The sequence below is a fragment of the Hibiscus syriacus genome, unplaced genomic scaffold (genome assembly GCF_006381635.1).
Source record: "Hibiscus syriacus cultivar Baekdansim isolate YM2019G1 unplaced genomic scaffold, ASM638163v2 tig00111378_pilon, whole genome shotgun sequence".
Classification (NCBI taxonomy): domain Eukaryota; kingdom Viridiplantae; phylum Streptophyta; class Magnoliopsida; order Malvales; family Malvaceae; genus Hibiscus; species Hibiscus syriacus.
The window spans coordinates 1-144179 of NW_024063074.1; the positions used below are offsets into that span (position 1 = coordinate 1).

Consider the following 144179-nt stretch of genomic DNA (forward strand, 5'->3'; position numbering starts at 1 on the left):
AAATTTGAGAGAAATACGAAAGGGAATATACGATTTATACACAAAATATACAGAAAATCGGGGAAAACCATACGAAAAGGAAGGGAAACCAGAGAGATTTATCAAGGTGCTCGAGCGCCTCGTCGGAGCTTTCTTTCATCGTCGGGGTCGATTTGGTTCCGTCGGGTTGGGTTTCTGTCCGGTTCAGGAGAGGCTTTGGTCTCGATTAAAGGGAGCTTAGCGTTGGAGTCTCAACAGTGAGAAGGCAAAGAATTTACATTGAGAAGAAAACAGAGGAAGGAGCTTAGAGAAGAGTGGCCGTTAGAAGGTGAGGTTGTGTAAAAAATAAATTTGTTTTTTAAAAGCATAATATGCTTGCCACCAAAGCACCACTGTTTGGCATTTAGTGGATCTCTCTTTCTCTTTCACGTGAAGCCTTCAATGTACCAGTAATATGTGCATTTTAGTTAGGGGTTAATTATCGTTAAGTCCTCCATGTTCTTGTTTTTTCATTTATTTATTATTTTATTTTTCTTTTCTCACTTTTTATTTCGTTTTTTATTTCTTCTTTAACGTGTTTGTATTTTTTTACTTTATTATTTTATAAAAATTATTTGATTATTTGATTTTTATTTTTCTTTGCTAACTTTATTTATCTTTATTTATCTATTTTCTTTAATTATTATTATTATACTTTTTTCCTTTCTGTTTTTTATTTATTGTTATTTTTTTATTTCATCTAACATATTTTTCAGTAGTAATTCCAATCGATCAAAAGTAGTACTCGAATCAGATCTTTGAATTTTAATTTAAATTTTTAACTTTCGCATTTAAAGACAACCGACAAATTAATTGGTACGAAAGGACAGTTCAAGGTGCTAATCCTTCATTAACCGTAACGATCCCGAGCCCGACATATTCTGGTGAAACGAAGATCATGTAAGATGGTGTCCGACCCACCTAAATTCGTTTTAAAGTGGTCGGTGGCGACTCCAACCCACTCATTTCAAGTCGAAGCCCAAGTTTGGGCCCAACCGAAAGACGATCGCGACAGCTTGGCGACTCCGCTGGGGACAGGTAAGTGAGTCAGGCCGAAATTAATTTCTGGTTGTCTTTTTAAGCGAAAATTACAATTTTAAATTTAATTTATTTTATTCGATTCTTATTATTATCTTTGATTATTTTTTTTCTTTCAAATAATAGTTGTACTAATGTTTTTTTAATGATTTCAGATATTTTCAAAATTGTCATCTCTAGCTCTATACCCGAGCTCCGAACCCTTTTAAGTGAGGGCGAAAACGACGCCTTCGTGGAATTTATTCTCCGTATGGGCCTAGCAAGTAACCTTCGGGATTCATATACCTTATGTCTTCGTGTGAATTTATTCTCCGTATGGGCATAAGGGAATGTATCCTCTCGAGTTTAACTTAGTCCACATAAGCTTGTGATGGGCTTAGGACTAAGGGTCTGGCAAGCCCAAGGGGGCACCAGCAAGGAGAACTCGAGTACCTTTTAGAACCTAAACCGAGAGAGTACAGGAATTAGAGCCCACCCAAAACCTCATTCCAAACTCTAGACTGTTTTGTTTTCTGCCTTATTTTCTGTTCAAAGCAGCGAACTAGACAAATATGCGGTTAGGATTTGTGTGGAATTAGCATGCGGGATAGAGATCATGTCCGGGTAGGAATTAAAGCATGCGGGGTAGATATCATGTGGGGTAGGATTTTTCGTTTTTATTATTGTTTGATTTATCTCACTAACTCTATTTACTTTTGTTCTCTTTTATTTTGTTTTCATTATTTGCATCATTTAAAAGAGGTGTTGATCCACCAAAAACTGTTTGTTAAAACATGAATAATCTGCATTAAGACAAAGGGGTTGTAATACAAGAGATAAGAACGCAGGGGTCCGGCTATGGTCCGAAAAGGCTCAGAAAGAAAATGAGGACAATTTGCAAGACAACTATGTGTCACATTCATGGTGCCCACAATCAAGTACATCAAAAGTTAACTTTTCAAAAATGGGTTGACAAAGGTGGCAGGGCAAGACGAGAAAAAGGTTACTGACCTCGAGAGTCCATTCAAAGACAACAAGAACAAGATGGCAAGTCAATGTCGACAAATTCAAGAAACAAGCAAATGAACTTCGAATAATCCCTTTGATGGAGGATTCAATGGAATTTCCGATTCAGCAAAGGATGAAAGCCAGAGATGAAGTCATTCGACACTTTTTGGGAACCAATACAAAAAAACTCAACATTTTCACGTTTATCCAGAGAGGTCGGAGCGGTTCGACAGGTTATTCAACCAGTGAAAGACGAAGGCAAATGACTAGTCAACCGGTTCCGGGCCTAGAGGATTTAGTCCGGATGTACCTTTAAATATGTTTATTGTCTCTTAAAAGATAAAACACTTTTGTCCCAATAAAGGTTATTTACAATAACATACTGATTTTGGATCAATGCCTCGAACATTTCATGCATTTTTCATTTTGCATATACATTTCATTTTTAAGTATTTTCATAAACATGAAATCTCTTCATGGAGATTCGATGAAGTGGTTTTAACCACATGACACCACATGGAAGTAAGATTAACATCATAAAAAAAACTATCACAACGAATGAGCCCAATCAGCTGGTTGTACGACTAAACCTGCCAAGATGATCTGAGAAAAAGTCCACATATCCTAAGGGCTACAATGTTGAAGCTATTTGTAGTTGCCACATAGGATGCTCCAATATTCCTCTGAGAACTATAAGGCGCTGAAGCGCAAGATCCAAAACCTGAGGATTCAGGGCATTGACAACCGAAGAAGGGGGCATGTCATATACCATTTGCACTTAGAGGATTGTTTTGTTTGAACACGTCACTGATATTTCATGTTTGCTTAATCTTTAAACGATTGAATTTATGCTACTTTCTAAGGTGGAGCAATTGAACAAATTTTAATCTTTAGTTCTTCGAATATTAAATGAATTAAGGATTCTTTTAACTCTTCAAGAATTATAGATTTTTGACATATGACAAGATTATACCTTTCTTATCATGTCTCAAACCCCAAAATGAAATACCTTGATCATTACCAAAAAGACCAAATTTTGACATAACTTCTCTTTGAAATTCTTGAAAATTGCCTTTATCTTTTTGATACACTCATACCTTTCTTTGAGTCATTAAGATCACACCACTGTCTTTTTAGACTCAAAATTGACATTTTAACCCAAGGCGTTGAGTTGTTCATCTGAACATGAGCTTTATTCTAAAGACACAACTTGGGGCATCTTGCGGGGAGCTTGAACATTGAGACATCTGGGGAAAAAAAGAAGAAAATCATTCGATATATTTTATCACGCATTAACTGCATTGTTTTCATGTGAATAAAGTTAATCCTGAAAATCTATCCCCCTGGGATACCTCTTCTGTGAAAATTTACATGTATGAAATGATGAACGGCTTCTTTCTTTATCCCTTCACAACAAAAAAATATATATCCCTTGTGTCCCCTTTTGAGCCTATAGTATTTTCTTCTGATTCAACCCTAACCAAGGATCACCCTCCACACTGGCGGGCAATGTAGAAGAAATTTGCTCACATTAGTGAAGACATCAATCCAAAGGAGTTACCAAAGGTGAACCAGATGTCAAGTGCAAAGATTCAATCAGAATAAAAAGGGCACAAAAAAAAGAAGCAATAAACAAAAACAAAAAAAAAGAACAAAAAGAAAAAAGAAAAAGGGACAAAAAGCACATGCAAAGATTCCCTAAAGACAAATGGCACATCAAGCTTCAAACTACGAGATTGATCAAGCACAATCATTCCCGAATCACTTCACTCGAAGATCATAGAGCATCAAGAGAAAGAGACATTTTGAGCAAGACAAGATTGAAGGCATCAAAATGAATTGATCCTTGGTTTAACACCCTGAAACACTTGTTTGGGCCTATTTATCCTTTTCTTTCATAACCATGAACCCTGGCCTACATTACGTGCCTTAAAAATCCTTTCTAATCATACATGGATTTTTAAACAGGAGAGACTATCTTCAGATTTCATCCCGCCCGTCAGGATTAATCTTTATTTGCGAAAAACAATGTATTTAATGCATGATAGAGAAAAATAACAAAGGGGGGTTCAAGACGTAAATTCTGAATGACGTCTTGAAACCAAAGGAGGGTTCGAGTTGAAAACCTGAGAAGGCGGCTCGAATATAAAAATTGTGCAATTGAGGCGATCACACAAATTCCTTGATAAGGCATCGCACAATCCGAGTGTGACAACGAAGGCTGGGAGTCGGAGAACACTTCCAGTAGAAGAGCATAAAAGCTACCCCAGCAAACCTTTGAGCATCCAATGCCAAACCTTTGAGCATCAAATGAACAAAAATGCCAAACATTTGACCAAACACAATAACCTGAGACTTTTTTATCCTTTCCTTACTTAACCATTTCCCAAAGATAGCTTTAATCTTGGCACTTGTCAAATAGCTATAATTTATTGAAGGATTAACATTATAATTAATTCTTTGATATCCAATGAACTCTAGTTTTATGATTCGTCTAATTGTAAAACCGTGAAAGGGGCAATATTTTTAAAACTCTTGATTAAACATTTTTTGAAACATTTTTTGATATTTTTAGGACTTTGAAAGTAAAAGAGAAAGAAAAACATTTTTTTCAAACAAGACAGTCTCTCTAGAGTGGATCTTGGTAAATGACATGTGACTCTTAGACACAAAACTCATGCTTGGAATCAATGTTGAAGCAAGAAATGAGGAACATTTGGGGTATCTTTGAGGATTCAACATCAAATATTGGGGCATTTTTGGATATTGGGGCATCGTTGGGGATTCAACAACCCAATGCAAATTATCAGACCTTTTCAGGAGATAAAACAGAACCAATTCATGTTACATGCATCTTATGCATACATTTTAGAGCATCATATCTATCATTTTTTTCCACATACATAATTTTTACAGCTTTTAGAGTCAAGTTTCGACTTTAAGACGAAGGAGAGTCAAGTTTCGACTTTAAGACGAAGGATACTCGATTCAAAAGCACCTTTAGAGATTGATGTTGGTTGTTTAACTCAGCAGCAAGAAGCTACATTTCCACCAACTCGACAGATTGAAAATGTTGACATTCATCTTCGGACTCGACATTTTCAATATAAATTTTGTCTCGCTTGAGACAGTCTCATTTAACGCAGATGATTATCTCACTTGAGATTGTTTTTCTTAAAACAAGATTTGTCTCGCTTGAGACCGTTTTCACTAGAAGATTTTATCTCGCTTGAGATAGTTTCTCTTGAAACAATCTTTGTCTCCCTTGAGACAGTTTCTCTGAAACATCTACTTTGAAAACGGTTTCCCTTGAACAAAATATTTGAATATGTTTCCTTAAAACAAATTTTGTCTCCCTTGAGACAGTTTCTTTTGAAACAAATTTTGTCTCCCATGAGGCAGTTTCGCTCGAAACAACACAATGTGCTCGAGAGTAGATTTCAACTTCACGACGGAGGATATCTAACTCGAAGCCAAACTTCACAACAAAGGGGTCTCCACGGTTTCAACTTCACGGCGAAGGGAATCGTGTCCACCCGCAACATACAATACTTGGATTTCAACTTCACGACGAAGGATATTCAAGTCAAGGCTCAACTTCACGACGAAGGGGCCATCCGCGATTTCAACTCCACGACGGAGGATATCGTGCCACTCGAGACAGCTCAAGTTCAACTTCACAACGAAGGGCCGCTGACTGTCAACAAACAATTTCCCAATCCAATTTCAACTTCACAGCGAAGGATATTGGAACTCAAGACAACACAAGTTCAACTTCACAACGAAGGGGCCGCTGGTTGTTAACAAAATTTCCCAGTATCAGACAACACAAGTTCAACTTCACAACGAAGGGGCCGCTGGTTGTCAACAAATTTCCTAGTTTAAGACAGCATAAGTTCAACTTCACAACGAAGGGGCCGCTGGCTGTCAACAAACAACTTCCCAATTTCAGAGCCAATTTCAACTTCACAACGAAGGATATTGGACTCAAGACAACACAAGTTCAACTTCACAACGAAGGGGCCGCTGGTTGTCAACAAAAATTCCCCAGTTTAAGACAGCACAAGTTCAACTTCACAACAAAGGGGCCGCTGGCTGTCAACAAACAACTTCCCAGTTTCAGAGTCAATTTCAACTTGACAGTGAAGGATATTGGCCTCGAAACAACGCAACTTGCATTGGATTTCAACCTCACGACGGGGGATATCCAATTCTCAGGCTCAACTTCACGACGAAGGAGCCATATACAATTCCAACTTCACAAACAGATTGACCCAACTTCGCGACGAAGGAGTCATCTATAACACCACAACACCACAGTCTTCAGATCAAGGGTCACATTCACGACAAAGTACCTTGAACCAGAAGATGATTTAGAGGCCACTTACCAAAAGCTCCGAGTTCAATTTCAACTTCACAATGAAGGATTTTCGGGCTCAGTTTGAACTCAACCTCACGGCGAGGGAGTAATTCTGTGATTTAGTCCAATTATCGGATTTCAACTCTACAACAGAGGATATTCGATGAGACTCGACCTTATATGGATGATTTTAAATTTGGATACACTTGTGGTAAACGAAAAGTGTGTCTTTTAATCTTTGCCCTATCCCCGTTACACGACTATGGGCAAAGAGGGGCAGCTGTAGACACACTATTTCGCCCCATATGTCATGCCTTTACAATACATTATATTAAACATATATTATATATTATTTATTATTTTGTTACACGTTTCAGGTCAAGAACCAGTGGCCCAAACAAGGCCCAGTAACCCACGACCCACATCAGATTAGGGTTTCCAGAGACCCTAATCTCATCTCATCCAAGCCACCGCCGCATCTCCAAGCCTCACGGGTCTTCATCTCCGAGTTTCACGGCGCACGTCTCTCGCCTCCAACAGCTCCGAAGCGTCCGACGCTCGTCACCAACAACCAATACAAGTAGAGTTCGATTAGGACTCAAACAAGGCTAAAAATAGGGTTTATTTGTATTATAAATAATAAGCTTGTAAACCCAGCAAAAGGAGGAGAGGGACAGTACAGTAAACCAAGGGGGGATCCCGATTACTCTGGTTTTTCAGGGGAAAATTAGCAATAAAAATACAGAGAATTTTCACACGAAATACATATTGAAATTTGAGAGAAATACGAAAGGGAATATACGATTTATACACAAAATATACAGAAAAATCGGGGAAAACCATACGAAAAGGAAGGGAAACCAGAGAGATTTATCAAGGGTGCTCGAGCGCCTCGTCGGAGCTTTCTTTCATCGTCGGGGTCGATTTGGTTCCGTCGGGGTTGGGTTTCTGTCCGGTTCAGGAGAGGCTTTGGTCTCGATTAAAGGGAGCTTGGCGTTGGAGTCTCAACAGTGAGAAGGCAAAGAATTTACATTGAGAAGAAAACAGAGGAAGGAGCTTAGAGAAGAGTGGCCGTAGAAGGTGAGGTTGTGTAAAAATATTAATTTGTTTTTTAAAAGCATAATAATGCTTGCCACCAAAGCACCACTGTTTGGCATTTAGTGGATCTCTCTTTCTCTTTCACGTGAAGCCTTCAATGTATCAGGAATATGTGCATTTTTAGTTAGGGGTTAATTATCGTTTAAGTCCTCCATGTTCTTGTTTGTTTCATTTATTTATTTATTATTTTATTATTTTTTTTCTTTCTCACTTTTTATTTCGTTTTTTTATTTCTTCTTTAACGTGTTTTGTATTTTTTTACTTTATTATTTATAAAAAAATTATTTGATTATTTGATTTTTATTTTTTTCTTTTGCTAACTTTATTTATCTTTATTATCTATTTTCTTAATTTTATTATTATTATACTAACATTTTTTCCTTTCTGTTTTTATTTATTGTTATTTTATTTATTTCATCTAACATATTTTTCAGTAGTAATTCCAATCGATCAAAAGTAAGTAACTCAAATCAGATCTTTGAATTTTAATTTAAATTTTTAACTTTTCGCATTTAAAGACAACCGACAAATTAATTGGTACCGAAAGGACAGTTCAAGGGTGCTAATCCTTCCTTGACCGTAACCGACTCCCGAGCCCGACATATTTCTGGTGAAAAGAAGATCAGGTAAGATGGTGTCCGACCCACCTAAATTCGTTTTAAAGTGGTCGGTGGCGACTCCAACCCACTCATTTCAAGTCGAAGCTCAAGTTTGGGCCCAAACCGAAAGACGGTCGCGACAAACTGGAATTTGTTCAAGTAATAAGCAGTTTGATATCGTTTAAGTAATGTCTCGAGTTTGAATTCTTGTGTATATAGAAAGTCCTGCTGGGAGAGTCACTCACCAAATCAAGTGTACGGCGCGAGTCAATTCGAATTAATTAAAACGAACCTTAGAATCGGGAGGACAAAAAAACTCACTTAGAATTATACACACGTATTTCACGTATTGAGTTTCAATCACTTCCAAGTAAACCTTAGATGCAGTTATAGACTACGGCAAATGTAGAATTTTTTTTAAGGTGAACATACATATATTAATAATATAAAATTTTTGCATGAAGTAAAATATACATCCGTTATACATCCGTTGTTGATCGTGTATTCTCTCTCTTTTTTCTCTAAAGAAAACTTAAGATACCGACGTTAAATGTGATAATATTTAACTCATTATATACTTAATGAGATAAAACTCTGATTATTATATATACAATATTAAGTTAGGTGCCAACAAACATCAATAAAATCATTCATAATAAAATTATTCGTACACTCGAATATTGAAGTGAAAATTAATAGATACTACTTTTCTCTTAAATAAGAATATAGTTCGAAAAGTATTTTTCCTCCGATTGAAAACCCACATTGAAAAAAAAAACACAAAAAACCTAGGACAATCTTTTATCATGTAAAACTTAGAGAATATAGTCAAATATATTAGAAGTGAAACCAATTTATATTAGTATGAATCAAGTGTTCTTGATGGTAAAGGAGCTATTGTTATTCCTTGAGGTCTTGTGTTCGAGTATCATGGATATTAGGGGTATGAGCATTTATATAAAAAATCAATTTCTATTTATAGGCTCAAATTGAGGGTAAAAAGGTAAAAATCAATAATAATTAAAAATAATTAACTACTATAAATATTATTTTATACCATAAAATGTATTAAATATTTTATAACATCTAATAACGGTAAAATATAAACTCTGATAACATAATGTTCTACCATAAAGATCATGTCTAAAAAAGAAATACGTACGAACCAAACCACACATTGCTAGATGATTCCAATCTAATGTGGGATTAATCTTTTTATTACCAACATTCCTTCAAATTATTTTTATAAAATCAAGAAGAGATATATATTTCACTAATGCACAATAGTGAAATCAATCGATTAACTTGTTAGAATAAGAGTAAATTCAAGACATGACTAACTTCATTTATTCAAACTAAAATCCACCATGAATCAATAAATAGCCAATACACCCCATGATGCCGGTAAGTACTCTAAAAAGATAACTCAATGTCTTCATAGAAGGTGACTAAATTCTTCACACTTAACGTATGCGATTTTATCAAATCTATCGCAACATAGACAACCCGAATTAATAAAGGTCAAAAACTCATTAAGAGCATTTATGTAAGCACATCCTCCCAATTTTAAATGCGATGTATTCATTAAGTTCTTTTCTAAAGAATCACCCAATTTTAGGGATATAAATTCATTAGGAATAAAATCTCAATTTTTCTTGACAGTGAGTTTATCATGTCCTTCTCAATAGGACAACCTAAGGACCTTGGGGATATGAACACAATAAATTTCAAAAATTAACTTTTCACGCCGATGAATTCATTAAGTTATTCTCATTAGGATCGTTCAAAAAAATTATGATATAAATTCATTAAGAGTGAATACTCATATTTTCTATCTATGAATTCATCAAGTCTTTATTAGGACTATCCAAAACATGGGTATAACAAATAAATTTAGCAACAACAAAAAAAAGCAAGAAAGAATAATTTGAATAAAATTTCTTTTCCAAAATTGATTTCAAATTTTATATAACAAATTATTAGCGAAAATTTTAGCTTTCAGTCTTTTTTGGGTAAATTACAAATTTGGTAATTAAATTTTACTCCCTTTTATTTCACATATTGTAATTTAAATCTTTTCAATTTCTGTATTGAACTTAGTACATTGAGTTTTTCTGGTCACTTGACTGTTAAATAGTTAATGGCGTTAAAATGGATTGCTATATAGATGTACAACGACGTCGTTTTGGTGAAATTTTGTTTTCTAAAATGGCTTTGTTTAACGACTAAGTGACCAAAATAGGAGGGAGAGAGTAAAATTTAGCGACAAAAAACTCAATGTATTAAGTTCAGTGAGAAAATTGAAAACTTTTAAAGTTCAATGAGCAAAATAAGAGAAAGTAAAGTTTAGTGATGAAATTTATAATTTACATTAAAATGAGAACCATATATAAGAGGAGTTATGTTTGCCTCATTAAAAAACTTGTTAAGTCTACACGGAGGAAAATAGTACATGAGAAACCCTTAAAATAATAAAAAAAATAACATAACCATGCCCATAGAAGGAGACCAAACACAGACCTTCGGCGATTCATACAGCCGACCCCATATAATCAATGTGCAACAAATCAACGACTCCAGCCGAAGGAACTTGAAGATAACGAACATCAAAATCCTCAACGTTAGCCAATTTAGTCAAGTGATCGGCCACACGGTTACCTTTAGGGGGAATTTGATGAAAACGAACAGACCAACTCCTTTGCACAAGGGCATGGATGTGAACAAAAATAGACACAGTACCTTGACTGATCCGATCAGACTGGAGGAGCCAAAACGTTTGTTGACAATCCAACTCAACCTCAACCTTCCGAATACCTGTCTCCCAAGCACACGATAAACCGACAAAACCCCTATAGCTCTGTTTTCACAGTCGTACATATGCCTATATACTTACGAAAACCAACCATTAATATTCAATCTAATATTTGATCTAATATTCAACCTAATATTCAATCTAATGTTGATAGAATATAATAATTCTATTTTCTTTCAATTATAAAAATAATTATAAAAATAGTTATATATTTCTTATTTATCTAGATATTAAATATCTTTTTTTTATATTATCTATTCTATTATATTATGTGTTATATTTATTCTAATTATCTCTATTTAGACTAAAAATTTTGAATTATCTTCGTATTCGAAATAGAAATGAAATCCATATATTTCATAATGAGAGGCTCATTTCTTTGTTTTTTTGTTTTCATTCATAAAGTTCATAAAGGCGGAAGCTAAGATGAAAAAAAATAATCAATCGTTCGAGTATTCCACCTAATTGCCTGAGAAAACCGAGAGTCAGAGTGACATATATATGTTATGGAATACCCATCCATATTGAATTGCGAATACATAAATGATAAAATATTTTCTTATTGAACCAAATAAAAATAAATATGGGTCTCCAATAGAGAGGAAAGAAACCCCATTACAATCCCGGAGAACCCCATATTATTTTTTATAAAATTATGTTATTTTTTATAAAAATAAATTAACTATTTGTTAAATTAATGTTAATTAATTTTTTTTATCAATATGGACATTATTTTTTTCTTTTTGCATAAAAATTTATAAAAAAATATTTAAAAATACTAAAATATTTAAAATATAAAAAAATTATTTTTTGTTAAAATAAGTACCTAATGTTTTTTATGATGCAACTCTCGCAGAAGGGGAAAAAGACAATAAAAAATAATGTACAGAAAGTGAATAGCTTTTGCCTTTAAAGGGACATCCACTTTCTCCAGGTTTAATAAGCATTTTGTATATTGTTTTTTCAACTTTTATGAGATCGAGTCCCACGGAGAGTATTTCATAATTTGGAGGTCTCTTACGAAAGTTGTTCTTAACCTGATGTTGGGGGTAGTCTACTATCTTACCTCCCCCTTATCCATACATATGGGAAGAAGGGACAGCCATTTTTTTTCAACCTTTATGGAGTATTATTTTTTTTCTTCATTATCAGTCTCAGCTTTATTTTTCTTCTTTTATTTATTTGTTTTTTTCTGGGTAAATAACTTTATTTTTCTCCTTTTACTCCTGATTTTGAGTGAAAAATAGATTCCATAATGTTCGCATCTCAATTATTAAGATACGACGCAACTCTTATAATCTAATTTTCTCTATCAAATGATTCACATTTTAAAAATATAAATATTTTCGTCAAAAATATAATATAGAGATTAAGGTTTGAATATTACATTTATTAAATATCATCTTATAAAAATAAATGCATTACTTAATTATTGAATTAAACCCTAAGTTTATTTTCCACATTCTTTATTATTATCGTATAATCTTCAAGAAAAGGTGAAAAGTTGAAATACAAGGGAAAAGAAGAATCAAAGAAGAGGAGAGAGGCAGTCTTAAATGGAGGCGTCTATCCTTCGAGAAAAAGGGGTTGATCATTTAGATTATAATATGGATTGGTTAAAAATAAGATAAAGGGTTGTGGTATCTAAATATGCACTAATTTCTAAAACCCTAAATCTTTTTAAAAAGCAAAAACGACAAATTCCCTACTTATGCTTAAGGAATTTTAATTTAAAGTTGTCATGACATAATAATCTTTTTGTGATTCTAAAGTAGTAACACCTTTAAGGTTTAAAGAAAGAGATGATGTACGAATAGAGCGATTTCAGTGATAAATAATTGATGTTATTTATTGAGGTCTCGTTCCAGCACCGAAAATGCTGAGGGTGTGAGCATTCATATGAAATGATTAAGAGTTATTTTTAATAAATATTGGCTTGTACTTACCCATATTAATAAAAAAAAGAGAGAGAAATAGATGCTTATCTACAAATATACATTTCAAATTATTATTAGTCTTTCCTTCACTTTATAGATTTTAATTAAGAAACAAATGTTGATTTTAATGCTTTTTTTTTTCATGAGATTTATGTTTTAAGATTGTGAGTTATAAAAAGCAAATAAAAATATCTTGAAAATTGATTCCGAAACATCTTACCAAAAAAATTATAATTTTGAGACAATTTTTTTATATTTAAAAAATAGTTTTATTTTCTTTATTCATCTCTTTTATGAAAATAGTTTGCTTTGTTATTTATCTGCACTTTTTTTTTTTAACTTTCACTTTTAAGAGTAGTAAATTATGATTACTCTGAATTTTGTAATACCACAACTTTCTAATACTTTTCCCCATAGAAGAGAGAATGTTTGGGGTTTGGAAAAAAAGTTAAATTCTTTTAGAAAGCAAAAGGAATAGAAATTAAGCATAAAACGATGTGTTGGTCTCTTTTCTCTTTGCATTTTATTTTTCAAAGTGATGATTTTCCTCCATTCTAATTCTAAGACCCTAAGCACATAAAAGTTGCTTCTCCTTTGCACAACCCATAACGTTTCGGATTATACCCTTAACCTTAATTTTTACTTCATACAATAGCATAAACCGAGTGACATCAATGGTAAAAGAATTGTTGTTATCCCTTGAGGTCCCGAGTTCAAGCACCAAAAATGTCAAGAGTGTGAGTATTCAATGTCAAATGGTTGTAAATTATCTTTGGGCAGATAATGCATTGTACCTAACCTACATTAATCAAAAAAATACTTCGTCCAATAATATACGTATAATATAACTTCTCCACTCATACTATATTTATGAGGAATATACTAATATTCAATTCCATATAAAATTCTACAATAAATGCCATTTATCGATGTGTACCACTAACGTTAGATATCGCTATGCACTACTATTTTTTATATGTTTTAAAAATTTGAGGGATTTAAGTTGCAATTAAACCTTTTCAACATGGAATTTCAATAATAGTGGGATTTTAACCGTCGTTCCGTTTTTCAATCTATTTTGAATTTTAAATATTATTTAAATTAAAAAAGCAGTGTTTATATAAAATTTTAATTATTAATTTAATTTAAAAAACAAATAAAGTTGAGCTTAAATACTCTAAACCTCAATCACTCTATCACTATCTCATGGTGAACACCAAAAATATTGTTTTATTCCATCTCGACAATTATGATTGCATAACGAAAACGATAATAATGAACTTTATGAAGGCCTAATGAAATATTCAATTTAATGTTATAAGTATCGCCACTTGATTCTTGCATTAGTCGAGTTTAATCCAATGCAAACGATGAAAAACTACACATTTATTATCTAAACCATCACTTTTGTTCTGTTTAAGTACTTAACATTTCATTTATTTTATAATCATACCTAACGTTTACTTTTTATTTCATTTAAGTACATCACCGTTAAAAACTCAACGGAACTGATGTACGCGAGTATTTTATAGGTAAATTACATCATTAATCACTCAGTTATCTTCTCGATATTATTTTGGTCATTGAAGTTTGGTTTTTTTTAATTTAATCACTTAACAAGTTACTCTTATTATGATCAATCTAAATTTGTTAATATTTTTATGATGTGACATCTTTTAATTATTATTTTATTACTATATGATTAAAAAAAGGAAGGAACGAGTTGGAGGGGTTGATAAGAGTGATGTCATCAGCGTGGGGTGAGTGGTTTGTGGTTTAGAATTTTTGGTATAATTTTTGGGTTTGAGTATAATTTTAAATTTATTATTTTATTTTAATTATATAATAATAAAATAATAATAAAAATGTCATGTAAAAAAAATATTAATAAAATAAATTAGAATGAAACAAGATTAATTTGAAAGTTGAGTAGTTAAATTAAATTTTTTTTAACTTTTATGACCAAACCAAGAGTGAGAAGATAGTTGAGTGATGATTGATGTAATTTATCTATAAAAATGTTGGACAAGAGTTTTGTTAAATTTTTAACGGTGGGGTATTAAAAAGGAATAAAAAGTAAATATTAAATATGGTTTTGAAAAAAAATAAAAGTTTATGTACTAAAATGGAATAAAAATAATAGATTAGGTACTAAAAGTGAATTTGCCCATCAATTTAACGAGCATGAGCAGTGCGAAACATAAATTATGTATGGAATATTGATTCGCACGAGGCATACACGAATACATTAAGCTTCAGTCGTCCGCCATTATATAAGAGATTAAGGATTATAAAGGATAAACTATACAAAAAAATATTTATGAACTATTTTTTCTTTTGTTATATATTTTTTTGTATTCAAATAATTTAGTGACATTTTAAAGATATTCGAAAAATAAGTATTCTTATTTTAAATTAATATTTTTTCTTTAGTTTAATTAGATGTGTTTAATTTATAGGTCAATTGATCCAAAATAAGTACGGTAAAGGTACATTTTGGAGTAATTCTTTTAATATAATTTGTTTTATTCATAAATTCATAATATCAAAACTCGAATTCTTAATATTATCTCAAAGTTTTAATATCTCATCTTACGAGATAAATTGATTGTTGGTTGTTTTAAATTTAATTTTTTATTAAGTTAAAGTGATTACAAAGTAATATATATTCTAAATATTCTCGACCATTTAACAATTAATCACCAATCATCCTGTTGTAATAGTTAAAACTCGAACCTGTAACCTTTAAGAATAATAACAATTCCTTTAATCGCTTAGGTAAGTTGGTTTCGTGATTTAAATTAAATTTTGATTTATGTTTTAGAGTCTATTTCGGATAAATGAGCAGAAGATGATTAATGAACATATATTTACAGAAACATGATTAGTCCAGTCCTAGGAATGTCTGAGAATCTAAAGACAATTTGAAGAAAGAGAATTTTCATGGAAAAAGAAAAGTTGAGCCCTTGAAGGATCGCAAAGGACTACAGCTCCTGAGTTTTGAAAACGATCCTTCTGTCCACAGATTGAAGAAGCCCAATATCCTGGATTGATTGCTCTTCGAGACTATCATGGTCAAGGGACATATTCAAATCCAATGACACGCAAGGACTTGTAGTCTCCTCCGATCCACCCACTTTATCTTCCTCGAAAGTACCATCCGATTTCAGCTTTGCAGGAGGAGAGCATGCTCTTGATCTCGAGCTGAAGCTTTCGCAGCTCAAAATGACGATAGCATCACTGAGGTCAGCTTCTTCTCCATCTGCTCTGCTTATTCTTCCTCTTTGAATCGCTCTGTGGAAACCCATTTGAGAGAAGTAATCTGATTGCTCAACATCTTCAATGAAGAAGACTCGATGTGGGTTACACGAAACAGCTTCAGCGAATCTCTCAATGTAACTGCAGCTCTGTTCGTCTCTTGATCTCTTGCTTCGACAATCTTCCGTTGAATCCGCTTTCGTAGATGAAAAGCTGCTTAGTTCAATGGAGACGAAGTTGTTTTGTGATCCGAAAACAAGCCTAGCCAACTCTTTACCTATCTTCTCTTTAGCTTGAACGTCGACACCTTGGAAGAAGAACCAAGTTTCTTCTTTAGTCGACTCACCATCAACCAACTTCCATTTTCTTCGTATCATCCCGGACCTGCATTTCAAGATTGTGGTCACGATCTCCGGAACTATATCTTTCTGCCATGGCACCTTGTTTTCCAATGCAGTGCAAAGGGTGGTCAAGTTATCGGCATTCAGCTCCTTGAACTTGTGAACATATTCCATCTCCATCACATCACTGGAACAAGCTGAGTTAGGGCTCGAGGATGGGTGTGGTCTGGGGTCCTTATAATTATGTTCTGCTATATATAATCTCAAAGCACTGGTGGGTTCAACAGTCTGTGTAGGTTCAACCACAGGGCAGTCATGGTGTTGGGGTTCAGCCCAAGTCGACCAGCTCGACCCGTTCCCAACTTTATTGCTTGTGGCCCGACTTTGTAGCTCGCTGAAGAAGAAAAGAGAGAGAGAGAACCAAGAAGTATAAGATTAAAGCCGTAATAACCAGTGTGTATTTATGCAAGGATTATTAGTTTACCTATCAGTGATGAGACTGAAGCGTAAGCTGCCTGCAGGAATCGTTAGAGGATGCAAACCCCAAACAGTTTGCAGTGATGGATGGCCATTTTTGCATCTCATGTAAGTTTGGAAAGTGGCAGACCCCATGAGCTTAAACCTCCCACTCTCCCCAATGTTGGATACCAATAATTTCCCAATCTCCATGATCATATGCTCTACTGGACAGTAATATCCCCTACTTTGCTCACTTGAACTTGCTCTATACTCAATAGCCCATTTGAGGTCACCCAGATTCAAAACAATCCCCTTGCCTAAACAATTCCCAACATGCTTCTTCAACTCTTCAAGTTTTTGCTCGACCTCTACTCTATTTAGATGCCCAAAAGATGAGAAAGAAAGGTTTACGAACTTAATATTTCCTTTATCAGCTTTGTGTATCAGAGCATTAACCACACCTTCAATGCTGGAAATACACTCTCCCACGACCACAAAACTTCTTCTCTTTTCGTTCATCAAATTCTCCATCACGAACATGACATCTTCGTCCCTAATTATCGGATCTGATCCTCTTGGTTTCCCAGTTTTGTTGCTTGCAACTTGAGAAGCAGTATGAGGTTGAGAGAGGGCTAAATCAGCGTTGCTACTTTCCCTAGACTTATTACTGTCTACTGAAGGAGAGTTTTGAGAACAGATTTCTAAGGAAACAGCTTGTTCCACGTTGCTTTTGACTTGCGTACTAGTGAAACCGGCTTCTCTCATGACCCTACTTACGTTAGGATCATCTAGAATCGATATTATAAGCTGCTCCAGCTCTATCTTAACAGCTAGCAGCGGTTGTTGCGGGTTCTCAATGGATCCACGCCTCTGGTGAGCCTGAGCACGCTTGAAGGCGGCAACCAAGGCATTAGAGATGGAAGGGTATTGCCAATAAGTTCCCAACATCGGACTCGAAGCCGAAGCCGGAAGGCGATTGAGGGCGACGTTGAAACAAAGCTCCAAGGCTCGACACTGGAGTGGATGTGCGTGGGATTGAATACAAGCCGTACGGAGAAGACCGGTAGAAGCAGAAAGCATGGTGTTAGCTACATGGAGGGGAGTGACCTGAGCATGGCCACGCCGCCTAGCCAGAGTAACAGCTTGCTTTACCACGTTGGCAGCCTCGTTGGTTAGAGCTTGTTGCACCGTGCAACCCCCGGCTCGCATGTTGTCTCGCCCGAAACCTATTTTCCCACTGGAGTATCAAGTGAAAGGACAGTTGAAACAAAATGATTAGATGAAGGAAAGTTTGAGAAGTTGAAGCTTCATGGAACAAAAAGGGTAGAGGATGGAAATCATGAGAGTGGGTTATGGTATTTAAGAATTAAATAGCAGGAAATAGGAAGTAGTATATTTTTGGGGGTTGGGAGATTTGAGTTGTGTAAGAAGCAGCTAGTGGACTAGATTTGAGAGATTTGGGTGTGGAGATAGCTAGGGCGCTATGCTTTCTTGTAGGCGAGGTTAAATTTTGGGGTCCAAAGTCGATTTTGTAGTGCAAAGTGGAATACATGTGCTGACAAGCATAAAGGATGCAACAATATCAATACAATCACAGATGGATCGAGGAGGAGTGGGTGAAAGTAGTTTATCTTCCAAATTTTCAGATCGATACATATTTTAAGTATTTTCTTTATATTTTTTTATTCATAATTCATCCTATTATAAGTTTGTTTTCCCTGACATAAAATTACGTCCGTCCCTAACACAATAGTGTTTTTACCCTAAAAATGATGAAACCACCTCTAGATCTTTGTCTTCAATATACACAATAGTATATTCATCTTCATTCCTGATCTTGTTGAAGCCTACACTATCTTAGCCTACACAAAAGTATAAATTTATCGTTAATACTTGGTATCATTTTATTTATTTGTTTTTGTTAATGTAAAGAAATATTTTTAAAATTAGAGGTGTTCATTTTTTTGGTATTAATCGAATTAACTGATTGATAATAGAATTAGTTTTGTTAGAGAAATGTTACTTTTTGTCAATATTCAGTTAACGATTAATTTAGTTTGAACTTGATTAATTAACTAAACTAATCAAAAATATTAAATATATTATATATATATAATAAATATACACTCATTTTGAGCTAAAACCATCTAAAATTAAGACTCAACTATTCTTTAACTAAATAACCCCATTGGATTATCAAGAACTAATTAAATTGTAACTCAAATGAAAAATCTCTATTGAACTCAAATTAATCTAACTAAAAAGTAATTATAAAAAATTTAGTTAATTTAATCATCAATTGAATTAATCGATTCAATTCGATTAATATTTAAAAAAATAATTTAATTGATGGGTTAAAATATTCCATTAACAAAAATTCGATTCAATAGAATTAATCATTTTAAACTCTACGTAAAATAAAAATACGTACTACATGTATATGTTTTGCATGGGGATTATAAACAAATATGGGAAAGTCTCACGTGCTGCAGATTTAATATAAGGTTAAAGAAAGATGTTACTGGTTTTGTTATTATTTTTTAATAAAATCGGTAAAAAATTATCGAAAATATTATTATTTCTATCGGTTTTGTTATTATTAGGCGTTTTACCGGTTTTGTTAACATATATAGTAAAACGCTACTGGTTTTGTTATTTTTTCTACCGCTTTTGTTATTATTTGCACTTTACCGAAAATATTAAAAAACATTAATATTTTAAGTTGAAATAATAATAGTTTAAATAATTTTTTACTGTTTTTATTTTTTAAAAATAAAAAAATCGATATCGTCTTTCCTTAGTCGAATATTAATGTTACGGTACGGTATAACTTACCAAAACAAATACGCAACTCCCAAAGCACAAACATTCTACTCCCACAGTCCCACTCACAACCCTCTCTCTATCTCTCCATTATTTTATAAAGTTAACGGAGCTTTTGGACCCTCTTGAGTTCAAAATTAGGAAGAAAAATGCAGGAACAAATCATAGGAAAAAAATGCAAAATATGACAAGAGAACGGGAGCTAATTTATTTTAACGGTTAAAAGAATTATTATTGTTCTCAAAAGTTATGAGTTCCAACACTAACGAATGTAATAGGAATTAAATCATTTATTGTTAAATAATTAAAAATATTAAGATAAGGATTTTTTTTTGAAAATTATAAGATAAGGAGTCCCAAAGGCTCGTATGACAGTTTTTGTATCCATAACCAATTGCATGGAACCAAATCATTTGTGAACAAGGTAATTGTTCTAAAAAATAATTTAGAATAAGATTTGGGCATGTAAATATATTTATGTATATGTAGTTATTTTTTACACATTTACAAACATAATTAAATAAATAAATAAATATTATTTGTGAATATCGTAAGATAATTCTTTTGGGGTAAACTATATTAATGGTCATTAATTTTGAGTAGTTTTTGTTTTTCCCACATAAATTTCAAAAGTTACAAATTAATTACTAATGTTATCGATTTATAACAAAATGATCATTCTATCGTCATCTCTCTTAAACTGATGATGTGACAATGTTAACAAAAAAGTTAATATTTAGTTTTACCCCTAAACTATTGCTAAGATATCAAATAAGTCCTTACACAATAGTTTTATATCTAATTTATACCAAAAAGTTTCTAATTTTCAAAAAAAAAATCAAATAACCTCCACCATATTCCTCCCCTCCCACCTCATCAGCTCCCACACCTTAAAAGAATGCGTGCTCATATAGAAGCATTTATATTGAAGTTTATTTCGCACGTATGACATAAAAATAAAAGTCCAGAACAAAGCCAGTGGTGCATATTGCTCGTCATTATATTATACTTGACAGAGAAAACTGTGCATGGAATTGGCTAGAAGAATTTGTCTATTATATCAACCATGCAAATACTATATATAGCCTCTGCCTGATTCTGGTGTTGTGGGTGTTCTAATTCACTGCTTCTCTTACATTCCTCAGCGGCAGCGTGCCATTACATAGGAAGAAGAACAGCACTCACAAGTCACGCCCCTATATAACTAAAATCGATGCACACAAAAAGGAGAGATCTCCCTTTCTTTCCTCAATCATCTAATCCTAATTTTTACTTGGTTTTTTAATGCAAAACATTCGTTCCCAACCCCATGCTTTCCGTTAATGCTTCTAGTCTTAAACGTCTCCCTCAAAAACAGCCATTACAAAAGAGAAAAAAGAACAGAAAATAAAATAAACAAAAGGAGAAAACCCATTTATTAATATCAAATGTAACTACAGAACACTACAATATTCTCGATGCTGTTGAGAATACCACATTACATACATTCCTGTTCTATACCATAGAACATATACATGTCATGTTAGAACATACATTCATATCTCTAACTCATCGTGAGTTTAACAAACAAAAGACTCCCGAATCAACCTAAGAATTTAAATAGCGTAAACGTATGCACACAAGTAACATTACGTTACACTGTCCTACATGGTTGTGATGAAACAATTATATGATTTGTATGCATGTGAGTGGTTTAGACAAACTGATAGAGAAGTAGGACCCAAGGAATTCCTTACAACAACAAATAATCCAAAACTCCCAGCTGTTTATTCTTTTTCCCCAGTGAGTATTTTTCTCAGCCTTCTCCGGTCAAAAAGCGTCTTCTCTACCTTTGTTGGCCTAAAAAGACATACAAAGGGGTCACCAAATTATTTGAATGCAAAGCATTTCTGAAATGCTAGAAAAGGAGTGTTTGAATGAAAGTGAGAGGGGAATATATGCAGTTTCTTAGACCGTCCCCAGCTATAACGGTTAAGCTTTGTTTAAAGAAGCTTCAAGCATATATATAAAACAAAATCCAAACCCCGAATATTTCATGGTAATCTTTGTTTGGAACACTAAAAGAGATACGGGTCTCAAAGTGAAAGTTAAGAGGGATACCTTTTCTATTCATTACCTGTCAAAGCCTTTAATTTTTTCCTCAAGGGAACACATTGCATTGGAGCTAAAATGCTTTTTTGTATTAGAGGGATAACTTTTAAAACTTTAGGAACGACTGATTTATAAAATTTCAGGAAGGGCGAAAACATATTTTAATTGAAAAAAATTTAAAATATAAAATAATTTTAATTTTTGGGGGAATTACCCCACCTACTTCCCTTGATGGATCCCTGATATATACACATATATTATTGTTTTACTTTAAGAAAAATACTCTCTCGTAAAAGCAAATATGAAAAGTAAAATATGGCATTATCTACTCAAAAGGGCCACTGGTTTTATGCTTTTAAGCTTCAAATAAGCATCTTTTGATCTATACGTGGCCATGTGGAAGAAAGCAATATCCAGAGGAACAAAACCCTCTAAAAGAGAAAGGGAATTGTTAAATAGTGTTTCATTGTGGCCGCCCAAAACTTTAAAGGTTTTAACAGTGAAGAAATTTCTCTCTTTAAAAAAAGTTGTTTTAATTTTGACATGACATCTTTGTTAATGTAAACGCCTAAAAGGTAATGGAATTACGCACGACCGTTATTAACGAGTAGAGTAGATCACTTAATGAGTAGTTCGAATTTGATTCGATAAATACTCGACTTGAGTTGGTTTGATTTGAATTTGAACTCGACTCGAGACTTCAACGAGTTGAGCCGAACAAAGTCTAACTCGACTTGATAAGTTCACGAACAACTCGTTAATTTTTTAAAATATATTTTTAGTAATTACTTCAAAAATTATTTCATTCAAAAAATAAATCTAAATAATAATTATTAATTTATTAATAAATAATAAAAAATAATAAGTTAACTAATCTATTAGTTTTTAATAAGTAATAAACTAATCTATTATTTTTTAATAAATAATAAAAAATAATAAGTTAACTAATCTATTAGTTTTTAATAAATAATAAACTAATCTATTATTTTTTAATAAATAATAAAATATTATTAATTATAATATTATTTTAATTCAAAATAAACACAACTCTAATATTCTCATATAGTATTAGTAAATTTTATTTTTAGTTAAAAAAATAAGATAATTTTTTTAGTGAGCTTAACGAGCAACAAGTCAAGTCGAACAGTAATATTTTTTAACGAGCATAAATCAAACATTATCTAACTCACGATCGACTCGCTCGATAACCATCTCTATGTGCCACACACTCCTTTTCTAACAAGTTCTCATTATTTTATAATCACTCATATCCTCTGCAAAAATTATTACCTATATTATTTTTTATGAAAAAATTATAAGAAAATTAAGAATTGAATTTAATTTCACTATACTTTGAATAACCCTAATAATCCTATTTTTAGTTTTTTTTTTAATTCTCTGCACTAGCGAAGAGCTCGAACTGAATAAATTCTTGCTGCTTCTTGATTTGCACACGGAATTTCTCGTGTCTTTCGCCTGAAATGAACATACAATAAAAGTATCGTACAACAGCAGGACAACCTCAACTATATATTCTTCGAGGAGCATTTGTCGATTTAAACCGACAAAACTGACTCCCTCAACTAATTTGATTTGATTTAGGATATTTAATCAACTTTTGGGTTATGAGATTAACTTTGTTGGTTATTTCTATTATCAGTTTAGAATTTTCAAAACTAGTCCAACCAAAAAAATAATATTTTTTTATTAAAATACATAAGTTGATTAAATATTTTATATTACATATATATTATTTATATAAATAAAGTCGGTTAAATAATTAATTGAATTGGTTAGCTTTAAGTTGGGTTTAATTGTACACTAGTTTCGCAGATGTTTTGAAAAATAACACTTTCAAAAGTGTTGTAGAAAATAAATTTTAAAAGTATTATTTAAAAGTGTAGTTTAAAATTTATTTGCTTGAGATTGTTGTTAAAAATGAATTTGAAAAAATAAAATGTTCATTATAACATTATGTTAATATTAAATTATTGAAATAAAACGTAAATATATAATTGAGCGGAGCTCATGCATTAGTAAAGGTAAAATTATAATTTACTTCCAAAAGTAAAGTTGAAAATAAAAATGGCTAGAAATCCTAACTTTTGCGGTTAGTTTGAAACTACCGTTTCCACCGTATTTTCTTTTATTTTTTATATCCTTTTGACTTTGATTTTGTGGTCAAAATGGACATTTTAACTAAAAATGCTTTTATAAAACCACACCAAACAGGGACTGTGTTTGTTTAGAGTATAAAATTTGATCGGATTGATTTTTGTAGGTTTGATCGGAAAACCAACAGACCCAACTGAAAAAACCACTCCCCCTTGATTACGTCCATTGTGTTGGTTTCGTTTTTCCTTGATTGAACTTCTCAAAATGATCTTTAAGAACATGTGTCATGCAACGTTACTTTATGCTCGTACATGAATATATCAGGCATAACCTCATATAAATGAACAGTCTATTAACTTGCTAAATGAGTTAAAACTATGTGATTGTTCCTAAACTTTAGTCCTGAGCAAACTTCATTACAAAGAACTATGGATTTATTTGGTAAATGGTGAATTTAGATATATGAACATAAGATTCCGCATAGTTTGATTATGACTGATGCACCTTTTGATGTCATGCAAAGCTGGAAATGCTTTGCAAGGAATAAGGGAATAGAGCGAGAGCGAGCGAAGTTGACGCACCGTGCACATGGAAAACTGCAGACGAGGAGAGTGGTACAATAGCTGCACTCCTGAAGATGATAAGACAGGAAATGGATTTTGATATGAGATGCTTTGTACAAGGCAGTAAGCCCAAAAAAAAAGCACATGTTCACAAAAAAAAAAAGATATGGATAATCTATTCAAGCATACATCAAAATCATGAGAAAAGATAGAAGGAAGGGATCTCTTATTTCTAAATGAAGTGGGTTAAAAAGGGAAAGGAAGACGACCAAAAGAGTAAATGGGAGCAGCTAATTTTCTAATTCACAATGCCATATTTACTTGTGCTTTAAAACATGTCAACTACACACAGCAACCAATAATAATGCCTAAAGAACAAAATAACATTCTTCGACTGTTGACAGTCATCTCATCTGTACTGGATTTTTTTTCCACTTTAGAAAAAAATTAATATATATATATATATAGAAAACACCTTTTCCTTTGCAAAATTAAACAGATTTCTTAGTTGAACCAACCTGCTTGATAATGAAAATTCATTCTTTTTAGTTAGCAGGCAAACCTAGAACTCAGGCTGGAGCTTTAGTCGCCTCGGCTATCCATATTTTTTCCTAGATAATCTTCCTGAAGCAGTGGAGCAAGCGTGCTCTCAACAGAGGACCTCTGCTTACTAGTCTCTTCAAGAATCAATAACTGAGCTGTCTCACAAGCCTTAGCACTATGGAAACCGAGTGTCCATCTCCCATCGGGAGGGGGATTGGAAACCTTAGATTGGTTGCCTCTAGCTTTAAAAAAATCTGGATCAAAATCTCTTATCCGAAGATGTAACCATGTCGGGTGGTCCTCGTCTATCTTTGGCTGGTTCAAGTGAAGAGGGAAAGAAACAACATTTCAATGTTATCAGAGAATCAACTATTCAATTCAGGCTTCAAGTATCTAAAAGAATCAAAGCCTTTTCATTGATTGCTTATGTCAAACAACACAATCATTCCGCAAGGCGAAGTTGCGGTCCATTACAAATCAATATACTCTGTTAATAACAAACCAGATTCATCCAATGTATAAAATGAAAATTCAAATTCAATTGGCTTAGCCGTCTCGACCACGATTTTTCTTTTTCACCTGGCATTTCATTTAGCATAAGAAATTTTATTGATAGAAAGGTATTGAAAAAATAAAAGGATAGTAACTAATGTTGGTTTTTGGCAAAAGTCCCACATTGGTTGTGTATAAGGAGGAGGGGAAATTCTTTTGTTATAAATAAAGCCCTCCTCCTCCTTAGTTAATCATCCCACAAATATAAGCCTTCTTCTATTTTAAAGGCTATTTGTATTCTTTCTCTCTTTGTAATATTTCCTCTATTAGTGAAATATTTTGGTGTTCTCTTTTATGTCTATTTAATAGCTATTGTCGGGTATAGTTGTTGTCAATTATTGTCCTATTAAAATTACTTGTCTTGGTAGTTCTGTCTAAGGAAAGTGGGTTTTAAGAGGGACCATTGTGACCCCTCCTCTTTCCTGGGAATCTACCTTGGGGTGATTTTTAGTACAATCGTTTTCACACTAGTCACCTAGATAATAGTTTTCACGGTGAATCTGTTATTGGTGGAAATTAACCCGAATTTCACAACAATTGGTATCAGCGCTCTTGGTTTATTTTAGTATGCTCTGTGGTTGCGGCTTAGGCTGATCTTCCACATCAGAAAAATTTCCTTGGGATAATTGACATTCTGCATTGGCAGCTATTAAATAGAATTTGTAGCAGAAATGGCAGACGCTTCTTCATCTTCAATTTTGGCAAGAAATGCTGTGACAAATGTTAGATTTGCAGTGGAGATTTTTGATGGCACCGGTCATTTCGGCATGTGGCAAAGCGAGGTTCTAGATGCCCTATTTCAGCAGGGTCTAGACATTGCTATTGAAGGAGAGAAACCAGATGATGTTGAGGAGAAAGAATGGAAGAGGATCAATAGAATGGCATGTGGTACTATTCGATCGTGTCTTTCTAGAGAGCAGAAGTATGCATTTTCTAAGGAAACTTCTGCAAGTAAATTGTGGAAGGCACTGGAGGAGAAATTTTTGAAGAAAAGCGGTCAGAACAAACTCTACATGAAAAGAGACTGTTCCGCTTCAACTATGTACCAGGTACCACTATGAATGATCACATTACTAGCTTTAATCAGCTGGTGACTGATCTGATGATATGGACGTGACTTTTGAAGACGAAGATCTGGCTCTGATGTTGATGGGATCACTTCCTGATGAGTTTGAGTATCTTGAAACTACTCTACTTCATGGGAAGGTTGATGTGTCTCTCAGTGAAGTAACTGCTGCCTTGTATAGTTATGAATGAGAAAGAAAGACAAACAAGAAAACACAAGTGTCGAAGCAGAAGCTCTTGTTGTTAGAGGCCGTTCCAAGAGTCAGAATAAAGGAAGCAGAGGGAGATCGAAGTCAAGTCCAGATTGAGCAAAGATGAATGTGCCTTTTGTCGAGAAAAAGGGCACTGGAAGAAAGAATGTCCCAGGCTAAAGAATAAAGGCAAACCTGAAAGGGGGAAGGCTGTCTCAGAATCAAATGTGGTCGAGTATGATGATGGAGATTCAGATTTCGCATTCGCTGCTACGCCATCAACCAGCTGTTCCAGTTCATGGCTGTTAGATTCAGCTTGTAGCCACCATATGACCCCCAATAGAGAATGGTTCTTTGATTTTAAAGAACTAAAAGGTGGAATTGTCTACACAGCAAATAATTCCCCTCTTGACACACTTGGGATTGGTTCAATTCGCTTGAGGAATCAGGATGGATCAATCAGAACCTTAACAGGTGTCCATTATGTACCAGATTTAATGAGAAATCTCATCTCTGTGGGAACCTTAGAGTCAAAAGGTTTAGAAGTGAGGGCAAAAGATGGGATTATGAGGATTATCTCTGGTGCACTGGTGATAATGAAGGGAATCCGAAAAAGAAACAATGTGTATTACTTTCTGGGTAGTACAATTGTTGGGACAGCAGCAGTGGCAGCTTCTACTGATGAACAGGAGTCAGAAGCAACCAGGTTATGGCATATGCGCTTGGGGCATGTTGGTGAAAAATCCTTGAAATTACTGATAGATCAAGGATTATTGAAGGGTGCTCGGGCTTGCAAATTAGCTTTTTGTGAGCATTGCATCAAAGGGAAGAAGACGAGGGTGAAATTTGGAACAGCAATCCATGATACTAAAGGTATTTTGGATTATGTTCATTCAGATGTATGGGGGCCTTCCAAGACAACTTCATTGGGAGGAACACACTATTATGTCACCTTTGTTGATGATTTTTCCCGGAGAGTTTGGGTGTATCCAATGAAGACAAAGGATGAGGTGCTAGGATTTTTTCTTAAATGGAAAAAGATGATGGAGACTCAAACAGGCAGAAAAATCAAACGTCTCCGTACAGACAATGGTGGAGAGTACAAAAATGATCCATTTCTGAAAGTCTGTGAAGAGGAAGGTATTGTTAGGCACTTCACTGTCAGAGGTACACCACAACAGAATGGAGTGGCAGAGCGTATGAACCGGACATTAGTGGAGAAGGTTCGGTGTATGTTGTCTAATGCTGGGTTAGGCAAAGAATTTTGGGCTGAGGCTTTGGTCTATGCTTGTCACCTTATCAACCGCTTACCATCGACTGCTATTGGTGGTAAAACACCATTAGAGAAATGGTTTGGAGTACCTGCTACAGATTATGATTCCTTACATGTGTTTGGTTCCACTGCATACTACCATGTTAAGGAGTCAAAGCTGGATCCAAGAGCAAAGAAGGCGATTTTTATGGGGATCACCTCTGGTGTGAAAGGCTATCGTCTTTGGTGTCCAGAAACAAAGAAAATAATCTTCAGCAGGGATGTTACCTTTGATGAATCTACCATGTTGAGAAAGGTGACTTCAGAAAAATTGGAGCAGACAGATGGAACTCCCAAAAAGGTGGAGTTTGAAGGAAGCAAATTTGTCCCAACCAGTAAAGAAAATGATGTTGACTCTCCTATGGTAGAAGAAGAGTCAGATGAAGAAGAGGTTCAGACCCAAGAACCTCCACAGCAACATGAATCAATTGCACTCAGAAAGGGAAAGAGGACCATTAGACAACCTGCTCGTTATGCTGATATGGTCTCTTTGCATCACCAATTGCAATTGATGACGTTCCTGCCACTTTTAATGAAGCAGTTCAAAGTTCAGAACATAAAAAGTGGAGGATTGCCATGAATGAAGAAATGCAATCCCTTCAAAAGAATCAGACGTGGAAACTAGCTAGTCTTCCGAAGGGAAAGAAGGCAATTGGGTGCAAGTGGGTATATGCAAAGAAAGATGGATTTCCTGACAAGAATAACATCCGCTACAAAGCAAGATTGGTGGCTAAAGGCTACGCTCAAACGGAGGGAGTTGATTATAATGAAGTATTTTCTCCAGTTGTAAAACATTCCTCCATCAGAATTTTGTTGGCTTTGGTAGCGCAGTTGGATTTGGAACTAGTTCAGATGGATGTAAAAACTGCATTTTTACATGGAGACTTGGATGAGGAAATCTACATGACTCAGCCAGATGGATTCAAAGTTGCTGAAAAAGAAGAGATGGTGTGCAAATTAGAAAAATCGTTGTACGGATTGAAGCAATCTCCAAGGCAGTGGTACAAGCGATTTGACAAGTTTATGATAGGGCAGAAGTACACAAGAAGCAAATATGATCATTGTGTGTATTTACGCGAGCTAGAAGACGGATCCTATATATATCTTCTTCTTTATGTTGATGATATGCTGATAGCTTCCAGGAGTCAGACAGAAATTGCGAAACTAAAGACTCAATTGAACAAGGAGTTTGAGATGAAGGATCTTGGTGAAGCGAAGAAGATTCTAGGCATGGAGATATCAAGGGATAAGAAATTGGGGAGGCTTTGTTTGTCTCAGAAAGAATATCTGAGGAAGGTACTAAAACGTTTTGGCATAAATGAGATGTCAAAACCAGTTAGTACACCTCTTGCTCCTCATTTCAAGCTCGGTGCATCCATGTCACCTAAGGATGATGCAGAACGGGAATACATGTCAAAGGTTCCGTATGCAAGTGCTGTTGGTAGCTTGATGTATGCAATGGTGTGTACGAGACCCGATATTTCACAGGCAATTGGGGTTGTGAGCAGGTATATGCATGATCCTGGAAAGGAGCATTGGCAAACTGTGAAATGGATTCTGCGGTATATTCTGAACACCGTAGATGTTGGTTTGGTCTTTCAGCAGGACAAACAAGATGGTCAGTGTGTAGTTGGGTATTGTGATTCAGACTATGCAGGTGATTTGGACAAGCGTCGATCAACTACTGGTTATGTGTTTACATTTGCAAAGGCACCAGTCAGTTGGAAGTCCACCTTACAGTCAACAGTGGCTTTGTCTACTACAGAGGCAGAGTATATGGCAGTTACAGAGGCTGTGAAGGAGGCAATTTGGCTTCAAGGGTTGCTTGGTGAATTGGGAATGGAACAAAAGCACATCAAAGTGCACTGTGACAGTCAGAGTGCTATTCATTTAGCAAAGAACCAAGTTTACCATGCAAGGACGAAGCACATCGATGTTCGATATCACTTTGTACGAGAGATTCTAGAAGAAGGTGGAGTCATAATCCAGAAGATTCGGACCACTGAGAATCCTGCTGATATGTTGACAAAAGTGGTAACTGCGGTCAAGTTTAAACATTGTTTAGATTTGGTCAATATTGTTACAAATTAAAAGATTGTTTTTTTTTAGAGATGTGTGTGGAATTTGCCAAGGTGGAGATTTGTTGGTTTTTGGCAAAAGTCCCACATTGGTTGTGTATAAGGAGGAGGGGAAATTCTTTTGTTATAAATAAAGCCCTCCTCCTCCTTAGTTAATCATCCCACAAATATAAGCCTTCTTCTATTTTAAAGGCTATTTGTATTCTTTCTCTCTTTGTAATATTTCCTCTATTAGTGAAATATTTTGGTGTTCTCTTTTATGTCTATTTAATAGCTATTGTCGGGTATAGTTGTTGTCAATTATTGTCCTATTAAAATTACTTGTCTTGGTAGTTCTGTCTAAGGAAAGTGGGTTTTAAGAGGGACCATTGTGACCCCTCCTCTTTCCTGGGAATCTACCTTGGGGTGATTTTTAGTACAATCGTTTTCACACTAGTCACCTAGATAATAGTTTTCACGGTGAATCTGTTATTGGTGGAAATTAACCCGAATTTCACAACAACTAAAACAAGGGAGTAAATGGAAAGGGATAAATATATAGTGGGTTCCATAGTTTCTATGGTTACTTCTTAAATGGTGAGGCACTCTATGCACCAGAGCTCATTCATTCATTTAATTGGTAGCTTGTACAATTCACACTCTAAAGTTGGAGGAAAGAAGAAGAAAAGAACTGTAAAAACAAGGCATTAAAGAGAAGAGAAAAGGTGTTTCATTCACACAAGCAAATGCGAAGAAAGTGAAGAGAACATATCCTGATTAGTTAGAAAATGGACACAAGCACAAGCCGTATGTGTGTGTTTATTTCTAAATGATTTTAACCTGAGACTTCAGACAAAATTGGTCCCTGAAGAAGTTCATATATTAGTCATCAGGATAATTATCCAATGCATCAAGGCACTAGAATTCAAAAACTTCGCAAGCGGGTTTTTTAACAACAACATGTCCATTTAACTATATATCCAAATTTAATCAGTTGAAATTTAACTTCCTTAATTATAGTTAAACATATACGTGGAGATTCAACCTTTCACGGCCATTGTATACATAAATTAATGCTCCGAACTAGCACTGCAATAAAAAGTATTTAAAAGTCAAATAAGTTACCCTGTTCTGCTCATCGACAACTTTGATCTGCCGCAATTCAGTAACTACAGATCTATATCCACGAACAAGAATTTTAAAACAAAAACGTCAAAATAATAATCATCAAAATGAAAATCGATGACAAATCCACAAGATACAAAAATACAATGTGAAGAAAATGTAACTGCTAATCTTAATTAAAATCATCAAAATAACTAGAGATAATAACAAAAGTCAAAGGAAGAAAAATCCGTACCACATTGTAATTTGATGGAATACAATTAATTACAGTTTAACTTCTGTATGCATTAAAAATGGATTTGAGAGGAAGAGAGAGAAATTACTTGAAGTGTTGAGGAGAGAAGCGATCGATGGATCGCCAAAGGAAGCTCCACATCGTGAAAAATGGAGGAGAAATGTTGTTATTTTTTGCTTTTTACTTTCTTATAGAGGAAAGAAACCCTATAGGAAGAGAAGGAGAGAATCTGTAGAAGGGAAGGAATTTTGCTGGAAGACGTACAGTTGAGTTTGGTCCGCGCGGCAAGCGGACTGGGAAATTACTTGTTTTCTAAATTAAACAATACGATTAACCCACAATTTAAACTAAATGATACAATTAACCCATAGTAAACTCTACTAAATATGATTAGCGCATAACATACTAATAATTCAACACGTCTTACGTTCTGATATTCCCAAATTGTTTTACCGGTTAAATGCATTCGTTTCCCGTATGATTATGAAAGGGTAACATTGACTCCGGCAATAAGCAAGTACTGGGAAGTGCTGTTCTGCTTAAATGAATTTGTTTTCTAAATTGTTTTTCGTGGTTTAATCGTTATCATGTTGATGTGATAGATCACGATACTGATGTGGTGGTCTATGACATTAACGTGATAGTCTACCGTAGTTAATATAACGTGACAAATAACATAACACATAAACTAAATTTGTAACTCAAACATAACAAATAGACTGCCACGTCAACATTATAATCCACCAGACAATAAGTATCCCTACGTAATGAAAGATACAACAAAACAAAGCAACATACGTAAAACTCCCCCCGTGGTAGAAAAGTAAAGGCACCTCACCACTGTTTCAGATCCCACGCACTGAATTCTTAGTCCTATAACAATGGTGGTCCGACCATACATTATTTCCAGAATAGATCCCTCCCAAAAAGGCCTCAACTGCCTCCATGTTTGCTGATCATGTGAATAGCACAACAAAGCTCATTTGTTTTCGTCTCAATTCAATCATCATTTCCAACCTTCACAACTCAGAAAATGCCTCTCTATGGCTGTTCATAATTTGGTTAAAACCGAATTAACCAACAGAATCGAAATTTTGGTCGATTGATTTTGGGTTCGGTAGATTATCGGTTAATGGTTTTTTTAAACTTTGGTTATCGGTTAATTCGGTTTGAAATCAGTTAGTTATAACTGAATTAACTAAATTAACAGAAATTATTAAATATTTAATATATTATTTATATTTATTTAGCTTTATGGGTGTTTAAACTTCAATTTAACCGAATTAATCTATTGAATTAACCAAATAAGAAGAAAATATTATATATTTAATATATAATATATATTATTTATAAATTTCGGTTAATTCAATTAACCGACCAATAAATCTAATTTACTTTGATAAAATTTTTATTGAAAAAAAATTCACTTAATAAATTTTGAGTAATTCGATTTGATCAGTTAACCGATTAAACACGCTTACCTTTCTCTCTTGTTTTGATTACTTCTCCGACACCCACCTGCTTTATCAGGCTATTTATCATTCTTACTCAAAGCTCAATCTTCAACAATGCTTTTGAGTGGATCTGCTAAACCTTTTTCTATTGCGATAATAATCAATGGCATGAAGAAAGCTCATTCATCTTGTGGTAATCATAAGCGTTTTTTAGCTCCCATTTCAAGTTATTTTCTAATCTATCACTTTTTTATGTCACATAAGCGAAAGGCGCTTTTCGTAAGAAGTTTCTTTCGCTTACGTGCCATAAAAAGATCATAACTCTTTAAGTTAAGTTGAAATAAAAAAAGAAAAGAAAAATAGGAGTTACAATATGAAAGGAAATTATATAGATTTTATTTAAAAAGAATAAACAGTGCTGTGCATGTCAAAGACACGAAATACACAAGCAAAAGCACGAATCGGGTTGGGCGGCGGTGACAATGCACATGTATTAGCCCATATTGTTTAGATGTGTGGTTTTTCAAATACTTAACATTTTAAGCATTTATTTATTGAATGATTAAATATAAGGTTAATTCACATTTGTCGGTGTCGTCCAACTCAACTCATTCTCGTTCTCGTGTAATTATGTGTCTTCGACACGCACCGTGCGTGTTTATTCTTTTTGAATAAAATTCGCATAATCTTTTTTTATATTTTAGATCATTTTTTTCTTTCATTTAAGTTCAATCTAATCTAGATCAATAAAAGATATTTCATGCAAAACATGTCTTCTGTCGCATCAGTAAAAGAAATTTTCTGTAGAATGCACTTTTACCCACATGACATAAAAGAATGCTAATTCGGCAATTAGTCACCATTATTTTAATAAATAATTTTGATGTATATTTGAGTTTAAAAAATCTAATTATAACGGGCAGCATTTGAAAAAGAAAAAACAAAACAAAATTGTAGAATTTGTATTGTTCTAAATAAGATTGGAATTGGATGGTTGTAAACCCATTTGTAATAATACTGTATCTAACAATGGGTCCTACATTTCTAACCCACATCTCCAAGATGGTTTTTTTTTTCTCTCGATTTTATCTTAATTAATTCTGATTTACCTGCATCACACACTTAATTTTGGTAGGTGAATCTCTCAGCAGAGATTTTTTACATACACAATGACTCAAACTCTAGACCTTACTTAAACGATACTAAATTACTTATCACTTGAATTAACCTATGTTGGTGAACTGTTGCTATTCGTACAACAGTCGCTGTGAAATAATAACGATGCTATCTAAAATTGTTATTATTAAAATTAATAATATAAAGTGAAATTACATCAATAAAATGACCATTGGTTACAATTTAACAAGTAATGATCAATAGTATTGACAGTGGGCCGTCATTCTTATTATTATTCCGTCACGATAAAATTAAAAAAAAATTAATAATCTGTTACGACAACTAAAATTATTACTACATTTTAAAAGAAATTGTACACATTTAAAAGAAATTACAATTATTATAATTGTAATAACTATAATAACATCGGTTGTATTTACAATTACGACATATATAATACAAACGAAAACACAACTATAATCAAAATTTAAATAGGAGAATGAAATATCTTATCTGTTTTCATTTTTACTCCAACCTATTCTATTTTGGACTTCCAAATCTGCAAACCCACAACTTAACTCCTTGTTTAGATAGGTGGGCAAGAAGGCCAGTTTATATTTAATATGCAAACAGTCGATAACCCAGCAACGTGGCAGATAACCTTTTTGCAAGAGCTTAGCTACTGTTCTTCTAAAATTCTTCTAAAATTCTTCATCTGTCCTAGAAAGATGCTGAAACAAATCTTCTACAGAAAAAAAGAGTTTGATAAACCTTGTCAGAAATTGGGACATTTGTTATAAAACCAGAGTTAGTTTGGGAAGCAACTTTTAGGTCCGTAAACAAACTAAATGTTCAACGAAATGGACCTGGATGTTTCACGGGAAAGTTGTAACATGAAGACGAAAGGAAATCACCATAAAAGGAAGCTGGAAAAGAAAGAAGGTTTTGCCCCATCATCACCAAATAAAGTAAAAAAGGATGCCTACAAGGAAGGAAGATGATGAGAGAGACCCTTGAGTAGGAGTACTTGCTTAGGAAGAAATTCACCAGGAAATGGCAAATTTATAAGCTACAAAGCACTGAAATTGATTGAATTATAAACTAATGCTATTTCTGAAATCTCCAAATACAATATATGATCGAACTTTTTATCAGTAATGAGTCACCATTGACAAAAAGAAAGACCTCCTCCATCTTCAAGAAACCAAAATGCAGCTCACACGCAGCGTTTTTGAGCAAATCCAAACCTGTCGTTAGCCAAGTCAAATTCGATATGATAGTTCTGCTGCTGAAAGCTCCCCAGTATAATTGCCGGCCCGCCGTGTGAGCCTTGGTCGACGACTTTGTCGGTGATAACCATCAAACAGACAACCTTATCATTGCCGACGAATGAGAAATAATTAGTCAAGGGCAACACCATCTTGGCCCCTCCTTTGAATTGGAATGTTAATTCAGGGACATTTATTGACTTATGGCCCGAAATATTGAAGCATGGGGATAAGCCGGACATGTTTTCCACTTCCCCTGCCCTGCTATAATTTCCCATTTGTTTCTCCAACTCCTTCGAGACAAGCAAGAAGACCGGTCTCTCCATGTAAGTGAACGTTGACCCTGAGTCCACGATGGTGCCTCCATTACCGTCCGATCCCGGACCAAGAAGCTGTACGGAACCTTGACGTGCTTATCGCCGATCATGATTTTACGTAGAGTTACGTAGTAGAACTCTTTGAAAGCCGGGTTTGAGGCGGCCTGGTTCTTGTAGAACGGCGTGTAGCTAAGACCCGGAGTTTTTGTATCACCCGTACCCGACCCGGTTTCCAACAACATGTCGCTGCTGATGCCCGTGTCGTCGAACCGGCGAGAGACGAGGCAGTAAGAGAATTTCTTGAGGTCTAGTTGGGATGGTAAAGAGTCGGCGCTCCGACCGAACCCGACAATTCCAGCGGGTTGTCGGTTGGAGAAAATGGAGCATCCGACAAGGAAATCTGGGAACGTTTTCTGAGGGAAAACAAGGTTTTCTACTAACAGAAGTCCACCGGTGGAGCCTAAACCGTATTGAACTATGTAAGGAGGGCAAGTCTGAGTACAGTTTTTGGACGTGGGTTCACAGTCTCGGCAACGAGACGCGACGTTGGGGCCAAAAAGCAAACCACACTTTGGGTTTCTGCAACCCACGAGCTTCGAGGAAGATGAAAGCTTGGGGACAAAAGTAGAGATTTTGGCTGGGTCGACACTGGGGAAAGCGCATTGGGAACAAAGGTAACGAGAGGTGCAAGGGAACCAAGACAGACTGCTTCCGGTGTCCATGACGAAAGTAAGGACTTGAGGCGGAGTTCCGAAGCCAAGGGACACGGTGTAGCCGCCATAACTGTGAGGAAAAAGTGGAGTCTTGAGAAGAGAAGAGGGAGTACTGGTTTTGGGGTTGTGGTGTTTTAGGCGGCGGGCTCTTGCGACCGAAGAAGTTGCTAAGTTATTGAGAATTTGGTAGGCATTGGAGGAAGACCGGTGAGGGAAAGGAGAGAGGGAGACTTTGATGGTGGCGGCGGCGGCGGCTGATGTAAGTGTTGTGCAGATGATGAGGAAAGATAAGGAGATGAAGGGAAGAAAAGCCATTAAGAAAACAAAGGGAAATGAATTCTGCGTTGTTGTTATTGTGGAAGTATTATTAGTTCTGCGCTGTAGTTATTGTGGAAGTATTATTAGTTCTGCTCTGTTGTTATTGTGGAAGTATTAGTGTTTGTTTGTTTTAAGGGTTAACTATCAATTATATTTGTGTTTTGTCTACTTTTGTTCATTGATTTCAAAAAACATAAGATATAATTATTTTTATTTTTATTTAATTAAGATATGGTCACTTTCGTTTTTATTTGATGAAGATGTGATAACCCCGAGTTAACTTCCGTTAATAGCAGTTAAATATTTTGATATAATCACATATTTGGTCCTATTTATTTATATGTTCTCTCAATTTAGTCATACTTTTAAATCTATTATGTTAGTTTGTTAACTATAAGATTGATTCGACTGATGTATATGATAAAGCAAGTCTAATTATATTGTTTATCAACTATCATTTTATCACATTCTCTTATAAACACTTATAAATTTATTTTATTATCGTTTATCAATTTAATTTTGTCATAATATTTATAAAATTCACAAAACTTTAACACTTATCTCTTTCTTTCTTAGAGGGGTAAACACGTTGTCAAATTTAATGGTTTTGGAGGTGGTTAACCAAAAATTTGATTAGTAAGAAACATGGTTTCAATAAGAAAAATAATATATTATGAAACTAACTTCATCGGGCCATTATCGACATAGATTTGAGCATTAGAAGATTAAAATTCTAACATGATTTTCATTGATTTTGAATGAATTTTGAAAAAAAAACAAAATTACTGGGAAGAAAATGGGGATAAAAGGTAAACATTGTTGTACTATGTCACGTATGTTAGTAGATGATCATTGAAAGGATTTGAGATCTGTTTACAAAATGAATAACCACATCATGAACCGCGTTAAAATGTTAACGGTTTGGTGACTAAAAAATGAATTAAAAAACTTTAGTACTATAATTTTTACTTTTTTATATCTCAATGATCAAAACAAAAAATATGGTCAAAGTTTAATATTTAAGAATGTATTTTACCTTTTAAAAACCAACAATCACAAAATCAAGCATAATAAAGGGACTAAAATGAGAATTTGACCTTTATGATTTATATCAAATTAGGACTAACTTGATAGAATATGTAAATAATATGGACCAAATATGTGATTATATCAAAATATTTAACCGTTGTTAATGACTGTTAACTTGGGGTGACCACATCTTAATTAAATAAAAACGAAAGTGATCATATTTTATATTTTTTGAAATCAATTAACAAAACACAAACATAAATAATCATTTGTGTAGTTAACCTTTGTTTTAAAGTGAATAGCGATGGGGTGATGTTTGTTTGTTCCACTGATTATTGAGGATAAGAAAACAACACCAGGGGTGGCTAACACAGCTGGACCAAGGAATCATGTTCCGCCGTTAGAGCTGGGTCATACCCCTTTTTTTTCTTAGTCTTTACGTATTTTGTCTTGATTAATTGGGGTCGATTCGGGTCACACACCTAATTTTTATAGGTGAATTTTTCAATCAGGATTTTCTATATACACAAAAATTCAAACTCAAAAACTGTTTAAACGATATCAAAACGAGTTATACAGTTTTGACGTTCTTATTTTTAGTATTTAAATAAACTTTTTAAATATGTATCCATTTAGTGTTTGAATACGATACCTATATATACGAGTCGTTGTCGTTTTTAGTTGATTATTTGTGTTCATATAATTACGTGTTAAAATGTGTGTGTTTTAATAATATTCGTACAATTTTTAACAAATTTAACTCGAAATTTTCATTTATTTTATTTTGATATTAAATACTGTCGATATTGAAAGTTGTCCAAAATTTAAAATCTCTATCACAATAACAAATACATTTCATATAAAACGCGTATACTAAAGTGCGACCTACATGACATATCTTTATCAAAAAAGTGATATTTTCTAAAATATTTTCTCTTAGCTATCATTTATATAAATAAAAATAAATATTATTAGTATAAAAATACATTCAACCGCCATGATCTACACATTAAAAACTACAAGGCTCGTATTCAAAATTGTCACAATATAATTTTATTGAATTTAATTAAAAACATATTAATATAAAAAAATAGATATAGGAAAATAAAGACGTGACAAGCAATTCGTGATATTTTTTTATAGTTATGTTATTTATAAGGTAAATATATACACACTCTAGAAGTGAAAGATAAAATAACAACAAACGGGGTTGATTCAAATAGTAAGCAGCTTAATATCGCTTAAGAAAGGTCTTTAAGTTCGAGTTCTTGTATATGTATAAAATCTCCGCTTGGAGACTCACCTACCAAAACTAAGTGTGCGGCCCAGATCGGTCCAGATTAATCAGGGTGAAGCATTGAAACTGGAGGGTAACCAAAAAAATTACAAAAATTAGATGAAAGGTTTGCATAATTGATTTTTCCTTCAATTTAATGTTTGAATAATTTAAATTTTCTTAAAATATGTTGTGAGAAACATTCTCTTCCGAATTTGATTATACCAACATATCTTTGGTTAAGACTACCTAGATTTGCTTAAGTGCATTAATTGTCTCTTAAATTGAATTAAAGAAGAAAATTCCTACAAACCTACGAGTTAGGTTATATTTAAATGATTTACGCAAACATGAGAGATTATCTTAAATTGAATTTACAATTTAAATAATGCGATGTTATCTAATTCATTAAATACATATCGGTATAAAGATATACACTATTAAAGTATTAATTAAATGCTTAATTGAAGCTTTTAAAAGTTACCTTTCTCTGCAAAATAATTTAATGGATAATAATCTTAAAAGAAAAATCTTTATATGGAATTGTTTCTTGGGTAAACTACACATTTAATACTTAAACTATCAGTTTTGTTTCATTTTAGTACCTAAACTTTTATTTGTTTCAAAATCATTCTTAACGTTTACTTTTTGTTTCGTTTTAGTACCACGTCGTTAAAAACTTAACGGGTTGGAAATTTTTTTATGGGTAAATTACATCATTCATCACTCAACTATCTTCTCACTCTTATTTTGGTCACTAAAGTTTAATTTTTTTTAATTTAATTACTTAACTTTTAAATTGCTCCTAATTTAATCACTCTAACTTTTCAAATTTAATGTTTTTATTTTAATTATATATTAATAAAATAATAATAAAAATTTCATGTCACAAAAGTTATTATTAAAACAAATTAGGGTGATTAAAATAGGAGCAATTTGAAAGTTAAGTAGCTAAATTGAATTTTTTTAAACTTTGGTGACCAAAATAAGGGTGAGAAGATAGTTGAGTGATGAATGTTATAATTTACCCATAAAAATTTAGTGTCATTAAGTATTTAACGGTGAGTCACTAAAGTGAAACGAAAAACAAATGTTATGTATTATTTTGAAATAAATAAAAGTTTAGAAATTAAAACGAAATAAAACTGATAGTTTAGATACTAAACATATAGTTTACCCTTGTTTCTTTGCTCTATCTTAGACCAAAGAACCGACAGAAATTGGTTTGTAATTTCCCAAATTTCAAACTAAGGGGAAATGAATTGAAATTATTTTCCATCGCATCGAAAATTCAGTAGCCGTTGAAAGTGTTGACGAAGCTTCATGGAACCGTTGGTATTGAGCGGATTATTGTGCGTACGGTGCCATGCTTCCAATGAGAGACGAAATTGTAAATAATTTTAGTTTTGTTTTTTAATAGAAGCCATCACTATTATTAAAAAAATGAAAATATTCAAAATTATAATAAGAGTTTACGATTATTATTGTAAATTAAATATATAATTTGTTTCTATTGATTGGGTCCTTTAGTGTCGGGGATTAGAGGTTGTGTAAGTGAGGTTTACAGTTGATCGTGTAAATCAAGGACTTGTTTGTCAAAATCAGAGTTCTAATTAAAGTTTTGTTGATATTACAAAGGTGATCAAAGGCGTCATAAAAAGCTATGAAGAACTTATAATTTGTTGGACCACTGGCATTTCAATGTAGTTCTTCGGAACACACTGATACGAGAAAGGTTATTTTAAAAAGTTAATTGTGACTAATTCTTTTTTGATGGAAGTGTTTCACGCTTATTACACCGATTGTTGATGGGAACGAATGGATCATGACTACTATAGGCAATTCATCATTCTGATTTGGGTATAGAGTGGCAATCGTGAGAGATCGACTATTGAGAGGTATTTGAATCATTTGTCTTCGTAAGGAGTTAGAGGAAGATTGAATGGTGAAGGAGAATAATGAGTTTCATTCATTTTCTTGATCTTGATTAAGAGGTTTTATAATGACCCTTGTCAAACCCCAATATAGGAGGCTAGATTTTAAGAATTTTAAGTATCGAATTAAAGTCATAACAAGGGAAATTGAGGACTAAATTGTAAATTATTAAAAGTTTGCAGCTCGATTTTGAAACTTGTGGGAAATTAAGAGACTTGAACTCGAATTATCCCATTTTTAATGGGCAATGAAAAATAAACCTCCCTCAGTTATACCCGAAATTCCCCCAATTTTCTTTTTTCCCCCGTTGAGCCAGCAAATTCAGCAACCCAAAATTTTTTCCAGCCCCGTCTCCTCTCCGTTCAGTCACCTCCGGTCGGCGGTGAGGAGCACTGCCACGTCCATCGAGTTTGGCAACAACCGACGACCCAACCCCGACTGTCATCGACCCCGTATCGGCTGCCATTATCCGGGATCGAACGTTGGAAGCTTCGTCGAAACCCAAAACCGCCGCCTTGATTTTCCTCGTTTCTATTCATTCCGACCGCCATTATGCATCACGCCGGCCATCGTTGCACTCCCCAGACGATTCCGATTAGAACTCGACCCATCCCGTCGCCCAGGGTTACGCCGTTGTCGTGTGTAAGCTCGAGTTTTTATTGTGGGTAATTGCCGGTGATAAGCATATGATCATTATCAGGGACAGAGTCAATATTTCAACTTGAGAGAGGCAAAGTATAACTTTTATAAAATTGGGGGGACAATTTTATAATTATCCCATAAATATTTAAATTATATATATAAATTAAAGGTAAAAAGATTTTGGCCTCCCTGGGAGGCCACAATCCCTCCCAAGTTCTTAGTGGCTCCGTCTCTCGTCATTAAGATTACTTCTAAGTTAACAGACTAAGTGGATATGTTTTAGTAGACAACGTAGACCTATCAAAGCTCATGGATGTAATCCTGAAATTTTAATTTTAATTACAAAGAAATTCTTCGAAGGCTTTGAGGTGCATGAATAATATATGAAAGATGTTCGTACAACAAAATCTAAGAAAAATAAATCCAAAATTTTATTTTTTTTTTATTTACGATTTGAATCTATTCTTATCGGTCCCTAAAAATCCGATTATTTACCCAATGGTGCACTATGTATAGAGGTCCTGCATTAGAGTTTGGATTTTATCTAATTCAACTCAAAATTTCTCTTTGAACTTTCTTTCTCAGTGTTTTGGATTACATTATGGTTTAAAGTATTTCAACGTGCATTAACAGATTGCTTTATCCGAATGAAGACGTTGTATCTTAGGAACAGAATTGATAGAGAGACTTGAGTTGCATGTGGTGGTGGGGTAGAAACAACCCACGATGGGGGTAAACTATGCATTTAGTGCTTAAACTTTTAGTTGTTTTAAAACCATACCTAATGTTTAATTTTTGTTTCATTTTAATACCCATTCGTTAAAAACTTAACATGTTTAGTACCTAAACTATCAATTTTAGCCCGTCTTAATACCTAAACTTTAAAAAAATCAAAATATAATATTAAATTTTGAACATGGATAGTAAAATAAAACAAAAACTAAACTTTAGGTATGATTTTGAAAGATTTGAAAGATTAGGTACTAAAATGGACTAAACTGACAGTTTAAGTACCGAATGTGTAATTTAATCCGGACTTTGAGGTTGAGATTATGCGATGGAAATGAAAATAAAAGTATGCATGCGAAACCTGATTGGGGTTGTCGGTGTGTTGTCACTCGTGATTTTGTCACTTGTGAAGGTCGAAACCAACCAAGATACCCGAACTTTTATGTCATATTGCGCCTACGACAGTAGAGTAACGATAAGCATGTCCTCTTCCCCTTTTGTGATAGATCGTCACTTTGTTCAACCATTGTCCCATTTTCATGACAAGCAAGTAAAAATGCTCTAGTACGAAGAAACTTATCACGGTGGTTAAAAGAATTGTTGTTATTCATTGAGGTCAGGAATTCGAACACTAATGACTGTAGCAAAGTGATTGAAAGTTCATTATTATATGGTTGAAAATATTTAGAACGAATATTACTTTATAATCACTTTAGCTAAATAAAAAAATTAAAAATGTTCCACTTACCTACTTAAACTACCTGTTGAACCCATGGTTCAGGACAGATCGACGCAAAGATAGCTTAAACCTGAAGATCTAACCAATGGAAACCAATGACTAATGGCTTCATACTTGTAATGGTGTTTTTGATTTGAGTAATTTATCATTTCCCACGTTCGCACGAAGCAAATCACGTTGGTGGTGGAGGAATTATTATTATTATTTTCGTAGGGTTTCGGATTCGAATGTCAGGAGTGTTAAGAGTGTGAGTATTCAATGTCAAATAGTTAAGAGTTATATTTAAATAGATATTTTATTGTATTTATCTAGATTAATCTCGGGAGTTCATTTCCCATGTACAAAAAGAAATCGTACGTACAAAAATGAAAGGTTTAATAAAAAAATAAGTATCTAAAGAATACCTTGAAAAACGTTTTAGTGCTTAAAGAATTTTTCGTTTAAAATACGTGTCTAAAGTTTTATCCATTACATTTTTAGGTTTCTATCGTTAAAAAATTATTAAGTGACACGTATCACGTCCATATTTAAAAAAAATAGTATTTAAAAATATTTTTTTTAAATATGGACGGGACATATGTCACTTAAGGGTTTTTTTTTAACGGTAGACAACTAAAAGTGTATCAGAGAAAACTTTAGACACCTATTTTTAGCGAAAAATTATTTAAGTACCAAAAGTTAATTTTGAATATAATTTAGTCACTTATTCTTATATTAAGCTAAAGTGAAAATTGTTTAGTGGACTTGGTTTTTTTTCAGCCCAACCGCCTTTCAGGAAAATCGGTTAAATGTGCTACATGGATTGGAATTGTTATTAAACTCACATTCAATGCCTTGGTGCTATGATTATAAATGAGACGAGATGTATAATAAATTACTCGAAATTGACTTGATTAACATTCGATAAATACTTGAATTAAATAGACTCGATTCGAGTTCGAGTTCTTAACGAACGAAAACAAACTACTTGATACTCGACTCGAAAAGTTTACGAAGAACTCAAAAAATATATATATTAAAATTTTATTATTTTGAAAAATTAAATTATAAATAATATTAATACGTGTGTGTTTTTATTTTATAAATTATATAACATAAAGTTTTCATATACTTATAGTTCATATTCGAGTTTGACTTTGAGGTTCAACCGAATTAAGTTCAAGATTTTTTATTTCGAACTTGAAAATTTAGGCTTGCCAGTTTTAAAACCGATTTAATTAGAGTTTTGGAATCAAATTTTCGGCTCGCTTACAGCCCCACTTGCTACTACTAAACTAGTTAGTTTCACGTAAAATAGCGAAATTGTATTGATTTTATTAAAAAAACATAGTAATTACAACATAAGTTTTAACATTAATAATTTAAATATATATATATATATATTAATTTTAAATAAATGATTTATAATTTACTATAAAAATTAAAAGAATAACGAGAATGAGATCATTTTAGGACACATGTATGCTTTTATTATTACTTTCCTTGATATCTAAACATTTTAGAGATCCTAAGCATTGAGTTAGTTAATGAGCTCTAAAATGTTCAAGGACTGAACAATAAAAAAGTGCAAGTTTAAGGACTCGATAACTATTTAAAGTTGATTATCTTTCCAAAAACATTCATTTTTTAAGATGGTATCTTCGGCAATAGATGGAGGTACTTCCGTTAATTTGTTACATGTTGTAATGAAGAACCCTAACGCCAACAATTGCAAACTTTTAGATCACTAAAATCCCACATCAAGATTCCATGCCATTTTCACAGAAAGGCTTGCTTGGGTGAGAAAAAGTTGTCTACATAAATGCATCCGAAAAGGCACGCAAACATGATGTAATATTCGCCATAGATTAGGATCCAAAACTCGTGACCGCTTACAGTTGCATAGAAGTAAGACTCACATACACTCCGACCACCTTAATTACCTTCAAATTGCTGCAAAGTAATCTTTGCTGAGTTTAGGGTCTGGTTTCATGGATTTCTCACCGGGCTTCCACCCGGCTGGGCAAACTTCATCTGGATTTTCCTGCACATACTGTAAGGCCTGCAGGAAAGTGCCGAAAGAAACTTAACCACAAAGCAAGCAAAATCTTAAAAATTCAACTCTTAACCCTGGCCTCCTTATGTGGAAGTAAGCACACATATATCGAAATGGAACTTTAGACATGTCAAAGCTGGCCTAGTAAAATATAATTACCTGGAGTGTCCGCATTGTTTCATCAATACTCCGCCCAATTGCAAGGTTGTTAATGGTAGAGTGCTGGATAACCCCCTCCTTATCTATGATGAAAAGTCCTCTCAATGCAACTCCCTAACATCCAACCTCAACTTGTTACAATCATATTTCCAAAGGGAAAACCTGCCAAATGTGATATGCAACATTCTCCGTGCAAAGTATTCAAAACATTAAAGAAAAACCGACAGTTTCCCAGACCAGGATAAGATGCTAGAAAACATGAAGCTATCACATACCTGGTCAGGAATCAGCACTCCATAAGATTTTGAAATTGACTTAGTGACATCAGATACAAGTGGATACTTCAAGTCACCAAGGCCACCAGACTTTCTATCCGTTTGAACCCAGGCAAGGTGAGAGAACTGCATAAAGAGTAAGCTGAGGTTAAGTTTAATTACCTTGGATGTAAAAACACATGCTAAATTACAATGTAACAATGTACACCTCATCATGAAATTACAAATGCAGATGCTGCAATAAACGTATTAATTCTTCTACACAATAAGAATAATAATGTAAGCTATTATAAGCACAATTAAAAAGACAATAAAAGAGCATTAAAATACTGAGTACCCGCTTAGCCCTTAGTATAATATCAAATTTTCCATATTCTATATGCAAAATAAGTGTCTTTTACCGAAGATTATGCAACTTAACAGATAATTAACAAATCTTTAATTGATTGTAGAGCACTAATACATCATTAGTGCAAAGATTTTCAGTGACAAGGAGCTTACAACACTGTCAATAGAAACACCTAGTATTTCTGTGTTCAACTTCTCAAATTCTTCATAGCGGTCACTGAAAGCAGTAATCTCTGCAATGAGAAAGAAATTGGGGAGGTCAAAGTACGAATAAGAATCCAATATCAAATAAAACTCCAGCATTACTGTTCAGACTAAAACAAACCTGTGGGGCAAACAAATGTGAAGTCCAATGGGTAGAAGAAGAGAATCATATATTTCTTCCCAATGTATTCTGAGAGCTTGACCTGAAACAATAATGCAAGATCCAGAATGAAGTCGGAATAAAAAAGTTCCATACCAAACAAAGAAAAACAGTGACCGGCCTAAATAACGTCAACAAGCATCCACATAATATAACCTTAATGAACTCCTGATCAAACACAGCCTCTGCCTCGAAATCTGGAGCAGTATTTCCCACCAGTGGAAGCTCACTCTGCAAGACAATGCACGAAATAAGAAAAAGAATACATAAAACAAAAGATGAGAGGGAGCCATCAAAACTTTAAGAAAATGCTATAAACAAAGTCCAAGACTTTTTCAATTTCACTCACATTTGTTATGTGCTTCTCTTTTGAAAAGAAATCAGTAAAATTATTGAAATTAAACATATCAATATATTTAAAACTGCGTTCGCAAATGTAGTTGGCTTTAGCTACACTTTGGACATTCCAATGGAGTCTAAGACCCACAAAAATCGTACCAATCAATACCGGGTATGCTTATCAAAATCAAGTTGTTTAAAACCAAAACCGGTTAACAATTCCTCATTTTAAGCTCGTTCTAACTAATGCCTTCGTAAAATGACAAAAAATTGTTCACTAAGCAGAGTTGAATCCTGGACACAGCCTAAAAAATTCTTTTTAGCTCAACACGTTAACAAAAATAAAGAACTAAATATACTAAACATTACATTACAGTGTCTCGCCACCACCCCCCCAACCCAATAAAATTGACCCAAACAATTGTCACAGTTTATATACATAGAAAATAGACGAAATATAGAAAATTGAGGGGATAAAAATAACAGGAATTTCATACGCTAGATTTGACGAGGAAACTCCTTCGAGAATGGGAGGCACGAGAAAGGGAAACGGAGCGGGCGACACGTGACAGGAGAGGAGCACGGGAACCAGTGAAGGAATTAGGGAAAGGAAGGGATTGGGATCTGGGGGAGAAAGCCCTGGGCCTCGGGTTCGAGGGTATGAGAGCGGCGGTGGTTGAAGTAGCTGAGCAAGCCATGTCTCTGCCTTTCACTCTCTCTCTCTCGCACTGGACTGGAAGAAGATTACACTGACATGGAGGAGAACTGAAGTTCTGGAATATAAGAGGATGAGTGGAGGGTATGGGTTTTATATTGGGTTACCCGCCTCCACACATTTTGGGCAAACCGGAGATTTAGCTCATCTCATTCTTATTCTGAACAAGAGAAATCTCGTTTCATTTCTTTGGGCTCCTAGCCCAATCCTGATATTCCATTCAAAAAAGAAAAGGGTACACTGTCCAAATAATCACTTTTATTTCACAAATATTCGCTTTTACTTTTAAATTTTAGGCTTAGTACACTTTTAAGTGTTACAATTTGGTGCTTAAATAATTTTTCGTTAAAGATAAGTGTTTAATGTTATAATCGTAATTATTTTAGATATTTGGATCATAATCGTAGTTAAATTTGACCGTTAAGTAACACGTGTCACACATATGAAAAATTTAAAGTTTTTCTATTAAAAAAATTAATAATTATAATTTTTATAAAAAGAATCTATTTTTTCAAATCTTAAAAATACCCCAAAACTTTGAAAACATTAATTTTAATCCCTAAAGCCCTTAATATTACCCCTCGTCGGTGAAACCTCATCGAACCAAGCTGTTGCTATTGCTGATCAACCTTCTCCGCCCATTTGGGGTATGCACAGCCGGTATTATTGTCGTCCCACGACCAATCCCCGACCATCGATTCACCCTCATCGATCATTATTCATAAAAAATCATAAGTGGTAGCTTGATTCACCTCGTCTTCGATCTCAGCCATCGTCAACCCGTTATCATCACCGCTAACGACATCTTAAATGTCTTATTGCTTCGGTTAAAACCATGTGGACCACACCCGTTAAATCAATGTTTAAAATTGTGGAGAATGTCGAGAAATTCCGTCAAAAACCCATGTTTTTTTTTAAAATGATTGTTTTTAAAATAATTTTCTTATTTTTTAAAAAATAAGAAAATTTTATCAGGTTGATACATGTCATATAAAGGCCGAGTTTATCGGCTAGGCACCTAAAAATATAACGGAGAAAATGTTAGACACCTATTTTAAATAAATAAAAAAAATTCAAGCACCAAAACGTATCTCGAGATATAGTTTAATAACTTAAAAGTGTATTAAGCCTAAATATAAAAACAATTAACATTTTGGTTACTCAGGTTGTTGTTTTATAACATTTTAGTCAACAAACGTTAAATGTGATGACGTGATAAAATAGTGAAAGGGGTTAATTTTTAATTTAATAGTTAAAATTTATATATAATATTAACTTGACGTATAAATTTTAGATAAAATATCAAATCAACTCATAAAAATTTAATAAAATATCAATTTAATCATTGATCAAAGTCTCCATCATCATTTTCACCATTATCATTAGTCATTGTTGGTCGCCATTGGCCACTATCACCGACGGCCATTGAACCCCGTTTAGTTTACTCTTTTTAGTTTCATGTTCATTATCAATGATTAAAATTGATTATGAATGAATATTACTACCTTAAAAACACGTTAGACTATTTGAAAAAGAATTTTAAATTCTATGTTTGATTTTTGACAATCTGTTTTCTTTCTATTTTAAAAAAACAAAATTAATGTGAACAATCTTAACTGAAAGGGATTAAAAGCTCTCGGTTGACACGTTTTCTCTCCTCTAAAATTTAAATCAAAATCAATTATTACACTATTAAGAAATCATTTTCTTTAACCTCCAAGAAAAGTAATGTACAATATTGGGCCTTACATCTAAACTGGACTCCAATCCATTTTGCTTTCATCGTATGATAGAGAAAGTTTTAGGCAAAATTTACCTAAAAAGTCAAGTGGATACAAAATTAGCATGTTTGATCAATACAGATTTTATTTTAAGATCTATAGTAAATACTACATGTTTTTCTCCGCAAAAAAATTTAATTAATTAGTCCAATAGAACATATAGAAGTTTATTTAATGATATACAACATTTATTACAGTAATTTGGAACTCATTACGTCGAGATGATGAGTTTTGATAAAAAATATTTTTTATTCAATTTTTTTATCTCGATGTGATAAAATAATTAAAATTATATTTTATTAGAATTTATTACTTTGAAGTGACGATTTTTTGAATATTGTAACAAATGTCGTTGATCCCAAAATAAACTTATACTTGTCATATTTTCCCGAATAATTTACCCGTTTGTCATATTAGGCTAAAAAAATTAATGCCACAGTATATGATAAATTTGTTACGTCCACATGACGAGTTTATCTAAATGATATGTTTTATTTAAATTTATCGTGACGAGTTTTAAATCAAAGTAACGAATTTCATAATCGAAATTAATTTTGAAAATGATATAATGAACCACTTGACCTAATGGACCAATTTTGCCGAAATTTTAACCAAATTTGTCCGAAGGTGAGAATTCTATTTAGAAATCCAGAATCTGAGATAGCAATCTGGCTGACCATTTTCATATCTTAAAATTTCCCGACCCTTATCCTTTCCCTCTCTCTTTCTCTTTCTGCCCCTTCCCAAACCAGAAAAAAGAAGAAGAAGAAGAGAAGGAAGCGCCACAAACGAAAGCACCAGGCAATGTAGATGACCGCACACCATGCAAGACACACTCCCTTTCCTCCCCAAAACAAACTCTTTCCCTCCCTTACTGTCCTCCCACCACCACAAACACCATGATTTCACCTCACTCTCCCGCCATAGAAACCTCCATTTCCCGGCACACTCCTCTAGGACAATCACCCCCACCTCTCTTCCTCCCAAACCCCATCCCCACCTCCTTCCGTTCCCCTCCTCCGCCGCCACCAACCTCCCGCTCCGACTTCCAGGAGAAAATGCTCTACCTCGACTCCATCGGCCTCGATTTCTTCTCTCTAGTCCACCACCACCCTCCCATCATATCCGCTTCTCTCCACGATCTCAAATCCACCGTTGATTTCCTTTCCTCCATGAACTTCACCACGCTTGAGCTTACCCGAATCCTCTCCATGTGCCCCCATATCCTGACCGTCAAACCACCTTCCCTCCTCCCTGTCTTCACTTTCCTTCTCCGCGAAGCCCGTGTCAACGGCTCCGATTTAAAGAGGGTTATCAACAGACGGCCCAGATTACTCGCGTGCAACGTCGAGACCCAGCTGCGTCCCACCCTGTATTTCCTCCAAAGCATCGGAATCGCTGAGGTAAGAAGGCACACTTCCTTACTGTCTTGCAGCGTGGAAAACAAATTCATCCCTCGCATTGATTACTTCCAGAAAATCGGATTCTCTCACAGGGAATCTATCTCCATGTTCCGTAGATTTCCCCAGCTGTTTAATTACAGTATCAAGGAAAACTACGAGCCCAAATTGAATTATTTTGTGGTGGAAATGGGGAGGGATTTGAGAGAAATCAAAGAGTTCCCTCAGTACTTTTCCTTTAGCTTGGAAAATCGGATAAAGCCGAGGCACAAAATCTGTTTTGAAAAAGGAGTTTGTTTCTCTTTGCCTGCTTTGTTAAAGACGAGTGAAATTGAGTTTCGTAGTAGATTGGAGGTTTGTTGTAATTCCACGTTGCCCTTGAAGGGTTCTCCTTTATGGTGTACAAACATTTTGATATTTAATACCTGACTCAATATAACAATGAAAAATATTTGATTTTTGTGTGCCTGCCTCCATTCTTGTGTGAAGCTGCATTTGGATGGTGCGGCTGGAACCCCTTCCACTCTCCATCTATATGTACAGCTTCAAGGCGAAGGTGGAACCGCCCACCGGGCCACCGGCCATCAAAATGCACCCAAAGTAGATTGAAATCAAGTTTAGTGGCATGAACAAATGCAGATTGAGTAGAAAACTCTCTAGTCTGATTGTTTCTGAATACTTCTCAAGTATCAATTTGTGATTAGAGGACGTTATTGGCCTACTTGTTATCTTAGGGTGATGCTTTGAGTATTGTTTGTTTTGCTGTATTTGCTTGAAGCTGTTCATTTGAGGGATAATTTGCATTTAGCATATCCTCCAAAAGTGCGGATTCTATCAAACCAGTGATCATTCCTATTCAAAGTGACTATTTTATTAGACGTTTGGGGTGAATTTTGACATGATGCCTTTCAAATTTGCGTTGGTTGAGAAATAGTTTCTCGCTTCTCCTCTTCAGGGTAATGTACATAACTAGCTGAAGCAAATATGTCTTCATTTAGATCATTTTTTTATCATATTCAATTGGTTTAGTTTGCTGAAGTCAAGTACTGTATCCTTGATGGTTTTCGAGACAGTTATGATGGAGAGCTTAGGTTTGGCATGATAATTACCAAGGAATTCGTCACTTATATTGGGTGAATCAGTAAGTAGAAATCCTGCTTTTAATCAGCAAACAGTATTTGTGTTTAGTTAGTTGAAGTTGAGTTTTGGGTTTTGATTCGTAGTGTCATTGGGGTGGTTTGTAGGATGAGAAACTGAACTGATGGAAGAAACCTTGGTGTTTAATGCCATTAAGCAAGCTTATAGTCTGGCCACATTTGATTGCTCACTTGCACCTATTGGCATATTATAAATTATTATTCCTTTCATCTTCATGGGGATGGATAATCCATTAATCCACCTTGGTTCCCTGTCATGGACTTATGGGGACTTACTAGAGAATAAAAGCATTTTTACCAAGTTTTAACCCAGTAAGGCTTTTTAAGATGGCAACGGGTTGGGTTAGTGACAGGTTTTGGGTCAACCTGGCCCGACCCAAAAAGGTGTATCCCGACTCGAATTTTTAGAGTATAAATTCGATTTGACCCGACTCAGTATAAAATAAGGGTTTAATTAAAAAATAATATTTTTTTAAAGGAAATTATATTATTATCTCTGGGTCGGGTTGGAATTTTTTCACCCTCCACTTGAATTCGACTCGACTCGTCCTGAACCCGAATCTTTTTTTTTAATAAAAAGACAACACGATAGGGTCGGGTTAGGTTGAAACCCATCGGATTCGGGTTAAATTGTCACCTCGGTAGATATGAGCTGTAACAATCTTCCTAGCAACTCCTTAAGCTCTTGAAACATTTTGTTCCCTAGTGACATGCTCAACCTTCTTACTTAAAATGAAATATTGGTGTACTCAATTGCTCATTAACAATGCAATAAAGTCCGGATAAGTGGAAATGTTTAATTGCTTCGAGCTCCACGGAACTTCATTCTTTCATGTACTTTGAGAAAACATTTTAGAAAGTGGTCACCAAAAGTAGCTTAATTGATTGGTAATGGTAGGTAAAATAAATCTCAGTTCACTCAATTATACGTTTGATAACAAATGAGTCATCTTTTTAAAAGTTATGGACATGTTATTTCATCATTAAAAATGAAATGAACATCTAATGTAAAGGTATAATTAAAAAATTGTTTTCAAAATTTATATATCCCATCAATTATACGTTTTGTAGCTTAACTTTTTTGCCTTGTTCTTTCAGTAATTTATCTTCAACAACGAACTTAATCGTTGATAAGATATAGGGTAAAATACAATTATTAAAAGTTGTGAAATTGTCTTCTGACTATAAGGCATTATTTTTTTAAGTCACTTGACTATTAAAAGTTACATAATGGTCACCCGACTATTCATTGTGTTTCAAACTCTTCCTTTTCCGTTAAAAAAATGATTACAGTTTGAGTTGGACGTTAACCTGCTGACGAAGATATGATACAATATAATCGTAGAATCTCAAACGATTATCATATCTCAGTAGGTTAATGTCCAGCTCAAACAACCATCATTTTTTAACGAAAAAGGACGAGTTTGGAATACGATGAATAATTGAGTGACCATTTTGTAACTTTTAATAGTCTGATGATTCAATAAAGTGATACTCTATAGTCGAGGGACCATCTGTGTACTTTACCCTGAAAAATATTAAATATTAAATCTTTTATTTTATATTTTTCTTTTTGTACATTTTACTAAATGAGGTGGATCCATTTAATTAAGTGAAATTGAGTTCAATTAAGTTGAAGAGGTAAAAAAATTGACGTATAACTCATAGGTTTTATGCTGATCAATCTTGATAATAAGTTTTAGTTTTTTTTAATTTGAAGATTATAGAAGTATGAAAAGAAGAATAAGATAAGAACAGTATCTTGATAGTTATTATACTTTAATATATTCGAGCATCAAGAATGTTAGGAGTGTAAACGTTTAATGTCAAATAGATAAAAATTATTTTTAAACATATATTATCTTATATTTAGTCTAGATTGATAAATAAGAATTAATATGCTTGGATGTTTGCTTAATTCGGCGCGTTCCTGGATAATAATAATGCTTGATAGAAACCGAGGTTGACTGCACTTTGCTGATATTTGTCTGCTCTTCTAAGCAAGTTTAATTTTCAGCTGATAATGATGATGCATCGATTACTATCATGTGTACATGATAATTAATATTTACATCATGTTATACTTAAAAGATATCAATATATTTAACCGTGAGAGCTAGATATAAACACACAAAGTTTTGATTATAAATGAAGTGGCTCGTAAACCCTGCGATTGTGGGGCAGCTCCACGTATCTTCAAGTAGGAAATTGTTTACCCTTAAGCACCTTTCCACTTATGGCAAAAGTGCAGGTTTTTTTTTAAAAAAATAACACTTAATTTTATTAAAAAAACCAACTAGCATTATTTGAAAAAATGACCCTCAAATCAACTACGTAGTAATACCTCGTGTTATGCAAAGAGTGTTTAAGACTTTACGTTCTACAGAAGCGAGTCTCATGCACGTCTCGCGTCCAAGTTTTCCACGTCAATGGATTCCGTGTTCCGGAGAAAGCGAGATCTTTAAACGTATTTTGAAGAATGTGATGTATTCTTATGTGGATAATTTAAGAGTCATTTTTCAAACAATACTAATCGAATGCCATTTTTAATAAAATAATAAAAAAGGTATTCATTTTAAAATGCCAGAAGTGCACTTAATTAAGAACAAAGAATCTACAACTAACTAAATAAAAAAAAGAGCAGTTTTTAGTCCCAATACACAATCATGGTCACTACATATGTACCTTTAAAGTCATTGCCCAAGTCCCATAGGCCATTGATTGCATGAAAACAATAAAGCTCCCTTCTCTCTATCCTTTCCCAACATTCTAGTCAGAAAGCGTTTTTAAAGTAGACTAAAGAAAAAGCTCATGCATTGTTCTCTTTTTCATACTCCCACTTGGCACATGACCCTCAAATTTGATCCATTAATGTATAGTTTACTGTAATTATTCCAAAACCCATTTTTCAGTTCAAGAATTCTGATCAGATTTGACGGTTGCGATGAAGTTGTCATACTACTAAATGTCACAGCGGGTTCACTCGATCACCCTTGGATCTTCCCTGCTCGTGTGCAGCCTTTATAGGCAACTTCTACAACCCTAAGCCAACACTATCACCATTTTCATGTAACCTGTTTGCTTCTTGTTTCCCTCAAAAATCAAAAGTCTACGAATTTCTCTGCTGTAAGCTATCTGTTTTAACAATGCCGAGCAGCAGAAAAAAGTTGGTCTTGAACACAGTTTCAGTCAGCTTAGGGTGCAGCTGCTGCAAGAAACCCAAGCTGACGAGTTTTTTCAACCCAAACCGAAACCAAAAGCTCCATCTTATGAAACCCATTCTGCTTACAGTTTCTCTTCTTCAGGATCGTCCAAGAAAACAGCCCATTGTTCTTTCTCTGAATACGAAACCGCCGCCTCTTTTTCTCCGAGCTCAGAAACCCCTCGGTACTGGGGCGTCGACAACGACGCAGACCAAGATGCCACGTCTTCAACGGCCCCCGTACGAGGATTTGGCCGAATCGGAGAAGAGAGCTTGGCGGTGGAAAAACACTCCGATGACCCTTACTTGGATTTCAAGCACTCCATGTTGCAAATGATGTTGGAGAAAGAGATATATTCGAAAGGTGATTGAGGGAGCTCTCAACTGTTTCTTGCAGCTGAATTCGCCGTATTACCATGGGATTATTGTTCGAGCTTTCACGGAGATATGGTACGGGGTGTTCTCCGTCAAGCCTGGTGTGCTTCTTCTTCTTCCTCGAAGCTGCATTTTGGTTGAGGCCACGTGAGTTGTAGGTGCGGCCGATGCCACAATTTTTGGGGATTTAATGTGAGTGAGAAATGAAGTGTATATTGTCATGATAGCCTCAATCTAAGGAAGATCCTCTCTCGAACCCAGGTTTGATTTTGAATTCACGATCGGGTCCTCTTCTAATAGGGAGTGCATCTTTTGCAACTATGTCCAAGGCTAAATGATTTGTCTTTTTATTCTTTAAATACTTTGAATTTCCTTCTGCTATAAGAAAGATTATCTTCATTGCTAGTTCTAAACCTTTATCATATTTTTATACTATGATGTAATTAGAGACCGACATAGATTTTGTGTTAAAAAGATGAATTAAATTTGTAAAATATTAGAGGGAACAAACTTAAACTTATAAAACTCTAGAGGTTTGAAAACATATTTCAAATAAAAATACATAGAAAATATAAAAATATATGATAATTTTAAAATTTTAAGAAACAACCGACTCCACCCGCCCTAGCCTAAATCCATCCCTGGGTGTCTCATGATTAATACTATGAATGAAATCGAGGGAACAATGTCTCCCCTAATTTTTCGGTTCTTATGTATTTTAAATATTTTATATTTTCAATTAATAATATATTTAGTTTTTTTAAAATTTTATAAGTTTATCAAACTCTAACATTTTTAATTTAATTCCTTACATAAAATCTATGTATATTCCTTATTAATATTTCAGCTCAATAATTAGGTGTTGCTAGAATCTTATATTTCAAGTTGACTTAATATAAAAACAAGTGCCTATACTATACTGTTTTTCTTAAAATGGTGACTAATTTTTTTTTTGTCAATTTAGGTGTCTAACGTCACAAACATTACCGCTTTATGTGCGTCAGCTGTAACGGCCATTAAAAAACTCTGGTAAGTGACACTCATCACATTCTAATATTTTAAATTTTTATTTTTAAAAATTAAAAATATTATCAATTTAAAAAAATCGTAATTTCTCTAATTAATCCCTAAATCAATCATAAATCCTACCTTAACTTACAATCTCCTTGTCGTCACAGCCGCCACCGCCAGTTGATGTCCTTCTCATCCCCTTGTCAGCCATCGTCTTCCTTATCGTCAAGCTGGTCGTTGGGATCGTGTGGTATCATGATTTTAAAGCTTTGTTCTTCGTCGGCTATTCACGATTTTAGGTTCTTCAACTCCGTATGCATGGCCATCGTTAGGAAAATGGTTGTTGGGTGGAAGCGCAACCATTGCAAGTTTGGTCGACGGTAACGATGATAAGGGCGCCAGTCAACATGGGTATAAGAATTAGATTTAGTTTTTAAAGATTTTTTTTGAAAATTTTGGGCTTTTCCTATAATATAATTTAAGTTTTTTTAAAAAAAATAAAGTTTCAAAAGTACTTGAAAGCAACAGCACATGTCGCTTAATGGTGAATTTAATGTCGTTACGTACCATAACTTAAAGTGATAACGTTTGTAACGTTAGACACCTGTATTGATTGGAAAAAAAGTTTAGGAACCACTTGAAAAATGGTATAATTTGGACTTTTATTTTTATATTAAGTTTTTAAGTTTGACTCTTACTAGTCATATTTTATATTTTCATTATATATATATATATATATATATATTATATATTATATATATATATATATTACCATATAAATTAAATTAAAATATAGATTAATTGAATTTTTTATTACTAGTTCATTAAATACCTTTTTAATAAAGTCACTAGTATTATTACATATTAAAATTATAATAAGAGCTTACAATATATCGTAAACTAAATATATAATTTGAACATTTTTATATAACATTGAAACCAACCATTTTAGATTAATAAGGACCATACATGAAAAATGTTAAGAAGCCAACCAAAAGACTCGAACAAAAAATAGACAATAACAAATTTGATTGCATCGACAAATGAACCAGTAAAGGAGATTAAACTATTAAAAGACCATCGAGAACTGCAAATCAAAGCCGAGTGTTGTGAAAAACTATCCACAAACGTAAAATCGTGTATCCAAATTTAAAATAAGGGTTCATAGCCTGAAAAATCAATAGGATTGTAAATAAGTGTCATATTGATCAGTCGTGGAGTCGACAAATCACAACCTAAGAAAATATAAATAAAAAAAATCAATTGACCGAGAAAAAAAAAACGAAAAACGTACCACAAAAACAGACATAAATAAAGAGAAAAGAGAATCGACAGATGAAAACCAACATCAAAATTAATGTCGCTGTCGGCTAAATAAAATTAAATAAAAAATTGATATAATCTATAGAAATAGGCACAAACTCTAAAAAAAAATCAAATTATTATTTTTAAAATATTAGTTAATAAATTATATAACTTTAAAAGTAAAATTATGTTATTTTCTTCAATAACATGTGATTAAAATAAGAAAAAAAATAACTGTAATGAAAAAAATAATAACATGATTATTGGGGTAATTACGAAAAAGAAATAAAGGCATGAAAAAATAATAAAATGATTTGGGTAATTACGAAAATAACTGTTATTAGTTGTCGTAGGGATCGCTTCTTGTAATGCAATCACTCAATGTTATTATTCTTGGTGTTTCATCAATACTCGTCATGATTTTAAGCGGGTGAAATGAAAGTAGGGTGTTCAATCTGTCGGTTCGGTTAACCGATCGAATTGAATTATTAAAAATTTGTTAATTGAAATTTTTTTCTTCTTAACCGTTAATTGATTGAAACTTTTCAAAAATTTTAACCGAATCGAATAAAATTCGGTTAATCAGTTGGTTAACTAGGGGTGTTCAAAAAACCTATAACCATTAACCGTTATGGTACATTTAATAAGTTAATTAACTGAGCCACTAATATTAAACGGTTTAAGTTAAACGAACACTAAAATGATGGTTAAAAGTTAATGTTATGGTTACAAATTTTGATAGACAGTTAACTAACGATTAACCATTAATTTGTATAATAAATTAATTTTTTAATAAAATTATAATATATTAACCGTAGTTAACCTGTAATCGAGCCGTTAATAACGATTAAACCGTTTCTTAATGATTATATTACGGTTAGAAAAATCTCATAACCGTTATAACGGTCAACCGACATTTAGATTAAATGGTATGATTAACCATCCATGAACAACCCTATAGTTAATCAAATTAACCAAAATTTATAAATATATATTTATATAATATTTTTAGTTAATTCAAACAATTAATTCAGTTAAAACCGAAGTTTAAACACTTCTAAAGTTAAATAATATATATAATATATTAAATATTTAAATTTTCAATTAATTTAATTAATTAATTTCAAACCTAATTAACTGATAATCAAAGTTTAAAAAAGTTCTTAACAGTTAATCGACAGATTAATTGAAAAAATATCTGTTCATCGATCAATCCAGTTAACCGAATTTTGAACATCTCTATAGACAAAAGTTTGCTTTCTTCTGTCGCTTTGCTTTCCCATTGCCTTTTCTCAGAATCTCATATTTACTACCCTGCATAGATAAGGTTGTCTGATGCATGAAAAGAGACTTGAATTGATCCTTTTTGTCAGAGATTCTTGAGGACTGCAATTTGCAAGCAACCCAATTGTGATCCATAACTTTTTAAAGTTTCTTTTTAGGTATGACAAAAAATACAAAGCCCAAAACAAGGGACAACACTTTACCGTGAGAGATGCTCCGGTATGTACAAACCCCAAGCAGGTGCTCGTTAATCAGATAGCATGGAAATTGTGAAAAATTTTAAACTAAAGTAAAAAGTTGGACACACGGATAAAATCCCATTAATCAAACAGCATCCCTTCAACAAAGTTTGACAAAATAGGATAACGAAAATGGGGCCAAGGAGAAGTAATTAGGAAAGGCATTCCCCGGTTGTATGTTCTTTTACCTTCAACATGATCAACAACATTACAAACTACATTGCATATGGCGAAACCGGTTAGATCCAGCATATCTACATAAATATATGTTTATGGCCTTACGAGCTAGAAGTAGGTACCTCGGGAGGTTGTACCAGCTTTCGTTATACGGGGCTGCCATTTCCTTCTTCAGCTGTGTCAGTATATCCTCCATGGTATACTCCCTCCGCCAATTTGCAAGAAGTCCGAACTTCTTCGGTTCCACCTGTTGCCATTGGATACAATCAAATCCATGCCACTAGTCATCACACGTAACAATATAACAAAATAGAGTTGCATGAACACAATGCACCTGAAATGGAATCAATGAAATGCGTCATAAATTAACTGATTATTGGGTCAAATGAATGTTAACATAATTGCATACCATTCCAGTTTCATGGTTAACACAAGTCATGTTGATCCTTGAATGAAAACGGACACTTGGAGGCTTCTCTGGATAATCTTTATCACAGAACAACTTCAGCTGATAGATTCGACCTTCATGTACAGTCTGAGAACTGAAAAATAAAAATCACCACACTGCATGCACAAAATGATGGATTTCAAAAATACCCAGCAAAACCGATTTCACATCGAAATCAAGGAGAGTAGGGCTTCCAAAAACAAGCACGATATGAGAATAATAATTATTTGTGAAAAGAACTACATGGAAAGAATTACGAGTGATAGTAACTCAGTAAGATACTTGATGCTTTTTAACTCAGAAGATTCATATATGATTCTCCACACAAACATAAAGTTTCAAATTAGGAACAACACCAAAATATATAATGTTGACGAAAAAAAAAACATTACATTGTGAGGACCAATATGGTGCCAGTCCAAGAGCGCATGTAATATCATCCATCATCCATTCCATAGCTTACAGTACCATCTCCAATACCTTTTTCTCCACGCTCAAGCTCCTCCAGCAATCTGAAGTTCCGAGCACTGCAAAAAAGAACTTATTATCATCAATAAAAACTCATGATCCTTTGCACTAATAACATAAAAAGTCTTAGTATTGGGATTAATGCCAAATAATTCCTGTTTCTGGAGAAGGTTGAGAAAAGTAAATAATTTGAAAGCCATAAAACCCTTTAAATCTCGATATTGTAGCATAACTAGATTGCACAAACATGGATGAGGCAGCTCCTAATGCTTCTTGTATATCAATATCATATCAGCATAAGGTTCCGCTTATCGTGAAATAGTAACAGAAATTCCTGCAATGCGATGGCAGTGAACATATTAAAAAAAAACTCTAGTCCCATTTATTACATTCTCCAGTAGTTCAATGTTCACATTCAATCCCTATTGAAGTTTGAAGGTCCAAAATAACAACAAAGAAAATGAAGTACTAACAAATGACTCCCAAACAGGATGGACAGGGGTGAGGGCAGTCTTTCCCCTGAAATTTTAAAAATTACTATATATTTTGGATTTTTTCTATGTATTCTCTATTGAAAATCTGTTTTCGCCCCCTAAAATTTTATAAGCTCAAGTTTACCCTAGAATTTTAAAAGTTGAAATCCCACCCCCCCCCCCCCCCCAAAAAAAAAAAAAATCCTGCATCCATCCCTGTCCAAAAAGGCAAGGTGCTAACACATGATTAGTCAAAGCTGTCAATAAATCAACATGTTTAGTCCTCCAATATCGTAAACCATTCATACAAGCTACAGATTACAACTCTAGAAACCAAAAGCAGCAATACTTTATACACCAAAAGAACTTCAAATTATCAAGGCCAATAGCATGTGATTTTAAGGAATAAAAACACACAACGCAATTCCCAGCCAGGTTCTAATTCAAGATTTTACATGAAAAACACATTCAAAGTTCATACAACTTGTGGACCACTCATACATAATTTCCACGTAGGCCGCCAAAAAATTCTTAATATTTTAATAACAATTATCAATAAACCACAATAAACATTCATCAGGAACCTAAAACATTGTGAGGTAAACAGCCACAACAAAACACTTTGAATTGCTGATTAAATACTCGAACTGGACATAAAAGCACACACTTTACATCGAATTTAACAATAATGCAGCCAGCGCGAAAACGGAAGTAAAAATTAACAGCTACACAAAGCTTTAAATCAATAACAATATAAAATTAGAGGAATCCCCTTTCAATTTCTTATCAGAGTCCAAATAAATTGACCAGACCCACAAATAATTACATATTATACAGGAAAGAAACAACAAAACCTGTGAAACCCATGAATGGAATTTACAAAAGATTAATAAAAACGCAAGATCGAGTGAATGAACAAGAGGGCATAAAAAATAAAGAGAGAAAGGGAGAGGGGATCGGAAAACGAACCCACGACACTCGATCCCCCTGAGCCAAGAGTCATTGGTGATTCACTGGAGGGTTTTGATAAATGGGTTTGGAGAGATCTGAGGGAAAAGAGAGAGAGAGAGGGGGGGGATTTAGAGAGAGATGGGGGTCAGAGTCAAGAATCTGGTGAAATAATGGGGGGGGGGGGGAGCTGAGGTGTGCAGAGAATAAAGAGAACATTTTCTTTACCTCATATTGTTATTTTTCCATTATTAATATCATGTTAAAATTTAGAGTAAATTATTCATTTAATACCTAAACTTTCAGTTTTGATCCATTTTAATATTTAGACTTTCAATTTTTTTAAACCCATACTTAAAGTGTAGTTTTTATTTCATTTTAGTACCCATGTTCAAAATAAAACGTTAACTTTTGAAAAAAATTGAAAGTTTAGGTACTAAAATATATCAAAACTAATAGTTTAGGTACTAAACGCTTTAAGCTTTTAACAGTGGGGTACTAAAATGAAACAAAACTAAACGTTACATATGGTTATTAAAAATTAAAGTTCAGGTACAAAACATATCAAAATTGATAGTTTAGGTATTAAATGCAAATTTATCCTAAAATTATTAGGATAAACTATACGATGATCCCTTATGTTTTTATCCGTTCAGTTTTGGTCACTAGTTCAAAAAAAATCTTGATCTTTACGTTATTGATCTGTTCGGTTTTGGTCCAATTACATTATTAATTTGTTTGAAGCCTCGATGTCATCATTATCGTTGTTATTCAGCTTCATGATTGAGTAGAGTAGAAGCTTTTTTGTTGTCGTCGTTAATCGTATGTATGTATTGAAGTTGTCCTAAAAATACAGTGCTCTCTGCAAATTCTTGACATCATAACATGACGGGAACGTAAATCGAATTCTTATAATGAAAAATCTCTTATCATATATAAAGGTTATACTTTAACAAATTCAGTAAATACAAATGTTGTAACCCTGTGTATTGTGTTGGTATAGAAATGTGATTTTGCTTGGGATGGTCTTGCTAAAAGAAAAACGAAAAAAACCCAGAACTTGTAGCCTGTCAGAGGATGGTGGAGGATGCTGAGGCAGGCATGCCAAAACAGTATAGGTGATTAGTACAACAAGAGTTAACGATCGATGGATTAAAATGTTTTAAATAGATAATGTAATAGACTAAAACTGATATTTTCTTGAATGGATAGCCATAATCGAACAAGCCAGAAATATAAGAGATCATCAATGTAGTTTACCCAAATAAATATGTTAAAGTGATGAGTGAATAATCAATTTTTTCAATCAAAACCCATGGGGTGTTTGGATGGGGGAATGTGGGATTCCCAGGGGAATGAAATCCACATTCCCTCGTTTGGTTAGTCCGAAATCTTATTTCTGATAATATAAGATTATCAATAGTGGATTTTTAGGGTATATTACTGAGAATGTCATTACCTCCATTTCTTTAGGTATTGTTGGATTCCCGACGTTTTGGACTAAAATGCCCTTAAATTTTTTTAAAATATCATTTTCTGTCATTGAATAATAAAAAATCTACGAATGTTAAATTACAAATTTATCATTAAACTATTTTAGATTTACAAAAAAAATCTATAATTAAAATTTTATATGAAGTTCAGGGGTTAAAATAAAATATCTTTTCATTAAACCTTTTTATATTTTCAATTTTGTAAAATAAATTATATAAATTTTATGAATTTAAATATTTTAAAGAAAATATATAAATATTTTCCAACTTAAACAAATATATAATAAGGACAATTTGGTCAAATATACATTCCAATAATCTTGTATACTTTTAATCAAACACGGTAATCTTACATTCCTGCTAAGCCAACCAAACACAAAATACAACATTTCTAGTAATCCTATTATCTGGTAATCTTACATTCCTACTGGAAATTTTCCATTAGGGACCTTTTACAATTTCAAAGTAGTTTAGGGAGAAAGTTATAATTTACCTATTTTAATATACTTCTATTCTCACCCTTCAGTTCCATCGAGGAAAACAACGCCGGTAATGCAGTTACTACTTTGATGGCCGGTCTTGCCCTTAAAACAAAGGTACATTTGTTTTCTTGTCCGTTGTTAGTCTAGAGCTCCTTCCCTATGTTCCATCAACTTCATGGTTCACTTTATAGGTATTGAGAAATGACAAATGAGGTTAACAAGAAACTGTAATTTTGGTGTTTTTCATCCGAGGAACCCCAACTGTCATACCTACTGTCTTGCCGGTAACAATGGTTATGGAGCCTCACTGTTTATCACAACAAGAAAACACTACCACTCAAAACTTGTCGACCGCCCTGTTACCACCGTCGCCACCTCTAAGTCTCTACCCATCGGTCAAAGACCGAACGATCACCACTCCAAACGGTTAAAAGCCAAAGGGGATTTAAACAAAAAAACCAAAGGCCAAAGGATTTTTAAGTCAAACGAGATTAGGGCCGACAACCATCGTGCTATGTGTTGCAGTTGGAGCCTCTGCTTATGTTCAAACGGCTTGGGTCAATAATGTATACCCTCACTTCACTAGATTTTATTCACACCGTTTCACTTGATTTTAATTTCATATTATAGTTAGTAATCCAAAATCGTTTAATCAGATTTTGATTTAGTGGGAAATTCAAGTGGCTAGGTAAAGATAATGGAAATGTATTGGATGTCTTGTGCAAAGAAGAAAATGAACAGCAAGAAGGGGTGTGCGGCGGCGCAAATAGAGATGCTAGGGGAAGAAGAAAAGTATATTAAAAAGGCCAGATTAGAACTTTGTCCATAAACTACTTTGAATTTATAAAATGTCCCTAATTAGTATTTTATCTAGAGTTAAGGGGTTAAAATAAAAATTAAACTTTTTTACTAACTGGCCATGTCATCAAATTAACGGAAATCAACGTCTCAGTGACCACATCTTAATTAAATAAAAATAAATGTGACTAAATATTATGTTTTTTTAAATTCAATGAGAAAAAAATTTACGACACTTAAATGAGAGTGACGATTGGTATAGTTTACCCTAAAAAGTATGCTTAATCTTTTCTTTAGTTTTCGCCTATTATAAGATATATAATGATAACGTTATTGTTAAGATTCAAACTTAAATTCACTCATTAAAAGTATAATATACCTTTACATCACACATAACACCTATTGATACATCCATATCCTATTTATTCATCATAGTTTAAATAATTTTTTTTCTATCATAGTATTTGTTAACATGTGACCTTTTGATCACAAACCAATTTAATTAAGTGGTTAAAAGAATTGTCATTGTTCCTAAAGGTTACATGTTCGAGTACATGTAATTGCAGTATATTGATTGAGCGTTTGTTGTCAAATAATTAAGAATGTTTAAAGCATATACTATTTTATAATTGACTTAATAAAATAAAAAATATGTGACCTTTTGAAAACATTAAATGGAAATGTCTACAAAGATATATATAAAAGTATAACTGAACAAACTCACAAAAATTAAAATTATATTAATGAATAATAAATAAATAAATAAATATATTAATTCTAGATATAAAAAATTATAATAATAATCATATTAAAAACAAATAAAACAATATAAATACATTAAACTAATAAATAGATACATATTTATCCTTGAACGTAAATAAATCACATTTTTTTAATTTGTTATATAATTTTAAGATTTAAAAACATCAGTTAATATAATCAATTTGTTATTTTAAATTATTGTATTTTTATTCAATAAAATTAACTAATATTATTAGTTAAAAGATAATATAAGAATAATTCACTTATAACTCGTACAATTACTGTTTGGGCCAAGGATTTTGTTGGGCCAAGAATGCGTAAAAGTCCACTCAATGACTTTAATACCATACTCAAGCCACAGCCACTGCCTTCCAACAAAGGAAGGGGAAGACAGATTTTCACCCAAAAACATACAGTTTGTCTCCGATTCTCCGCTATTTTCCGCTTCTGTTTCACTGTATTACTGCGTTTCTTTTTCAAGTTTTCTTCTTCTTCACTGTATTGGGATTTTTCATAGTTTCTCTGATGCAATTGTTTTTGCGTGTTAGATGTTCGATGAAGTGCCTATAAGAAATAGAGACCTCTTCTTCTTTTTTATTTTGTATTTTTTTTTAATTTTCCGTCTAAATGTCTGGATCAAGTTAATGTAACTTCAGTTTATTTTTATGGTTTTTTTTTCATCTTTAGGGTGATTAAATTCTTATTTTCTGATCATTTCCCTGCTGTTAAATATTAAGTTTGACTAGGAAAAACTAACAAAAGCTTAGTAGTTGTAGCTGTTAAAAGGTCACCTTTCTGAAATCCAATCAAACACGTAAAGACTACTACAATTTTGAATAAGTTGTCATTTTCAACTATACTTCTTCAGGTTTATGCAATGGAATTTTTGTATGTTCTCCTACTTGAGTGATACATTTTCACGGTTCCCTTATCTCTAGTTTTTGCAGTAGATCAAATGAACAAGTTTCTGTGGTCTTCTAAGCAATCAATGAAATTGTTATTCTTTGGTTTTATGATGCTTAACTAAGGAGTGCTTGTAGTTGTTGTTGAATTTTTAGATAACTATGTAATTTATACTATCATTATTGGCCGTGCAAGTATTTGAATGATGTTTAGCACTTTATTCATTAAGGCTGTATAACAAACATCTCCTTTCTATTCATTTTAGTAGTGCATCTTTAGCATTGGATTGTCATTTACTCCTGTGACTGTCCAAAACCAGTGTAGGAGGGTGTAGAATGTTGCATCATTTAAGCTTGTGATGCGTGTCTAAATTGATTTTCTTTATTTTAACAGAGTAATAATTCTTCTCTATCTCTCTCTCTCTTTATAATTTTGATGCAGATGTCTTTGTATATTGGTCATCTATCGGCTCGCACTCGTAGGGATGAGCTTGAGCATGTTTTCAAGAGGTTTGGAAGATGTAACGTGAAGCTGAAAGATGGCTATGGATTTGTTGTGTATGACTACCCTCCAAATGCACAAAAAGCTTTGAGATCACTTCAAGGAAGAAATATCTGTGGGAAGCCATTAACTCTCACATGGTCAAATAAACAGCCTAGACCTTTCAAAAAAAATTCCAGGGCTGATCAGACCTATGATTGCGAGCCACATAGAATGAGGAGTCCCACTAGAGGTGGAGATTATGGTAGTAGAAATTTTGATTTAAATGCTCAGCCGAGTATTGAACAACGAGAGAATCATGGTATGATGCTTAGTTCTGCTGACTTGCTTAATGTGGATATCGACTACCATCAAGACCATGTTAAACAATTTATTAGGGAAGAAAATCATGACTATAGGGAGCTGAATATAAATGGTCAGGATGAACCTAACCAGATGGATGATAGGTGGGATGGGCAACGCCATGATCATTCTAATGGTAATGACATTGAGCATGAAATGGAATTTGACCGCTATGTAGTTTATGACAGGAAAGTTGACACTGAAAAAAATCAAATTGTGTATTCCAGTGGTTCTCCTGCTCAACAAAGCCTGCAAGAGAAAATAGTGACACAGCTGATAGGTGAAGAAACTCTGAACCATCCTAAGGATTCAAAAGTGCAGCAAGCTTGTTACAGCTGCGGTGCCTTGGGTCACAAAAAGCATAACTGTCCCCATGAAATTACTTCAGGAAGATATTTCTCCAGGTTTGACCTCAGACGTGACAATAACATTGGTAGAGGAGGTGGAGGAAAAGGCGTCCTAGCAAGTTTCGGATCCAGTTCTCGGGAAAAGTTGCTGCAAGACAAGGATCTCCGAAGAACAAAACGATTTGAGGATACCAGAAAAGCATCTGGTTCAGGAAAGAGTGGGAGATTGGTAAAGATTGGAAGCTCCTTTATTGGAAAGGAAACAGTCGGTGCTTGGGAGAAGGACCATGAAGGAAAGAAGCGACGTAGGAGGAGAGGAGGAACTCCTCAAAGACATAATGCAAAGAAAGCAAGGCCAATTGCTTCTCCACTTCATCCTGATTATGGTGCATCCAGATCACGCTCAAAAATCTAAATCCATAAGGCATATGCGAAGGTCAATTTCACAGTCTAGATCAAGATCCATATCATCCAGAGCACGCTCATCATCTAAAAATTTAAGGTTGAGTTCAATATCACATTATTCTCGATCCAAAAGTTATAAATCTAGCTCAAGGTTGAGCTCTCCAGCATCCTACTCTTCACCTGTATCATTTGGTAGGCCTCTAGCATCAACATCAGACAAAGGGAAATTTAATTTGAAAGGCTCTTTGAATGCGGCTGATACACCTAAATCCAAGGAGATTGTGGCTGGAGGTGACGTTCAATGGGAGAATGCAAATTTTGAAAAATAAAGTGGCTCCGGTGAGTATTGAAAATGCCGGTTCATCTGCCAAAGTAGAAAGTGAAGTGGAAAAGGACCAAGCTATGCTGGGAGGTAGTAGTGATAATCATATGACACCCAGGTTAGTGCCTCGAGTTACAAATCCAAGCACACCACTTTCTGAGAAAAGTGCACTTGCTGATGAGAGTTTATCTCCAGAGAACTTAAGAGAGATAAAGGGCAGTCAAGATTTTGATGCGCTGACAACAAAGGATGTGATAATACAACCTGTAGAGACTGATTCAGAGCTTACCTCTGTGGGTTCTACAAGCATATCGCCAGAGGAATTGTGTATTGTCATGAAGCATTATGGCCTAGAACCTCCAAAAGAAAATGAAAGGCATCTATCTGCAGAAGCTTACTTTGGTGCTGCTCGCTTGTGGCCTTGGGAGATAGTCTATTATAGGAGGTTGAAGAAAGGTCCTATTTCAACCAAGAACTATGCCAGACGAGTTGAACAAAATAAAGAATTTGGTATCATTGACAAGTATATCAGAAGCAGTAGTGGATGGGGAGAACTGAATCATCTCTGAGAAACTTTGTAAACTTTGTGACTGCATATTTTATGTCTTCAGAGTTCGGAGATCTAACAGGCAAACTTCCACAAAGTATGCGGACTGTTTACTGCTAGATTCAAAATGATATCCTGCATTTTCTTTTCTATAATATAGTTTTAGTAATATGATTGGGGTAAGTATTAGTATTATACATATTTTATGTACTAACTATCAAGGCTTTTCTTCTTGTGGAAATCATGTAAAGCTTCTCAGCTCCTCATGCCAATGTTACAACGCACTTTAGTTCTCAAGCTCATTATTGAATCTTCTTACATGATTGTTTCATATTTAGTTGTTTCCCCTCAGAAGTATTAAAATTTTGTTCTATTTTCAGTTTTCCTTTTTCTGTATAATATGTTGTCGCTCAATTAGACTTTCAAAAAGTATGTTACCATGAGTATGTTTCTAATTTTAGTGACATGCTTGTAAATTTATGAAAGTTTTTATTTAGAATTGCCATATTTTATGCATTCTGTGCCACAGTACAGAGTGCTTGCATGCATATAGAAATTTCACTGTTGGACATGACTCGGTATTGTGCCCGGCAGAAGGACAGTTGGGAGCTGGCTAGATGGTTGTTTCCTTACTTATCTAGCATTGTTTATTGAAGTGAGTTCATTGAACAGAGTTGCAAACCATTGTCGGGTTTTCTCGGCATGTTTTTAATCAGTCCATGGCTCCTTGGAACATTGAGAGTCGGAAGTTGTCGCTCATATCATAAAATCTAGTGTATTTGTGATTAAAAAGCAACATTTTTCTATACAATGTAGACATCATATCTGAAGATCAAACGCATTCTCAGTTGTCTTGCAAAATTTTTAGTATCATTCTAGCAGCCCAAAGTCCGGAGTTATAGTAAAATAATCATTTGACTTCAAATAAATCAGTTGATAAGATGATTACCATCAGGAAGCTATGTGCTATGCAGGTGATTATTTTTTGAATGGTCTGAAGTGATCATAAGTTAATACGTGCTTAAAATTTTTTTTAGCCTATTAATTACATCACACATCCTGTAAATTCATCTTGTCTAGCTCGTGTTCTCTAAAGAGAATAATACTCACTTTTATCATTAAATCCGTCTAATGTAGTCTACAATTGAAATTATCATTACATAATGAAATGAAGTCTAGTTTGATATTTCCTACGGTAATAGTACAAGATTTAAGAGTGTTGAAAAGAGTGAAAAGAAAAGAAATTGAATGAGCTGAAAAGAAAGTTGAACAAAAAAAGTAGAGGAAAGGGTTGCCAAAATAGGCATTGTCACCAGAAAGGTGGCATTTAGTGAGTGATGAAAATGTAGCCAAAAATGAGAAATGGTTATTGACAACTGTTGAGGAACTTAATTTGTATTTATCATCTGACGTAATATCTCCCCCTTCACCCTTTCATTACATTCTCAACTGTCTCTATTACTCCTACATTTATGTGTTTTAATGGCATTTCAATCTAATAAGTTTCCCCTTCTATTTTCTTTTTCAATGCTGGAACCACTCCCCTTTCTTTACCTAACTGCCCTTCTCTTGAAGCCATTAAACTACCTCATTAGTTAAATGGTTATTACTCTTCTTTGAGGTCTCAAATTTAAGCAGCTGCATTCATATGATGTATGCATGTTGTCAATAATTAAAAAATATTTTGAACATATAGTACTTTGATTTTAGACTATTGAAAAGAAAAACGTGCCATTTTCTTATTTCTTTGTTGCCTTTACTCAGTTTAGAAAATCTTGATATCTATGAAGGATGTGGAGTTTTTTAAATGGTCACTGTGGTTAACTTTTGCAGATAATTTAACCCCCACCTATAGGATTTGCAATCGGCGGCACAGGGAGCCTGGTGAACTCCCCTGGTCCCGAGGGGCACAATGTAGTTAGTTTGAGCTCCAAGCTTAACATTTCATGTTACAAATTTTGAAGTTCTATAAGTGAATTTTGTGCAGTAAAAATAAAGAAAGACGGCTTCGTGGCCACCTGATTCCTGCAAATCCACAACTTTTGTGGATGATTCTTTGCTGCCAATCATGACCGTGGGCCAAAAGTCAAGCAAAAATACCACCAGTATAATTCCCCCTCATTCTCAAGTACAAGAAAATCTAGGATTTTTACCAATCTTTTTGGGGGATTCAAGTAAAATTTCACCCATCATTCGTTTTCACTCAGTTAAGCTTAGCATTGCGTCACTGCCTCATCAGCAACTTGTATGATATAAAAATCACAAAAACACATTATTTTGCCGAAAAATATAAAAGATATAAAAAAGAAAATAAGGGCAGTTAAACCAGTTTACATAGTCATCTGCTAAAGAAGGAAGAAACCTAAAAATACCAGACCTAAACTAAAGACACCCACCAACCATAAACGCCCACATCTATGTTATATGAATAGGAAAACTCCCCACCCCACAATAAAGGCCGAGGAGGAAAAAGAGGGCGGAGGGGAGGTGATTCCTGGTTCATACTCAGCCCTTCCTGGTCGTGGTGGCGGTATCATGGAGGAAATCAAGCAAAACGGCGCTCTTGCATTTAGGACACTTAGGGTCATCCTCCGAAAGCATAACGTACATCAAGCACCTTGGGCACCCCACCAGGACCATGGATGTCGCCTCAGGGCTGCTCGAGTATCTGACGTTACCGGTATCAACATCCTGGTTCATCTCCGACGACACGCATGAGCTCGGCGTAGATGTCGGCGACACGGTTACCGATCGGACCGGCGATTCCACTCTCGGATCAACCCTCGGCGGAGATAGGTTCAGCTTCAAGTCAACCTTGGGTCCATTTCTGCGACTCATCTTCCTTCTTTCCACGTATAGATTTTAAACCTGGATGGAAACATGTTAGAACGCCACCAACCGAAAAGACACAACATTCGAATTGTAATGAAACACGGGTTACCTTAAAGGTCAAGAAACCCCGAACACAAACGCTTGTCGTTGAAGGTAAGGGAGGGAGAGAGAGAGTGGTGAGGGGATTGAGGAAGAAAGAGCAAAATATATAAAGGGAGAGAAGAAGGGGGTAGGGGTGTTAATTAAAGCATAATTAAATCATGGTGTTAGAGATGAGGACATGGAATTGAAGGATTGGTAGAAGGAGAGTGTAAATGGAGGGGGTAGGGGTGTTAATTAAAGCATAATTAAATCTGCAGTAAATTTTTATTGCAGATTGAACAAACGAAGGAGGAACGCCTTCATTCATTGCATGGTGTTTTAAGATTTTTACGAGAGTGCAGCTTAAAATACAACAGAGAGAAAGAGAGCCTCAACAGCTTTTATGGCTAACACCTCAGGAATTTTAAGAAACCAACACAAAAGGCCACCTAAGACTTTAATATCAAACACCAACAAATTTAATGTTTGTAATTTCCATCGCAACTCCTATAATTAAAGATGAACACCACCCCAGATTCCTTTATATTAATGCCTCAAGATTTAACCTACAACCTCCTTTAACTCTGTATCTAACCTTGGAGTTTATTTGCAGGGTAAACCCTTGCTTCCACTGCTCAGCTTACCGGCGGATCCACAGCTTTCTCATGGTGCCACACCCTCCCTAAAATTTTACGGGTGAAGTACATAAATAGTCCCCCGACCATAAGATATTTCTTTATTAAGTCCCTCAAATGTTGAAAGTTACAAAATGATCCTATGACTGTAGGGAGTTGATTTGTTGAGTCCCTTGACTATTAGAAGTTACAAAATGGTCACTCGACTGTTCGTTATATTCCAAACTCATCATTTTCCGTTAAAGATGATGACAGTCTAAGTTGTACGGCAACATGCTGACTAAGATATGATAAAATCTTATCTTTATAATCTCAAACGACTATCATATCTCAGTCAACATGTTGACGTTCAACACAGACGATAGTTAATTTTTTAACGAAAAAGGACGATTTTGGAACATAATGAATAGTCGAGTGACCATTTTATAACTTTTAATAGTTAAGGGATTTAATAAAGTAGCTCCCTATAATCGAGGGATCATTTTATAACTTTTAATAATCAACGGACTCAATAAAGCAATATCCTATAGTTAAAGGACAATTTGTGTACATGATCCAAATTTTATTTGCGGTCGTCAAGTTCAAAATTTTGTGTCCTTGATATATATGTGCACCCTAAAAGGTATCTATGAATGTGCCATTGATTCAATTAATGGGACCAATTAGTGACAAGTCATGTTAATTTCTTTCTTGGGTTAACTTCATCCACAATCCTTGCATGGATGTATGACATTTTCCCTTCCACCAATATTTCCCTGTTAATTTAAATCTATTTCAGCATCCATGTGATCTTATTAATTGCCTCAGATTCTACATCATTGTTTATTACTTTTTTTGTGATAAATTCAAAACAAGTTTAATATATAATTCTGATATTAATAAGTATTTAGTAAAGATATAATTTTCATTTATTTTTTTAAAAATAAATATTAAGAACGTTGTCCATGACTTGGATAAGTATTAAATGAATCAATATTATCAAGGTTGATAACCGACCATTTCTCCTTAATTGTCTTCAATGACAACCTAACAAATAATCTTTATTCATCTCTCTTGTCAAATGAGTTAGGGTATATCAATTTAGTTAAGAAATCAAAATAATTTCTTATAAAAAATGATTATTAATAATATAGTAATTAATTTTTTTTAAGAATTGAACAAAATAATGCTAAATTTTATAATTATGTTTTTTACATAAAAGAATTGTTCACCCCTATTAGATGTGATAAAATTTACTATGTGCATGCATTTTTATATTGTTTTATTTATTTATTTATTTATTGAATAGTATGAAATAATTATAAAATAATATATGTTTAGTTATTTTTCTTATCTTATATTATATATATATATATATATATATATATATATATATATATATATATATATATATATATATATATATATATATCCACCCTACAAACATTTGTTTAAACTCAAGACTTTAAAAAGAATAATACTATTTCATTACTAAGTTCACTCAATAGATTCATAATATATAGATTTTCTATGATTTTCTTTTTCTTTGCGGCTTTTAGTTGACCGAAAAAATAAGCATATAAAAAACCTAAGAGACTCTCGTTTAAAACAAATTATATATACATATATATATATATATTAAGTAAAACTCTTTTAGTTTTACATCTATTTAAGACTATTGGATGAGAGAAATTAAAGGTTAAGATTAACATTAAAAAATGAGAAGATATTCATTGGGGAAAAAGGAGTTAATCTTAGCCTTTGATTTTTCTCAATCCAATAATCCTAAAAATGTGTAAAACTAAAAGATTTATTCGAGTCAACTCGAATTATCAATTCGATTTTTGAATTTAAGTCAAGTTAAAATTTTAAAATTTCGTGTTACTCAAAAAACTGAAAATTTGACAGTTTTATGTTCTAGTCCCTTAATTCATCATTCCTTCAATTCCTCCTCCATTTGAAGTACATTTCTACCAAATTTGAACCGCATGTTCCTAAACCATCATAGAATACATATGTACTTTCAATTCATCCTTTTGATAACAATTTTTATTTTCCAATTTAGTCCCTCAATTTTTCATAATTTCGTTATTTATTCAATTCAATATCGGTATGATATTTATCTAAAGTAAAAGTCCAACTTAAACACTTAAAATCCCAAAACCTCAATTTTACCGACATAATCAAGATGCCATTGACAAGAATATAAAACTGGTTCTAGTACCTAATTTACAACTCGGGTATTAGGTAATGTACAATTAATTAATAATTAACCAATTACCCATTAGTTAATAAAGATTGAGTTCAAGGTCAGGAATGTTAGGGTGTGAAAATTCAATGTTAAATAGTTTAGAGTTAATTTTAAATAGATTTTACTTTGTACTTACCTCATATTAATAAAAAATTAAGTTCGAGTTGCTTACTTTTTTTATGGGCTAAATTCATTTGGCCTGTTTCATTTGGCTAAAGACCGAAAAGGGTTGGCAGTGGCATCAAAATATTTAGAGTGGAAGTTCGGCATCATTGAAGGCTGTTAAATCTAAAAACAGTCGCACGATACAAACGACCTCGATGATAAATGAATTGTTGTTATTTATTGAAGTTTAGAATTCGAGCAACAAGAATGTTAAGGACGTGAGCATTCAACATCAAATGGTTGAGAGTTATCTTTGAGCAGATATTGTCATGTGCTTACCTTATTTCAATAAAAAATATAAAAATAGTCGAAGTCTGAGTCTGAAAACCGTATCGGGGACTATGAGCTGTTGGAGTTTATAAATTAGGGTATAGATGTGGACCTCGTAAACTTAATGCCACTGGAACATAGTGGCGAATGCATATTTACTGTTCACACCATACATCTTTAATATTCACAACTTAAATCATGAAAGAACAAACATCTTTCATTTTATTGCCCTTCTTTATAATTAATTATAAGGCATCGAATTTAGTTCACTGCCACATTTCTGTTTCGAGTAAGTAATAGTTTTGAATAGGTTGAATAAATATTTTTATACCCTATTCATGAAAATTCTCAACGTCCCCCTTTGCGTTTATAAGGAATTTTTATATCAAAAACCCTAAATAAATAATTATTTAAAGAAATAATACTCTTCAAAAATTATTTGAAAGAATAATCCCCAAATCGTCTACATCGAACGCCTCGCGTCCTACAAACCGCGTGTTAAATCATTACACCCTCCAACATGCAAGATATATCTGTCGTGGGCAAACTTTTCAGATAAGCTAATAAAACAATTGGATAAAATGACATCGCGAGGTAACCTTTATGAAGCTTAACACTTTAAAACAAAGTAACTTGAAGCATTCATGACTAATTACAAGAGATATTAAAAGCTTCATGTAAGGTGTTGCAAGTCAACTGAAACAGTGATCATTCTGAAGCTACAAAAAAGAGGGAAGAAAGAAACAAGGTTTATAGACTTACACAGACCGCACAGTACTGATGTATTGGCATTTGATCCAACAATACTAGTCATCCAACATTGGTTGCTTCTCAGGTTCAGTTAAATGTTCAGTCAAAGAAAATGTAGAGCGATTGGTAACCTCATTTTCAGCCTTACACTGTAGCAGCTGCTCCTGAAGACTCCTCACTTGCCCATTCAATTTCTGAATATTTCTTTCTTGAGAAAGTATTATCTACAGTGAAGTTGACACAAAACAATTCTAATCAGTCACTTAAATACTCGGAGTTTGAGATGATTTATGCCATCCAAACATATAATGAAAATTTTCATTTCACTTCAAGCAACCATACCAGGAAAAACAATAAATGCAGCCTGGAAAATAAAATAAGCCAAATCTAAATTGGGAAAGGCCCTTTATTTTGGGTTATTTAATTAAGGCTTACGTTATGCTTTTATTTCTCTCCATAATTCTATTGATTATGTTTTTTTAATTTCAATTGATTTATTTTCCTTCCATGGTATAATTTATCCTGAAATTCCCTTCGATGAGTTTTATTATTCTACCATATCTGCATGGAAAAACAAGAATAAGGGAAAAGCCCTACTAAGGCAAACGATAATCCGATAAATCATCTGGTGAGTCGATCGCAAACAAGGGACCATAACAACAACATTGTTTGTTGTAATGAAAGAGCAAACAAAATATTATTCAATTTCAGGTAAAATTTCACTTGAGGTCCAAGGTTGATAAGGGCTCCACTAGTATTTTTCCCAATCCCCTCACTGTAGAATCTCATAGAAAACCCAATTAAACTCATTGTAGAAACTAAGAATTAAAAAGGGAGAGTTTTTTTTTTGGAACAAAGAAATACGTTCTCTTGTTTTTCTTATTTGAATACAAATGGTTATGCCTATTGAAATAGGTAGATTACAACAACAAGAGAGTCCTAATGTAAAATACAAACTTAGAGTCCTATTAGGAGTTAACCTACTACTCAGATAAGATATAGAATACAAGTTTACTAACTAGTAAAACATTAATTACAAGATCTTTAGAACTAATACGACTTGGCATCGAAGCTAAGAGTCATGGGACAAAGCAACCATATGAATCAAATAATAGAGATCATGAAGCACTTGAATTGATAATCAGTTTCAAAGACGGGAAGGTCCGATATGTGAAATGCATGAACCAAAAAATAGCAGCAACAACATGCCAATGCATGCGTGATCAAGTTCCAAACAACATTTCATGTTTGTAACACGGGAAAAACGAATAGCAAAGTGAATTAACAGAAAGTGAGAATCTAATTCATGTTTTGGATGAAAATAAAAGAAGGAAAAATGCATTAAGAAAGTAAGTAGATTGGGGAAAGCGAAACCTTTTCTTTAACGGAATCTTGGCGTTTAGAAACGTATTGGTCTTTAAGAGAAACTGTGGGAGTTGGCTCAATTTCTTCACCAAATTGCTGCTTCCATTCGAACTGAGAAGTGAAAACTATCACGAACACTAGAAAAACGATCAGCAAAGGTCTCGACATTGCTCACATCTGTTTAACCCAATCTCTTTCTACAACTTCACTCTGTTCGCCTTTGCGTATTCCGATAAATTGAAAACTCTGTTCCCAAGGATTTTATGACGGCGAGAAATTCACAACAAAACGATGAAGGAACGAACAGCCGCAGATCCGAGTAAGAGAGACGGAAGAAAGACGAATTCCTTTTAAAACTTGGTAATATAAAGCTGAAAGCTCTGTCAAGACAAATTGGTAATGTTAATTACCCAAAAACGATTGGGCTTTGGATGGAAAAAGGACTGATTTAATGGAGTACAAACTCGGCCCATTAGGAACAAGAAAAATATGTAGGAAGGAGGAACGGGAAGAAACGAACATAACTGGAAAATGGAAAATTTTGACATTAAACGTTAATACCCTAACATTTCTGATACTCGAATTCAAGACTTAAAGAAAAAAAAAAGATTGCTTTATTATCAAGATCACTCACTTCGTGCGGTTTCCCCCTCCAATCTACTTACTTTCTTAATGCATTTTTCCTTTTTTACTTACGGAAGTAGAAAGGAAAAGCCTCTAACTTCTCTGAAATACTTGGGAGTTAAAAATCAAGACTTTGTGAATGACAAAATGCAGGGTTTTGTTTCATTGTGGAATGGCCACCATATTTTAGTGTTGGTTAACCTTTGCACGATTTTGGTTTTAGTAACTTGTGAAGTAGAAAACTAGTATCAAAAGACAATTAACAAGAGCAACCAAAGTATAAAAGGAAAAATAAGGGCAATAGTTAAAAAAAATCGTACAAAAACAAAAATATTAAATTTAAAGATACGGAAAAAAATGAAATCTTCTCTTGAGAATGACATTCAACATCAGAATAACTCAGTAACCTTTAAAAAGCTAGTTGTCTCTGTCGAACGAAACGCTTTACAAAGTGATAAAGGAGTGAAGAGCGAACTAAACTATTTGACAAGTTATTTTGCTACACAATTCTGATCATATCGACAAATAACATTTTACTAAAGAAGGGATTTGACAATACTTGATCACCGACAAATTAATCAGAAAACGATTATCGTGAAGGTCATTGTGCAAGCACCAAAATGACTGCAATAGTATGCGAAAAACGTATAAAAAATATAAGGATCATGCCATTATAATAGAGAAAAACATGTCATAAATACCGGTGGTTATATATAAAAAAACAATTTACAACAACAGCTGATTATTGAATCAATCCCATTCAAAGTTGGGTAGCTTGAACAATGTTTTGAAAAATAAACGTGAAATCAGGCTGATGGTTGAACTTCACCTAATATCTTAATTAAATTTTATTAAGTTTCAAGCTCTGCCGTTGTCATTGCATATAAACTAAGAATTTTTAGTTACCTACATCCAGTTTTTTATTTAACATTTTCAACAATTTTAATTAGACGCAATCATACAAAACTTACATTAGTGTAAAAGATAGGGTTATTTTCTTTTGTCCATCTAAGGCACAAAATTCCAAATTTAAGTAATTTACTTTTTATTCTAGGGTAAATTACGTATTTAATATCTAAACTATTATTTTTGCTCTATTTTAATACATGGACTTTTAATTTTTTTCAAAATCATATCAAAAGTTTAGTTTTTGTTTCAGTTTAGTATTCCATTAAGTTTTGAAAAAATTGAAAATTTAAGTGTTAAAATAGAACAAAACTAATAGTTTATGTACTAAATGTGTTAAGTTTTTAACGGTGAGTTACTAGATGAAATAAAAACCGATAGTTTCACTACTCATATAAGTTGAACGGTACAACAATATGAAATTTGCATCGATGAAAAGCTAACATCAAAAGTACCGAGCGGTAATCACACCCAGACAACCCTCTATTATTGATCTATAGTTGTGGCAAGTTTATTTTGCTTACAGTAGAACATAGAACAAGGACAACACGGTTTATTCAGAAAGGATTGAGAGTCCCATCTTCCACGACTGATTGCTGAGGCTATACCCTCCATCAATTGGCAAGTTAACACCGCTCACATATTTAGCCTCATCACTCGCCAAATACAAGGCAGCATTTGCGAAGTCTTCGGGTTCCAACACGGTCCCTTTCAACACCGCCGAAACAGCAATCATCTCCTCCCCCTTCTTCTTGTCGAACAGTCCGAGTGTTTTCTGGAACAATGGGGTGGCAGTGGCATGAGGCGAAATGCAGTTCACTCTAATCCCATACTCACCTAGCTCCACCGCCAAGCTTTTAGTCAACCCCGCCACGGCGTGCTTCGATGACTTGTAGGGGTGCGGGTTGCCGTAGCTGATTTTCGAAGAAAGACTCGCGGTGAACAGGATGCAGCCTTTCTTGGCCGGAACCATGACCCTGGCTGCATACTTAGCACCCAAGAATCCACCCAACACATTCACGTCGTACACTCTTTTGAAGACCTCGGTGCTGGTGTCCGTCACTCTCACTTCATTGTCCCCCATGATCCCCGCATTGTTGAACATGATGTCGAGCTTCCCGTACTTGGAAACCGCCGTTTGCACGGCGTTTTCGACATCGGGTTCGCTCGTTACATCGCAGTGGACATAGCTGATATCTTCGGTTCCGAGCACTTGGCAAAGGTTGTGACCCAATTCGTCTTGAACATCGGCGATCACGACTTTGGCCCCGTGTTTGAGGAACAGCCTTGCTGTACACTCTCCTAGGCCACTGGCGCCACCGGTTATCACTGCCACCTTACCATCTAACCTGTTTCAAAGACAAAAACTCAAGGTTTAAACGCAGATTCATTGAGAAATGAAATACGAAAAGTTTGCGGAGCCGTATGATTTTTACCTCTTGGTCACTGAGGACTCGGCGCTCATTTTTATTCTCTGGGAATTTGCCTGTTTTGATCGCAAATACTCGAGGATTGTGTGCTTCAGCTCTCTGTTTTATGATCTTTTATAGCTCCACAGAAAGCAACCGTATCCTGAAAAATCAACAAGGGTGACTGCACCGCGTTTGGACTCTTTCATTATAAAATAAATTGCGTTCAGAATCCTCCATTTCAGTCAACTTCGAAGGACGATGATTGAAAATATTGTATTATTTTTATATATTTATAAAAATAAATTATTAATGTCAGATATTTATAAATTTATTTTTATATTTATATAATATTTTTTATAGTGTTGGTAAAATTAGTCCAATAATTTTGGCGTAATAATTATTTAGGTTTTTAGGGTAATTCAAAAATTATTTAGCAATTTAAGATATTTATTACAATGATTTGGAACTCGTCACATAGATATAACGAATTTTAATAAAATATATTTTTTATTAGAATTTGTTATCTCGATGTGATAGATTTAAATAAATATATATATATATTTTTTAAACTCGTCACCTCCACATAATTAGTTCGTCTTTCATTATAATAAATGTCATATATCCTAAAATAAACTTTAAATTATCCTAACATACTAAATAAATTATCCTTATTGCACTCATCTTACCTTCACCCCATCTCTTAATAATATGATCAGAATTCGATCCCCATGAAAAATGAAGAATATTTTATTCTTAATTGTTTATCTCTTTGCAAAGTATCTATATATTATAATATTTTTGATAAATTATAATTTAATCATAATCCTATCTAAAGGTGACGGAAAAATGATTTTACTGAAAAGAAGAGAAGTAATCTTAATAAGTTTAGAACTTGTGACCTAAAGAAATACGAGGGAACAAAACTTAGTAGCTTAACCAATTAGCTAAATGTGCTTACTAGTTACTATAATAATTATAATATTTTTTGATATAGATAGTGCCATTAGATTTATTAAAAAGAAAATTCAAAAATTATAATTAAGTTCATAAACTAAATACATAATTAGAATATTTCTTATAACTATTGACACAATAAACTAGCCACTCCATATCATTCAAGGACCATATAAAGAAAATGTTAAAACCCATCCCAAAAAACTCAAACAAAAGACTGAGACGAACAAATTTGACAATTCTGGCAAACGAACCACAACAGGGGATTAATCTACTGAAAGACCACCGAAAAATGCAAATCAGAATCGAACGTCGTGAGGAAACTATCTACGAACACAAATCACGTATCCAAATCCAATCCAAGTGTCCAAAAAAAATCAATAGAATAATATATATGCGTAATCATTAGAAATTAAAATACAAATAAATAAATATGAGACATAAAAAATTAAATAAGGAATAAGGAGTGCATGCGATAAATAATCAACATTATTATTTCTTTTTTGAGGTAAAAATAATAATCAACATTAAAAACTAGTACCACCTCATATTGAAATAAAAAAAAAGAGTGACGGCGGAAGGAAAATGACGCTAGGGTTTTAATAATTATAATATTTAAGTTTATGAATTATTGACCATTTGTATAATATAATATAATTCGATTTTTATTTATTTAATTTCTTTGTTAACTCTTAATAACTTAATACATAGTAGGATGACAAATGGTTATAATGTCATGAATTCCACACGACGCCCACTATAATTAGAGTGTAGATGGATATAAGTTTAGTGCGTAGTGGGCGAGTGTGGATGTCAAAAGTCATACCCGTCGTGGATAGTGAGTAGGTGATGAGTTTGAGAACTTATCTGCCCCGTATCCGTCCGCTCACTGATTACTCATGGTATAAATTTTAAAGCATTATGAATTGACTTAATTACCTCATCTATACATGAAATATATCAAATTCTCAGTTTTATAATAATGTTTTAAAATTCTCGATTTCATATATGATGTTTACTATTGTTAATAGATTCACTCACTTTCGTCACAAAAAGTGACATGAAACTCTTTGACCACTGATAAAAATGACACGTGACACTTTAAAAAAATATTTAAAAAAAAACACATTTCCTCTATATTTCGACAAAAACATATAATACATACTTATACAGACGGGTGTTAATTTAAGAATGTACCCACATAGATGTCTACTCATTTAAAAAATTTATTCATCATAAGAAGTGAGTAGATAATAAATAAAAAAAGTAGGTGGATATAAGAATAAAAAAGAAATATCCACACCCGTCCTACTCTTTTTACCATCTACTTGTCCTACCCTTTTACCATCCCTAATACATAGTATTGGTACTTGGTCATATCTGACCAAAAAGAATCTCTGCATTATTAAACGTAACTACAGATAACTATATGATAATGAGAAAATAGAAGTCCAACAACCGCAAATTATTGGGAGTTTTAAGTCAATTCAAAGATGGCTAGCTTGAATAATGTTTTTATAATATAAGCATGAGATCAGGCCTAGGGCTGAACTTCAACTGATCTGAAACATAACGTGTTAAGATTCGCTTCAAAATTTTTTTATCTTTATTTCCTTATTTCTTTCTCTTTTAATTTAAAAGTAGGAATAGTTGTTTTTCTAGAGATCACATAGTATCAATAACTATAACAAAATTATTAAATATTTATTGTCAAATAATAATAAAAATATTTATAACATATAAATCACCTTAATTTAATAATAATAATAATAATAATAATAATAAAAAGATAGTTGCTTTGCCATCTGACTAGGAAGATGTGACAGGTAGACTAGGTTATTGTACTAGATGAATTTAGAAAATGATAAATAACATCATTTTTTTACTTAACTATATTATCTCTTTTCTATTTTACGTATTGTATTTTTAAATTTTCTAGTTTACTCATTAAAATTTTGAATCGCTCATGTTTTAATCATCCCAACTTATTTTATTATTATTTCAATATGCCATGATTTTTTTTTTATTATTTAATATAAAATAAAAGAAAATATAAAATAAAAATAGCATGTGGCCAGACACACCGTCGACCGCCGTCGACCTTCGTAGATTGTGCCCATTCGGTCTCAAATTTCATGGGTCGATTTGTGATCTCGAACCCTTGAGTCTGAATATATTGGTTGTTTCATCGAAAAATTTCCCAAAACCCGTGAATCTTGATTGAAACATTTTGTCTTCCTCACTTTCAATCCCCAATTCATAGACTTCGGAGCAAGTTGGAACAAAATGAAGGTCGGATTCAGACTCAAAGTGTCAAGGCGAAGCGACCCATGAAATTTGAGACCAAACGACCACCATTTACTGTAGTCAACAGAGACCGACGGTGGTATCTGACTACCTTATGTTTTTATTTTATATTTTAACTTATTTTTATATAAAATAATAATAAAAAATGCTACATCATACAAAAATAATAATAAAATAATTTAGAGTAATCAAAATAAGAGCAATTTGAAAGTTCAAGAAGTAAATTAGAAAAATTGAAAGTAGGGTGAGTAAAATAGGAGAGAGAATATAATTCAGTGAGGAATCATGTAATTTACCCTTTAGAAATTTTTAATATACTCTTCAAAGTTTGAATATATACAAATATTGGTATTATTTTAAAATATATATTTTATTTTTATAAAATTAAGTTTTCACGTTATATTTCATTTAAAATTTTGATCTATCCTTTAATTTATATTTTATTTTATCATTAAAGATCGAGTTAACAAAACAAAATAAAGTATTTTTTGGCCCTTTCCAACAACTGAATGGATTGAGTAGCATTATTGTGTTGCCAACGGAAATAACTGGAAGTAGGGGGTCCTTAATTTATAATTGGACCAATTTCGTAATAATGTATTTGACGGAGTAATTTCCACCCTTCGATCTCCACAAATTTAGCTTTGGCAAAATCTTAGCCTTCCATTTTATTTTGTATTCATTATTAAATTCCTTTACCCCACCGATTGATAGAGAGAAAATGTTAAATCATTTTTCACTAATTGATGATTTTAAAAAAAATATTTATTACAAATATTAAATACAATAAATAATATTATTTTTCATAAAAACTTAATATTATTATTTTTAAAATATTAAAATAATTTATTTATTATTAAAATATTATTAGATTAATATTAAATACATAAATAAGATTATTCATTATTAATAATTTAATAATATTATTTCTATGAAATTAATAAATAATATAAATTTTATTAATAATTTATTATATATTATTAAAATAAAAATATAATATCTTTTATTATTATAATATAATTGATTTTTTATTATAATATTATATTATTACTAATATTAATATATATATATATATATATATTATAAATATTTTAATAATTAATATTTTGATTAAAATGATATTAAACTATTTTATTAATATTGAATTCATAAAATAAAATTATTTTTGAGTATTTATTCTTTTGAAGTGAAAAGTTTAGAAAATAACTTTCGGAAAATTAGACCGTAAGTCATTTTCTAGAAAATACAAAGGAAATTATGTTGACCTGAAAAATATTTTACGTTGATCAACCAATTTTCTCCAACCAAACACCGAAAAATGAGGAAAATGTTTTCCAGAAAATGTTTTAAGTGAAACAAATAGATCCTATATTCATTTTCATTTTTACTCCCACACTGTAGTCGAATGTCTATACTGAGCAAAAACATAGAGTAAGGTATATTCATTTACGTAATATTGAGACCGATGTTAGATGTAAAGTTATGATAACAACTCGTAGATTAACATAATGAATAAATATGATTGTTTGTTATTAGTATTAGATTTATTTCTCATAGATCCTATCAGACGTCATGTCAAAGATTTATTGATAGCTGGAGATTATAAATTTCTGGAAACTTTGCTCGACGAGGAATTTCAGACATAGGATTTGATTTTTGAAGATATAAACCGGAGGCTTTGATCTCTTGAGGTATAACACATTGTGTAACACCCCAATTTAGGGGTTAAATATAAGAAATTATAAAGTGGTGAATTTAATTAGTATTTTTAGAAGAAATTGGGGATTAAATTGTAAAATTTCAAAGTTGGCAGACTGTTTTAAGAAGTGCAGAAAGTTTAGTGACTAAACTCATAGTTTACCCATTTTTATTAGGGATGAATTATAAACCCCATTTGTCGTGCCCAGTTTCCAGTTTTCCTCTTCCCCTCAATCCCTCTTTCAACTCCGATCTACTCGCCGTCTGACCTCCGATCGACGAGCCAAAACCACCATCGTGTTCGTTGTCGAGCGAGGAACAAAACCCCTCAAACCTTTCATCGTGAATCGTCGCCGTTCGTCGTTAATTTCAGTCGGAAGTATCGTCGGTAATAACTCGATTTCAATTGGTTTTTCGTCAATTCACGACGATCCGATGATCCGTTTACGAGACCTCCCGCACTATCGTGTTCCTTGCATCGTTTCGAGTCTGCCGGTGTCATCCTTGGTCTCCGTCGACTGCGGCGCGTGAGGAGGTGAAGCGGTCAAAGTTTCCGATTCGTTGAAATCGAGCTCTCCGCCGTTCAAAAATTTGAACCGAGCTTTGTAAGTATCTCGAAATCGCTTAAAATAATTTTTAGGAATATTTCAGTGAATTTTCCGACATCAGGGTACTGTTCACACGCTCCCACGCTCCGCCACTTTGCGTGGGGAAGAAAAAAATGACCGGTTTGACCGGTTTTGCTCCTATTTTGACCGGTTTGACCGGTCATAACCCGACCCGGTAGACCCGTTGACTGGCGTTGACCATTGTTGACTGGCTTTGACCGGGCATTAAATGACATTTGACTTTGACAGAGTATACCTATCCTGACATTTTTCGACGTTCCAAATCCGATTCCGCAGTCCGTTTTTCAAAATTTGAACCCAAAGGCCTCGAAATTTCCGGTCAAACCCGTTGACTTTGATTTTGACCGAAAATTCTAAATTTCCGAAAAATCATATTTTATGCTTTCGACGTCATGAATCCGAATCTGAAGTCCGTTTCGCCAAATTCGAACCCAGTAAGCTGTTTTTCACTGATTTATCACCCGATTCGACTCATTTATCGTAATCAGGCTCCGTTTTTTATATAATTTATGTTAATATGTATATGAGGAATTATTGGAAGTTGAATTGAAGATCAAAGGCGTTTGAATGGAATTTTTATGGTCGATCAGTATTGCACGAAAATCGATGTAATATTTTACTACCTCTTTATGCTTTATAGAACATGTGAATATTGGTAAATGCATGATTAAGATAATGTTGGTCTCTTTTGTGTAGTTAATTAGTTTCTACACTCAATCTGAATACGATAAAAGGGTTCAGTAATTGATTATGGTTCAGAAGATTTTTATAAGAAATTGAGGGATTGTTAGAATTAAATTATAAGTTTTGTGCTTAGTGATAAAGAAATCACCATGGATTTGTAACTTATAGTTTATTTTATCAAAGGTTAAATGTTAAAGGTACTTGGATGGTTAATTATGATAATACTCTGGTAGGGTAAAATTACGAAAATACCCTTAAGTTGTAAGATGTCAAGAATTATCCCTGGAAGTTGATTAATAACTCTGAAAAGATATATTGATATGATAAAACTACATATGTGCTTAAGAAATGCTAGATTTTGCTTACGAAATACGGATAACCGATTTTTAACCCCTAGAGGGTTTGTGCAAGATATTAGAATTCTATTAAAGAATCATTTCAAGATAAGAGAATGTTCGCGAAAGCAATTGATCATAGGATCTCTAAATTATAATTATTTTCGTTAAGAGCCAATATTGAAATTATCTGGTTAAGAAATTACGGAAATGCCCTTGAGAGGTAAAATAGTCCTAGTTAACCCTGAATGAGAAAATACTTTGAGGATTCGTACTTAACTCGATTAAGTACGGATTTGATTGTTAAGATCCTGACTTAGTTCAAGAAAATTCCTGATTTTCCGTTTGTAAAATCTGAGAAGACACTTGACCCAGAAATATCCGAGTTATGAGTAAATACCTGAAGAATAATTTATCGGGGTGTTCTGTTGTCATAATTGTTCGAAAGGACTGAAATAAATGATAAGATTGAATTTAATAGTAAGATCGGACGGAAGGAAATGATTTAAATACGTTGAATCTGTAAAATGACCAAAATACCCCTGTAATGGAAATGATCCTAGAATATCACCAAGCTCAGGAATGATTGGATATCCTTGAGCTCTGAAGTGAATGGAATAAAACTGAATACCAAAATTACCAAAATAACCTTATGGCCTAAACTAAGTAAATGTTTTGGATTAATTAAGGAATCCAAATAAGCATAGGTACTAGACTACCTTTAAAAGTAATGGAAAAATAATTTAAGTGAGTAGATCAACCCTAAAGCTATGTCAATACCTGAATGACATATATATTACTGGAATACATATTCGTCCTCTCAAGTTTGGCTCGATGACAAATTTTGGAAGTATTTAGCTCAGCTCAACTCTAGATCGCATTCAGTACTAGGAATTGGACGTTTGTTCGACAAATCAACCATGAAGACCAAATTGAATGGAACGGAAGTACAACATGTATCTAAAATTTAGTAACGTCTAAATTACTCTGAAAAACCCAAAAGTAACTGGAATGGACTTGACTGCTAAATAAGCCAAGTAACCTTAATGATTGAGGATTAAGTAAGTGAATTGGATAAGTCTGGAAATTCTGATGAGTTTATAAGATGTACCGTCCTTATGAAATATGAACTAAAAATCAAGCACGTCAGTATTTCATGATATCGTGGAAGCTTGGAAATGAAATAAAGATCATTGGAAGATCTATTCAGCGATAATTCTGAAGATGATTTATGAACAAGAATTTGTGGTATTAAAAAGTAAATACACTGGAAGGGAAATGAATTGACCAGTGGACATAAATTGTTAAGGTTCTGAATCTTCGTTCTCAAGTTGTTCGATTATCCGATCAATTGACATGGATGTAAAGGATTCTGAATACCCTTCTGATTACGTACAATTTCTGAAAATTGTCCGAATAAGATATGATCCTGATAATTCACATTCTGAATAACTGATGATTCCGTCAGTTATTGAACTTTTTACAATAGTGATTCTAAATTCCGACATTCTATCGGTATACTAAAAATTCGTGTTTCTCTATTTGCTAAGATTATCCAGTACCTCTGAATAATATTTGTAAACTCTGGTGTGTTCCCTAATCATATAATTATTTTATCTGATTTCCGACTTGAATTCTGTTCTGATACATGACATGAATTCTGTTCTGATTTCTAATCTGGATTCTGTTCTGATATCTGTTCTGAATTCTATTTTGATTTCTGATATCTCCGTTTAATGACGGAAAAATGTTTTAATTGGGGGGTATTGTTGAAGGAAGAAGTTCTGCAGGTTCCTCGGCTTTGTGCTCAGGGCCTTATATGATGTGTTGGGTTGGTGTATGGTTTTGGGGAACCTACACATTATGTTGTGTTGGGATGGGGGTATATATATATATGTTTTAAAAAGATCTAAAAAGTTACATGGTTTTTTTGGGAACACACTAGATAACTTATTATGATCTCATGAACTTAGTCATCCGAAATATTTCTCTGAAACGAAAGCTCATTGTCCGTTACCACCTGAAATATCGGTAGGATCTCTACTCAGCATAAAAATCTGTAAATGTTCGGAAACAATAAGGAAATATATATTTATCTGTATCTGCACTTTCATCAGCATCATCTGGTAGTTCTGTATTACTGGGGTTTCCGAAGCTCACTCTATTAGGGGGCATCATCGGTAGGATCTGCGCGTTGTTTTCAGAGTAAGGTACATGTGATTAGGGGGCATGTAATTGTATTTTGTTTTATATACGAGTCTGAAAATCTGTTTTATTTTTTAAATAGTGGCAAATGATTTTATAAGTTTACATGTTCTGATAAAAGGTTTTAAAATTTCCGCTATTTTTACAGTGGGCTGCTCCGGTGGCCCTAATGTGACACCTCGGATCGGATCGGGTTACCCGCATCGGTCTGAGAGGGTTACACATTGCCATTCAAAGGGTCAATGTTGTTTAAATTTTGATTTGTCATATAATACAAAGAGAGTTAAATCACATTATAACATGATTTTGTATTGCATGTATTGAAGCAAGTTATTAGAGCTTTTGCATCCATCACAAAATGCGGGAGAAAGCAGAGTAAACATAGCTTACATGGATACATGCATCCACCAAGTTGGCCACACAAAATTGTAAATCCTTAACCACAATTCATTAGCAAGAGCGTAGAATATTCGTGTTAACAAAACGATTATTCAGGTAAAAGGTCTTTGAGTCCAGATTTCCATGTTTGATTGTTGAGACTATAGCCTCCGTCGACCGGTAGATCGACTCCGTTCAGATACTTGGCGTCGTCACTTGCGAGAAACAGTGCGGCCTGTGCAACATCACTCGGTTCCAATACGGCTCCTCTCAGTACTCCGGCCGCAGATAACATCTCCTCTACCTTTTCCAAGTTCGAAATCCCCGAGGCCTTTTGAAACGACGGAGTAACAATTGCATAAGGAGAAATGCAATTAACTCTAATCCCATGCTCACCTAACTCCACGGCTAAGCTTTGGGTCAACCCCACAACAGCATGCTTTGATGTGGTGTATGCATGTGAAAGTCCCATGTACACCTTCGAAACTATACTGGCGGTGAAGAGAATGCACCCTTTCTTGGCGGGTACCATGACCCTAGCGGCATGCTTAGCCCCCAAGAATCCGCCCAACACGTTCACATCGAATACCCTCTTGAACATGATGTCGAGCTTTCCGTACTTTGAGATCGCGAGGTCCACGGCATTTCGAACATCTGATTCGGATGTTACATCACAGTGGATGTAGCTGATGGTTTCCGGGGTTCCGAGGTGTTTGCATAGGGATTGGCCTAATTCGTCTTGGATATCAGCAACTAAAACCTTGGCTCCATGTTTTATGAACAACCTGGTTGTGCTCTCTCCGATGCCACTAGCGCCACCGGTAATCAACGCTACCTTACCTTCCAGTCTGCACCAAAGAAACAGTGGTTTATACCACGGTATTAAATTGTGGCCGCAACGTAATGTAGTGATCACATCGTAACATTTTTCGATCTCACCACGAATACCACAAATCACATCTACAACATAAAAACATAATTGTTTTTTGAAAATAAATCAAGTCGTAACGTTTACAACATCTTCAACTACGACAATAGCAGTTTAATACTATGATTTACAGAACACAAAATCTTATGCTTTTTCCCCTTCTTATTAACACAGGAAATTGAATTTGAGGGAATCGAAACAATTTACCTCTTGGCCACCGAAGAGTCTGAATTCATCATAGCTTCCCAAATATGAAATTTTTGTTGACTTTTTTTGTGTTACAGTGTTCACTTTCGTTGCTGTTTGGTTTATTAAGCTCAGATAGCGTGTCTGTATGAAATATGTTAATTTACTTAGAAAAAGGCTTAATATACCATAAGGTACCATGGTTTGTTACTTTTATAAATATGGTACCTGCTTTTTTGATTTGATACCTAAATTTATCGAATGTTATAAATTTGGTACTTGAATTGTTACTTTTACAAATATGGTTCACGTGTTTTCTTTTTAACTAATTTAATACTTATATTTATTAAATATTACACCTTTGGCCCCTATATTTATTAAATCAATGTCTAGTATTTAAACGTATAATGTCGATTACATATTACTAAAACTTACTTAATTTTAAAATTTATTTATTTATTATTTTTAATTTAATTAATATAGATTATTTTACATGATGTTTCACAAATACAAATGTCAAACATGTAATGTTTGATAAATATAGATACTAAAATTATTGAAAGAAAAATATGGGTACTATATTCATAAAAGTGAGAAATCTAAGTACTAAATGGTACGTAAACCTTTGAAAGATATGTTTCTTTTTCTGTTGTGTGGTTCATATTTGTTTGAAAACAGACGTTTTGGTTCTTTCTTCTTTGTAATTGTCATACATATTTGTACAATATTTGGATAAGCGAACGAATCGTTTCGTGTATTTAGTAGTGACGGATTTAGAAATTAAAAAATGTGAATATAAAATTTTAATATTTTAATTTCTAGAAAATTTGGATATGCAAAATTCCTTTTTCTTTAATACATTAAATTAAATTTTGTAATTTTCTCAAAATAATGAATACGCAATTGTCCTATAGAAACTGCATAGATCCGTCCCCTTTAGTTATTTATTATTAGCCATACATAATATTGAGGAAAAAAATCCAATCCCATATTATTGAGAGAGTTTATTCAAAATGAAAGTTTTTTTAATAGTAAGGTATAAGATAATATATGTTTACTTTTTTTAATTAATTAATAATCTACACATATCCCACATACATAACTATTTGAACTTAAGATCTCCAGAAATAATAATATTTTCTTTTATTAAGTAACTTGAATTATGTTTACTAGGGATAATTATCCCGCTTAAGCAGGGGATTTATACATATTTTAAAGGAATTATTTCCTTAAATATAATAACATTAATTTTATAAATATTTTTATATGACATATTATAGTTTTTGGCTTAACGGATAAAAAGTATATACTTTTCAAAATAATAAAGTCTTTTTGAAATTCACATCTAATTGAATTATTTACTTTAAAACTTATATATCAATTAAGTTTTTTACTAATAAAATTTATTTTTTATTATTATTTTGACTAAAAAATTAATTAAACCCCTTTGTGCTTGTTTTTTTTTCTTCATTGGAATGATCCTCTGGATAGTTTAGTTTTGTGCTAAGAGAATCAAGCCCCTAAAGTAGCTGAATTATAACAAAATTAAATAATCACTGTATTTGTTTCCGGAAGATTTCTTCTTCACCACCTCGACATCCAACGATGATGATGATACCTGCAAATCGATGCTAGAAAACAAAATTGTAATTCTAGTTAAAAAAAAATGATCACAAAATTTTTAATGCACTTATGCTTACGATGTTGGAAAATATTCGATGTTGGAAAATTTTTAATGCCCGCCGGCAAAGGAAGCTTGGAAACAATTGATTCGGCCTGAAAAACTTACGGAATTCCTCACAATGAACACAAAAGATTGGATACTGATAAATCTCGAGAAGCCAAATTACTTTGCAAGAAATGAGGAGATCTGGGACCTGCTGTATGGTGCAATAACCTGGTCGATTTGGAAACATCGAAACCAATATATTTTTGAACCGGACAAGTTAGGACAGGAAACCATCCTTGCACAAGGCAAAAGGATACAAATGGAAGGAATCCGAGCATTGGAGGCAGCAATCAAAGCAAGTAACCCCGAGCTACTAAAACCAACTAGGACCATCCGATGGGAACCCCCTCCGAACACCTAGGTAAAAGTGAACACGGATGGAGCAAGAGAAACACAAAATGGATACACAACATGTACAACAATGCCGATGTGTCGACAAGCTCGGTGAAAACGTTAGTTTCATCCATTGCGATGTGTCGAACGAAGACGATATCTGCAATCTGATCTATGCCACCGTCTTGAGACACGGAAAACTGGACATCATGTACAACAATGCAGGCATCATGGACGTGCCGACAATCGGAGGGGCATTGGATGCTAAAAGATCAGACCTGGAAAAAATTTTTGAGGTCAACTTGATGGGTGCTTTCCTTGGAGCCAAGCATGCGGCAAGGGTGATGATCGCTCAACGCAAAGGATGTATTCTCTTCACTGCCAGTGCTTGCACTTGTATTGCAGGGCTTGCGTCCCACAACTACTCTCCAACAAAGTATGCAATTCTGGGGCTGGTTAAGAACTTGACGCCTGATTTGGAGCAATACGGCGTACGGGTGAACTGTGTCCGCCTTACGCCATCGTAACGAGCTTTCCGGGGATTACCAAAGAACAGAGACCGATTGTGGAACAAAATTAATTGCTTGAAGGATTGATCCCTTCTTCGCAAGGATTGATCCATGTGATTATAACAGTCATTGGATCAATCGACATCATAAAAAGGATATATCCATTTTAAGGAAAGTCAAAAACGATCAATCCGTTATTACGAAGGATAGATCCTTTGATAATAAGGATCCATCCCTTTACTTGAAGGATTGATTCTTTAGCTTGAAACGATCAAATATTCAAAAAAAACTATCATTTTCATAAAAATATCGATCGTGTCATAAATGCTTTGTATCTTTGTAGGTAGCAACTCTCTTGTATTCCTAACAGCTCCTAACAACTAGAATTCATAGAGAGGATATAAAATCATGCTCATATTATCTCAGTAACAAAAAGAAAGATTATTGAAAGCACATACCAACATTAAGGAGTTTAGTAGAGTTTAATTGTTGTATTTTTCATTATAAAACACTTGTGAACTTCATTGTTAATGTTTATCAAGTATACTTTGGGTGAAAGTTTAATTTGTGCAAATATATTTGCTTAGTGAATTTTTTATTTTGTTTGTTAAATTTCTAATTACTCTTCATGAGAGAGTCCGTTTAAGGCTTTTGGGTATAAACCTTGAGAAAATTTGTAAGGTTATATATTATTTTTAAATATAAGCAAATTTAGCGAATTTGAGAAATTATTAGTGTGAATAATTAATGTAGTGGATGCACACTTGGTTTAGAAGTCGAACCACTCTAAATTATTAAGCAAAGTTTTTACCTTTTAATTGCTTTCATCATAAAATTTTAAAAGATCAATTTATCCCTTCTTAATATATTTTGTTTGATCTAGTTAATAATTAGTATAACTTGACTCAATTAAAGGTCTTATAATCTCTTGGAAAGATCCTTGATGAGATCTAGCAATGTCTGCATCAACAACAAAAAATAGCTTCAACTTTTAATTCTTACTTCGTTGAAGATTCACAATTGATCAACAAGTCACTTTATTTTATTGGAACTAATTATGCCTATTGAATTTATAAGATAAAACTCTTCATTCAAGCTAATGATCTTAGAGCTTGGAACACAATTACAAAGAGTTATTAAAATATGGATTATTGAAGTGAAGATGAGAAGAATAAGTTCTACTCAATGCACAAGCCATGCACATTCTATTTGGTGCACTTATCTCATATGAATATGAAAGAGTTTGCTCTTGTTCTAATGCTAATAAAATTTAGGACAAACTAGAAGCCACTCGTAAAGAAATTAATGAAGTAAAAAAAACAAAAATTGATCTTCTTAGTCATAATTATGAGAATTTCAACATAAAAAATAGTTTTAAAGAAATATAAATTCATAAACAAAAAATGATCTTCTTAATCATAATTATAAGAAAACAAACTAGAAGTCACTTTAATTGCTTTAAAACTACCAACAGCATAAAAAAATAGTTTTAGTGAAAAGTGGATGTAGATGAAGAGATTGTCAAGCTTGTTAGAATAATCAAAAAATTCATGAGGTCCTCAAGAGAAGCAAAGAAATATAAATTAAAGAAAGAGAAAGATTGCACCATTTGTTATGAATGTAAGAATCTGGACATATCAAGTTTTATAATCCTCGATTAAAGAAAAAAGAGTCTTACCTTATAAGGTTCTTATTATTTTCACCCATATAACATTATTATTATATTATTATCTCATTTTTATTATCAAGTTCTTCCATAGAGCTAAGGGACATTTGGATCATTTCATAATTTGGTAATGATTTATGCCACCTAAGGGGCATTTGGAAAATTTCATATTTTAGGATCCTTTTCTAAGTTTAGTTGTACATTTCACAACAATCTATAGACATTCGGATACAACAAGTGATGTTTTGAATCTTTTGATATTGGACAATATTAATACTCTACTAAGCTGTATAGGTACTCTAACAATATTAATATTGGTTTTGATACAAGTATCGATACTACAAGAAAAATATTGATATTGGTATCGATACTACAACCCAAAAAACCCTGTATAAGGCTCAGAAATCACCAAAAAAATCTCTCAAACACCCTAGTTTAACCCAAATCAACAAGTAAAGCTTAAGGGGGTCTTATAGGGTCATCTAACACCATAAAAACATAAGCTTTACAACAATAACATCATCTAGGGCATAAATCAAGTGAAAGCCTTAACATGCTTAAACATCTAAATCTAAAAAAACATCATGATTATGAAAACCATAACACCACAAAAGATTAGAAATACACTACCTTAGTTAGGGAGTCACAAAATGAAACTCCTTTCTTCAACCACACTTACTTCATCCTTCTCCTCTTGAAAAGGGATGTTCTCCACCACTTCCTCTTGTCATATCATGAAATCAAAGCTCTGGAATTACCAAACAAGTTGTGGGAAGACACAAGAATAAATTAAGAACTAACGAGAACATAAAGGAAGCTTTTACCTTCCCCTTGAGCCTTGAAGAAGAAGATGGAAGAAGAAAAGAGAAAAGAAATGAGGAAGATACGAGAATACACAAATTGCTCATCCTTTACCCCAAAATCCCACACCGAAAGCTAAAAGAAATCCCTGGAAATCAGCCTCTTTTTTAAAAATAGGATAATTATACTTTTAGTCTTTCGTAGTTTATCGTATATTTAAAAATCTCTTTTTATGGTAAATCGAGCCCAAATCACATCTAATTAAACTCTCACTCGGCCCAATAACTTATTTACGAAACACAATAGGTCCATATACCTCTCGGGTAAACCTAAAAATACTAATCCGAAATTTAGGATGTTACATCATAGATCGTGATATGTCCAACATCAATCTTTATAATGCAACGAGTTACAACACACATTTAACTATATCTAAACATTTTACTCACAATATAAAAAAAATGATGATCTCAAATTTAAATATCATACATGTAGTTATCACTATGACTATTATAAGACTATCATATAGTGATCCCAAAAATACATACTATTCATAATAAGTTGGTCCAATATATTGTTTGCAATTGCATTTTTTGGGACAGTTAGACATAGGCAATTCGGTATGCCTTGAGAAATTGTTATTATTCTTTCTTTTTTAGTTTTTGAGAAAATCTATTGAATTGACAAAAGAAGATATTTTTCATTTGTTTGCATACTATAATCCATTAATCAATACTCATAAACACATTGATCCTTTGACAAATTTATTTGCTTTTGGAGAAATAAAAGGATTATATATAGAAGTCATTGCATGCGTGAGGAATCCAAGTAGAAGTTAATCTGGCCGAATAGCATGCACCGTCTAGCCAATTGAAAACTCAACATGTTATGATTTTGTTTTTATCCTTGAACCTCCACGATTACTCGATGTGTGAATGCAATTCATGATTTGAAGTCCAAAGTAAATGAAGTTCCAATATAAACCTCCTGGTCCTATATGGTCAAAGTTTTCGGCTACGTAATGAGTGTTTAGTTTCCAATTATAATTTAGTGCCCCCCCCCCTCTTTGGTCGGTCCGTGTCAACATATAAATTCTCACATGTGAGACGGAAGAATGGTCCCCATTTTTTGTAAGTTTGAAAAACAGTGTTCAGGTCATGGCATAGACCTTTTGGTCACGCTTTATTTTATGTTGGAAGTGGTGCTTATCCAAATGTGGCTGGAAAAACATCCCACATATTTCATTTTGATTGAATTAGGGTAGCAGACGGGATAAAATTTCGTAAATTTCGAATCGTATTCATTTTAGTTGAGATGGAATGAGTATAAATTTAGTGAGTAGTGAATGAGTGTGGATGTAAAAAGGTCATACCTGTCATGAGTAGTGGTTAGATGATGGATTTGAGACCTTATCCACTTCCCATCGGTTAATCTTGTATTCGTCGGTCCCACATCCATCCATCCACTAAATACTCACTATATAAATTTTGGATCATTATGAATTTACGTATAATTTCAGAGATTATTCTGTAAATCTTAAGATTTTATAAGATATGACTTGTAATTTAACCAAATATTAAGGTATAAACATTTTTAGAATTGAAGACTATCATTTCTCCTTTCTAAAATTGGAAGGTATGAGAAGTTACCGACTAGTACGGGATGAATGGTGGATATCCAATTAGATAATGGATGTGAGGAAGGATTTGAGAATGCATCTGCATAGATAAAGTATAGATTTATAAATTTTACCCGTTATGACCCGTCCTATCCATTTACCATTCTCAGATTGAAGTGTTTGGTTAATATTACTTGAGCGCAACTGAAGTGAAAATAGGTAGACAAAAATATAATTAAAGAAATAATGTCTAATATATGACGGTGTATAATTTTATACTATTGTTATTGAATATGATGGTCACATGTCATCAAAAAGTAAATTTATTACCAACAAACTATTCCAATATTTTTATATGAATTTCCAAATGTAACCTAAAATTTCATTTCCACAAAGAGAAGCAAAGTGTGAATTGATAACAACAAAATAAATGCTCTAAACTAATAATTGATGGCAGAAAGAGCGTGTTGGACTTTACTGAGGAAGATCTCAGTAGATACTACAGGTCTTGCAAGTCGCAAATGCAGGTGGTTTGCTCCGAAATTCAGGAAACTCATATAATATATGGAAATATTTTTATTACAGATATTGATTGACCCTCCACTTCGGTCCACAAGTCTTGGTTCCATGGCATGTGATTTGAGCTAGTACATTGCTATTGTAATTAGAGATATATATAAAATTACTCCACTTCTATGTCTAGATCCATCCCTATCTGTATGTCATTTTTATTTTATTAAAAATAAAAATATCTAAATCACAATGAAAGTTTACTATCACAATTGTAAACTAAATGCATAATAAAAATATTTATCTTAATACGAGAAAACTAGTCACTTAAGATAACAAGAAACATACAAGAAAAAAGGTTAAAAGATTTAACCAAATAAAATCGGATAAAAGGTAGGATACGAACAGATCTGATCGTATTAACAAACGAACCACAAAAGAGAATGAATCTATTGAAAGGCCACCGATAAATAACAAATTAAAATTGAACGACGTAAAAATACTATATACGAATATAAATTTCGTATCTAAATTTAATCCCAAAATTTAAAGTAAAAAAATCAATATAATAATAAATAAAGCGATATCTTAATTATCGGTGAAGATGTTAAATAAGTAAATGAATAAATAAAAAGAAACCCATGATGGAAAGGAATGTGAAGGTAGGCATGAAAACACGACACACATATCTCTTTTCAATACTTTTTCTTTTGTATATATTTTGACAGGAAAAACAAAACTTGCTTTCACTGGCTTTTACTATATATTTCCCCCACACCGAATACAAACCAAACAAGCATGGTCATCTCTGTCACTTTCCAATGAAGTCTAAAATATTTTTGCAGGCGAGGGTAAAATGATCAAACATGTGCCCCTCTCCATCTTACTCGATAAGGATGTACCCAAGATTTTATATGGAGAGAATGTGAATTTAAATTTATAAAATTTTAAGAATAAATTTAAATTTATAAAATTTTAAGAATAAATTTAAATTTATAAAATTCTAAAGGATGTGAAAATAATTTTTTTAATAAAAATATACATATAAAAACTAAAACATGTGATAATTTTAAATTTTTAAAGATAACAATCACCCTTATTACCCCGACGAGGTCCATCAATGCTGTTAGTCATCCACCTGTTAGAATCTCTATTTTATTTTCTCTCATACCATGCATGTTTTGTCCAATTAGACAATGCTTATCTTCGCATTATAATCATAGTTGTCTCAGACATTTTTTAAGACATGAGCAAAAACTCAAAAATATATCTTTTCATGATGATCAACTTGATAATTATATTGTTGATATGCGGATGGATGATAGATTTTGGGTGAACTTTCCATGAAGCTTGTCGAGACAAAGAAGTATCAAGTGTACCAACAAGTCTATTTGCTCATAAAGTTGGTATTGATTCTCCCCGTAACGATTGCAAGTGTGAAAAGAGCAATTTCTAAAATGAACATCGTGAAGAATAAGTTGCGAAATAGCATAGGTGATCAATTTCTAAATGATTGTTTGGTCAGTTATATAGAAAGAGATGTTCTTGTCCAAATCGATGATGAAAAAAATCTTAAAACGATTTCAATGAATGAAAGCTCGTCGAGAACAATTGTAATTATTTCTAGTGTTTAGTAATTTTTTATGCTTTTTGAATGAATTGTTATTTTGAATTTTTAATTATATAACTTTTTTTATTAATGAATATTATAATATTTATTTTGGATCCCATTTTTTTATTCCTGGATTCGCCAGTCTTAGAGTCGGCTCTTATTATAATGCTTAAAAAACACAACTAATGGTAAGTGTAAATTTTTTCTTCTTCAAATTATATATAAATAATGAAATAATTATTGGAAAATTCCCACGCAAAACCTTAAAAAAATAGCCTCGTACTTGTAAAGTTACAATTCCCCATTACCCCCAACTTTTTCTTTTTCTTTTTTTTTTTAAAATTAATATTAATTATTTTAAAAAATATGAAATTGCAAAAATTTATTTGATGGATTGACTCACCACGTTATTATAATTAAATGAATGAGAGTTATAAATTTTAAAATAAATTTAAAAAATTTATTTATTTCTTATTTATATTATAAAAAATTGGTGAAGATACACCTTAAAATATAATGATAAATAAATATTATTAGTTGAAATCAGGAATGATGGGTGAGTGGGAATCATCTAATCTAATTTTTGGTGTTTAATTCCTCTTTAATAACTCTCCCCTTGCACCTGACCAAACTTGGCTAAAAACTCTTCCAACAATCCATGTTCTTCTCTTCCATCGGCTTCAACTTTAAACAGCATGAAGAACAAGGAAAGAATCGAGGGCCACACTGAAATAAACCCTAACCTGCAAAACCATGTAACGGAACCCATGTTTGAAAAACCCCCGACTCCGAGCGATGTCGGCAAACTCAACAGGCTCGTTATACCCAAACAGCACGCCGAGAATTACTTCCCGCTCGCCGGTGACTCCAGCGGCGACGAACCTTGCTGCTGAGTTTCGAGGACGAGACGGGCAAGTGTTGCCGTTTCCGTTACTCGTATTGGAACAGCAGCCAAAGCTACGTCTTTACCAAAGGGTGGAGCAGATACGTTAAGGAGAAGCAGCTTGATGCCGGTGACGTTATTTTATTCCAACGCCACTGTTCGGATGCTGATAGGTTCTTTATAGGTTGCAGGAGGAGCAGTGCGGCAGCCACAGCACCAACTGACGGCGGAAACACCGTGCCGGGGAATAATACGGGCTGTGGAGGCGGTGGTGATGGTGACGGGTGGTGTATTAGGGGATTCTGCCAAGGACATCCTTTTCTTGGCCACATTCAAGGCCATGCTGCTAATCTGTCATACCCATCTAACTGCCTTCATGCAGGTATATGCATGTATACATGCACAGTGTGACATCCAAAATTTTTAATATTAATTTTTTTATAACGTGTTCATCTTAAAATTTTATTTATAATTACTCATATAAAAAAATTATACCATTATTATATGTCACTCTAAAAATAATATTTCAGGGTCCTTTCACTATGTAACATAAGCACATGTATGTTTTCAGGGAGCATTGTTGAAAATGCAGGTACAGTAGCCGGGAACACAAGGAGGCTGGTGCGGTTTTTTGGGGTGAACCTAGAGTGCCGGCTCGATGAGTCAGAGCCAGGGACGCCAGAAACTAGCTCCTCGGTGTCGGCGTCCCGCCGGCAGGGTCCAACTACACACAGCTTTTATAACTCTCAGTCATACCCTTCAAACTACATGGTAAGACATCCATCCTGATGTTTCATCATTATCATTTTAATCTGAATATAAAATTAAGCAGTTAAGAATTGATGATAATGTAAATTAAAATAAAAAGAAAACGGTGGTGGAATTCTGCTTCTTGTTGTTTGTTTGCTACTGCAAATCTACAATACTTGCATTTTGTTGCTGCGATTCTTAGTAAATTCGTATGTCGAGTTTAACATTCGGCACGTGGCCTAATTTGTTAAAGTATGACAAAGTATGGATGTGATTTCCTCGATGAATATTAACATGTTTATAAAAACATAAATTGAACATTTTAATTTTTTTGAACCTATGTTGATGGTAAAATATTTTTTTTTAATTTTAAGTTCGAATAATTGTATTTGTAAAATGTTTATATTCTCAATAGTTAAAAAAATCATATAATCAAATCATACTATTTTAATTGTTTTAAAAATTTATATATAATCTACTACTATAATTAAATTGAAGATATACATAACAATATTCTAAGCCATATTCTAAGCCCAATAGTGGTCGGTCGATATTGTTGGAAAAGCAAGAAATTGAATAACTGTAGTTTTGATATCGAGATTCGAGCACTAGAAATGTCAAGAGTGAACTTTCAATGTCAGATGGTTGAGAATTATTTTTAAACGAATATTGTCTTATAATTATCCCGGATTAATAAGGAAAATAAATGTTTGCAACTTTAGAAATTTCAAGCAGCAATGTTGTAAGGGGAAGTGAACACAGTCCACATGACTACATGAGTCAGATTGTTTGTTAAATTCCATGATCAAATTTGATTTTTCCAGTTGAAAATCTGCATCTTCTCTTAACCAACTATTTGATTTTTATAATTGAAATCAAATTAATTGCATAAATTAAACCGCTGGCTAAGTTGATATTTTGTAATTTCTATATATATAGAAATTTAGTTTTGTGCTGTGATTGTGACAGGATATGACCTTCACTTGAGATATCAACCAGAAGAGAAATCGGGGTAGTTCTGCGGTGCGGCGCCTAAAAAACGGTTAATATACGGCATAACCGGTAAAACAAGTGACCGGTTATGTTATATTATTTAACCGAAAATATTATAAAGTACAATAACATACTAGGTAGCGCTTATATAATGTAATAGGTAGGCTTATATTTACCTATTTTATAAGTAAACCGGTATATTTATACTGATAGCATTGCAAATTTACCTATTACATTATAATATGTTGAAAGTGTCCATACTTTTTATAAAAATGATCGATAATTTTTTTTAAAGTTATTTAATTTATGTTTCAATTTTTTTTAATAGTGTTTCATGTTTTTCACCTACAATATTAATTTAATAATTTCATTTACACAAAAAATTATTTGATTATTTGATATTTTATAAAATATTATTTAGAATTTAAATTTAACAATATTAACCAAAGATAATAATAAATATGTAATATATATGTTTATTGTTTTTAATATAATAATAATATATCGTAACGTAAAAATAAATCATTAGACGCCTATAATTACTAAATTAATATCTTAAAACTCACTCAAAAGATAACCTTAAATTAATGTTTTCCACAGTGAAAAAAGTATGGACACTTTTATAAAAAGGATAGATACTTTACAACTACCTATTACATTATATAAACGATACTTATTACATTATATAAGCGCTACATATTACATCATATTTTTACCTATTATATTGAAAGTGTCCATACTTTTTATAAAAAGGATCGACACTTTTTTTAAAGTTATGTAATTTATGTTTCAATTTTTTTAATAGTGTTTTATGTTTTCCACCTACAATATTAATTTAATAATTTCATTTACACAAAAAATTATTTGATTGTTTTGATATTTTATAAAATAATATTTAAAATTTAAATTTAACAATATTAACCAAAGATAATAATAATATGTAATATATGTTTATTGTTTTTAATATAATAATAATATATCGTAACGTAAAAAATAAATCATTAGACGCCTATAATTACTAAATTAATATCTTAAAACTCACTCAAAAGATAACCTTAAATTAATGTTTTCCACAATGAAAAAAGTATGGACACTTTTATAAAAAGGATAGATACTTTACAACTACCTATTACATTATATAAACGAAACCTATTACATTATATAAGCGCTACCTATTACATCATATTTTTACCTATTATATTGAAAGTGTCCATACTTTTTATAAAAAGAATCGATACTTTTTTTAAAGTTATGTAATTTATGTTTCAATTTTTTTTTAATAGTGTTTCATGTTTTCCACCTACAATATTAATTTAATAATTTCATTTACACAAAAAATTATTTGATTGTTTTGATATTTTATAAAATAATATTTAGAATTTAAATTTAACAATATTAACCAAAGATAATAATAAATATGTAATATATATTTTTATTATTTTTAATTTAATAATAATATATATCGTAACGTAAAAAATAAATCATTAGACGCCTATAATTACTAAATTAATATCTTAAAACTCACTCAAAAGATAACCTTAAATTAATGTTTTCCACAATGAAAAAAGTATGGACACTTTTATAAAAAGGATAGATACTTTACAACTACCTATTACATTATATAAACGATACCTATTACATTATATAAGCGCTACCTATTACATCATATTTTTACCTATTATATTGAAAGTATCCATACTTTTTATAAAAAGGATCGACACTTTTTTTAAAGTTATGTAATTTATGTTTCAATTTTTTTAATAGTGTTTTATGTTTTCCACCTACAATATTAATTTAATAATTTCATTTACACAAAAAATTATTTGATTGTTTTGATATTTTATAAAATAATATTTAGAATTTAAATTTAACAATATTAACCAAAGATAATAATAAATGTAATATATATGTTTATTGTTTTAATATAATATAATATATATCGTAACGTAAAAAATAAATCATTAGACGCCTATAATTACTAAATTAATATCTTAAAACTCACTCAAAAGATAACCTTAAATTAATGTTTTCCACAATGAAAAAAGTATGGACACTTTTATAAAAAGGATAGATACTTTACAACTACCTATTACATTATATAAACGATACCTATTACATTATATAAGCGCTACCTATTACATCATATTTTTACCTATTATATTGAAAGTGTCCATACTTTTTATAAAAAGAATCGATACTTTTTTTTAAAGTTATGTAATTTATGTTTCAATTTTTTTTAATAGTGTTTCATGTTTTCCACCTACAATATTAATTTAATAATTTCATTTACACAAAAAATTATTTGATTATTTGATATTTTATAAAATATTATTTAGAATTTAAATTTAACAATATTAACCAAAGATAATAATAAATATGTTTTCCACAGTGAAATAAGTATGAACACTTTTATAAAAATGATATATACTTTTTTTAAAGTTATGTAATTTATGTTTCAAATTTTTTAATAGTGTTTCATGTTTTCCACCTACAATATTAATTTAATAATTTCATTTACACAAAAAATTATTGATTTTTTGATATTTTATAAAATATTATTTAGAATTTAAATTTAACAATATTAACCAAAGATAATAATAAATATGTTTTCCACAGTGAAATAAGTATACACTTTTATAAAAATGATATATACTTTTTTTAAAGTTATGTAATTTATGTTTCAATTTTTTTAATAGTGTTTCATGTTTTCCACCTACAATATTAATTTAATAATTTCATTTACACACAAAATATTGATTGTTTTGATATTTATAAAATATTATTTAGAATTTAAATTTAACAATATTAACCAAAGATAATAATAAATATATTTTCACAGTGAAATAAGTATGGACACTTTTATAAAAAGGATAGATACTTTACAATATAACAAGTAAAAATATGACAAAACCAGATTCATTATGATAAAACCGGTAAAATTTACTTGATATGTTAAAAGTATGGACACTTTTATAAAAATGATAGATACTTACCGATAACCAAAGTTTACCGGTTACCAAATTTTTTAATAGTTTTTCATATTTTCTACCTAAAACATTATTAGTTGTCAACATAATAGGTACCGCTAAACCGAATTTATTAAATACATTTTAATGTATCCGGTACTGCCGTATATTAGCCGTGTATTAACCCGCCTTTCCTGAGACAATCCCGAGAAATCGAGTTCAGCCCCATTCCCCACTTGGGGATGTCAAAAATGGTTGAAAAGAAATTAAAAGTAAAACTTTAATTTTCTCAATCAGTACATTGAGGTAGGCAGGTTTCCATAGAGTGGTGATGAAAGCAAATTGCCAAATGGGGGAAACAAAGTGGTCTTGGAATCTATTTGGGGCACTGTTGGGATTCTGCCTTCTTAATATTTTGGGTAAATTTCGTGTTTAGTACCTAAATTCTCAGTTTTGATATGTTTTAGTACCTAAACTTTCAATTTTTCAAAACCATACCTAAAATTTAGTTTTTATTTCATTTTAGTATCCGTTATTAAAAACTTTTAGTTTTTGTTTCATTCCAGTACCCTCATTCAAAATTTAACGTTAAGTCTTGAAAAAATTGGAAGCTTAGGTACTAAAACGGACTAAAAATGATAGTTTAGCTATTAAACACGTTAAGTTTTTAACGACAGGGCACTAAAATGAAATGAAAACTAAATGTTATGTATGTTTTTGAAAAAATTGAAAATTTAGATACTAAAACATATCAAAATTGATAGTTTAAGTACTAAATGTATAGTTTACCTTAAAATTTTCATTAGGAGAGAGGCTAACAATCATAAAAATGAAAGTGTACGAAGATGATTGTGGTGGGTGGGGAAGGTTCTTCAATGGATGCCTGCTACTCTCTCTCTCTTTGACTTTTATGTTAGAAATAGTAGAATCTAATTATGCAAGCTGTTGTTTGATGCTCTCTTCTTCTACTAGATAATGCAAAGATTTGCAAGCTGCATAGAAAGTAATATGAGCCGCCATTTTGCTTACTACTGTCTCTTGTCCTAATCATGAAGGTTGCCTGCCATGTTTATAATGTTTCCTTATGTCATTAATATATCTTCAAGGAACAATGTTGGAAGTCATCGAGTGACATCGGTAGTTAAAGGGGGTGTTATTATCCCTAGAGATTTCGAGTTCGAATGGTTGTGTATATGTCTATTGTTCATGGCTGAAAAATATTATGAACAAACACTTTATTATCCCTAGAGGTTTCGAGTTCGAAGAGTTGTGTATATTGACCTTGAACTCCATGCAAACCAGACTAACTATGAGCTAAAAATTACAACCACATGCCATTTTCAAGAACCAGAACCCACCTGTTTGATAAGATATAGCACCTATGCTTAATCAGTAAACTCAAAATGGTGTAGCACCTATGCTTTAGACAACTCATACTTAACCATTGAATCAAAACATCTAATGGATTTTCTTAATCAAGCAATCATACAGAAGACTCGAAGCAAACTGATAGAGAAGAATAGTTGCAAGTTATAATTAAAAACATTAAGCCCCAACAGTTTAGTGAACTCACTAGATGTCAACTGAGTTTGATATTAGGGGCAGTCCAGTGACAAAAATAGACAAGTGACCTTTTGAAAGAATGGGTTACTTTAAGTATTCAATCTGATCTATTAATTAGACCTGACCTGATCCATTAATAAGACTTGATCCAATCTGTTGACTAGATTAAGTTTAACCTGTTGATTGGTCTTGATCTAAGTTGTTGATTAAGCTCAATCTAATTCGTTGACAAGACCCAATTCGATCAGTTAACCATAATTGATCTGACTCGTCGAGGATACTCGATCTGACCCATTGACTAGATACACTGTGACCTTTTGACTTTGAATAAATTGATTTTGATCATATGATTGACTTTTATTGAATTTTCGAGGCTTTTATTGAATTTTTGACTTTATTCAAATCATTGACTTTAATCAAACTTCTGATTTTGACTAATTTAACCGGTTTCACCTGAATCTTAAATATATTAACTCAATGAATTCCTAATATTATCACTATGTTAATTAATTAGTAATGATTTGTGCATGGTGTGTTATTATGAGGATCCGCCTGCAAAAGGCACGCCTTCTCCTTGCGCCTAGGTGTGCCTCGCGCCTTTTAAAACCAAGTTATTGGAAGAACAAAGGTCGGCAAATGGTGAGCAGAAATACACAAGAAGCTTGAGCATATGCAAACAAAGATAAAGCATATATTAGATCGTACGTTGTAGAATATTGATGAAAGTACTGCTGAAACCAAAGCCCAATTGTTTGATCAAATGCATGAAGGAATGGATAAAATAACTGTTGGTAAATATGTTGGTAATTCTATGGTTGATGTGAAAGTAGACCCTTCAACTGAACAAACCCAAACAATGGAAGCCTCTATAGATCTCTCTTTGACTCTTTCTTATCCTATGCATCAAACCGTCCTGAACTCATCTCGACAAAAAACATGGCAATTGCAACCAACTTCACTTGCTTGTCTTATTCATTAATCCTTCCTAAACTCGTATACCACTGTCATCTTTTTTGTTAAACCAATCCAGAAAACCCTCTACTCTATATTGTAGAAGTTTGGTAAGTCTAAACATGTTGCTGTATTTTTGAAAAATTGAATGTTGGAGATTTATTCAGTGGTGCTGATAATTGAAAATATGTTTGCTAAGTTTATCCTAACTACGAGGTTGAGGACAAGTTTTTTGTACAGGAGGGAGTAATGTTATGGGCCGAATCTCTATAGGAAAGGTCATTTATTTTGATTCTCTAATTAAGGCTAAGATTGCAATTTTATTTTTTCCCTTGGGATTCTTGATTGTACTTTTAAATTTGTTTATTTATTTTCTTTATGGAGTAGTTTTCCAGTTTATGTAACTTGGTACTAAGATTTCAGTCTCCCTTTATGAATTAAAAGGTTTCAGTTTCCCTTTAATGAGCTGAACTATCAATTCCAAACACACGGTCAGAAAAACATGACCACAGTTTTAGGTGAGAAGACATCTAATTGACCTTATATATCTTTCATAAATAACTTGTTCCCTTTTTTCCCCTTCTTTTCTTTCTTTTTGAAGGTGTAGAACAGTGGAAACTCACTACTTGCTTTCTATAATGTGTTTTCATTTCCTTTTGGTACTGCTTTAACATGTAATATTTGGCTAATTTTATGTTTCATTCTAGTGAAGCCGGTTCCTCTGGCTTGAATATGACATGTTTATACTTTATAGTAGTAAAATTCCTAGTCTTGAATTAATTTGTCCAGAAACTTAACAGGATGTACAGTCTAAGGTGAGTGATGATGTCCTTGGAAAGGAAAAACCTGTTGAAGAATCAAATCCCGAATATGAGAAAGTTAAACACTATGTTTTTGAGCTTGAAAATCATTTGGCTGAAGCTCAGAAGCATGCATATCGTCTTGTAATTTTAGGCTCTAAACACTGTATGCTTCTCATTTATATCTTTATCAAGTGTTTGTCTCTTTTTGGTTTGGACAAAAATTTGAACAATTTTTTGTTTGACTATTCCCAGAATTGGGGCAGTCACTATCTGATTTTGGTAAAGCAGCCAAGCTTCTCGGTGCTTGTGAAGGACAAGCTCTTGGGAAGGCATTTTCTGATCTTGGCGCTAAATCTGAATTGCTATCTGCAAAACTGCAGAAGGAGGTAAGCTGCTGTCTTTTAACGTTGAGCCTTCTTTTTGAAGGTTGTTCGTCTTCTAACTTTGAAAGCATGCATAATTGTGGCCTTATATATGAGGCCCAAAATTTTCCTTAAGTGGTTAATACGAGTAGCCTTACATTTCACCATCATAAAATTGACTACAGGCCCATCAACTATTAATGAATTTTGAAGTACCCTTGAAGGATTATGTTCGTGCTGTTCAGTCCATAAAGGTGAGTTGCACTGCCCTCTTTATTCTACATTATGATGAATGGCATTTATTCGTTGCCGTATATAGCATTCCTTGAGAAAATGTTGAAGAACTATGTATTTTTACCTGCAATACTGAAATAGTTAACTGTAAATGTAATTGTATTGTGGAAACCGGTGATGGAACCATCTTCGTAGATGAGCTCCTTTGTCATCCTATGATAATATTGAAGTGGATGGTTGGTAACAATTTCATTGCTGATCCACTTAAATTTGTGTAACAGGCTACAATAGGAGAGAGAGCCAATGCATTGAGGCAACAATGCGAACTGGCTGAAACAATGAAGTTGAAGGAGATAAATCTGGATGCTTCTGGTCATCCGTACATTACGCCTCCCCTCCCAACCTTTTTAGCCATCTTTTGTTGCCACTAGCTGTGTTCTGTTTGCACGATAATTGCACAAGCGGTTTACTTGAACAATCTTTAAAACGTCCAGCATTTCTTATATAAGGTTTGTAATTTGAGATCCAATGTTTGCAGTGACAAGCTCATGCTAACACGCTCTGACAGAGTGGGAGAAGCTGAGCATGAATACAAGGAGGCAAGTCATCCCATCCAGGCTTTCACTTTATGCCTATTTAGGCCTTTATTGCTTTTGCCTCCTCTAACAATCAGTTTTATTTGTTGCATTTGAAGGCAGCAAGTGAGGAGGCAACAAGAAGATTCGAGACGATAGTTCGACTGATGAATGAAGAGATTGTACGTTTCCAGGAACCAAAAACACGAGACATGGGGATTGCTTTTCATGAATTTGCCAAGGGACAGGCCCGACTGGCAAATAGCGTTGCAGACGCTTGGCGAAGTGTCCTTCCTAAGCTCGAAGCTTGCTCCCCCGCGTAACGAATGAAGACCGGGTTGTTATCATTGTATTCACTCCTCATCCTGGATGGTTCGAAGATTTTGAGGAATGGCAGGAGCTAGTTCTGCAATTTTATGTTGTACCAGTTGTGGTACAGTTTGACCCACGTCTAGTTTTAACCGCTTGCTTGTTGGCAAGCATCATTCATGTCATTTAATCAAATGACATTTTTACTGGGAAAAGTATCTTTCATTTTTTTAGCAAACAGAAAATATCAGCATATTTAAAGGACACTGTTATTTAATTTTGTTATATATTATTATACATTTATAATAAATGTCAATGAGAGACAAAAAATTTCACCAATCACATCCAATACCAATCCACCACTTGTAAGAAATCATTTTTAATAAGTGTTTTTAAATTAAAAATTGAATCGAAGTTGATACAAACTTTAAATAGCCTTTCAGACCAAGCCAACAAATTAGACAAATAATCTAATTTTAAGACATGTTTAGCAATTTATTTAAATGTTTTCTAAGGAGGCTCTATACTCTTAGATACACCCTACGCCTAAGCTAGAAGAATTTTATTAATACAACAATGATACATTCAGAAATACTAAATTATTATTGTTTTCTTTTTCCTTTTTCGTTTAATAATAAATAATTAATTTGAAGTTATTAATGCATAAATATTATTTATTGTTGCAAAAAAAAAAAAAGAACAATTTTGGATGATAAGTGCCTTTCTCATATGTGTTTTATTGTTAGTTACTAGATATTATATGATTTATATCACTTTAGGATTGAATAAGGACCATGATAGTTATATGGGTAAATCTCATCATTAAATTTTACTCTCTCTCATTTTGTTCATTGAAGTTTAAAAGTTTTCAATTTTCTCACTGAACTATATACATTGAGTTTTTTTTGTAACTGAACTTTATTCTCTCTCCTACTTTGGTCACTCCACCCTTAAATAGTTAACGGTATTAAAAACGAAACCGTTTTAAAAAAAATAAAAATTTCACCAAAAAGACATCGTTTTGCATTTATATAACTGCCCATTTTAAAGTCGCTACCTATTTCACGGCCGAGTGACCAAAAAATCTCAATGTATTAAGTTCAGTAAGAAAATTGAAAAAAAGTTAAAATACAAAGAGTGAAACACGAGAAAGAGTAAAGTTAAGTTACCAAATTTAAAATTTACCCTAGTTATATTTATTTATTTTTGACCGAACCCTAGTTATATTTAGACTATATAATTCAGGGACGTATGTAGGCCTAGTTCTACGTAGGCCCTTGCCAATCCTATGCCCCAAAAAGTTAGAACACCATTCAAATCAAAATGGATAACTTATAGTTGTGGCCCCCTTAATTTTTGGACAATTTGAATTTGGTTAGTATTTTAAAGAAACTACATTTTAGTCACTTTTTTGTTTTCGATCTACCTTATTTTTGATCACCGGAACGTGGCATGTTACTAAAAATTAAATTTAACCCTTAAATTTTAGATAGAATACTAGTTTAATACTAAAATTTAGACAAAATGTTAATTTAACATCTAAACTATAGATAAAATAATTTATCTAAAGTTTAAGGGTTAAATTAAGACTTCATTTAAAGTTTAGGGTTAAATTAGTATTTTTCTAAATATAAGGGTAAAGTTAAAATTAAATCGTTTTTACTAACATGTCACATAAGCAAACTAATGAGAGTTAACGACCAGTGACCAATATATAATAAATTGATAATGTAAATGACTAAAATGTATTTCAAGAACATTGACCAAAATAAGACATGCCAAAAAGAAAAGGGATTATTAGCGTATAAAAATATGACTTATATTAAAAAGTGTTATCGGTCTAGTTGATATAATTTTTCTAGATTCAGTCAAATATATGTATACACGTATAATTGTTATTACCTTTTTAATTAAAATATATATATGAATTATTTTGGATAAATATTTATATTGGCCCAGTCGATGAAGTTTTTATAGATTCGCTACTGATATAATTGATTGTGAATAAAAGATACTCATAGTTGATATATATCATCTTTCAAGAAGAACAACATTTTATTTTACCACCGAATCATATCAATCATCATTATGCAGTGGCTCGAGTATGACTTGGATCCCATGTTGTGGTTGAAGGGTGACAATGAGAGCTGGATTGTGGACATAGGCAGGGGAGAGGGTCATGGCGTAGCGCTGAAGAATCATGGCTAGAGCAACCTTGGTTTCAGTGATTGCAAAGCTCATCCCAACGCAAAATCGAGGCCCCAATCCGAAGGGAACAAACGCAGCCGCGTTTGTATCGGGTAGCTTTGGCGATCCCATCGGCGAATCTCTCCGGTCTAAAGAGATGAACTTCGTCACCCCACAGTTGAGGGTCATGGTGCAGTGCAGTGTTCAGAATCAGCAGATGCATGTTAGCAGGCAGCACTAGCTTTCCCAAACGAACTTCTCTTGCAACCTCTCTTGGCATAGAATTCGCCGAACCGTACAATCTCAGAGTTTCATTAATGATCATACTCATCTGTCACATTATCGAAACATGTTAGATGTACTAAACTCGAACTCAACGGGTGACCTCAGTAATAAGAGGAATAATATTTTTCTTATAAAATCCGGGTTCAAGCAGTTATGTGTGCAGGGTGTATAATTTACTTACCGTTTTGAGTTTGGCAATGCCATCAGGGTGTGGATTTTGGTTACCAAATATTTCCATAACCTCTCTTCTTGCTTTCTCTTGCCAATCTCCATGGATGGATAAAAGCAAAACCGTCCATGAAAGCAAGGAATGAACAGTTTCTTGTCCACCAAAGTAAAATGTTCTGCACTCCTCTACCAGATCCTCAAAGGATAGCCTTTTCTTCTCGTCCGGTTCGTGATAGGCATTCACAAGTAACCCCAGAAAATCATGGCCGAAGCTCTCAGCTTCTCCATTCAACACTTTGTATTCTCTTTTCTTAATGATCTCCATCACGGAATCTTTCACTACTTTTACAAACTTCTCCGCCTCCACCAAATCTGCAGTTCTCCAGAACTTGCTGGTGAAAGCAAAAAAACCGAGGTCAGGCTATGCACAAGGAGAAAGCTTGGGATTAATCAAGCTTAGGGGTAACATTAACATATATACCCTATGAAACGGATTCTGTTCTTGTGGATATTTCGCATATTCATTACTGATAACTTGTGCAACGTGTTGAATATCTTCTCCCCTTCCACGTAACTGCTACCGAAAGCTGTTCTGGATATTACTTCCGAAGTCAATAATCTGAATTCATGGAACACTTCGATCTCACGGCCTTCTTCTACCTTCCACTTTTCTAGCATTGTTTCGACGCTAGATATCACTGCCGGACTCATGTTCTGCTCAAACAATCATCCAATACGCATCATATTCAATAATTCATATAGTCCCAAGCACCAGAAGAAGAATATAGTTCCGAGGCTTTACCTTTATGCTTTCGCCATGAAAAACGTAATTGGCCAACCTCCGTAGCTTCACCCATTTTTCACCCTCCGCCATCACGAGCCCTTCCCCCAGTATCTTGCTATCAAAAGCATTCAGCTTCCTTTTCAGAAAAGCTTTTTCACTGTTCTTCAGTATCTCTTTGGCTAGTTCAGGTTCTGTGATCACAAGTTCAGCTTGAGTACCTTTCCAATAAAGATAGTTCTTCCCTGATCACATAAAACACAAACATCCCGTCGTTAGGGGACGAACGCAGAATTTTATATTAAGAGGGTGAACTTACCCGTCCATGACCTTACCATAATTATTGAGCCAGGAGTAAATATGTGGCTGCACTCTGGGAAATATATCATGAGTCAAGCCCGTAGATTTGATCGAGGTTTCCTTCTTTATTTGAGCAGCTTGTTTGTTGTTTCCATGGATGAATCTGTAAGGAGGTCCTTTGATTCCCTGTGAATTCATCATGTGTTGTAGACGGAGAGGTATCCACAAGTAATCATAAAAGAACTTTATTAAAGCTATGAGAAATAAACATGGAACAATAATTATGAGCATCATCGAATCAAGCATTTTTTTTTCTTCCCTTAATTTTGTATTCAGATGCTCCTTTAGTATTTTGAGTAGTGAGCTTAAAGTTTCTCTTTATATAATACGTATGTATGCATCTATGGCAGTGCCGGATCTAAGAATTTAAAAAATGTTAAAAAATTTTAAAAATATTTTTCCAACAAATAGATTTGTAAAATTTCTTATTTTCTTTTTCTTCCTTTAATATATTAAATTATATTTAAACACTTATAAAATTTTAGAGACAAAAATATAATATTAATAAAAATAAAATTAAGGGTAAAGTATAGTAATGGTCACTGAACATTTCTGAACCTTGCATTTAGGTTCCCCAACTTTTAAAACTTGTAATACAGTCCCCTAACATTTATTCCGTTTGCAATATGGTCCCCCAACTTAAACCACAGTTAGAAATTAGGGTAAATTATATAAAAGGTTATTGAACTTTTCAGACACTTGAATTTAGGTCCCCCAACTTTTAAAATTTGCAAAACAATCCTCAATTTCATTCTAAACCCCAATTTCCAAAGTAATTCAATTTCATTCTAAACCCTAAATTCCAAAATAATTCAATTAAATTCAATTATGTCAGATTTATTATTATTTAATTTCATCTTATTTCATGTGATACGTATTTTTTATATAAATATAATAGTATAATTCTTATCTGTTGAAGAAATTTTTTAATTAAAAAAAGTAGTTAGGATATAGAAGAGGTTGAAAATAATTCGAATTTTAAATTTATAAAATGTTATTTTGACGTATAAATAAAAGTGTAAACTACTAGGTTGACAACTTAACTATCTAGCCCTTTTTACTTTTGTCATCGATCTTTTAAATTTATCAATCATACAACATAATTATTTAACTGTTTCAACTAAGCCACTAGTCGTTACCAATTGATACAAATGATGAAGTGGCAGTTAAAATGAATTGACATTATTATACATTCAGTCTTTATTATTTATATAATCAATTTGGTCCTAAATTAAATAGAATTTAATAAATTAATCATTTAATTAAGATCTGACATGTGTTAGCACATGATCATGACACGTGTCATTGGTGACACATATCACCACCTAATTTATTTATATATGCTATCAATTTGGTCCTAAATTAAATAAAATTTAATAAATTAATCATTTAACCAGGATCTGACATGTGTTAACACATGATCATGATATATGTTATTGGTGACACATGTCACCACCTAATTAGAAGAAAATTAAGTTACAAAGAAGTAAAATTTGGGTCTTGGGCAAACTCAAACCTGAGTCACGCAAATGAAAGATACAGGGTGGAGCCACTAAGCTAACACCATCGTTTGTGTTAAGAGATATACAATAATACATATATAATAGTATGACCAATGCCAGAAAAAAAAGAATATAATGGAAAATGGAAATAATGAGATTTGAACTTCGGCAAAAAATTTGAAAGCAATAAATGATGGGAAAATATTATATTTTTTACAATAAAAAATATTATATATGATAAATTGTTTGATAGATTTAATATATTTTTAAATATTAGTTGATACAATATTTTAAAAGAATAAATTTAAGATTTATATATTTTTAAACTAAATTTAATAATATATTTTTCATATTTATAATTCATGATTATATATATAATCTTAAGTTGAGTATTTCTAATATAATTAATAATTTTAATTTCTTATTAAAAATAAAATATTCAAAAAAATATAAATGATTCATACATTAATATATGAATATATATTTTTATTTATACATCTAAATATAAATATACATTTATATAAATATATTTTTATTCGTATATTGAAATATTTTGATTAAAATATAAACATATTTTAAATACTAGTTTATACAAGAAAAATAAAATATATCAAAAATATAAATGATTCATACATTTAAATATAAATTGAATCATTTATATTTTCTATACATCTATATTTAATAAGAAAATAAAATTATTGGGGACTGTTTTGCAAGTTTTAAAAGTTGGGTACCTAAATTCAAGTGCCTGAAAAGTTCAATGACCGTTTATATAATTTACCCTAATTTTCTAACAGTGATTTAAGTTGGGGGATCATATTGCAAACGGAATAAATGTTAGGGGACTGTATTGCAAGTTTTAAAAGTTGGAGGACCTAAATACAAGCTTCAAAAATATTCAATGACCATTACTATACTTTACCCTAATATTTAAAATATATGATAATTTAAAAATTTTAGAAAACAATTGTCCCCCAGTCATTTTCATCAGTCCATCCATACATATACGTAATCAATGACAAAACACAAGAGAGACTAGTGGGGGCTATGTCCCAAAATTTAAAAATTTATAATTTAGATTCTTATAATTTTCAAAATATAAATTTATCCCTCTCAAAAGTTTTAGAAATTCGAATTGGATTTTAAATTTTTTTTAACATTCTTAATTAGACACATTCCCATAATTTTAAAAAATTCTCATTAAGCCTCTCAATATTTCAAAAATTTTAGTTAGAAAACGCATAATTTTATATTAAGAGGGTGAACTTGCCGACTAACATTTTAGGATTTTTTAAGACGTATCTAACCCGCAAAAGTTTTATAATTTTTGTTCTAAACTGATTTTTTTTTATTGCTTATGTCTATTTTACTCGATAATGACATTTCAAATTTAAAAATATAATGTATCAAATTCTTACGCCTAACATTTATTAATTTTTCTATCAATAAAAAACATTTATTAAACTTTTTAATGATAATTTAAAAGTAATTTTATATAATCATTCATATTAAGTCCAACTAAAGATTTAGCAATTATTTAAAGGGTAAAGTACATAACTAGTCTCCCGACTATAAGGTACTATTTTATTAAGTGCATTGACTATTAAATGTTACAAAATAGACCTTTAACAATAGAATGGTGTTTTATTAAGTACGTTGACTATTAAAAGTTACAGAATGGTCACCCAACTTCCAAACTTATCCTTTTCCGTTAAAATTTGACGATTGTCTAAGCTGGACGTTAACATAATGACTGTGATATGATAGTCGTTTGAGATTATAATATCATATTTTATCATATCATAGTCAGTAGGTTAACATTCAGCTGAGAACACCATCAATTTTTTAATAGAAAAAGGACAAGTTTGGAATATAATGAATAGTCAAGTGACCATTTTGTAACTTTTAATAGTCAGGGTACTCAACAAAGCAACACTCTATAGTCGAAGTATCATTTTATAATTTTTAATAGTCGAGATACTTAATAAAGTAGTACCCTATAGTCAAGAGACCATTTATGTACTTAACCCTTATTTGTAATCGTTATTTTTAATTTTTTTCTTGTTCGTTTTCGTTTAATAGTATATAATCAATTTGAAGTAATTAATGAAGAAATATTAGTTCTTGACAAAACAAAAAACAAATTTGAATGATGATGATGTTAATTTTGGTCCATGCAAATCCTTTTCTTGAAAACAACGTACAATATTTATATTCCATCTTGATTTGAGAAAACATATTGCAATTAGGACCACTAATTGAGTTCTTAACAAAACATATAATTGTATCAGCTATCATCAACAAGTGCATAATTATGAAATTGCATTTGTTTAAATTTATAGAGTAAATTGCATCATTAATAACCAAGTTATTATAATATTTTTATTTTCATGCTCAAAATATTATTTAAATAGATATTATTTTATACTTATTCTAAATTAATAAAAAAATCAATTCTACCCGTACAACATTATTATCGGAGAGAATTGATGAAAAAGGGTCTACTACTTAGACATTAAATTAGATTAGATATATTATAGGCATAATGAACAATTAGCTCATAACATCTGTATAAATGGTCATTTTGATTCACATCTTTTTTTTAGAGTACGTGAACTCAAAACGTTTTACTTTTTTGTCAAAATAGTTTATGTTGGACTAATAGTCAACGTATATTGTTAATGTGATATTTTTATATGTGTTTAATTGATAATGTGACACGTATCACATCAACATGTGTTGATTGTTAGTTAATTAACGTTTTCTATCTAATAGGGATTATTTTAAATAAAAATTGAAACGTTGAGGGTTACAATACTCCTAAAAAAAAATATAGGACAAAGTGATTATTTGTGCAAATGTTGGGGGCTAATTTATATCGGAGTCTTCCACTAAGTAGCACAGCATAGAGAGGCATCAATTTATATTTCCTCGACTAAGGAGGGGACAATTTATTATACCTTTAGAGGCTATCTTCGAAGATTGCCAACTCTTTACCAGCTGAGATCTTCAGACAAACTCCACTGCTTACTAAAGCCTCCAAGTAGCTCATATTCTTCGTGCACATTAGTATCATAGCCTCCAAACCAACTGTAGTGTATGTGCAAGACAAGATCCTTGATAGCCCCACATAATTTACAAGAGTAAAATCTAACATTTGTCGATCAAATCTATTTAACATGATGACCTATGAGTAGCCATAATGATCATTTACATAGTTCCATTAGCTAGAGTCATAAATATCTTCCAACAACGAATGAGAAGAAGGCTTTTTCTTCGAAATCATCCACTCTGTTTTCCTCCATCTTCACTCATATGTTACTATTATGCCTACATCTTTCATAGAGAAACACGAGCTAATGATCTTTATTTTTGCAGCATGTGACTGATTTGTCTGGAAGGGAAACAATGGTTCGCATCACTGGTATGATTTATGGTTCTGTTTAGAAAACGAGTGATTCGTCGATCTTGGTTTTTTTACGTTATTACCATTGCCGGCCTTTGATATTGTTGGTTTTTTTTTATAGGAAACTGACTAGTTATTAAAAGTCCAAATTGTAAAAAGGATGTTGATTACTCATTGCAACGCGTGGTGGTAATTTGATGTTCTGGTATGGAGTTACTCGTATGAAGAATATTCTCCCAACTTATCCCTGGCTTTTTCCTAACAATAGGTGGTATGAAGGTGAAAGCCGATAGGGATGAATATTCTCCTTATGCAGCTATGCTTGCCGCTCAAGATGTTTCTCAACGCTGCAAGGTTTATAGCCTACCCTCTGAATTATAGTTCAATATATAGTTAATATGTGGCGAACTGATGCGGATTCGTATTTGTTATTTGCAGGAGTTGGGTATTACTGCCCTTCATATAAAGCTCCATGCTACCGGTGGGAACAAGACTAAGTCCCCGGGTCCTGGTGCCCAATCAGCACTTCGAGCTCTTGCTCGTTACGGCATGAAAATTGGTCGAATATGCGCATTTCCTTCATCCTTCCATTTCCCAAATTGTTCTTTATTAAGTCCAGTCACTTCAACTCCTGTATACGCACGCTGACAAGTGACATGTATCCTTTTTTTCACCTCAGAGGATGTTACCCCTATTCCCACGGACAGTACCCGCTAAAAGGGTGGCAGACGTGGAAGAAGGCTGTGATTCTCTGCTTCATATCTATTAAACAGTATGGCTACAGTGATGCTTGGAATTATCTTTCTTCAATGAACAATTTTTCATTTACAATCAAGCTTGTTTGTCCATTTCACTTGCTGCACATTTAGGTTCTGGAATGGAAGTCAATCTTTTTCCTGGGAAGTCAATCTTTGGAACTACAATTTAACATCCTTAGTTTTCGATGGCCTTATCGCCGATGAGAACTTCCTACTTGTTTAATGGCTGTAATATTTTCAATATCCATATAGAATTCTTGCCCCAAGGAAATGTTGTCTCATTGATGTTCCCTATAATGCAGCATTTATTTATAATCTTAATAATTGACAATATATATACTTTGTCTGCTTGAACTCAGGATCTTAAGAAACCACTAAGATCATTCAATGGATTCAATTAAATTTTAAAATTAAAATATTGAGTCCCATTAAGTATATTGGATTTTATTTTATACACGAAAGGCTAAAATAGAAATGTTAAGGTTTATTAAACATCCAAACACCTCAGTTGATGGTATGATTCAGAAAGCTTGATGGCTACACACATTTATAGTGATTCTCCCATCGAGAACCCTTAACTTCATGACCATAACTTGAAATCACATGCAAATGGTGATAAGAAAATTATGAAACATGCTAACATTTTAAGGGCCACTTTAATGTTAAAGGAATCGTTGTTGTTTTTAGAAGTCACTGGTTCGAGCTTCAGCGAGTGCAACAGGGTAATTGAACGTTCATTCTAAAATGGTTGAGAATATTTAAAACAGATACTAATTTGTATTCATCTTAACTTAATAAAAAAATTAAAAAACAATGTAAGAATCATGATAATATTTTTTTTAAAAAAAAATTAAGTTGTATCATTAATGTATTATAATATACATTCTAAATTCTTTAATAAATAAACTCAAAATTTATTCCGGGCCTAAATGTTCTGAGCTCATAGAAAAAGGCCTAATACTATTTCGGCCTCAAAAAGAGGAAACCCTGAAAATGACTTTAAACCCCTAAGAATCAATGGTTAGAGCCGCTTACTGTTTTAGTGGAGGGACAGGTCGAAGACGATGCAGATACTCGTGAAAACCCTAACCGGCAAGACCATAACTCTTGAAGTCGAGAGCAGTGACACCATTGACAATGTCAAAGCCAAGATCCAAGATAAAGAAGGTAATTTCTCCTCATTCAAGTTTCCATTTTTTTTTCACCTTAACTTCTTAGATTGAATTTAAAAAAGTTTTATTTTCCCAAATCAACAAAGGAATACCACCGGATCAACAACGACTCATCTTCGCCGGAAAACAGCTCGAAGATGGCCGTACCTTGGCTGACTACAATATCCAGAAAGGTTAATCTTTTGTGCTTTCAACATGTTTCGGCTGATCTACTTTGACGCAGAATCAACGCTTCACCTTGTTCTGAGGTTGAGAGGAGGGATTATCGAGCCTTCTTTGATGGCCTTGGCTCGCAAATACAACCAGGACAAGATGATTTGCCGCAAGTAAGCTTCTCTTCTTTATCTCTTTCTCCATGTTTTAGCTTTTTTCTTAAGAGGGACAGACTTAGCTTTTTTCCATTGTGCGAAGTATGTTATATGATTATTTCATTAAAATATATATTTAAGTTTTTACTAAATTATCATCATAAAATAAATACTTTTAATTGAATTTTATATTCGAGCAAGGAGCCATAAGTTTAAGTAACTAATCATTTAGATGTTAAGAATTTGTTAATATTCTATTATTATTAATATTAATATTTATTTTATATGGCAATAAAATTTAAAAGTTAAATTATGTTGCATTTAATTATTGAAAAATATCGTTACGATATTGGCAATGAAAAAGATTGATGTGGAAGTTTGAAAATGTAGTCATAGATATGTGATATATGTCATTATCTAATTGAAGATTTATGATGACTAAGGGTCTGTTTGTTTGGCTGTAATTGGTTTTTCGGAAAATGAATTACTGGAGTTTGAATTACTGGAATTTGAATTACTGGAAAATGAATTACTGGAATTTGAATTCTGGAAAATGAATTACATTTCTGGAAAATGAATTACATTTCTGGAAAACATCTGGAAAAACGTTTTATTATGTTTGGAAGATGTTATTTAAACATTTTTTTCACTAGTTGAAGAGTTTTTTAAAAATTATTTATTACAAATATTAAATATAATAAATAATATTATTTAAACATTATTTATTAAAGTAATAATGCTATATTATATTTTAAAAATATTAATTAGTATATTTTAAATATCTTTACTAAAATATTATTGAAATATATAAAATAATATTATTCATTATTAAATATATAAAAAATTTATTATATATTATTAAAATAAAATAAAATATCTTATATTATTATAATATAATTGATTATTTTATATAATATTAAAAATATAATATAATATTATTATAAATATTAATAAATATATTTTAAATATTTTAATAATTAATATTTTGATGAAAATGATATTAAAATATTTTATTAATATTAAATTCATAAAATAAAATTATTTTGAGTATTTTTGCTTTGAAGTGAAAAGTTCGGAAAATGACTTACGGAAAATGAATCTGTAAGTCATTTTACAGAAAACACAAAGGAAATCATGTTACTAGGAAAATGAATTACATTCCGGAAAACGAATTACGTGAAACAAATACGGGAAAACGTTTTACGGAAAACGAATTACGTGAAACAAACACGGGGAAACATTTTCCGGAAAACGAATTACGTGAAACAAACACTGGAATTCGGGGAAAACCAATTCCGTAATTCGAATTACGGGAAACAAACAGACCCTAATATTATAATTTTATTGATGAAAGATAAATTAAATTAAAAAAAAGCAAGAAGGGAAAGGACCAAATATCACTCATTATCTAATTATTTCTCATTTAACATTCATATTCAATAAATTCTCGAATGGGTACTCTTTTTATGATAGGAATAGTTATTAATTATAACTTATTATATATAATATGCTATTTTTAATCAAGTATTAGATTTAACTCAAATGTTAAGCATCTCCTCTCATGCCCTATTAGATCTGAGTTCAAATCCTTGCATTATATTTATTTATTTTTCTTTAATGCCTATAAATAAGGTAAATATGTAATGCTACCCAACACGTTGCTGGTTAATAAATAGTAAATTAAAAGTAAATAAATAAAATAAATAACGACTCATGTTATGATTTGATTGGATGATTAAATCAAATTAAAATTAGTATCGATTTGATAGGACGTAAGTAATGAAGATCTAATGTCTAATTATACAAATTTATTTAATTGTCGCATTAACATTTATGTTAATAATTAATGATCAAGGCAGTTAAGTGGATTAATTGCTAAACCTTTTAATAATGTGGTCATTTTATAGTTCAACTGTTATGGAGATTGATGTTTTATATATGATGAGGTTAAAGTAAATGATTATTTTGAAGAGCCTATTGCTTTGCTCTAATGTTGTGTATGATCTTTGTGGGAAGTAATAATTGCTTGATGATGTGTGGTTGGTAGGTGTTATGCTCGTCTGCATCCGAGAGCCGTGAACTGCCGCAAGAAGAAGTGTGGTCACAGCAATCAGGTTTGTTCTATGGTTTTGGGTTCTTGTATTTTTATCATCATTTAAGAAACTGAATATTCCTTTCACATGTTGCAGTTGAGGCCCAAGAAGAAGATCAAGTAGACTATCTATAACTAGGGTTATATTGTTTGCTATTGTTCTATTTTGTATGGATTCTGGATTTGACAATTGATGAGTTAAATTGATGTTCAAATGTATGCCACAGTAACTTTCTCATGAACTGTGGGTCTCCCATTGTTGAATGTATGCGGATGCGTATTCTGAAGCACTGCTAATGTAGGTGAATGTATTGTCAGGCACATATGGATCTTTATCAGTTAAATATGTACCAACCGTGTATCTGGTAAAATCCAAGCTCACTTTTTCCCGCCACAGGTGTGTCCAAACTTTGTTTACCAGATAACAAAACCGGGTAAAAAATCAGGGCATACCTATAGGGGTGGTGCTGAATGTGAAGGGTGTTTAGTTTAACCCAAGTAAAAAGAAACCTATGCTTCCCTCTGTGGCTGTTTTTGAAAAGGCGCCCTAAGGTGAGGCGAGGGTGAAGCTTGTATTTGGGTCTGGACGAGGCGATTTTGATTAAGCACAGCAAGGTGCTTGGGTCTTTAATTAGGCTGGGTGACGATCAGCAGTAGTAGACAGCCGTGTTTAGTGCTGGAATTAGGCGAGTAAGATGGAGAGAATATTGAGAGGAGAACATTAAAGGGGGAAAAATAAAGATTTAAATCAACACCAAAAAGTAAAAGAAAGAGTTTAGTATACACAGAGAAACTAAATGGGCTCAAAATTTTTAAGCATATAATTTAATTTAGAAGATTATTTTTTAAATAACTGTGTAGTATGGTTCAAGTTCAATAAAAGAATGATGATATCTTTAGATAGTTTATATTATTTTTTGATTCTATAATTTGTATAAATTAACGAGTATCTTTAAACCTTCGATTACTTTTTATTATACAATAATAATTCTATCGTTTTGATGCGCCCTTGCACCTTTTTTAATCCTTTTGCTGCCAACCACCATTCTCCAACGGTCGTTCTACTGCCAGACAGTGGATGGGTCACGGAAGGCAGGGGCGTTAATGCCTTCATCAGGGTCGACCACCGGAGCAGGCTTGATCCATGTTTTGTAGGCAAGAGTCGGATAAATTTTCTCGGACAGCATAGTTCTGGACTTGCTCGTCATTGGGATCGATCCAGGTGTACAAAGTTATGAGTTTATTCTTAAGATCGAAGGATAAGAATACGATGACATGTTCAAACTCACATCGATTCAAATATTATAACAATAACCATGCCAATCAAATTACATAAAATCACTTATTATACTTCAAAAAATACATTCCTTTATGAGATAAACTACTGACACTATGGAAAAGATAAACATTTGTACATGTGGGGAAGCTAATAACTGGTCAACATCCACCTTTTAGTGATATATGCAACGAAAAATATCTATAATTAATCCTTTTTTAGTGTAGTACAATCTATTCAATGGAAGCTAACATTCCGAAGATCCATCGGCACCATTTACTACCCATCTCATAGTGCTATAAATAACCAAACCATATTATTACCTTAAATCATTAGATTCTATGGAGGTTTCGAAGTCTCTTTCTCATTGTTTGGTACTACGGAATCTTGTCATCTCATTACCGAAGGGAGTCCAAGCTTCTCATAGGGTTTACCCGGACTATCAGTTTTTGGCCGCAACAACCGTTAAGCAACTCCATAGAACAGCTTACCATTTTCAGCCTCCAAAGCATTGGATCAATGGTATGTTCTCCATCCATGCCTCGATGCTTCACCTCCGTATCCTTTCTATCTTCTTTCATAACTCGAAATATTCGATAAAAAAAACATTAAACGAACTATACAAGTGCGACTATTTCTAATATATACACGAAATCTTCAATTTGATCATGATGGATACAAAGTTAACATTGTCACTAACTTCTGGTTTCTGTCTTTGTTTTTGGTTTGTTGTCCGCTTGGGGGGTTTGAAAATCGAACGATAGATCCGAATGGTGAGTACTTTTAGCTTCATTTTAACCAATCCAAGCTAACCAATACTTTAGCAGGTAATGGTACTGATAATGAATGTGTTTGCTCATACAGGCCCCATGTATTACAAAGGATTCTACCATTTGTTTTACCAGTACAACCCCAAGGGATCAGTGTGGGGCAACATAGCATGGGCACACTCGTTCTCGAAAGACTTGGTGAATTGGGAACCCCTTGAACCTGCAATCTACCCTTCAGAGCCCTTCGATATTAAGGGCACTTGGTCAGGTTCAGCCATCATTTCCCAGACGACAAAGTGATCATTTATTACACGGGATCGACGCCAAGGAAAAGCAGCTACAAAACTACGCCGTACCGGAAGACCCGTCGAATCCTTACCTACGTAAATGGAAGAAGCCAAAGGAAGGGAACCCGATGGTGGTTCCCGAAAATGAGGTCAACGGCAGCTCCTTCCGTGACCCCACGACTGCATGGCAAGCGAATGGGTATTGGCACATATTGGTAGGGAGCAGAAAAAACGACATCAGTGTAGCTTATCTGTTCAAGAGCAAGGATCAAAAGACATGGGTCAAAGCTCCTGCTCCTTTGCACCAGGTCCCTGGGACAGGCAACTGGGAGTGTCCGGATTTTTAAACTGTTTCGGTTTCCGGTAGGACGGGGTTGGATACTTCTGCACTGGGGAATGATGTGAAACACGTTTTGAAAGTGAGCCTGGACGCGACATGATACGATTATTACACCATCGGAACTTATTTTCCGGACCTAGACAAGTATGTTCCCGATACAGACATGGCTGATGGCTGGGATGGACTTAGATTTGATTATGGTAACTTTTATGCTTCCAAGTCCTTTGATCCAGTGAAGCACAGGAGGATTTTATGGGGTTGGTGCAATGAATCGGATACTAAGCAAGATGATGTTAAAAAATGATGGGCTGGAATTCAGGTACTAATACCATCACACACACATACATATATCTAGTTGTTTTGTTTGCATTATCTTTGTTAAAATTATATGGTACGGGTAACGGTAAAGTACGATAAATATAATAAATTTTAAAATTCGTAACTACTATAAATCACGTATTTGACTCATATCTAATTTTTTGTTTGCATTATATTTGTTAAAACGGATATACTTTAAGTTTGCGTTGTCTAATTTTGAGACGTTTCAATATGTTTTTATGTAAGAAGACATCTCAACTTAGACATACTCGAATAAATCAAAAAGTTTATCGTAAGTTCAGTCATATTCCAGACTTCAAAATCAACTTCAATTTCTTATTAAAAATATGTTTTTATCTTTTAAGTTAAATTTTAAAAAATAACCCTAGGAATACGTGTGAAGATGAAACGTCATCCTTGATATATCCCTGAAAATTTCTTCGATGTATCCATCTAATTCTAACCGTACCCTTCAACAAGAAAAGTCCCCAGTATGTACTCAACTGGTATCCGTCCTCTACTCATCTCATAAACGTATTGAGTATTTGAAGTGACATTGGGTTGACATAAAACACACGTATAGTTGTAGTGATGAAGATTAATGGATGTTTTTATGTCAGTAGATTCCTAGAACTGTGTTGCTTGATACCATAAGAGCAATCAAAAGCTTGAAACCGGGAAGCCTGTTAAACTATCAGGAGTAACAGGCGCTCAGGTTTGGTCTCTAAAGGATATTATTTAGGCAAATATATATCCGAGGCCTATGTATTTTTGAAAAAAAATCAATGTGATCGTCGTATTATTTTTCTCTTAATGTGATCCACCAACTCAGAAAACAAACTCAACGTGGTCCTTTGACTAATATTTTTTGTCGTTGACTATTACAATATTGACGTGTCAGTTCATGGTGCTAACGTGGTGGTCCACGGTGCTGATGTGGTAGTTCATCTGCCATGTTTGAGTAACCAATTTAGCCAATTTATCATGTCATCCACACGTTGATCTGCCACCATAGACTGTCATGGCAGCACCGTGGACTACCATGTTAATACAGTGAACTATCACATCAGCACTGTAACGATCAATGATAAAAAAACGTTAATCAAAAGACCACATCGAGTTTCTTTTCTCAGTTGAAGGACAACATCGAGGAAAAATAATACAAAGTGCAGGGACCTCTGATGTTTTATTTATTTATTTATAGACAAAGTGATTGATTGAATGAGGGGTGAAGTTGATCCTCTCTTATTTTGCAGGCTGATGTTGTAGTCACCTTCGCAATACCCAACTTGGACAAAGCTGAGGCGTTTGATTCTAGTTGGAAAGATCCTCAAGTCCTTTGTTCCAAAAAGAAATCAGTGCAGGGCGCCATCGGTCCGTTCGGTCTGATGGTGTTGGCTACGGAGAAGCTTGAAGAATTCACTCCAGTTTTCTTCAGGATTTTCAAAGCTAAAGACAACAAACCAGTTGTTCTCTTGTGCTCTGATGAACAACAGTCTGTTACTCATACTGACTTCAATTCCTCCATAAAAGATTCGAGTTAAACTGGTTTTTTATTTGATTTCTTTGTTACAGCTCCACTCTGAAGACTGACTTCTATAAACCAATGTATGGTGGCTTTGTAGATGTCGATTTGGCTGATAAAAAGCTTTCTCTCAGGGGTTTGGTACGTCTATAAATCAATGTATTGGGGCTTTGTAGAGGCATTTTTGTCTTAAAATAAAAAGGTTAGGGTCAAAATACTACAAGAAAAAATAATAAAGACTGAAATGACCGTTTCAATAAATGTCAAGAGTGAATTTTGACATTTAACCAAAAACTCACTTTGGCCCCTATTTTTTATTTCTATAGTATTTTGACTTTCAACCTTTCATTTTAGAGTAAAAAGACTCCAATTTTAGAGTGGGTTTGTTAACTAACAAGTTTCATACATAAATGAGACTTGTCCCAAAATGAAACGATATGAGGCAAAATGCTTAAAAGATAAATAGAGGCCAAAATGATCATTTTGGTATGCCTTAAAAGGAAGTGTTGTTTTTTTCTAAAAGACTCGAATTTAAGCAATTGTCTGCAAGTTGCATGCACATTGTTAATAATTGAAAAAAGTTTTGAACAAATACTACCTTATAATTACTCGTGCTATTTAAAAAAATGAAACACTTTGTGTTGGCAGATTGATCACTCGGTGGTGGAGAGCTTTGCAGCAGGTGGGAAAACAATCATCAGCAACAGGGTATATCCAACAGTAGCAGTACTAGAGAATGCTCATGTGTTTGCATTCAACAATGGGACTGAACCTATCAACCTGGAACATTCCTGTGCTTATAGCATGCAAAGGCCTCAAAGGATGAACAAATGAAAACACTTGTTTTTCCCTCAAACTACATTTTCAATTTTATTTTTTTAATTAGTAATCACCTATATTCCATCAAATATGGGAGATGGGTTTTTTCTTTTGTGCTCCAACTTCTTAAACTAGTAAATGCTTCTCAATATTTGAGTGAAAGAGAAGACAAATAATACTCATTAAAATAAGTAATCCACCAATACAGTAAATGGAAATTAAACGTTGATAATAATGAAATGATATATATTACCTGTGTAGGGTTTAGGCTTAGTTTGCATCTCTCCGCTCTATTCTTAAAATTGCTAAATCCTGAGAAAGGATTATTAGTCTAAGACAGTGCAATACACCAGATGTTACACTAAATCCAAACTGCTACATCCGTGCAACCTTCCACAAAATGATTGATTATAACAGTTTAATCATACAGATACAAGAACAGTTGAAGAATCCAGCACCACCAGTTTTAATTGATTTGAGCAAGGGGCAGGCGTGGTATTAAAGATACCTTTAATTCCTTTGACTCAAATGATTCGAATGAATTGTTTCCACAAAATTCTTCGACCAGATCTTCCATTGGCATGGCTCGTAGTGATTCAATTGTCCCTTTGCTTGGTACGTCTTGCTCGCTTCGTATTGGCGTCGTCCCACTCGGCTCATAATCCTATACATTTAGTTTTGTTGATGCACAAATTTGAGTATCGGATCTCAAATTTAAGTCTGCATGGGTGGTTGAGTGAAGCTTTTTGCATTATTAACATACATACCATATATCTTTGTTGGAATGTTTCTTCTGCTCTCTGCTTGATCGATGAAGCTCGACTCGAATGATCATCCTGGAATGTTTCAAGACTTTTAACATGAGCTTTAACGGCATCCACAATTCCCCGTGTTATTCCCTGATCCTGCTTTGACATTCCTGTGCAGAATTCCACCAAGAAATTATCTCATTAGAGGATTCCCATCCCGAAACTAGCTTCTACAACTGGATGGTATGAATAAATATCATTCTACTCATTCGTGTACATATTCTAGAAGAAAAGAGACTCGCCATCAATGTACTGAAGGGTATCATCAGTATTCTTCAAGCCACCTTGCTCAGCTGCACTGCGGGCACTGTCAATCTCAGCACCATGCTGCTCATTTGCATCAGTAGCATTCCTGAAAGAAACATATTGAAATCAACTTCAAGCAGACAACAATGGAACCGGTTATAGTTTTGCACTAGTATTCCAACAGAGAATTAGCTCTGGACTGAATTATTAGCTTTCGAGGAGAAAAATAAACCAACTTTCCATGCATTTACAATGGCAAAAACGCTGCATTCACTACCAACCTGATAAATGATACCATATCTGAAACATGTTTACTACCCATCTCATTCACAGATTCCTGAGTACTTTTGTAGTGGTTGAATGCAGATTCAGCAGTAGATACACTTGAGTATAAGACAGGAAAAGAACAAGTCAAAACCCAAAAGTGAGGAGAAATGGATTCAAAATGCGAACAAGGCAGAATTTACCAAAGCTGTAGGAGTTCCTCAATACGACAATGTTTGGCAGCTGAGAAATCAGAAGTGTCTTTGGTATCATTCTCTGCTTGCATGGCAAATTCTTGCCATTTTCGTTTTGCATCTGTTGTAATGCCCTCCATGGAGGAAAGATGCCCATCCAAAAATGTTTTGTTAGCGACAGCACTTTCTTTCATATCAACAAGCCTTACATCCATCTGTCAGAGAAACCATTGCTTAGTCTTCAAATATGCGTAACCAAAACTTAAAAACCAAATAGAGAACGAACAGACCAGCTCTTTTTGCCAACGAACATGGTTATAAACAAGATTTTTCATATCAGCAATAAGCTTCTCTGCGTCAGATTTTGATTTTTCCTACATGGCATATGCTTCATGAATAAGAAATTTCAACAATGTATCTCCTGGTCAGGAAATAGTAATATGCACGTTATACCTCATAAGCCTTTTGGAAGCTGGCAATGCTCTTCATCTGAACTTCATCAGCTTGCACGGCATGATTCTGAACCCTCAGATACTCTTCGGCAAGCTTATCTAGAATTTCACTGGTATAATCAGAAATGTACTTTGTTTGCTCAATACTTACATGGAACCTCTGTTAATCAAAAGGGGGAAGAAAAAATAAATATTTAACCAGGAAAAGGAAATAAATATAGAGGAAAGAAATTTAGCTACGCAACCTATATACATGCATCTCCACTTCAAAGATAGCTTCAAAATTGGAGCACAAACCTGTCTTAGTTCCTTCACAAAACAGTCATTTCTCCCTGTTGAGTTGAAAGACTACCTTGAAGATCATCAAACATTGAAGCTGCTTTGGTGGCCTCAGATGAAAGGGACTGATCAATAGTTCATAAACAATAGGGAAACAATTAAACCAAGCAAAAACTCCAAATAAATAAAATAAAAGCTACCAAACACAAAATATCAGCACCTACCTCTTCAATAGAATGTGCATTTGATGAAGCCAGAGTTGAAATTTCATCCAAGGCAGCATTGGAGCTAGCTTTGTGCAATCGCACAACATTTTGGACTGCCTCCATGTGGGAAATATGCAAAGCTCTTGTGGTAGTCACCCTTTCCTTCATTTCCAAGATAGCCTAGAAGCGAGATTTACGAATACAAGGTCAGCCACAGCTATTAACTGATATCCACAAAAGAACTACCAAGTTGGCTAGAAGTAATATTTGAGGTTCACTCAAGGGGAAAGCTTTTGGTACCTTATCATGTATATCGGTAAAAGAGCAACAGAGTTTCTCAACACTCTGAAGGTGCTCATTTTGCTGAGACACCGATGAGGCCACAAGGTTGCAAAGCGAACCAATTTGTTGGGCTAGTTCTACTTGAAAATTGTTAACCACTACTCTGTTATCACTGCTCAGTTTGTCTTCTCTTCCTATAATGTAAAGCAACATAAGGTCATATTTCAATTCGTTCATATACACTACGTGTGAAATAATTAAGCAGAACGACATACCAATTTTTAGGAACAATGAAGCATTATCCTTAAGTGCTTTCTCCAAGTCAGAACTTAGGGCACTGGCATGATGTGCTAAAGCATTTTCTAGTTTTGACCATTCAAAAATAATGTCAGCACAAAATAAATAGTAATAATCAAGACTTAAGTACATATTGATATGTACCTGCTTTTTTCTGTTCACATATAATAAATTCTTTCTCCTTCAACACGCAGTGACACTTCTTCAGTTCTTCTTCAGAGTTAGCAAGCAATTTGATAGTTTCATTCAAGCTTTTCTGTATTTTCCACTTATTTAATTAGCACAAGTCTATAATATAAAAGGATTGGAGAAAAACCTTAACAAAGTTCACCTCAGCCATCTCAAGCTTCCCACTCAAATCAGAGCATTGTCGCACTTGGGCAATGTATTTATCTTGCAATTCCTGAAGTTGCTGTTTTGTAACAAACAGAAAAGGACAGAAGTCGTAAGCCAGATAAATCAAACAAAGACACCAAGGATCTAGTGAACAGGGCTAATTAAAAGAGACACTAAAGCGAAGTCTAACCATCTGATGTGTTTCTAAAAGGACCCCCATTTGTTCGATCTGTTCAGCCATTGCCTAAACAATTGCCAGACAAACCACATGAATAATAAGGAATCAAAAGAATCATTCCATAGCCCTAATAATGAGTATACTAAATAAAAAGAATTCAATTATACTTATATAGAAAAATATGGATAGAGTAGAAAAACACCCCAAAGTTTCCAATAGGTAGCAAAAGAATATCTTATTCAACAAATGAAGTGAAAGAAAATTACAAAATAATAAACTTCTGCTAAGAGGCATAAACATATACCCTAAATCCAAAGGGGAAGTATGAGCCAAACCACACACCTTCCTTTCACTTTCTTCTTGGTAATATCGCTCTTTTGGAATATACACGCCGTTCTTTTCACGAGCAGCATACACCTCTGAATAAATGGACATGAAAAAAAGCAACGTATAATTGTTGTAGTTCATAAAAAGATACTGTATTACTCAATATCCTTAATTGTTTGATCAACCATCCGATAAAGAAGCATATTACCGGACTTTAGGCGTTCAATTTCACCATAGAGGTCCTTTATAAGAGTTGATTTCATCATTTTTTGGTTAACCTACATGAAGTTATCAATAAGTTACATGTCAAACCTTTTCTGATTTCCAAACAGTATCATATAGCCAGAAATAACAATAAAAACTCAACAAGTTACACTATAGGGGCAAGAAACAACAAGTGGATGTAACCGTTGCAAAAAGATTACATATCCGCAATTTATATTCAACTTACATTCAAGATATACTACAGAATAATTACGTCCCTCCAAGGGCATTTATAATCATGTTACTTTATTTATAACAATTACTAAATGTAGGGTTGTAAATGAGACGAGACAGATCGCGAGCAACTCGAGATCGACTCGGTCAAAGCTCGATAAATACTCGACTCGAATGGACTCGACTCGAGCTCGACTCAAGTTCTTAACGAGCCGAAACAAGCTAATTGATACTCGACTCGAAAAGCTCATGAGTAGCTCGAAAATATAATATTTTTAGATTTTATTTTTTTTATTATTAATAATATTAACATTTATGTGTTGATTTTAAAAAAAAATGCAATATAATGTTTTCATATATTTAAGGTTCATGTTCGAGTTCGAGTTCAAGTGTGAGGCCTCAATCGAGCTTTTACTAGCTTCAATTCATATATTTAAGGTTCATGTTCGCGTTCGAGTTCAAGTTCATATATTTAAGATTTTAATTTTCATTTCGAGCTTTTACTAGCTTCAATTCATGATTTTGAGTTCCAGTCGAGCTTGAAAATTTTAGACTAGCAAGTTTTCGGGTCGAGCTCCATTTCAGAGTTTTCGAGTCGAGTCGAACTCAGCAATACTCAAGCTCGACTCAGCTCGTTTACAGCCCTAACTAAATGTGAAGATTATAAAGCAAAGAAAGTTGCAACTTAACAATCAATGCAATTCAGGCAAAGTTGGTAGAAGCAAAAGCAGGCACTCATCAACTGTAAATATTAGCATGTTTCTAGCTAATGGTTGTGCACAACAAACCTCAGGCTTATTCTTTATATTCTTTGCCCTGTGTGCATAATCCAGTGTACTTAAGGTCTCCTCCAGACAATGGACAGCAGGAGAAACTGTAACTATAATGCAAGTCTTTGTCCTTCCCCCAAGTGAATCACGAAGTAATCGAGTAAGCTTGCTATCCCTAAATTCCCATTAAAGTAAATAATTAGAGAAAAAAAACATGAAAGGAATATAGGTATTCAGAAACTAAAAGAGGCATTTCAGACCTGTACGGAACATGCCCAAAATGCTTTACAAGGGCAGTTATTACTCGTCTTAAAGTCAGTAAACTTTTATTAATTTCACCAGCTTCTCTTGCACGACCCTGTAAATATCAACATCAAACAAAATATTAAAGATTTTAACTATAATATTATCTGGTAAGAACCTCCAAATTGATTGGCAAATATGCAAGGAATACATACATCCCTAGCACCAGAGCGGGATATATTTTCTGAGCCTGCTAAATCAACCAAATTCAGCTTCCCACACTTTATAAGCTCTTCACCTTCTGGCGTAGCTTCCTTGATATGAATTGTAATAGTAAAAAGAGAATGCGAGCGACTGAAATAGAACAAAGTATTTCAATCAACAAAATGTGAAAGAAAAAACGGCTTAACTTCACTCAAGTTCAAGCATATAAAGCGGACAAAAGAACCATTACCTTGACTGCTTATTCAACAAAGTTTCAGCAGTTCGGCGCTTGGCAGACCCTCTTTCAAGCAAAGTAAATATCTCACTAGCACTTGTAACAATTTCTTCTTCTAATCCTCTCACAAGAACTCCCCCTTTCCCATCTTCCATTAATGGCAACTGCTTCTTTTGTTTCTCCCCCAAAGAAACTTTTGAAATTTCTTCTGGTGCAAGCAAATCAGTAATCTCTTCATTATACAGTTCCAGAAATGTAACTTTTACACTGTATTCCGCATTTTGGCCCTCCAGTGTATCAAAAATCTGTTGAACTACTCTTGGAATAACCCCTGCCCCTGCTGGCAATTCGCCAGTAGAACCTGTCTGCCACATTTGTTAACATGTATTGAACAAATTAGAATACTCAATTGCAAAGAGGGATAATGTTAGAAGTAAAATAAAACTTATAGGTAATAATATAATATTACCTTTGCCCTTTTGCATTCACCCTCCATAGTGTAAGTTTTCCCAGTACCGGTTTGACCGTACGCAAAAATAGTACAGTTAAAACCTTCTAAAACTTCATTCACAATTGGAACAACAGCTTGTTTATATAGATCCTTTTGTTGTGCTGATGGCCCAAATACCTACTCACCATAAAAAAGACACATCCAACACTTACAGCAGAAAACAAATGGAACTATAATACTAATTAATTAAATAATCACCAAAAAGACACCTTATCGAAATTGAAAACTCTATCAAACTGCTTTCCGGCGATGTTCTGAGAAACAGCGACTTCTCGTTGGTACTCATTACACTTCACCACTTCCGGTGCATGGTTCCTTAACTCCTCTTCGCTAAACGGCCTATAAATTTGTTTTTTACCCCCAACAAAAATTAAAAAAAAAAACTAACAATCTAACAAAAAACAAAGAATGTGAGTAAAAGCTAAGTGAAACCTGCAACGAAGGAGGACTTGAACGTTGACGCCTCTCTCTTTCTCGTGACGACCGGACATTTTCAATCGTCGAAGAGAAGGAGAATCGCACGAACCTATTTTCGATTTTTTAAAAATTTCTTTGTAATTTAGCCTGTGTTTTTCTTATTTGTTACTGTTAGGACCGCTTTTTGAACTTGGTTCTCTGTTTCAAGCTTTTTTGGGGGATTTGTTTACGTTTGTGGAATAAAATATGATGGAAGAGTGGGCTTTAGAATGGGATTTGAATTTTTATGAAGGTGTTAGATCGAACGGGTGAGGTGTTGTTGGAAATGTTAATCGGACGGTCAATATTTTAAAACTGATAGTACAGGGGATTACACTTATCACATGGCTAAAGCCTGGCCACATAAGTTATACTCGGACTTAGCCCTATATGTTTTCATGGGTTTGATGGTAAAATTGGCTCAATTTGTCGAGCAGGTAAAAAAAATTAACGTATTACATCCTCTTTAAAATTAATTTAAGATATACAATAATAGTTTCAGTGTAAGAAAAATCCGTCACGTCCACATGGTGAATTTATACAAAAAACAATTTTTTTATTTAAATTTATTGCGTCAATATGATAAGTTTCAAAAAATATATTTTTTATTTGAATTGTCAAATTAAAGTGACAAATTTTAATAAAAATATATTTTATTGAAACACATCATATTAATATGATAAATTTCAGGTCATTAAAAAATATCGTAGATCTCAAATTAATTTTAAAGTTAAATTTTAATATTAATATATAAATATTTGAATAAAAATTCATAAAAATATTTTAATCGTTATATTATCTAATTTTTGAGGAGAAATTACATTTAATATATAATTAATATAATTAGTATATTAAATTTATATTTTTAAATAATGTCATAAGTATCATATTTATTTATATATAATATAATAAAATATAAAAAAATAATATTATGGTAGTAAAATATTTTTTAAATAATTACATTTTTACAATAATACTATTTTTTTCATCCCATTAAATTATAATTAGTAAAATATTGAATATTAAAAATATAAAATATTTTAAATTCTCAAAATTATTAATATTTTAGTAAATCAAACTCTTTGTATATTATTGTTATTTTTATAATTTTGAGTAAACTATAAAAAATAAGAATTTAGAAGGATCATTATAAAAAAAAATTCATTAGTCTAAGGGTATTCTTGTCCAAAGTTGTGGGAATGTAATATTATCTAAGATTTTGAAGGTAATGATTCCCACTATTTTAATCAAAAAATGCTACTATTGAGAAAAGAGTATTCCCGGTAATGTAAGATTCCGTGAACCAAACGTAGAAATATAATTCCGGAAAAAATTCCCTTAATAATGTAATATTCTGCGAACCAAACACACCCTTAAATGAATATTATCTTTTATCTTTTATCATAATTCTTTCTTCTTATCTTTTCAAATCTTTTGTTGGTGAGGCCTTCTCCCAGTTTCAAGTTTTCTTCTCCTCATAAACGGTCTAGGTTAATGTTAATTATTCCCCTTAAGTCCAAGAGTCGAGATTCAGTGAAGAATATAAAAAAAAAATTAGGGTGGGCACATATGTTTTAATAATAATAAAAAATTTCATATGGGATAAAAATAAATAAAATTTTAGAGTGGTCGCCTTCAATAAAATGAGCAACTAATATAAATAAATTCGAATTTCAGGTTAGGCATAATAAAATTTTAGGGTGGACACTTTCAATAAAATGAACAACTAGTATAAAGAAATTCGAATTTCAGTGTGGACACGTGCATCCGCCAGTGGTCGAAACTTACTCTGCCTTGAGCATTGTATCTTGTAAGTGTGAAGAAGGTATGTGTTATATAGGAAAATGGTTTCTGAAGTTAATACATTTAGGGGTGAGCATTTGATTTGGTAGAGTCGAGTCAAAAAAAAATTGAGTTATTCGAGTTGATGAGTTGTATTTTACAACTCAAACTTAACTTGAAATTTTTCGAGTCGAGTCGAGTTATTCGAGTTTCTATACTAATTTTATTATAATTATTTAAAGTATTATAGCAATTATTTGTTCCAATCTTTTGACTTTATCTAACTATAATATATATATATATATATATTATTTCATATGATAATATTATTTAATATATCAAATACAATCTAAAATTATGAAATATATTCATAATATTATATTTTAAAGAAAATATTTTGAGAGTAAAATATTGATGAGAGTATAAATGAATCAATGATTTGATGAGAATAAAGAATTTGCAAACAATTGTAGTCAAAAATCAAATTGAGAAAAATGCAAAGTTAAGGGACTAAATAAAAAAAGAGAGTACATTTTTGGTAAAAAAAAATAACAATCGAAGTTATATAGGTATTCTGTTGTGGATATGAGCATGTCATTTAAATTTGGTAAAAAAATGAACTTAAAATAAATAACAAATTGAATTAATAAGGAGATTATGAAAAATTGAAGGACTAAATTGAAAAATAAAAAGTTTGTTGTCAAAAAGAGGAATTGAAAGTACACATGTATTCTACTATGGTTTAGGAGCATGTGGCTTAAATTTGGTAAAAATAGATTTAAAATAAATGACGAATTGAAGAAATAAGGACATTATGAAAAATTGAAGGACTAAATTGAAAAATAAAAAAATTATTATCAAAAAAGAGAAATTGAAAGTATATGTGTATTCTACTATACTTTAGGATCATGTGGTTCAAATTTAGTAAAAGAAACAGACTTAAAATGAAGGAGAAATTGAAGAAATAATTAAATCAATGACTAAATCGAAAAATTGTCAAAATACTTAGTCAAATTTTCATTTGTTCAAGTAACTTGAAAATTCAAAATTTCACCTCGACTCAAACTCGAAAATCGAATTTATAATTCAATTTGAATTGAATAACTTGAAATTAAAAAAAAATCAAATTTTAAAGTTGAATCGAATTTTAATTGATCTTAGATACGTTGATGGTGAATGCTGGAACGTATGTTGAACAAAATCAATATTGATGTGCTATTTCACCTATTTTACAATAGTCCAACTTGTTGTGGGGACCATATCTATCATAATCCACACGGTGAGGTGGGAAATTACAATACAGGGCTTTAGTCATTTTTTCCCAATCTCAGTATATCTTTAATTTCTTTTCGGTCATCTATATTATTTTTTAAATCATATCTAATATTATATTTTAATTTTATTTTAATCATCTACTATAAATATAATTATTAACATATTAATTTTAAAAAACAATGAATGAATGACATTACGGTGTAGTAACACGTTAACATCACTATAACATTCAACCCAAATTCATTGATATTATCTCAATAGGGTAATTAACCTTTTCGCACCCCTACACGTCACAAGGACAATGCCATCAACTAGTAATTTATGGATCCCAATAAACCCACAAGTGTTTTAAATTTTTTCTTCAAATGTTATACTTTTGATATATTATGAGAATAAGTACAATGCATAATTAAATTATTTAATAATATAAAATTGATTAATTCATCGAGTGGTTAAGGATTATCATATTATTTTATTTTAGATGTGTTTAAACTTTGACGTTTATCTTGAAAAAATAATACATCTCTATTGAATAAAAAAATGTTTGATAATGTAAAATTTAAGATATAAATAATTTTAAAATAAAATTTATTGTATGTATTTTATATGAAATGATAAGTATATTGTTTTTATTAATTATATTATATGTTGTTACACAATCCGAGACTAAAAATAAAAAAATAATCATTTTTTTAATAATAAATAAGAAATACAATTTAGAGCAAATAACCCGAATAATAATAGAATAACAAACTTAAAATTGATTGAGGCTTACAACTATGCAGTTTCATTAAGATAGATTTTCGGTCACTCCTTGGTGCTCGAGATGTTTTGGTCGTCTGTCTCCCAGGATACAACAATGATAAGATCAGCACACAACAACACAACTTGCGAGATTACGAACCAAATCTTGCTAGAGACTATCACTAAAATACAATTTTTGAAAGTTTGATACCCAAAGTAGAAACTTTAGAAAAGTTCAAGGATCAAAGTGGTAATTTTTCTAAAAAAAAGTATTCAAAAAATAAATAGTTTATCCTTAATAATGGATTCTATATGAAATTCATATTTTGATCCGAAATTTTTGTGAAAAGTTATGAAGCAATAAAGTTCGGTAAAATATTCGGATAATCAGATCGAATCAAAAGTTTACAAAAATTCGAAGTATAATGAGAAAATGTTAGAAATATTATTTTTATATTTTATAATGGTGAAATTTGACATGGATCCTTGGAATTTAGATGGATTTTCGATGTTAAGTTGAAATCATAAATTTTAGTGACTAAATTGTATTTTTTGAAATTTACAAAAGGAAAGGTAGAAAGTGAATTATATATATATATATATATATATATATATATATTTACTTTTTGATTATCAAAATGGAAGATGTTATGGTGGCAAATGGTGATTATCATGATTTTTAAAGGATAAAGTTGTAATTATGCATTAAATGAATTTTATATTCAATTAATTAGTATTTTAACAAGTTTAGATAGATATTTTTATAGAAAAATAAAGAAAACTCCCCCTTCTCTCTATAAATTTCGTGCACCATTGATACAAAAAGGAAGGTATGTTTTCTTTCTTTTTCTCCATTTTAATCCTTTTTCCTTTGGTTTTTGGATTATGTTATGAAATAGAAAAATGATCTATATTATATTTTTTTTATCATTTGGTGTTAATATTTCATTATTTCCATGCTTGAATCATTGGTTTGATTGTTAGAGTGGATGATGAATAAGTTGATTTTTAATGATTTAAGCATAGATTGTTGTGTTGTTAATATTATAGAGTTGATTCTAAGCTTGAATAATGATTAAAATCAAATGAAAATGTTTAAAGATGAATTTAGTAAATGTTAGGGTTTATTGATTTGATTGAGATTAGGCCTGTAAACGAACCGAACGCACACGAACGGAGGTATGTTCATGTTCGTTCATTTAATAAATAGACGAACATAAACGAACACGAACATAAACGAACAAAATTTTTTTTGTTCATGTTCGTTTATTAAGGAATATAATTTGTTCATGTTCGTTCATTTAATAAATAAACGAACATAAACGAACACGAACATAAACGAACACGAACATAAATGAACACGAACATAAACGTTGGAGACCCTACCTTCCATTGTTCTTTCATGAAAAATAGTCGACAATGCAAATCAACTAAATCTACATTGATAAATAGTGTAAGAGTTGATTAGCAGTGATGAAATGTTTGAAGATATCAAATATTTCGATCGATCTTTTAAAGATATTAAATGATTCACACAACTTTAATTTAACGCTATAACATTTATCTTAGTGGTCCATGATTACATATGAACAATTATTTTCCGCTATTACACTCTTTTTCAGAAATTGCATAGAAACCTTTGTTTTGTTTTCTGGCAAATTCTATATATTTTTCTCTTTACTGATGCTTGTATACTTCCGATTGTTACCTTTATATTCCCATCTATTTCTAGAAAGAAGTATGATGTTTTCTTGAGTTTTTAGATGTGAAGATACCTGCAATAACTTTACATATCAACTATTAAGCCAAATAAAACAGAGAAAGAGATGAAAACAAACATGTAAAACTTCATATTGCACTATAATATAAATTGTTTTGAAGCTTTCAGCGATCGTCTCCACTCTCTAGTGAACAGTAGGGTTTGGGAAAAAAAGGGGGAAATGAATATAGGTGCGAGGTGCCTCACAGGTTAACATATTGGATTTAATCTCCAAATAAAATTGGATTAATTATGGAGTTGGTAATCAGAATATCATATTAATTAATATTTTTAAGATACTTACAAATTGGTCACCAAAATTGATTTAAGAAGATTGGGTTAAACATAAATGAATGAACATAAACGAACATAATCGAACGAACATAAACGAACATAACCGAACGAACATAACCGAACGTTCACGAACGTAAATGAACGAACGAGACCTATGTTCATGTTCGTTCATTTAATTAAACGAACAAAAAATCTTGTTCATGTTCGTTCATTTAATAAATAAACGCACATAAACGAACTTCCCGCCGCACGGTTCATGAACGGTTCGCTGAACGTTCAGTTCATTTACAGGCCTAATTGAGATTACATGGAAGTAATAATAGGAACTTCAATTTATGTATATGTGTTCATTTGATAAGCTAATAGAATTAGTGAATAAGCTAAGAAATACAAATTAGTAAAATTTGTCTAAGTTGGTAATCTGAACAATAAGTTTATAAATTCACCATAAATTCTACAAGAATGATTAGAAGATTATTTTTATAACATTGAATTCGTATATCAGCTAGTTTTATTTAAAACAAAAGGATACTGATTTGGAAGTGTATACAAAAAGATATGAATTTTTAACTGATGAAAAGTCAAAATTTTGGGCAACAGATTATGCTCAAACAGATTATGTAAGTTGTATTAGAAAATTCACCATAAATTGTACAAATTGAACTAGAAGAAGTTCCTTATATGGTTAGATTCGTATTCGAGTCTAATTTTTAATGGTATAAACGAAATAATTTTTTAAGTGCCTAGATTAATACATAATAATATTTCTTTGAGGATAAACTGTTAGAATGTGAAATTGAGGTAAATTATGCATTTTATGATACTTTTATGTTATATGCTATCTTAATTGTTTGAAATGAGATAACTCTATTATCTTAGAATGATAATTATGACATTTATCATATGATGAAACTATGAAGAATTTCATGGAAATGTTGTTTAGATGATGTATTCATGCTTGAATTAAAATATAATCCATATGCTAGGAAAACTTAAAAGTATTCGTCCAAAGGGAAAGAAATAAGGAAAACATGTGGTAAAATTTTACAAGGGTTAAAAATAATGTAGGAGTGATTTTTACATGCTTTGAATGTGATTGGACCAATTTGGAAAATTGTGAAAGTGTAGGGATTTATTAGCATGAATTAAGAAATATAAGGAACAATGTGTAATTGTTCAATAGATGATTATTATATTGGAATTTATTGTTAAAATATTGAATTTGATGTTAGGATGTGAAATTGGACTAATTTGGAAATTTAGAAAAGTTTGGGGGTTAAATAATAAATTATGAAAATAAGTAAGGACTTAAGTGATTTTTTTTTAATTATTAGGGTATTATGTTTTTAATTAAAAGGCTGAAAATTTTGGTTATGTTAATTGAAGCTTGAATTGAAGTTAAATTTGTAAAAAATTATTAAGATTGATGACTAAATTATAAATTATATAAGTTAGGAGTTTTGAAATGGGAATTGATATAAATTAATGAACAGAAATTGAACATGTTGTTGGAATATTTGAATTTGTTTTAGGATGCTTGAATTTAGGATTAAATGGAGAAAATAACTATATTAAATAAAATATAAAAGTTGAGATGAAATTCTAAAAAAAGCTACCATATGGTTAAATTTATGATATTATGGATTTAGAATCAAATTTGGAAGAATGTATATGTTAAAGGACTAAATTGTAAATATGGATAAATTAAGGATTAAAATAGAAATTAAGTATGAGGTGATGTGTAAAGTCTAAACAATTATTAGAGGGATTTAAATAGTTAAATTGGAATTTGGCTCAATATGAGGAGTTGTATAAAATAATTGAAATGGATTTAAATTGAATAATAAGGAACTAATTTGTTTATATACGAAATATTGGATTTATAATTGAAAGAAAAGTTTATTTGTGGTTAAATGTGAAATGTTGAAAAGTCAAGTGAATTATTGTGAAAATAATAATTGTGATTATTTAAGGGACTTAGAAGGATAATTTAATAGAATTAAAGTTAGTTTCGATTTGATAAAAGAAATTACTATCACATATACATTAATAATATTTTTAAAATATTTATACGCACATGAGTTATTAAGTTAATTAAAGTATTAATATATGTTAAAATAATATATGAAGTTGATAATTATTCTATAAATGTTTTATATTAAAAATGAAATAAGATTTAAATAAAAACTCGGTGTATAAAATATGAGAGTCAATGATGCACGAGGTGGAGTGATTGTTGAATACTGTACATATCACTCAATGTGACTCATGTACCTTTGTGGTGCATGAGGTGGAGTGATAATTGAATACTGCACAAATCACTCAACGAAACTCATGTACCTTTGTGGTGTATGAGGTGGAGTGATAATTAGGGTCTGTTTGTTTAGCTATAATTGGTTTTCCAGAAAATGAATTACTGGAATTTGAATTACTGGAATTTGAATTACTGGAAAATGAATTACTGGAATTTGAATTCTGGAAAATGAATTATATTTCTGTAAAATGAATTACATTTCTGGAAAATGAATTACATTTCTGGAAAACATCTGGAAAACGTTTTATGATGTTTGGAAGATGTTATTTAAACATTTTTTCGGTATATTTTAGTGAAATAAAATTTTATAAATTATATTAATTATTTATTAAAGTAATAGTGCTATATTATATTTTAAAAATATTAATTAGTATATTTTAATATCTTTACTAAAATATTATTGAAATATATAAATAATATTATTCATTATTAAATATATAAAAAATTATTATATATTATTAAAATAAAAATATAATATCTTATATTATTATAATATAATTGATTATTTTATATAATATTAAAAATATAATATTATATTATTATAAATATTAATAAATATATTTTAAATATTTTAATAATTAATATTTTGATGAAAATGATATTAAAATATTCTATTAATATTAAATTCATAAAATAAAATTATTTTGAGTATTTTTGCTTTGAAGTAAAAAGTTCGGAAAATGACTTACGGAAAATGAATCCGTAAGTCATTTTACAGAAAACACAAAGGAAATTCTGTTACTAGGAAAATGAATTACATTTCGGAAAACGAATTACGTGAAACAAACACGGGAAAACGTTTTCCGGAAAATGAATTACGTGAAACAAACACGGGAAAACATTTTCCGGAAAATGAATTACGTGAAACAAACACGGGAATTCGGGGAAAACCAATTCCGTAATTCCAATTACGGGAAACAAACATACCCTTAAATATTGTACATATTACTCAATGAGACTCATGTACCTTTGTGGTGCATGAGGTGTAGTGATAATTGAATATTGTACTGATCACTCAACGAGACTTGTGTACATTTATGGTGTATGAGGTGTAGTGACTATATGATACATGTTTATATAGCACCTATGGTACAATTTTACAAGGCACTTTCGAGTACAAATATATTTACGAGGCACTTTTAAGTGCATACAAGTGTACACTCAATGAGACTCGAGTATCAAACATTCTCCTAATTATGTACTGGACTATAAAATGAAATTAAAGAAATACTACAATAAATGGTACAATATAAGAGAAAGGAACAAGACTAAAAAGAGAAACAATATAAGAAAATGAACATTATAGGAAGAAATAAAGAGTACTGGTTTGAAGTTCAATTTAACATGGAACGATTATAGATAAAAAGTTGTATTATAAATTAATTTGTATATGAAATGAATTGGACAAATCTTAATTAAATGGATTTATATTATTTGGTTATACGATTTTTGTAGTAATATATAAGTTGCATACTATCATTATGTAATTTAACATATATGAGTTAAATAGGTTGAATACGAGAGTTATATTAAAATGTGAAATAAATTAATATGTGAAATATCATAAAAGAGATGGAAATATAACAAGATGTTAATTGTACAAGTGTAATAATATATTATAAAGGTTAATCGATAAAACTTTTAAATTAGGCAGATTTAATTGTAATAG

At 32.6% G+C, this 144179-nt stretch overlaps 10 protein-coding genes, 1 long non-coding RNA gene and 9 pseudogenes across 12 annotated transcripts; 9 read left to right on the forward strand and 11 right to left on the reverse strand.

The window, feature by feature from the left end:
• Positions 1 to 15749: 15749 nt before the first annotated feature.
• Positions 15750 to 18302, reverse strand: LOC120159881 (protein SMAX1-LIKE 3-like). Its single transcript, XM_039170398.1, has 2 exons — positions 16933 to 18302; positions 15750 to 16842 (listed from the first exon to the last, which is right to left on the reverse strand). The coding sequence occupies exons 1-2, from the start codon at positions 18114 to 18116 to the stop codon at positions 15834 to 15836; spliced, it is 2193 nt and encodes a 730-aa protein (XP_039026329.1). The 5' UTR covers positions 18117 to 18302; the 3' UTR covers positions 15750 to 15833.
• A 3217-nt stretch (positions 18303 to 21519) lies between these two features.
• Positions 21520 to 25686, reverse strand: LOC120159857. The gene is made up of 3 exons (XR_005519391.1): positions 25062 to 25686; positions 24518 to 24567; positions 21520 to 21569 (listed from the first exon to the last, which is right to left on the reverse strand). It is a non-coding gene; the product is annotated as an uncharacterized LOC120159857 (long non-coding RNA).
• Positions 25687 to 35150: 9464 nt separating this feature from the next.
• On the reverse strand, positions 35151 to 36817 carry LOC120159890 (annotated as a pseudogene).
• An 8167-nt stretch (positions 36818 to 44984) lies between these two features.
• Positions 44985 to 47397, reverse strand: LOC120159891 (2-Cys peroxiredoxin BAS1, chloroplastic-like). The gene is made up of 7 exons (XM_039170408.1): positions 47133 to 47397; positions 46453 to 46527; positions 46258 to 46339; positions 46086 to 46165; positions 45585 to 45710; positions 45310 to 45423; positions 44985 to 45156 (listed from the first exon to the last, which is right to left on the reverse strand). Exons 1-7 carry the CDS (start codon positions 47331 to 47333, stop codon positions 45040 to 45042), a joined length of 795 nt encoding a protein of 264 aa, XP_039026339.1. The 5' UTR covers positions 47334 to 47397; the 3' UTR covers positions 44985 to 45039.
• A 2425-nt stretch (positions 47398 to 49822) lies between these two features.
• Positions 49823 to 50991, forward strand: LOC120159867 (annotated as a pseudogene).
• Positions 50992 to 54789: 3798 nt separating this feature from the next.
• On the forward strand, positions 54790 to 55426 carry LOC120159880 (annotated as a pseudogene).
• A 3730-nt stretch (positions 55427 to 59156) lies between these two features.
• Positions 59157 to 63986, reverse strand: LOC120159852 (annotated as a pseudogene).
• A 1560-nt stretch (positions 63987 to 65546) lies between these two features.
• Positions 65547 to 68813, forward strand: LOC120159862 (annotated as a pseudogene).
• Positions 68814 to 70842: 2029 nt separating this feature from the next.
• Positions 70843 to 71385, reverse strand: LOC120159864. The gene has a single exon (XM_039170388.1). The coding sequence runs from the start codon at positions 71356 to 71358 to the stop codon at positions 71026 to 71028; it is 333 nt and encodes a 110-aa protein (XP_039026319.1). The 5' UTR covers positions 71359 to 71385; the 3' UTR covers positions 70843 to 71025.
• Positions 71386 to 75389: 4004 nt separating this feature from the next.
• On the reverse strand, positions 75390 to 77181 carry LOC120159863. The gene is made up of 2 exons (XM_039170387.1): positions 76858 to 77181; positions 75390 to 75707 (listed from the first exon to the last, which is right to left on the reverse strand). The coding sequence occupies exons 1-2, from the start codon at positions 77014 to 77016 to the stop codon at positions 75540 to 75542; spliced, it is 327 nt and encodes a 108-aa protein (XP_039026318.1). The 5' UTR covers positions 77017 to 77181; the 3' UTR covers positions 75390 to 75539.
• A 1560-nt stretch (positions 77182 to 78741) lies between these two features.
• On the reverse strand, positions 78742 to 79880 carry LOC120159865 (secoisolariciresinol dehydrogenase-like). Its single transcript, XM_039170389.1, has 2 exons — positions 79815 to 79880; positions 78742 to 79727 (listed from the first exon to the last, which is right to left on the reverse strand). Exons 1-2 carry the CDS (start codon positions 79841 to 79843, stop codon positions 78932 to 78934), a joined length of 825 nt encoding a protein of 274 aa, XP_039026320.1. The 5' UTR covers positions 79844 to 79880; the 3' UTR covers positions 78742 to 78931.
• An 8991-nt stretch (positions 79881 to 88871) lies between these two features.
• On the reverse strand, positions 88872 to 90207 carry LOC120159855 (secoisolariciresinol dehydrogenase-like). The gene is made up of 2 exons (XM_039170384.1): positions 90116 to 90207; positions 88872 to 89828 (listed from the first exon to the last, which is right to left on the reverse strand). The coding sequence occupies exons 1-2, from the start codon at positions 90145 to 90147 to the stop codon at positions 89090 to 89092; spliced, it is 771 nt and encodes a 256-aa protein (XP_039026315.1). The 5' UTR covers positions 90148 to 90207; the 3' UTR covers positions 88872 to 89089.
• A 1993-nt stretch (positions 90208 to 92200) lies between these two features.
• On the forward strand, positions 92201 to 92683 carry LOC120159871 (tropinone reductase-like 1). The gene has a single exon (XM_039170394.1). It carries the CDS (start codon positions 92201 to 92203, stop codon positions 92681 to 92683), a length of 483 nt encoding a protein of 160 aa, XP_039026325.1.
• Positions 92684 to 99510: 6827 nt separating this feature from the next.
• Positions 99511 to 100166, forward strand: LOC120159872 (annotated as a pseudogene).
• An 8136-nt stretch (positions 100167 to 108302) lies between these two features.
• On the forward strand, positions 108303 to 109069 carry LOC120159873 (sorting nexin 1-like). The gene is made up of 3 exons (XM_039170395.1): positions 108303 to 108397; positions 108659 to 108738; positions 108916 to 109069. The coding sequence occupies exons 1-3, from the start codon at positions 108344 to 108346 to the stop codon at positions 109067 to 109069; spliced, it is 288 nt and encodes a 95-aa protein (XP_039026326.1). The 5' UTR covers positions 108303 to 108343.
• A 2268-nt stretch (positions 109070 to 111337) lies between these two features.
• Positions 111338 to 113305, reverse strand: LOC120159848 (annotated as a pseudogene).
• A 690-nt stretch (positions 113306 to 113995) lies between these two features.
• LOC120159849 (ubiquitin-60S ribosomal protein L40-like) lies at positions 113996 to 122435 on the forward strand. 2 transcript variants are annotated; one of them, XM_039170381.1, is made up of 7 exons: positions 113996 to 114001; positions 116457 to 116461; positions 119770 to 119875; positions 119967 to 120053; positions 120104 to 120206; positions 122236 to 122302; positions 122378 to 122435. In XM_039170381.1, the coding sequence occupies exons 3-7, from the start codon at positions 119773 to 119775 to the stop codon at positions 122402 to 122404; spliced, it is 387 nt and encodes a 128-aa protein (XP_039026312.1). In that variant the 5' UTR covers positions 113996 to 114001; positions 116457 to 116461; positions 119770 to 119772; the 3' UTR covers positions 122405 to 122435. The 2 variants fall into 2 exon arrangements, with proteins under 2 accessions (XP_039026312.1, XP_039026313.1); XM_039170382.1 differs by lacking the exons at positions 113996 to 114001; positions 116457 to 116461 and adding an exon at positions 114580 to 114585.
• LOC120159874 (40S ribosomal protein S14-like) lies at positions 117914 to 118625 on the forward strand (the record flags this gene model as incomplete). The annotated part of the gene is made up of 3 exons (XM_039170396.1): positions 117914 to 117968; positions 118219 to 118304; positions 118389 to 118625. Coding segments are annotated over 3 exons (351 nt in total), but the record flags the coding sequence as incomplete, so codon positions are not given.
• A 1462-nt stretch (positions 122436 to 123897) lies between the features above and the next one.
• Positions 123898 to 127630, forward strand: LOC120159875 (annotated as a pseudogene).
• Positions 127631 to 127831: 201 nt separating this feature from the next.
• Positions 127832 to 134497, reverse strand: LOC120159850 (annotated as a pseudogene).
• Between the last annotated feature and the right edge of the window lie 9682 nt (positions 134498 to 144179).

Excerpts from the sequence above, each read along its gene's own strand:
- LOC120159881 (XM_039170398.1), bottom strand. The coding sequence starts at position 18,116 with ATGCGAGCCGGGGGTTGCACGGTGCAACAAGCTCTAACCAACGAGGCT. Across the intron at positions 16,843-16,932 it reads TTCAGTCTCATCACTGATAG|CGAGCTACAAAGTCGGGCCA; the intron begins GTAAACTAATAA and ends TTTCTTCTTCAG.
- LOC120159891 (XM_039170408.1), bottom strand. The coding sequence starts at position 47,333 with ATGGCTTGCTCAGCTACTTCAACCACCGCCGCTCTCATACCCTCGAAC. Across the intron at positions 46,166-46,257 it reads CACATTTGTTTGCCCCACAG|AGATTACTGCTTTCAGTGAC; the intron begins GTTTGTTTTAGT and ends TTCTCATTGCAG. Across the intron at positions 45,424-45,584 it reads GAGTGCTGATTCCTGACCAG|GGAGTTGCATTGAGAGGACT; the intron begins GTATGTGATAGC and ends GTTGGATGTTAG.
- LOC120159864 (XM_039170388.1), bottom strand. The coding sequence starts at position 71,358 with ATGAGTCGCAGAAATGGACCCAAGGTTGACTTGAAGCTGAACCTATCT.
- LOC120159863 (XM_039170387.1), bottom strand. The coding sequence starts at position 77,016 with ATGTCGAGACCTTTGCTGATCGTTTTTCTAGTGTTCGTGATAGTTTTC. Across the intron at positions 75,708-76,857 it reads AAGATTCCGTTAAAGAAAAG|ATAATACTTTCTCAAGAAAG; the intron begins GTTTCGCTTTCC and ends ACTTCACTGTAG.
- LOC120159865 (XM_039170389.1), bottom strand. The coding sequence starts at position 79,843 with ATGAGCGCCGAGTCCTCAGTGACCAAGAG. Across the intron at positions 79,728-79,814 it reads GAGTCCTCAGTGACCAAGAG|GTTAGATGGTAAGGTGGCAG; the intron begins GTAAAAATCATA and ends TCTTTGAAACAG.
- LOC120159855 (XM_039170384.1), bottom strand. The coding sequence starts at position 90,147 with ATGATGAATTCAGACTCTTCGGTGGCCAAGAG. Across the intron at positions 89,829-90,115 it reads GACTCTTCGGTGGCCAAGAG|ACTGGAAGGTAAGGTAGCGT; the intron begins GTAAATTGTTTC and ends TCTTTGGTGCAG.
- LOC120159871 (XM_039170394.1), top strand. The coding sequence starts at position 92,201 with ATGGAGCAAGAGAAACACAAAATGGATACACAACATGTACAACAATGC.
- LOC120159873 (XM_039170395.1), top strand. The coding sequence starts at position 108,344 with ATGAATTTTGAAGTACCCTTGAAGGATTATGTTCGTGCTGTTCAGTCC. Across the intron at positions 108,398-108,658 it reads GTGCTGTTCAGTCCATAAAG|GCTACAATAGGAGAGAGAGC; the intron begins GTGAGTTGCACT and ends TTTGTGTAACAG. Across the intron at positions 108,739-108,915 it reads AAGTTGAAGGAGATAAATCT|TGACAAGCTCATGCTAACAC; the intron begins GGATGCTTCTGG and ends CAATGTTTGCAG.
- LOC120159849 (XM_039170381.1), top strand. The coding sequence starts at position 119,773 with ATGCAGATACTCGTGAAAACCCTAACCGGCAAGACCATAACTCTTGAA. Across the intron at positions 119,876-119,966 it reads CAAGATCCAAGATAAAGAAG|GAATACCACCGGATCAACAA; the intron begins GTAATTTCTCCT and ends AAATCAACAAAG. Across the intron at positions 120,207-122,235 it reads GACAAGATGATTTGCCGCAA|GTGTTATGCTCGTCTGCATC; the intron begins GTAAGCTTCTCT and ends TGTGGTTGGTAG.